The sequence below is a fragment of the Salvelinus fontinalis genome, chromosome 21, assembly GCF_029448725.1.
Source record: "Salvelinus fontinalis isolate EN_2023a chromosome 21, ASM2944872v1, whole genome shotgun sequence".
Taxonomy (NCBI): Eukaryota; Metazoa; Chordata; class Actinopteri; order Salmoniformes; family Salmonidae; genus Salvelinus; species Salvelinus fontinalis.
In genome coordinates, this window is record NC_074685.1 from 34,700,983 (window position 1) to 34,820,072 (window position 119,090).

The following is a 119,090-nucleotide window of genomic DNA, read 5'->3' on the forward strand; positions in this document are numbered from 1 at the left end:
GCCCCAGTACCTGTCCCAGTCCTAGCTCCAGCCTCATCTCTAATGCTAGCCCCAGCCGCAACCCCAGCACCTTACCCCCGCCCCAGTCTAGTCTGAACCAAACAGTGTCGATCCGGCCCAGCCCCCAGTCAAGGCCAGCCCCAGCCCTAATGACATCCCCAGCCCTAATCCCATCCCCAGACCTAACCCCATCTCCAGCCCTAACCCCATCCCCATCCCTAACCCCATCCCCAGCCCTAACCCCATCCCTAACTCCAACCCCAGCCCTAACGCCAACCCCAGTCCTAACCCCATCCCCAGCCCTAACCCTAGCCCCAGCACAGCCCCAGGCCTAACCCCAGCCCTAACCCCATCCCCATCCCTAACCCCATCCCCAGCCCTAACCCCATCCCTAACTCCAACCCCAGCCCTAACGCCAACCCCAGTCCTAACCCCATCCCCAGCCCTAACCCTAGCCCCAGCACAGCCCCAGGCCTAACCCCAGCCCTAACACCATCCCCATCCCTAACCCCATCCCCAGCCCTAACCCCATCCCTAACCCCATCCCCAGGCCTAACCCCAGCCACAGCACAGCACAGTCCAAGCCCTAACCCCATCCCCAGCCCTAACCCTAGCCCCAGCACAGCCCCAGGCCTAACCCCAGCCCTAACCCCATCCCCATCCCCAGCCCAGTCCTAACCCCATCCCCAGTCCTAACACCATTCCCAGCCCTAACCCCATCCTCAGCCCTAACCCCATCCCCAGCCCTAACCCCATCCCCAGCCCAGCCCTAACCCCATCCCCAGTCCTAACACCATTCCCAGCCCTAACCCCAGCCCTAAACCCAGCCCTAACCACATCCCCAGCCCTAACCCCATCCTCAGCCCTAACCCCATCCTCAGCCCTAACCCCATCCTCAGCCCTAACCACAATCCCCAGCCCTAACCCCATCCTCAGCCCTAACCCCATCCTCAGCCCTAACCCCATCCTCAGCCCTAACCACATCCCCAGCCCTAACCCCATCCTCAGCCCTAACCCCATCCTCAGCCCTAACCCCATCCTCAGCCCTAACCACATCCCCAGCCCTAACCCCATCCTCAGCCCTAACCCCATCCCCAGCCCTAACCCCATCCCCAGCCCTAACCCCATCCCCAGCCCTAACCCCATCCCCAGCCCTAACCACATCCCCAGCCCTAACCCCATCCTCAGCCCTAACCCCATCCCCAGCCCTAACCCCATCCTCAGCCCTAACCCCATCCCCAGCCCTAACCCCATCCTCAGCCCTAACCCCAGCCCTAACCCCATCCCCAGCCCTAACCCCAGCCCTAACCCCATCCCCAGCCCTAACCCCATCCCCAGCCCTAACCCCAGCCCCAGCACAGCCCTAGTCTAGTCTGTACCAGACACGGCCGACCCAGCGGAGATGTTTCTAATTACCCACTCAAATAAGTGTTCTATTATCCATCACAAATCACCAGGGGAAACAAAGCAGTTGTTCCAAACACAAAACATATTGTTCTCTGCATGAGAGAAATAATAACATAACAGACTGTCTCAGGACAGAATAGAGCAGTTTTAGGAAAAAGTCTTTACAGACAATAGACTGTACTAAGGTCAGTTAAACTGGGCTTTGTTAACTACCCTGACATCTAATGTGTTGTTTTTGATTCGCGGTTTTCCAGGCATGTCCATCGGGATCCCGGGATTTCCGGGTGAAGCAGTGTGCCGACTTCGACAGCATGCCGTTCCGTGGGAAATACTACAACTGGAAGCCCTACACTGGAGGTGAGATCGGAATAATGCATTCATCCATCAATCGCTCCCGTCCATTCCGCTGTCTTTCTCGACCCGTTTGTAGTAGTTTGTTCGGCGCTTTGATACCTTTCATCATACAGTAGCTTCCCAGAGCCTGTGGTCCTCTCTGGCCCTCAGTGACAGTCTAAAGGCTTCTCTCTGTGACTGTGTTGTGTACACATCTAATACCAACAGTAGGCAGGACTGTTTGATAGGCCCAGAATTCCTGGGATTCCCACATTGTGTTTGATGGCCCTCTGGTCAGCCATTCCAACGCTTTAGCCCTCAATGAAGACATGGGAGTGGGAATGTGGGAAGGGTGGGATTTGGGTCCATTGAGTCTTGAAATCTGGGTCATCACTATCTGGGCTATAATTGATGGATTGGTACCAGGACTTACTATTACCTTACAGATGTAGGTTCTTAATTTGATCCCTCTTTAGCTGCTGAGAATTTTCCTGCACCGCAGGAAATGCAGATGAGCTTCACGATTTACATAAATTCACTGAAAAACCGCACTTAATTATATTAACAGATTGCGCTATTCATGCAGCCTAATTTTGTCCAGCTGATAGCCCAACCACCGATCAAGCAACATTATGTACTAAACTTTAAAATCCTCTTGCTGCAGGATTATTTTCCTGTGACAATACTGGTCAAATGAACAACCAATACCTGTATGTGTTCTCTAATTTTCACTAGAGATCGCAGTGGAAAGTTACTCACAAAGAAACACACACACACATGCATGCACACACACACACACACACACACACACACACACACACACACACACACACACACACACACACACACACACACACACACACACACACACACACACACACACACACACACACACAACTAATAAAGCACAGTCTAGTCCTACTCTCTCCCAGGCCGTCACGCTAAAAGCTGAAATCTGTTATCACACAACTCCCATTAGTCAACGCTATGAGCTCCCTCTGTAGCTGGTACAAATCTATTGGACTGTCAGCCTACATGTGGAGATTGGAGAAAACCTCAGCGTGGATGTCACTGTGTGTGTGAGTGTCATGGCAGCCCCAGCTATCTCTCCCAGTGTCAGTACTGAAGTGACTTCAGGCCCCAGGTCCAGGATCAGATCTAAGCATGACTAATAGAAGTCTTTGTTACTATCAACAAACTCTAGAGGAGAGAAGAGAACAGGGCTGGCTCACAACTAGCACCACAAAACGTTTTCTGTGATAAAAAAAAAATCTATATTGTAAACTGCATTATTTTCTTATAGATAGATGTATTCATAGTCATGTCACTCATCATAGCACACATGATGGGTATGATGTGAATCAACTGTTATTTATAAACTGGGCTGTTCGAGTCCTGAATGCTGATTGGCTGACAGCCATGGTATATCAGACCGTATACCATGGGTATGACAAAAATGTATTTTTACTGCTCTAATTACGTTGGTGACCATTTTATAATAGCAGTAAGGCACCTCGGGGGTTTGTGGTATATGGCCAATATACCACGGCTAAGGGCTGTGTCCAGGCACTCCGTGTTGCATCATGCACAAGAAGAGCCCTTAGCCGTGGTATATAGGCCATATACCACACCCTCTTGTGCCTCATTGCTTAAATAGAACATGTGTTATAATGTGTTTGAACCTGTAGTCGTTTTGGCTGAACCTTAGATCTCTGTCTGTGGCCGGTGGGTGTAGGCACAGGTTACCAAAAGTCGCTTTGTGAGAAATGTCTCTAAGTTTGAGGTCGATGTGGCTCAGTTGGCAAAGCATGGCACTTACAATGCCAAGGGTCATGCCACCCTTCTGTAAAATGTACGCACGCATACTATTAGTCGCTTTGGGTAAAAGCGTCTGCTAAATGGCAGATATTATTATTATATATGAAGTTTTGTCTGATATCTCCCTACTGTATGTCTAACTATGTGTAAATGAGTTGTCCCCTGCCCTGTGGAAGTTTGTCCAGTACGTTGAACCTTGAGACCTCTTTCCGGTGTGTTCCAGGTGGTGTGAAGCCATGTGCTCTGAACTGTCTGGCGGAGGGATATAACTTCTACACCGAGCGCTCCCCGGCCGTCATCGATGGAACACGCTGCCAGGCCGACTCACTGGACATCTGCATCAATGGAGAGTGCAAGGTGAGAGTGAGAGATAGAGTGTGTGTGTTTTGGTGTGTGTGTGTGTGTGTGTGTCTGTTTGTCTGTCTTGAGTGTGGTAAGTGTTCTTGTGACGTAGTGCTGGTAATATTTAGGTTGTCGTTACTGTAAATTTCCCCAGATAAAAGTAGTGCTTCTGGTTCCCACGCTGTGACTCACCCCAGTCAAACAGACCCACGCTGCTTCCAGTCAGGACCCAGCCAGTAGGGTGCTGACTCCCCCATAGGAAAAACACTGTACCGCGGCTCTGACCCGATTACATTGTGATAGATAAGCTAATAAACTGGATGACTGTAACCTAATGTAATGATCCTGACCATGTGACCTGACCAGGAAACCCGACCCGACCAAAACTCAGCCTGTGACCCAGTTTGTACAGTTTATAGTCACAGTGTTTGTGTTCCTTCTTATCTCAAGGGACCTTGTTTATATGATACTTGACTGACTGGGAAAAAGTGACTGAGAGACAGCAAAGAAATAGCATTATCCAATATGGAACAATGTAGCGTTAGAACAAAACGTGGCGTTTCAGTCAGTTGGTTTTCATTGAGTGGCTGGCAGAGGTCTTAATCTAGACTCTTATCACAGCTCGACAGGTCATGTCTGGGATTGTTTTGAAGTTCTCCTCAGGAAACTGGCTATCCAGATTAATGTGGAAGTTGAATTGAAAGACACTGTCATTTATTTCACCACTGGGCGTTTGTTGAAAACAAGGTTTGAATTTACATTCAAAATGAAAAAAGCTGCAAATAATGTGTTTAATAATGAGATCTGGCATCTACTGCTGTCTTTGTTCTTTGTGTGTACACTGTACAGTATGTGTACAATCGGGTTAGGGTGTGTGTGTGTGTGTGTGTGTGTGTGTGTGTGTGTGTGTGTGTGTGTGTGTGTGTGTGTGTGTGTGTGTGTGTGTGTGTGTGTGTGTGTGTGTGTGTGTTGGAGGTTTCTTCCCAGAAAGCACTGGGACATGTTCATTCCTAGTCACAGTCCAATGTGCCTTTTTATTTCAGCAGCAGTTGGCCTTCTAGAGTCTTCTAGAGTCTCTGACATGATGTGATTAATCTCTGGAACACCGTCTGCTTGGAGGCTGCTCGGAAAATACTCAAAATGCTTCATGTAGGCCTGTGCACGTGTTGGAGAAAGACAAAGGGAGAGAGAGAACAGAGAGAAAATGAAAGAGAGAAGAAACAGATAGGGATAGAGCAGAGAAATGTGGACGGAGAGAGAGAGAGAGAGAGAATGAGAGGGATGTGTGAGAATACATTTATTTTTCTCTTCTGTCATCTCTTCTGTCGCTAATTCTCCCTATCACATTTTAGAGGAGTCTATACAACTATGAAATACTCACTTTACCGTAACTCTCTAAAAGAGACTGGCAGTTCAACGACTGTTCAACGACTGTTCAGTCTGACCCTCTCGTCCAACTGTCGTTCTACGGTTGTTAATCACTTACTATCCAATCATGAGTTAGCGTTTTAAATTGACGTAAAACTGCTGCTCCATGCAGCTTCCACAGACTTGAAGTCACTTCTTCAGCACTTTTCTTTATTACTATGGTATTACTATGGTATTACTATAGTATTATGAAACAGTGTCGTTACTATGGTATAAGTTATACTTAAAGCAATATAACATGGCATCCTGTCTCCTCTCTCAGCACGTTGGCTGTGACAACATCCTGGGTTCGGACGCCAAGGAGGACCGCTGTCGGGTGTGTGGAGGGGACGGCAGCACCTGTGAGGCCACAGAGGGACTGTTCAATGACTCCCTACCCAGAGGAGGTAAGACACAGTCTGGGGACAGAAATTGACAGGGCTATTTACTTCAGGTGTGCAAATGTTCTAGTTCCATAGAAACTGAAGGAAAGGTCAAGGGTCATGAGATCTCTCCTCTGAGCAAGTACACGTAGTGGGAGAGTAGTATATACACTGAGAGGACAAAATATTAGGAACACCTTCCTAATATTGAGTTGCACCCCTTTTACTCTCAGAACAGCCTCAGTTCATCGGGACTCTACAAGGTGTCGAAAGCGTTCCACAGGGATGCTGGCCCATGTTGACTCCAATGATTCCCACAGTTGTGTCAAGTTGGCTGGATGTCCTTTGGGTGGTGGACCATTCTTGATACTAACGGGGAACTGTTGAGTGTGAAAAAACCTGCAGCGTTGCAGTTCTCGACACACTCAAACCGGTGTGCCTGGCACCTACTACCATACCCTGTTCAAAGGCACTTCAATCTTTTGTCTTGCCCACTCCGCATCTCAGTTGTCTCAAGGCTTACAAATCCTCCTTTAAGTGGATTTAACAGGTAACATCAATAAGGGATCATAGCTTTCACCTGGATTCACCTGGTCATTCTAGGTCGTGGAAAGAGCAGGTGTTCCCAATGTTTTGTACACTCGGTGTAGATATAAAAAAGGATGTGTAACATGTAAAGGAGAGAGGATCAGAGACGAGGAGTGTGTAACGTAGAGGAGACAGCAGTGTAAAGAAGGGAGGATCAGAGAAGAGGGGTGTGTAATGTAGAGGAGACAGCAGTGTGAAGAAGGGAGGATCAGAGAAGAGGGGTGTGTAATGTAGAGAAGACAGCAGTGTAAAGAAGGGAGGATCAGAGAAGAGGGGTGTGTAATGTAGAGAAGACAGCAGTGTAAAGAAGGGAGGATGGATCAGAGAAGAGGAGTGTGTAACGTAGAGGAGACAGCAGTGTAAAGAAGGGAGGATCAGAGAAGAGGAGTGTGTAATGTAGAGGAGACAGCAGTGTAAAGAAGGGAGGATCAGAGAAGAGGAGTGTGTAATGTAGAGGAGACAGCAGTGTAAAGAAGGGAGGATCAGAGAAGAGGAGTGTGTAATGTAGAGGAGACAGCAGTGTAAAGAAGGGAGGATCAGAGAAGAGGAGTGTGTAATGTAGAGGAGACAGCAGTGTAAAGAAGGGAGGATCAGAGAAGAGGAGTGTGTAATGTAGAGGAGACAGCAGTGTAAAGAAGGGAGGATCAGAGAAGAGGAGTGTGTAATGTAGAGACAGCAGTGTAAAGAAGGGAGGATCAGAGAAGAGGAGTGTGTAACGTAGAGGAGACAGCAGTGTAAAGAAGGGAGGATCAGAGAAGAGGGGTGTGTAATGTAGAGAAGACAGCAGTGTAAAGAAGGGAGGATCAGAGAAGAGGAGTGTGTAATGTAGAGGAGACAGCAGTGTAAAGAAGGGAGGATCAGAGAAGAGGAGTGTGTAATGTAGAGGAGACAGCAGTGTAAAGAAGGGAGGATCAGAGAAGAGGAGTGTGTAATGTAGAGGAGACAGCAGTGTAAAGAAGGGAGGATCAGAGAAGAGGGGTGTGTAATGTAGAGAAGACAGCAGTGTAAAGAAGGGAGGATGGATCAGAGAAGAGGAGTGTGTAATGTAGAGGAGACAGCAGTGTAAAGAAGGGAGGATCAGAGAAGAGGGGTGTGTAATGTAGAGAAGACAGCAGTGTAAAGAAGGGAGGATCAGAGAAGAGGGGTGTGTAATGTAGAGAAGACAGCAGTGTAAAGAAGGGAGGATCAGAGAAGAGGAGTGTGTAATGTAGAGGAGACAGCAGTGTAGAGAAGGGAGGATCAGAGAAGAGGGGTGTGTAATGTAGAGGAGACAGCAGTGTGTAGAAGGGAGGATCAGAGAAGAGGAGTGTGTAACGTAGAGGAGACAGCAGTGTAGAGAAGGGAGGATCAGAGAAGAGGGGTGTGTAATGTAGAGGAGACAGCAGTGTAAAGAAGGGAGGATCAGAGAAGAGGAGTGTGTAACGTAGAGGAGACAGCAGTGTAGAGAAGGGAGGATCAGAGAAGAGGGGTGTGTAACGTAGAGGAGACAGCAGTGTGTAGAAGGGAGGATCAGAGAAGAGGAGTGTGTAACGTAGAGGAGACAGCAGTGTAAAGAAGGGAGGATCAGAGAAGAGGGGTGTGTAACGTAGAGGAGACAGCAGTGTAAAGAAGGGAAGATCAGAGAAGAGGAGTGTGTAATGTAGAGGAGACAGCAGTGTGTAGAAGGGAGGATCAGAGAAGAGGAGTGTGTAATGTAGAGGAGACAGCAGTGTGTAGAGAAGAGTATGTGTTTCAGAGAGAGTCCATTCCTCTGTGCATTCTGAAAGCTGCCAAACACCACAAGTTTGTAAGCACTTTCCGGGAGACACATCCTCGTGCAGAAAAGCAAGGTAAAAACTCAGGAACGTATTGTCTTTTTGGCAGAGCCGCCCTGTCCTAGCTCCAACAGAGCACTGTGGCCAAACACTTCATTTTTCATGGAAACCTGTGTGTTTTTTCCCCCCTTTGTCACCCAATGATAAAGCGTATAGTTTTGGGAGTTGAGAAACATGTTGTCAAAACATAAATGGAAACATAATATATTTGCATTAATTACATCATCCGGTGAAGAACTTGGACGGGTGATATGGCTTCATCCTGACTCTGGTTCCAAGACTAGTCTATAGAGAGACAAAAGCACTTTCTCCTTCTATGGTATGTCCAGTAATGCATCTAAAAAAATAAATAAGCTTTGTGTCTGTAATGGTGGTGTTCTTTTCTCTACCAGGTTACATGGAGGTTGTTCTGATACCAAGGGGATCAGTCCACATAGAAATCCAAGAAATTGCCATGTCCAAGAACTACATCGGTAAGTGACCTCGTTCGAACGCTATACGTAGCGGTCGTCGTTCGAATTGTTTTGATCATCCTGTATTTCTTTACAGTCTATATATCTGAAAATGTTCTAAGTCATTATGGCCCGTCCATAACTCCACACAATTGGTGAACAGTAATGTGAAGCAGTTTGAAATGAACCTGTTTCCTATTAGAGGGTTTGCTTCAGTTCTTGGTTGAAAGATCCAGTTTTCCGCATCACCTGGTGCTTTCTCAGTCTAGAGCAGAGCAGACAATGTATTTTTAACTCGCACTAAATTAACAGCTTCGACATTAGAGAAAGTATTCAGTACGCGTCCAGTGGGAGTCTTTGGCGTTGGTCTCCCCCTCTTCGTTCCAGACGAAAACAGAACAATAGAATCGAAACAATCAAACAAGCCCATTTCATTTAGTGCTGTTGTCACGGGCTGACATTAAGTGGGGAGTTAGCCGTGTGACAGAGTGGTGAATTTACAGCTCAGGTTGTTGATGGAGGACTGAAATCAGGCTTTGAAACGTCAAGTGCTGTTAGATTTACAACCCTGCGGTGACAGCCCTGAGGCCCTCGTGGATTCAAGTGGATAGAAGAATATTTATATATCAACATTTGTTTTATTTGATACACGTTTTAACGATTGTCACTTTGTGTCCTATTGTGTAGACGGCACTCTCTATGTCCCTTCCAAGTAATGTGTGACAGACCCTAAAGGCTGTGGGAGTATTTGGTCTTGGTAAAGTTGTGTGAGGCTGCCTTTAGCAGTGGAGATGGACTGAGAGCTCACTATTTGAATGTGCAGATGAGGTGGCAGTAAAGACTGCATTCTGTCAGCTATCCCCCAAAACAGGAGGAGTCAAATAAGTATAGTTGTAATGAAGTACGTAAATGCTGCAAAGTGCTTACGCATGAGGAATCAGCTAGAGACAGATAGAGAGAGAGAGAGAGGGAACACAGTGTTTGGATCGTTTCTCCTCAATTTGGCCCCATTTCAACTCTGAGAAAATGGATATTTTGAGATGTGTTGTGCTTGGAGACGACTCCTTTGTTTTGACGACCAGCAGGAATGGTATTCATGGGATTCTTCCAGGCTTTCACCTGAAGAGTGTGTGTGGTTGTGTGTGTGTGCGTTTTCTCTTTCCCTCTGAAAGGTGAGAGAGTCTGTGTGTGTGTGTGTGTGTGTGTGTGTGTGTGTGTGTGTGTGTGTGTGTGTGTGTGTGTGTGTGTGTGTGTGTGTGTGTGTGTGTGTGTGTGTGTGTGTGTGTGTGTGTGTGTGTGTGTGTGTGTGAGCTCGCCCTGAGTGCTGCACAGTGTCTGTTGAGGAAAAGAAAGTTGCCAATGACATCAGGAGAGGACGACGGTGTTGATGATGAATGATGGTGATGACATCACACCAAAACACTGCCACCACCTGTTGTCTTGGCTACCGTTCCTGGGTAGTCTTTGGCTCACCACTCTTGTCAGCGTTTTAACAGGCTGCTATTTTAGCTGTAGGGGGTTCAGTGAACTACTCTCAACCCTGCCTGAGAGCTGAAAATGTGTCTTAGCGACGCCAGCGCGTTCCTCCTACCTAGGCTTTATCTCAGTGGGCTAACATGGTGCTGTGGGTACAAATCCAACTAGAAACCTTCTTCTATCGGTGCCTTTCTGTAGCATTGAAGTCAGAGGGAGATGACTACTTCATCAACGGAGCGTGGACCATCGACTGGCCCAGGAAGTTTGACATCGCAGGGACAGCGTTCCACTACAAGAGACCACTTGACGAACCTGAGTCGCTAGAGGCCCTGGGGGCCACCACGGACAACCTAGTCGTCATGGTAACCACATTTGACTGTTTTGTTGTGTGTTGAGTAAACAATGGGGGAGGGGTTTGTCTTTGACACAGGAAGAGGATCAAACACAAAAAGGGCTTTTTCAGGCATCTTTCAGCGCACCGGGTGTCCTTAGTCAATTTGGGGGATGGAGAGATTCCACGAAAAAGTACATTTCACAAAGACGACCTTCAGATGTTACCAGTTTGAATTGACATGAAGCACAACAGCTGCTCCCAGCAAGCCTTAGCTGACCTTCAGGCCAGTAAGACTGTGCTGGTTTGGGGTTTAATACGGTATACACAGCAATGTAGATATTGAAAAAGCCATTTCTGGCTCAATTCAAATGCAAATGGACATGTGTTTTGGTGAGGGTGTGTGTTTATGTTTGCGAGCGTGTTCTGGCTTGTGAAAGCCTGTGTGTGTATGTGCACGGGTGTAAGTGGGTGTAATGCCTGGATGTCTGTGTGTGTGTGTGTGTGTGTGTGTGTGTGTGTGTGTGTGTGTGTGTGTATGTGTGTGTGTGTGTGTGTGTGTGTGTGTGTGTGTGTGTGTGTGTGTGTGTGTGTTTGTGTTTCTTTAAGCCGTCCCACTCAATGGCCCTCAGGACCGCAGTGGCTTTTGCCTGGACATGAATATTGGAAATACCAGACCCCACAGCACTACTGGAATAGGGCTGGGGTTAACCCGGTTAGGGTTAGGAATAAACAGAGCTGGCTATCCCACCACAGGCCATTGTGGCAACTGAAAACTGCATCATTCCTATGTTCCCTTGCATCAAATACTGCATCAAATACGCTAGCATAAACACAGTGCTCATTGGATGCTTAGAGTCTCCGCTGCAGTACTGTACAGTTAGAGTAACAACTCTTTACTGGGGACTTATTCTATATTTCAATAATAAATCATTTTGATTTTTACATTGTGTTAATGACGGCAGACGGACTGATTTCCACGTTTTCAGAACACGTTTTTTTCAAGATGAGTGATGAGAAGAGACTCGTTCAACCCATCGGGTATCTCACTACGCCCCCATATGCCGTGTCTTGAAATATGCAGGCAGACGCATTAAAAGTACGTTTACATTGTAATACTTCTGACAGCCAGTTTATAGCGTTCCCACTAAGCATGGATTATTGAGTCATTATTATACTGAACAAAAATATAAACGCAACATTAGGCCCTAATCTATGGATTTCACATGACTGGGAATACATATATGCATCTGTTGGTCACAGATACCTTAAAAAAATAAAAGTAGAGGCGGGGATCAGAAAACCAGTCAGTATCTGGTGTGATCACCATTTGCCTCATGCAGCGCGACACATCTCTTTCGTATAGAGTTGATCAGGCTGTTGATTGTGGCCTGTGGAATGTTGTCCCACTCCTCTTTAATGGCTGTGTGAAGTTGCTGGACATTGGCGGGAACTGCAACACACTGTCGTAGGTGTCTGGTGAGTATGCAGGCCATGGAAGAACTGGGAAATTTTCCAGGAATTGTGTATAGATCCTTGTGACATGGGGTAGTGCGTTATCATGCTGAAACATGAGGTGATGGCGGCAGAGGAATGGCACAACAATGGGCCTCAGGATCTCGTCACGTTATCTCTGTGCGTTCAATTTGCCATTGACAAAATGCAGTTGTGTTCGTTGTCCGTAGCTTATGCTTGCCCCATACCATAACCCCACCGCCACCATGGGGCACTCTGTTCACTACAGTGACATCAGCAAACCGCTTGCCCACATGACGCCATACACGTGGACTGCGGTTGTGAGGCCGGTTGGACATACTGCCAAATTCTATAAAATGATGTTGCAGGCAGCTTATGGTAGAGAAATTAACATTAAATTATCTGGCAACAGCTCTGTTGGACATTCCTGCAGTCAGCATGCCAACTGCAAGATTCCCCTAAAACTTGAGACATGTGTGGCATTGTGTTGTCTGAAAAAACTGCACATTTTAGAGTGGACTTTTATTTTCCCCAGCACAAGGTGCACCTGTGTAATTTCAGCTCATGAGACATGGGCACACTTTACATGTTGCGCTTATATTTTTGCTCATTGTAGTTTTACACTTAAGACATGACTCTGCCGTTGTGCTGTAGAATGTGCATTTTGTCTCTTGTGTAATACATTCTATACATTATGTATATTGGATTAAGCGTACATTATTTAGTTATCTCCAACCGTCCCTCCATCTTGCGCCAACATCAGTTATTTTAAAGTTTATATTTTTTTCTAAGAGATTGTCAGTTAGGTATGCTCTCTGCAAGGTTTTGTATATTTTCCCGATCATATGAACATTCTTTTCCGACTCAAATCAGATTTGCTCAAGGCTGCTCTGAGGTCCAAAAGATTCAAATATACATTTTGTTATATGTAATTTTTTAAATTGCATGTATTTGAAACTATCTATACTGGTCAGTCCAAAATTACTTTTTAATTCTATCATGGAAATAAATGTATTTCCTGTTACCAAGTCATTTGCAAATTCTGTGCCTTTAGTTTTCCATGTGGACCAATTTATTGGTGAATTCTGAAAAGCTATTCAAGGATTGTTCCATAAGGCTTGGTTTTTAGGAAAGTTTGTGGAAATGTGAAAGGAATGTAGGAGAATATAACACAGTAGATCTGGTAAAAGATAATACCATCATCTTTGAAATGCAAGAGAAAGGCCATAATGTATTATTCCAGCCCAGCTGCAATTTAGAATTTTAATCACTAGATGGCAGCAGTGTATGTGCAACATTTTAGACTGATCCAATGAACCATTGCATTTCTGTTCAAAATGTTGTGTCAACACTGCCCAAATGTGCCTAATTTGTTTATTAATAACTTTTCATGTTCAAAACTGTGCACTCTCCTTAAACAATAGCATGGAATTATTTTACTGTAAAAGCTACTGTAAATTGGACAGTGCAGTTACATTAACAAGAATTTGAGCTTTCTGACAATATCAGATATGTCTATGTCCTGGGAAATGTTCTTGTTACTTACAACCAACCTCATGCTATTCGCATTAGCCTACGTTAGCTCTAAATCAGATCAAATTTTTGCCAAGTATGAGATTATCATCCCCCTAATGTACTCCTGAAATGCATCACAAATTATATCGGGGGTTGGTTTTTCTCTGTCCTCTACAGTGGCTTCAGAAAATGTTCACACCCCTTGACTTGAATATCCCTTTGAGCGTAATGAAGTTATTAATTACAGTTTTGATGGTGTATCAATACACCCAGTCACTACAAAGATACAGGCATCCTTCCTAACTCAGTTGCCGGAGAAGAAGGAAACCACTCAGGGATTTTACCATGAGGCCAATGGTGACTTTAAAACAGTTACAAAGTTCAATGGCTGTGATAGTAGAAAACTGAGGATGGATCAACAACATTGTAGTTTCTCCACATTACTAACCTAAATGACAGTGAAAAGAAGGAAACTTGAACAGAAGGAAGCCAAAACATGCATCCTGTTCGAAAAAGTTGCATTAAAGTAACAGTACAAGAAATGTGGCAAAGAAAGGAAATTTATGCCCTGAATACAAAGCATTATGTTTGGGCAAATCCAACACAACACATCGCTGAGCATGGTTGTGGCTGCATCATGCTATGGGTATGCTTGTCATCGACAAGAACTAGGGAGTTTTTTAGGATAAAAGAAATGGAATAGAGCTAAGCATAGTCAAAATCCTAGAGGAAAACCTGATTCAGTCTGCTTTCCAATAGACACTGGGAGACAAATTCAACTTTCAGCAGGACAATAACCCAAAACACAAGGCCAAATCTACACTGGAGTTGCTTACCAAAATGACATTGAATGTTCCTGAGTGGCCTAGTTACATTTTTGACTTAAATCGCCTTGAAAATCTATGACAACACTTCAAATCGTCTGTCTAGCAATGATCAACAACAAACTTGATAGAACTTGAAGTATAAAAAAATGTATAATGTGCAAATATTGTACAGTCTAGGTGTGCAAAATTCTTAAAGATTTACTCAGAAAGACTCACAGCTGTAATTGCTGCCTAAGGTTATTCTAACATGTATTGACTCAGGGGGTTAAATACTTATGTAATCAAGATATATTAGTGTTTAATTTTTCATATATTTCTTTTTACAAATGTTAAAAGTTACACAGTATTTTGTGTAGATCGTTGACAAAAATTATAATTAAATCCATCAAGGGGTGTGAATACTTTCTGAAGGCACTGTAAGTCAACATTTGTAATGGTAAAGATTTTTTATAAATTTCAGGTGCAGAAGATGTGCTCTGTTCATTCTCCAAATTCTGCTGCTAAGTGTATTTCATGATACTGGAGAATGATCTGATATCACTATATCATTCATTTTTAAATCCAGTAAATAGAAAAAAATGCAGTCAATTCTTGAATAGCATTTCTTACTTTGAGAAAGAAAGAAATAGTATTTTGTAGTTAGGAATAATACTCTCTAGGTGTCCTGTAAATCATTTACAGAGAGCACTTTTTTCAGCCTAAATGTGCCTTTTTTATTACCACATCTGTCAATCTTATTGAATGTGTAATTTAGGTCACCTGCTAAAATAATGGTTTCTTTATCTAATATAGCTAAAAACACCAGACTTTCCCCTGGTGGGATGTACAGTGCATTCGGAAACTATTCAGACCCCTTCCCTTTTTCCACATTTTGTAACGTTACAGCCTTATTCTAAAAATAATTAGGTTAAACTTTTTTTCTCATCAATCGAAACACAATACCCCATAATGACAAAGCGAAAACAGGTTTTTAGACATTTTTGCTAATTTATGAAGAATAAAAGCTGAAATACCTTATTTACATAAGTATTCAGACCCTTTGCTATGAGACTCTAAATGGATCTCAGGTGCATCCTGTTTCCATTGATCATCCTTGAGATGTTTTTACAACTTGATTGGAGTCCACCTGTGGTAAATTAAATTGATTGGACATGATTTGGAAAGGCACACACCTGTCTATATAAGGTCCCACAGTGGACAGTACATGTCAGAGCAAAAACCAACCCATGAGGTCGAAGGAATTGTCCGTAGAGCTCTGAGACAGGATTGTGTCGAGGCACAGATATGGCGAAGGCTACCAAAACATTTCTGCAGCATTGAAGGTCCCCAAAGAACACAGTGGCCTCCATCATTTTTAAATGGAAGAAGTTTGGAACCACCAAGACTCTTCCTAGAGCTGGCCTCCCAGCCAAACTGAGCAATCAGGGGAGAAGGGCCATGGTCAGGGAAATTACCAAGAACCTGATGGTCACTCTGACAGAACTCTTGAGTTTCTCTGTGGAGATGGGAGAACCTCCCTGAAGGACAACCATCTCTGCAGCACTCCACAAATCAGGCCTTTATGGTAGAGTGGCCAGACGGAAGCCACTCCTGCTTGGAGTTTGCCAAAAGGCACCTAAAGACTCTCAGTCCATGAGAAACAAGATTCTCAGGTCTGATGAAACCAAGATTGAACTATTTGGCCTGAATGCCAAGCGTCACATCTGGAGGAAACCTGGCACCATCCCTACGGTGAAACATGTTGGTGGCAGCATCATGCTGTGGGGATGATGCAGGGACTGGGAGGGACTGGGAGACTAGTCAGGATCGAGGAAAAGATGAACGGAGCAAAGTACAGAAAGATCCTTGATGAAAACCTGCTCCAGAGCGCTCAGGACCTCAGACTGGGGGTGAAGGTTCACCTTCCAAGAGGACAACAACCCTAAGCCCACAGCCAAGACAACGCAGGAGTGGCTTCGGGACAAGTCTCTGAATGCCTTTGATTGGCCCAGCCAAAGCCCGGACTTGAACCCGATCGAACATCTCTGGAGGGACCTGAAAATAGCTGTGCAGCAACGTTCCTCATCCAACCTGACAGAGCTTGAGAGGATCTGCAGAGAAGAATAGGAGAAACTCCCCAAATAAAGGTGTGCCAAGTTTGTAGTGTCATACCCAAGAAGACTCGAGGCTGTAATCGCTGCCAAAGGTGCTTCCACAAAGAGTAAAGGGTCTGAATACTTATGTAAATGTGATATTTCAGTTGTTTATTTTTTATAAATTTGCAAAAATTTCTACTTCTTTTTCACTTTGTCATTATGGGGTTTTGCGTGTAGATTGATGCGGAGAAAAAAACATTTAATCCATTTCAGAATAAGGCTGTAACGTATCAAAGTGTGGAAGAAGTCAAGGGGTCTGAATACTTTCCGAATGCACAATACATTGAAATCAATGTGTATGTTTCACCATGTAAGGTACAATCAAACATTAGAAAATAGCCTTCTCAGTCCATGTGCTGGGATATAAGGGGAAATTGTGTATTCTTATTTATCAGGATGCCTACACCTCTGCTGTTACTACAGTTGGTGGCAGCATATGACTCTCCAACCCAGCTCCTCTTTAAATGTTACATTTATTCTATTTTTCAATGTAACCACGTCTGCTGACATTCTCTTTAAGTGTTTGAGAACCAAATGCTTTTCCCTCCCCATCATGTAGACCTTGCACATTCCATGTGATGAGTTGGAATTTTCTATACTTGTATAGAATCAAAGTTAACCTTATCTGTTCCGTCTAGTAAAACTTATTAGCTGACATGACATATGAGGGCAGTGGGCATTCCTTAGAATGGGAGGATCATAGTAGTAATACATAGTTATTGTATACATTACATATATAGGACGGTGTGGGCATGTGGGCTGGGCAGATATTTAACAAAAAACACACAAAAAAGCACGAAAAAAACCACAAAGCTAAATACGATAAAGGTTTGGGTCAATTCCATTTCAGTTGTTTAATTTTGGTTTATTTAAATTCAGGACCTGCACTTAAAATGAATGAATATGGAACTGAAGCCAACGCTGCAAATGTGTATAATCAAACAATGTCTTCCTCTCACTTCCAGGTTCTTCTCCAGGAGCAGAACATGGGGATCCGTTATAAGTTCAACGTTCCCATCCAGAGGACAGGAAGTGGGGACAATGAGGTGGGCTTCTCCTGGCACCATCTGGCCTGGTCCGACTGCTCCGCCACCTGTGCTGGAGGTATGCACTGCAACAACCACATGCCCATATATGGCTTTGACCTGGTCCTGTTCATTAGGCACCAAACAAGAGAAACCATTTTGAAACTGGTTACTTGAAGTTATCCAATGCTCCCTGTCCAATAAAGAAGCACATTTTTGCTTTCTGTTGCAAAACGTTATGGCTTTGTTCAACATTGTGCCCTATGGAACACAATACTGTAAATATGGAGACTGTGGGGAGCATGAGTTTAGGTGTCAGAGATCTATGGCTTTTTAAAAGTGCTGTTCTAGCTATCTGGTAATGGAATATGGTTACACACTGTCAACATTTTTATTGTTTTCTTTTCAATAACAGTAGCTTTGAGATACATTGTGTCTTGTGTGTCTTTCCAGTCCGGACCAACCAATACTTATGGAAATACTGGAGAATACTGTGGGGTAACCCAGTATGATAATTTCGCATGGGTTTGTAGGATCATAACTTTATTGCTTTCTAAATGTAATTTCAGCTTTTAAGTAAAACTTAATATGTGTTTTCCATATTTAAACCAGGCACATGCATATGGTGTAATTTCTATGAATGAGCTGCTTTGCATATCTTCGGGTTAACCAGTGCTAGCTAGCATACGATCTGGCTTGCCAGAGATACTACGGTCTGCCGCTCCAAAACCCTTGTCCTACTGCACACTGAAACCTCCTCACTCTGAAACCACAGCGAAATGTCGACCACTGCCTCAAGAATGACTAAACCAACTCATTTTACCCCCAAAAGCAATGGGCTTTTATGAAGAAATAAATACTTTTCCTCTCCAGCTGTCGAGTATGGCCACTAAATGCCTGCAATATTCTAACAAAAAACACATATACACAGAACTGAAAAAGACCCAAAATAGAGTTCTTGGGAAAGGAGATCTATGCAAAGAGCTACAGATATCATATCATATAGATGTTTGTACCTTAGCATTGTAATATATATGACATTCTGGCTTCTGCGACTTCTACCAAGCAACACTACAACATGTCAAAATCAATATAACAGATCCTTACGTTTTGGATGTGGGCCTTAAATCATATAGCCGTTGAATTTCGCTGACGCTACTAATCGTAACATTTCATTTCATGCATCTCAGTGCTAATACAATCTTTTCGAAACATCTTCTGGCATCCAGGCAACTTCACTCCCCTCTCCAAGCATGATGCTTTAACACCAACCCATAAATCAGCTGTACTATGGGTGTGTATACCACTATACAAATGCCACTATACAAAGGAAAGCAGGCAGGCACACACTCACGCTCTCTCTCTGTCACCTTACGCACACGTGCATATCTCCTTACACCAGTCAGACCAGTATGGCGTTCACCGCGTCCCCAGGCTCAATTGATATTGCATATAGAGCCTGGAAACACTGTGCAACAAAGCGAGGACTTGAAAGGGGCGTGGGTTAAAATCGAGGCGGAAGAGAGCCTGCTACAGCTGTATTAGATGGGACAATCAAAATAAATGGTCTATCACCGGGACCACCGATTTCCCCAACTCACCTCCTTGGTCAGTGTGCTGCTCGCACTTCGAAATCCAAAGGGGAAGCTCTAAGGGTTCTGCTAGGTGGTGATGATGGACGGAGAGATCAGCCAATTAAAATCGGCGGTTGTTTCGTCCGCTCCTGCCACAGACTTCCAGTCAAGTCCCGTTCTGAGGCGCTTGGAAACCAGACGTCTTGACAGAGCAAGAGCCGGTTAGTGGGCAAGATTAGTATGGTTTAGGTCCTAGGATATGTCCCATGAGACCCCATACATGCACGCACGCGCACACACACACACACACACACAAACACACACACACACACACACAAACACACACACACACACACACACACACACACACACACACACACACACACACACACACACACACACACACACACACACACACACACACACACACACACACACACACACACAGAGAGAGTTGGGTGACAGCGATACGGTAGCCCTCAGACTCTGCGCCAGCAGCCAGAGTAAAGAGCTGCTCCGTAAAAGTGATTTTTACCAACATATCCTGTAAGGCACCAGGCATTTACACATCTGGGTTTACCACAGACTGAAACCATCCCTTACGTCTCCACCCAAACACAGACACACTGCACCGTATGGAGCTGCCTGCTGCACTCTGGTTCATGTGCAGGAGAATAAGAAGGTGATTTCGGTACTGTTTTTTTAAACATTTTCAGGAATTAAAAGTTAATCAGGGAAATTGGTGTCGTGTGTGTTTTTACTCCCCTTCTCAAGTCAGGGTTCCCAGGAAGTGATGCATCATACAGGAAGAGGCTGGACAATAACTGGGTGTTGTGTGTGTGTTCCCTCTTCTCTGTTAGGTTCTCAGAAGCAGGAAGTGCTGTGTAAGCGTCTGGATGATAACTCGGTGGTGCAGAACAGCTACTGTGACCCAGACAACAAACCTCCGGAGAACCAGAGGTCCTGCAACACTGAACCGTGCCCCCCGGAGTACGTACAGTAAGACTTTCATCTACAATGACCATCTACAGTGGTCATATACAGTATCTGCCCCCCCCCAGAGTATGTAAGACTACCAGTCACTCTCAATCAGCATCACATACAATACAATGTAATACAATGCCATGCAATACAATGCCATACAATACAATACAATACAATACAATTCAATACAATGCCATACAATACAATAACATACAATACAATTCAATACAATGCCATACAATACAATTCAATACAATGCCATACAATACAATGCAATACAATACCATACAATACAATACAATACAATGCAATACAATACATTACAATGCAATACAATACAATGCAATACAATACCATACAATGTAATACAATACAATACCATACAATGTAATACAATACAATACCATACAATGTAATACCATACAAAACATTACAATACAATACAATGCAATGCAATGCAATACAATAGCATACAATGTAATACAATACAATATAATACAACACAATACAATATATTACAATACAATGTAATATAATACAATACAATGCAATGTAATACAATACAATACAATACAATGCAATACAATACAATGTAATACAATACCATACAATGTAATACAATACAACACAATGCAATACAATGCAATGTAATAAAATACAATGCATTGCAATACAATACAATACAGTGGTCACGTACTGTACCTGCTCCCCAGGTAAGACCCTCAGACTCTATTAACCTAATGTCCATCTTGGAAAAGAACGATATCCTGCTAAACTATACTGGATGGGTGTACTGTATGCTAACCTGGCTCACAGGAAATACTAATACTGGTGTTGGACCGCTTATTACATACAACCTTTCAATGACTGACAACCAGAGACCAACCAATAGTCGATAGTGGGTGAAGTGGGTTCAGAAGACTACACAAGCATTTAGGTCTATCATAAGCTCCGGTTAAGACTATTTCGTAAAAAAACGATAATGACTTGCCATAATAATTTGCCTTCAAGGAGTCCCTTAGCTGTAAAATGTGTTTTGAAGAAAATGCTAAAATAAAACGGCAATGATTTATAACTTCATATGTTAACTCTTTTCGAAGCTTGTTTTATGCCCAAGAATGAAAATGCTGAAAATGACCACCTGCGTTTAATTGTATTGGCTAGCTTGCGCTATGAACCATCGAGGGATAATATACGCACGAGCGTGTGTGTCCGTCTCTGTGTGAGTGAGTGGTGAGTGCACGCACGCATCCTTGAGAGTGTGTGTGTGCGCGTGTGTGCGTGTGCGTGTGCGTGTGCGTGTGTGTGTGTGTGTGTGTGTGTGTGTGTGTGTGTGTGTGTGTGTGTGTGTGTGTGTGTGTGTGTGTGTGTGTGTGTGTTGTGGCCAAAAACGCTTAGCCTCTCTGCAAGGGCTGAGGGAACGGTCAGACAGAGTTCAATCATGTCTCAGATGTTCAATTGGAAAAAAAGGATTAAATACTTTTGGCCTATGGGCTGAAGCCGTCTGCCAACAGTGATGTGTGTGTATATTTGGGTGTAGATGAATAAGTCGTTACGGTTAGATGGGCATCTGTAATGAACTGATATGGAGCCCGTTCCTGGCTTCACTCAATGCCCAAGAAAGCTATATTTGAACTCATCAGCTCACTCCATTAAGGGCCAGGTTGACATAGGAACAAACACTATCTATGGGTATTCAGCTTGTTAGTGGAATCCTTTTCTTCTCTCTTCTCAGACAGCCCTTGTTGCCCATTGCAGTATCTAAGTGAACTGCTACAATTTTTCAATCAGGAAGGCAAACATAGTGTCCACAGTCAGGGAGAGTACTGGATCAACATGAGCGTGTAAACATGATTGTTTTAGAATACCCAGCATGGCATGGGGGGGGGGTGGGGGGGGGTGGAAGGCGACCCAGATGTTGGGAGACAATGTTAATTCTCTGTACATTCCTGTGGAATGACGTAAGCTGGATCAGGAATGTAACGTCTCCCAGTCGCTGGATGTCTGTGTTGGCTGTGTCCTGACAACATGTTGTGTAGTTAGAAAAATGTGTTGCCCTTAAAGGGAATTAGTCTTGGCAGTGCACAAGAAAATATTTCCTCCAGAATATACAATTGAAGCATATTATCCAATTTCTGATCCTGCATAATACTGGGGGCCATATGAAGACAGATCTGATCCTTATGGTTCCAATGGGACTGTCCTCTTAAAGTGACAGTTCCATTGTCGTTCTATTCCAGTTTTGGTTAAGTCGTTGTTCCAATGTTCGTGGTCGTGTTGTTGTAGGTGGTTTATCGGGGACTGGTCGGACTGTGGGAAGACGTGTGACGGCGGGATGCGGACTCGGACGGTTCTGTGCATCAGGAAGATGGGGCCTGCCGAGGAGGAGACCCTGGAGGACAGCCACTGTCTGACGCACCGACCAATAGAACGAGAGGCCTGCAACAACCAGTCCTGCCCCCCTCGGTGGGTCACTCTGGATTGGTCAGAGGTAGGAGAAGGACCGCCTCTTTTTACATCCCAGCGGGAAAAACGGGTCATTTTAACCAGTTTTGTCCACTGGGATCGCGTTGCGTGACAGCAGTAGTTGTAATAGGGAACTACAAATGTTTAATGTAGAAAAAAGTCAAAGGTGAATCGTTTTATTGAGCTTTTCTGTTCTTCCTTTTGCTCCCAGTGTACGCCCAAATGTGGCCCTGGGTTCAAGCACCGCATTGTGCTGTGTAAGAGCAACGACCTGACCAAGACCTTCCCCCCCGCCCACTGTCCCTCCCACAATAAGCCCCCCGTCAGGATCCGCTGTAGTCTGGGACGCTGTCCGCCACCTAGATGGATCCCAGGGGAATGGGGACAGGTAAGATTGGTTCCCCCTTCAGAAATCATTGCTTCCTTTCACTTTTCCATTCACTTTTCATTGCTTCAATATGTCTTGAGATGAGGATGTCAACATGTTTGTACCAAAGGTGGTGAACAGCCAACAGAATTTATGGTTTGATCATAAACTGGGGTCCCTAGAGAGCTGATCACATGTGCCTGTCCAACCTGTCTGTCTGCCTGTGTATTGCGTGCGCGCCTGTGTGTGTGTGTGTGAGATTGTGTGTGATTGTGTGCTGCGGCCCCAGTCAGATCTCAACCATCCCATCAACACGTGTCTGGCCCCTGTGCCCACCGGGCCACCAGGCTTACCCTCCCTTCAGATCAGGCTCTGTGGAGCCTCACATCCCAGCCTGCATGTCATCTCCTCCCAATTAGACGGCCTTTATTAGGGCCCAGGCCAGCCCTGACAGATGGCCCACGTCAATGGAGGGTCTTAAGTGGGATTTGAACCAGTGACCTTTTGGCCTCCGGCAGCGAAACCGGGGAGTGAAGCACGACCTTCACAACAAGCTGCCCTTTCTATGGCTCAGGGAGAGGAGAGACAGGGGTGAGAGACAGGAGGAGAGGAGAGGGTGAAAGGTGTAATTATAGAGGGGGAGGGAGAGGGAATGAGAGGAGGGAGAGAGGAATGGGCCAATGGGAGAGAGAAAGAAAGAGATAGAGAGAGAGAGTGTGTGAGAAAGTCCTTGGTCTAAACAAACTTAAAGCTGTGGTGTTACTGGTATATATTAGACCCAACAACCCTGTTGTTTGAAGGGCTGATTGAAGTGGGACCCCCGGGTGTTGTTGTTATGAGAACCTGGGACCAGAGCCCATGACCTCTAACCTCTAACCCCCCACAGTTCCTTTAATACCACAACAAAGTCCACCACAACCTGGTTAGGCCCCTAATAACATCCAGGTATCCAGAAGCCTTCTACTACAGAACCTGACCAGAGAACTTCTCTCGTTACAGACAAGTAAGAAAGGGGGATACCTAGTCAGTTGTATAACTGAATGGTGTCTTCTGCATTTAACCCAACCGAGAGCTACCATAATCGACATCCACGTCTTCGGCGCCAAGGGAACAGTGGTTTAACTGCTTTGCTCAGGGGTAGATCAGCAGATTTTTACCTTGTCAGCTCGGGGATTCGATCCAGCAACCTTTCGGTTACTGGCCCAACGCTCTAACCACTAGGCTACCTGCCGCCCCAGAGAACTACTACGGTACAGATAATAACATTGACGGGAGAACTGTTATGTTGGACTGATAACCCTGGCTGATGTACAGTAGTTAACTAGATGTTTCCAGCTGATGCAACTAACTGCATGTCTCTTGTGTCTATAGCTGGTCGCTACCATCTCTCTGTTCTAATGTAAACAAGCTGACTGCAGTCTGACTGATGCCCATTAAATAATTACTACTGTAATCACATTCCTCCCTTAATCGTCTGTGCATGTAGAATGTTCATTCTACTTCTATGCACGTTCATTCTACTTCTATGCACGTTCATTCTATTTCTATGCACGTTCATTCTACTTCTATGCACGTTCATTCTACTTCTATGCACGTTCATTCTACTTCTATGCACGTTCATTCTATTTCTATGCACGTTCATTCTACTTCTATGCACGTCCATTCTACTTCTATGCACGTTCATTCTATTTCTATGCACGTTCATTCTACTTCTATGCACGTTCATTCTATTTCTATGCACGTTCATTCTATTTCTATGCACGTTCATTCTATTTCTATGCACGTTCATTTTATTTCTCTGCACATTCATTCTATTTCTATGCACGTTCATTCTACTTCTATGCACGTTCATTCTATTTCTATGCACGTTCATTTTATTTCTATGCACGTTCATTCTACTTCTATGCACGTCCATTCTACTTCTATGCACGTTCATTCTATTTCTATGCACGTTCATTCTACTTCTATGCACGTTCATTCTATTTCTATGCACGTTCATTCTATTTCTCTGCACGTTCATTCTATTTCTATGCACGTTCATTCTACTTCTATGCACGTTCATTCTATTTCTATGCACGTTCATTCTATTTCTATGCACGTTCATTCTACTTCTATGCACGTTCATTCTATTTCTCTGCACGTTCATTCTATTTCTATGCACGTTCATTCTACTTCTATGCACGTTCATTCTATTTCTATGCACGTTCATTCTATTTCTATGCACGTTCATTCTATTTCTATGCACGTTCATTCTATTTCTATGCACGTTCATTCTATTTCTATGCACGTTCATTCTACTTCTATGCACGTTCATTCTATTTCTATGCACGTTCATTCTACTTCTATGCACGTTCATTCTATTTCTCTGCACGTTCATTCTATTTCTATGCACGTTCATTCTATTTCTATGCACGTTCATTCTATTTCTATGCACGTTCATTCTATTTCTATGCATGTGCATGTACTGTATGTTTGTGTGTGGTCAGACTCAGTCACTTAAACAGTTCAGGAAGGCCATTCTACTTACCTTGGCTTTTCAACTCTCTCTCTCTCTCTCACCTTTCTCTTAACGGTGACTTAATAGGATGAGCTACTGTGTCCGTCGTGATTAGTCAGACTCGCTGAGTGTCTGCCGAGAAGGCAACACAGGGGGCAGTGAGAATCTGCACACTCAGACTAGGCTAAGCTAAGCTTGGCCCAAAGAGGTAACCTTTTGGTTACTGGCCCAACGCTCTAACCGTTAGGCTACCTGGCGCACCATTATCATTAAACGCCATCAACATTACACTGCCAGACAGCAGGAAAGTGCTGTTTGACTGTGTATATGACTCAATTACTATAGGTTATAACACATGGGTGTGAGTTTTAACAGTGTGGCTGTGTTGAGGGTTAATAACTCTGTGTCTTTTGACTGCAGTATGTGGTTAATAATGTGGTTCAGTGTTTGGTGCTTAATAATGTGTGATTAATAATGTGTGTGTGTGTGTTTCACCACAGTGCTCGGCGCAGTGTGGGCTGGGCCAGCAGATGCGGACCGTGCAGTGTCTCTCCTACACGGGCCAGCCCTCCAGTGACTGTACCGAGGGCCTCAGACCCACTGCCATGCAGCAGTGTGAGAGCAAGTGTGACGCCATGCCCATCGCCAACGGTGACGGTGAGTACAGAACACACACACACAAACTCACACATCCACACAGAGCCCTCACCCACCAATCAAGCCGTATGACCTAAACACGGTGGGGTGACACAACTCTCACGGAACACACCACATTCATCTCTCATTGAGGTTGAGCAGGCTGCGGGTCAGAGCAGCCTGTACTCTCTATCCTCCTTTGCCTGCTATGATGGATGTGTGTTAGGATGCCTAGGGACAGGCCCAGGCAACACGCCGATGGGGATGAATGGAAACGCTGAGCAGGACAAGGTGTGTGGAGACGCTAACGGCTAATTGGATTAGCTTCAGGCTAATTGTCCCGTACAGACAGACAGAGAGACGGACAGCAGTGAGAGCATGTCTCCCTCCCAGGCCACAGCCTGATAAGACATTTAGAGGTTCTGCCCTGTTCGTCCACCAAACTGTGTCTGTGGTGGTGGTTGTGGTGGGGGGTGGGGGTGTTATTACATTGTGAAGGGTTGAGAGAGAGATTAATCTGGCCTAGCCTCGGACTACTACTACAAGCCCACACTCAAGACAGATGGTAATGGTTGCTTATGATTATTCATCTGTGAAGGAGCATACGAGCCAGGTCTCTTTTACAAAATACGTTTTACCTCAACAAGACCGACGTGGATTGATACATACGAAGTAAGAAAGAAGAGAAAGAAGCTGATCTTGCACATAGCGGTAAGAGTAAGAGCTTAGAAAGCACGAATAATAGTCCTTTTCAGAAGACGGGGCCAACGTGATTAGCAGGAAAGTGCTCATGTGAAGTGAGATAGTTCTAGAAGTTCCTTTGGTATGGTTTGTCCTCTTTACTTAATCATATAGCACACATAGAGAGGGAGGGAGAGATAGTGAGAGAAAGGTGGGAGCCTTACAGCAGGCCATCCATCAGCTGGAACGTACCACTACACAGCAACACGGAGGGGAGATTTTTTAGGGCCGGTTGTTGTAAGAGACAAGAGAAACTTGGAATAGTCCACAGTGTTTCTCGACCTTATTTGTACCAGGGACAGGCTCGGAGGACCGCTTATATTAAATCTAACAGCTAAGACCTGACTAAATAGGTGTCAGACAATTATCTCTGGGACCGGTGCCGGTGCACCTGCTGGAGGTTAGAAACACTGGTCTGGAATGCATTGAATTAATTTGAATCGAGTGTATGCACACACAGACACACACACACACACAGACACACATACACGCACACACGCACACACACACACACACACACACACACACACACACACACACACACACACACACAGATACACAGACACAGACACAGACACAGACACAGACACAGACACAGACACAGACACACACACACACACACACACACACACACACACACACACACACACACACACACACACACACACAGATACACACACAGACACAGACGGACACGCGCACACACACACATACACAGAAACACACACAGACACGCACACACAGACACATACACACATACACAGACACACACACACACACACAGACACATACACACACACACACACAGACAGACAGACAGACACACACACACACACACACAGACAGACACACACACAGACACATACACACACACATGCACACACACACATACACAGACACACACACGGACACGCACACACAGACACATACACAGACATACACACACACACACAGACACATACACACACACAGACAGACACACACACACACACACAGACAGACACACACACACACAGCCAGACACACACACACACACAGACAGACACACACACACACACACACACACAGCCAGACACACACATGTGGTTCATTGTCTTTCCTCTCCTCTTGATCTTCTTCTTTCCTTTATCTTCTATTTAACTTTTGTATTTTTCTCTCCAGAATGCAAAGACGTAAACAAAGTGGCATATTGCCCACTGGTGCTGAAGTTCAAGTTCTGTGGCCGTGCGTACTTCAGACAGATGTGCTGCAAGACGTGCCAAGGACGCTGACCCACTGAGAGAGAGAACGAGAGGAAGACAGAGAGGAAGAGAAGGAGCTGGAGGGGAACGAGAGAGACAGACAACGGGAAGAGTGAAAGAAACGCAAGACCAGTAGAAGAGGAGGAGGAACGAGGATTAGGAGACACTGGGACGAGAGAAGAAAATAGGGATTTCGCCCGTTTGTTACACCTGCTACCCCCTCAAACTCCTCCCCCCCACACCCCATCATCACCGTGGAAACCTAACCACTGCTCAGCGGTCAAGCTGACACAGACGTTTATTGCTGTCACTTCTGTGAAGTGGGAACCTTAGAGGACTACTGTTACTGATGTTATTTTTATTATAATAATAATAATTAATATTATTTTTATTATTTCATTGTCGTCTGATTGTTGTCGTTGTTGTTGTTGTTTGAATCCAACGTGCTGGACACATCACACATAGAGCAGAAGCACCGCAGGGATGTAGGGAGTAGCCACTGGAAGGAAAGGAAAGGAGAGGAGGAAGGAGTGTAGCTTAGAAATGGAGGTGGGCCTCGTAATGGTGCTATACGGACAGACAGACAGACTGTTGCTCCGGTGCACTAGCGTGCGTGAATATCCCATAATTTACACCTAGACACTCCCACATCACCAAACCCATCAGTACTGTAATGAACTCCTGTTCAAGACGTCATCGCCCGTGGTGTCCTTCAAGCGTTTTGTGTTAAATCTGTCTGTGACTATGCCACGTGTTGTCAATGGAGTCCCGGGGGGCGATGAGATGACAGAGTGTATGTTTCTAAAAATGTTCTGTGCCGGAACCAGAAAACGAGGTGCTTTGTCTGGAGTCATTGCTCCTTCCGTGTTATCAGAGGAGCTGAACACAAGGTCAGGGGGCGCTAGGGTCCGATCATTCTGTTGTTGTATGTCTGCGTCTCTCCTTTTCTGTTCTCGAAAGGAGGGGTGCCTTCGTCTCAAACAACACTCCCGTTGTGCCAGAACCTTTAAGAAGGAGGCCCAGTGTTGATGCAAAATAATGGATTTGTGAAAAGTCCCTAATATTGCAAACCGCACCGTTTGTCATTGAAGTAAGTACTGAACTGGCTTTGACGTACCTTATTGTTGTTACCATTATCGTTATTATCATGTAGTTATTATCATGTAGTGGTTATACTCCACCTCCAAAAAGCCTCATCAAAATGCATTGGAGATAGTTACTATTCGTGAACTATGCTGTAATCAAAGCCGGAGGACCTCTGTATCAGCTCTATAACAGTGTATGTGTAGTGCCGAGGTTTCATCAGCGTGGGAAGAACGCACAGCCTCTTCAGCACTGCGACTGGAGTTAAGTGAAGGGCCAGTACTCGCACACACACGTCCCTCCCAGCAGACCACGACGTGTTGCCAGACCACGCAGATCCGGTCTATCTCAGACAGACTACCTCCAGATACTGTCACCCCCCCCCCCCCCCCCCTCTTTGCTCCCCATCTCCATTCTTCAAAGAGAGTACAAAAAGCAAATAACAGAATATTATGCAACACAGTGGTGCATTTTTTTATTCTTTTTTTTTATTCCGGTGGAATACTGTTTGTTTCCGTTGCCGCCTCTTCGTTTCCTCTTCCTCTTCAAGTGGGAGGCCTTTCCTGGCTTCACCCTGTCCTCCCCCAGGCTCTTCTCCCTGGCTCTTCTCCCTGGCTCTTCTCCCAGGCTCTTCTCCCTGGCTCTTCTCCCTGGCTCTTCTCCCAGGCTCTTCCCCCAGGCTCTTCTCCCAGGCTCTTCACCCTGTCCTCCTCCCAGGCTCTTCTCCTAGGCTCTTCTCCCAGGCTCTTCTCCCAGGCTCTTCTCCCTGGCTCTTCTCCCTGGCTCTTCTCCCAGGCTCTTCACCCTGTCCTCCTCCCAGGCTCTTCTCCCAGGCTCTTCACCTAGGCTCTTCTCCCAGGCTCTTCTCCCTGGCTCTTCTCCCAGGCTCTTCTCCCAGGCTCTTCTCCCAGGCTCTTCACCTAGGCTCTTCTCCCAGGCTCTTCTCCCAGGCTTTTCTCCCTGGCTCTTCTCCCTGGCTCTTCTCCCTGGCCTCTACCTGGCCTCTACCCGGCCCGTGGTGCTATAGAAACGGGTGCATTCACTCTCTAGGCTGGATCTGTTCTGAGCAATATGAACACTAAGACAGTATCTATGTTTGTTAATGCTGGCAATGTTGTTGTTTGTTTCAAATGATCTCTTCTTACCTCACACTGGGAACTTTCATTGATGGTGTAGTATCGTGTAGTAACCTCGCACACCCAAACACAACACCGCCACCCCTGACCCCTGACCCCTATACATGGAATTCCAGCCAGTTGTATCCTGTATTATTCCTAGTGGTGTCAAACATTCTTCCAATATAAACCTTACCCAAGTGACATTGCTGCTGGCGTTGGTTCGGGGTTTGTGAAAAGGGACCACCACCTGTGTGTGGAACTGACCCACAATTCCAGACAGCCTCAGACCCATATGGAGCCATGCTGCGGAGGATAAACCAGTAGGACTTAACGGAACCCCCATACCATTGGGAAAGACAATTTAGGAGTCATAAACGGACCACGTGGGGACTGCTACAATCATACAACGACTACGCTACTTTTGTTTTGCTGCTGCTACTTTTTGGTAGCCACCTCCAGTGTCACTAAGGACGTTAGGACCGTGATCTTTGGCGATGAAACGTTGAACCAGGACGTTTGGACATTAGTGGACGATGAAAACTAAAGCATTTGACCTGTATTGAACTCAACATGCTGGGGCTTCTTCCAGAGCTGTTTCTATGTCAAATCCTGAGGCTTGAAGTAACAGTTTATTGGCATTGGGACACGGAGCCTACAGACAGACAGAGAGACAGACTGACTGACAGAGGCACTCTAGAAGATGCTCAATCCAACTGGTACTCGTAGCTGTGAACTTGGACGTTATGAATGTCACATTGCTTTACCACGTACCTTCAAGGGCAAGAGAGACATGAAAAAGAACAAGCATTATTTGATTAGTTGCGTATATTTTATATTCAGTATTAATGTTGGTACACTGTTACTAATATTTTTTTTTACATTGTAAATGAAATGCTAATTTATTGCCATGTGTCACTTGTCATACATTTGCTTCACTGCATGCGAACATAACGTTAGTCTTGTGAGAAATAAATGCAGTGAAATAGGGCCCCTTCACCAAACTGATTTAACGTAGATTCATTACGACAATAAAAAGAGCAGCTTCTGAAGAGACTCTGCGTTAGATGGCTTCTGTTTTTCCCTGAAGTGTGTGAACAAACCGCTTGTGTCTGTGTTTCAACATCTGAGATCTTCTAAGGACGCTCCACGACTCGTCCGACGCTCTGAAAGATCGTGTGGACAGATTTTCATTCTGAAGGTGCTTAAGTGGACTGAGTTTGACATTTTTTTGTTCTGGCCCAGTAGTAACACCCCTGATTCAAGCAGTATGTTATTTCATCTCCGGCTGTTAAAAGCTTTGGCCACCATATGCAATTTGATACTGGTCAGTCCATTCACCAAGTACTGGGAGCCTGAGGCTCTAACACCTGATAGCAGGACACCAGAATACTGAATCCCCGGTTAATAGCGACTAACAAGTGCATCTATTCACTGCAGTATAGGCTACAGCATGCAGAGCTAAGCTACCCAATCCTAGACACCCTTACTTCATAGTGATACATGTGTGATTTCCATACAGGTCACCTTTGGTTACTATGGAACTGTCGGGGTGGAACTCCAGTCTGTATGATCTGGCTACTAGTACCTTCATCCCCACTGGGACCTGCTGAGGCTTTCTCTAGGACTCCTTGGTAATGAAGTCTAAATAAACCCCATCTACCCCGCTTGGCTCATTAACACCTGTTCCTCATGATAATCCACAGCCTCCTGCTACACAGACAGAAAGAAAGACGGGCTGTTATGTCTAGCGTGCGTGTCCCAGTTTCAAATACCTATGTGCGTGTCTGGCTAGGCTTCTGTCCTGCTGGCCAACTGCAGGGGTCTGTGATTACATTACCCTTGAGGAGGAGAGAAAGAGGAAAGAAAGGGAAACGAGGAAGAGGAACAGAGGAGAGAGAGAGGGATGAGGAGGACGAGGACGAGACGATTCTCAGAAAGAGGAAAAAGGTGAGACGGTTCAGGCTGAGGGATTCAACAGCTGCTCTCCCAACTGACACGTGATGCACGCCAGCGACCTCGGTTCGGCTGTTTACATGCCTGGGTTGTCAGCAGCCACAACAGAGAGGAGAGCTGAGGTCCACAGACAGAAACAATGACATTCCTCATATCACCATAACACTACAAACACCATATACGGCTTCTACGACGCTGAAATACGATTGTATGTACAGTACAGTTCTGGTGGTGCAATATGTTAGAGAGTAGGGTCAAGCCCAGCTCCATATTGGGTTTGTTTACTAAAGGACTGTGCTTGTATGAAAGGGATCCACCGTTGATTTTTTGGGGGGATTTTCCAGAAGCAGTAAACTGCATAGAATGTGTCATCAGGGGAACAGACATTCTCTACATAGATCCATGACAAGATTGACTTGTTGGTGATCCTTAAAACGTTATGTCCCATTGGGCACTCACTGGTTGAGTCGACGTCGTTTCCACGTCATTTCAATTCAATTACGTTGAACCAATGTGGAATAGAAGTTGAATTGACGTCTGTGTCCGGTGGGGGTGCTTCTCCAGCATAGTATCGTTTCACTGATTATCCAGCGGCATGTGGGTGATGTAACATAAATCAACAATGACCGTTTTCATTCGTCTGCAGGACAAGATAGCACCTGGTTCGTCTCTCACACACACCTCACCAATTGCCTATCTCACTCCTGCCAAGTTCCTCTCCTGGACTCAGTAGCCTGTGTACAGCGGTAGTCTTACCTGATACAACAGAAACACTTGAAACAAAAGCATATTTTATGACACTCAAAGACTCCTTCACAAACCCTGTTTAATGCCTACGTAAATGCTTCAGAACGTTCTCTCTCTAACTGTCCACGCCTGTTGTCAAGGCTATACTATTAGTCCCTGTGACATATTCCATGTGTGTGAGAATGAACGTGCTGAAGTGGGTTCCCAGTACGTTAGCTGTCTGAGGTGACAGGGGTCTGTGGGAGATCTGTAGCGGCTGCTGACGAAGAGGTGCTCCGTAGACTCCCTCCTCATCCACGCTCTACTCTGTACATGGACACACAGTTACAGACAGTGAGAAAAGCCATTCCCCTCATTAGTAAAAACACTCTCGGGGCATTTAGACATACACACGCACTCACACACCCCTCCTCACACACATTGCTAGCACGCCTACAAGTGCATCTCCATCAAAGCCTCCAAGAAGGTATTTGTGACTTTAAGCTGCCTCTCCTGGCAGTGTTTGGATAAAGACCAGTGGCTGGTTCTAATCCTCCTCACCTCTGGACCTGGGAAACACAAATCCTAGTGCCAGACCCTTCCCTGACAGAAACACAGATCCTAGCCTGGCAGGGAGCCAAAGCCCCTGTGACATGTCGTGGAGATGCCGTGGCGATGCCCGGGGACAGATAACAGGTTAGCGACAGGCAGCCTTCCGCCAGCCAAAGGGCCAGGGCTGCTGTCTGCCTGAGGACAAGGTGATTACGGCAAAGAACGGGCCTGGATTCCGAAGCCGGATCTAGACAGCCGTCGTCGTCGCTGCTGGGCGTTAGTGGTTTTCTTCTCTACTAGAGATGGTGTGAGGATTAACAAGACGACCAACGGTAGCTCTTCTCAGAGAAGAGAGAATAGCAAGAACCCCACCTCCTTCCCCCCGTCTGGCTGCAATCAAAGCCATAGTTGAAGTCAGACGTTTGCATGCACCTTAGTCAAATACATTTAAACTCCGTTTTTCACAATTCCTGACATTTAATCCTTGTAGAAATTCCCAGTTTTAGGTCATTAGGATCACCACTTTATTTTAAGAATGTGAAATGTCAGAATGATATTAGAGACAATTATTTATTTCAGCACATTCCCAGTGGGTCAGAGGGTTTACATACACTCAATTAGTATATGTCGATATAGGACTCGTTTTAGTGTGAATATAGATACTTTTGTACCTGTTTCCTCCATCATCTTCACAAGGTCCTTTGCTGTTGTTCTGGGATTGATTTGCACTTTTCGCACCAAAGTACGTTCATCTCTAGGAGACAGAACACGTCTCCTTCCTGAGCGGTATGATGGCTGCGTGGTCCCATGGTGTTTAAACTTGCGTACTATTGTTTATACAGATGAACGTGGTACCTTCAGGCTTTTGGAAATTGCTCCCAAGGATGAACTAGACTTGTGGAGGTCTACAATATTTTTTCTGAGGTCTTGGCTGATTACCTTTTTATTTTCCCATGATGTCAAGCAAAGAGGCACTGAGTTTGAAGGTAGGCCTTGAAATACATCCACAGGTACACCTCCAATTGAGTCAAATTATGTCAATTAGCCTATCAGAAGCTTCTAAAGCCATGACATCATTTTCTGGAATTTTCCAAGCTGTTTAAAGGCACAGTCAACTTAGTGTATGTAAACTTCTGACCCACTGGAATTGTGATACAGTGAATTATAAGTGAAATAATCTGTCTGTAAACAATTGTTGGAAAAATTACTTGTGTCATGCACAATGTAGATGCCCTAACCGACTTGCCAAAACTATAGTTTGTTAACAAGAAATGTGTGGAGTGGTTGAAAAACAAGTTTTAATGACTCCAACCTAAGTCTATGTAAACTTCCGACTTCAACTATAGCTGTGATACTCCTGGTGTCGCCGATGAGAGTCTGAAGTGCTTTGGACATGATTCTATTTAAGCTAAACAGCTCCAAAAGGTGTTGGAGACCGGAGACAGTGTGTGCGTGTGTCTGAGTGTGTCTGAGTGTGTGTATTAAGTCCGGCAGGAATGTATTTGGTTCGGGTAGGTAATCTGCTGTTGCCCAAGCCTGGCCTGGTCTCTCCTGGGGTTAGCTAGACTGAGTTATTGTACAGAACAGCAAAGGATGGGATGTGGGGCTGTCGGGGGGAACATCTGTCCACCTCGTCCCTCTCACCCCACACGCAAGGACAGTCCTGTAAGTTATATTCTATATTCTCAGCCATGAAGTGTATTGCAGGCAATGTCAAGTTTCAAGTTTTAATGTCAGATGCACAAGTACTCTAACCCCAACAACACAGCAGTCAATAACAATGTAATACTAAAAAGAACAGATGGTAGAACAAAACAATAAAAAAATAAGAAGAACACGAGAAAGTAAGTAAGCATACTACACTGAGTGGACAAAACATTAGGAACATCTGCTCTTTCCATCACAGACTGACCAGGTGAATCCAGGTGAAGGTTATGATCCCTTATTGATGTCACCTGTTAAATCCACTTCAATCAGTGTAGATGAAGGGAGAAGAAGGATTTTTAAGCCTTGAGACAATTGAGACATGGATTGTCTCAATTGTCTTATGTTCTTATTGCTTTGTACACTCAGTGTATACCTGTTAGGGTCAACACCTGTGGGTAAATCTAAAAGCACAGCAATAACAAAGGATGGAAAACATCTGATAAGTGCTTTCTCACTCTATTATATAATGATACTACAGTATAGTATTAAAGTGATGTGGAATACTGCTGAACAGAAACATCTTTGTGTGTCTCCGCTGTAGAACAGAAACTGAATCCGCACACTGGTATAATGTTCCCAAAGTGTTTAATAGGACAACGTTTCGACCCCAAACTCAGTTTTCGTCTCTCAGTGATTGCCCTGTTTCCACTGCCCTAGCTGTCCGTACAGCAGTTCACCTTCAGAGGCTTCCAGAGGCTTCCAGTTCCATCGTGTCCCCTGTCCTGTCGCCATGCAGAGGCAGCCAGGTAAGTAGATTAGGCCCACAGCGATTCGATAGCCAATCACTTAGCCCCCTGGAGTTGTGCCAAGAGAGAGTGTTTGAGCAGCCCCGGGGGAAGATGAGGTGTGTGCGTGTGTGTGTGTGTGCGTGCGTGCGTGCTAAAGCCAGCAGTAAGGACTCCGAGTTCCCACAGTAGTAAAGGGACGTTTTTTTCCTGGCCAAGTGGCCATCACATCTTTATCCCCATCAAAGATGAGTTATACAGGCCGTCCTCCTCCTCTACACAGCTAACGACAGACAGCAGCCTAATGGGGATGAATGATGATGATGGGGCTTCGTGAACTGTACGGTAGGGTGTACGGCTCTCCCTGCGTTAGTGCTCTTGATTGCAGTTCTGCTTCACTGTTATGCTGCACTTGATCTGTGTCTAGTCCAAGCTGCAGCTTAGTGAAGAACGTAGTATTTTCTTCCGTCCTGGGAGTCTCAAATGGTTTTGATGAGACTGCATAGATAAAACAAAATGACATCATAGAATAAGCACTGCAGTGACACCATACATAGGCAGTGAGTCCTAGGCAAGTTTTCGTACTTTGGAGGCTCCTTTAAGTACTTCCATCTCCTTTATCGGTGTCCTTTGAATGAGGCTGATGCTATTGGCTAATAAAAGAGCCAAATATAGCCTCCATATATGACTGTGGCTAATACTGTCACTTAGACAAAGTGAATGAGGCCATATAATTGTAATCAACTGATTAAGTGATTCAAACATAGCACTGGAGGAGTAACACTACATTTTATGGGGTACATGTGGACTGTTGCCCTCGGTACTGTGTGTTAGTGATAACACCTGTCCTCCAGGTCTCTCTGGTTAATTCTGTTTCATTGTAATTATGATATATACATTCTGTTTGGGAGTGTGGATTTATTAGTGTCACGGATCCCTCCGGAACTTTCATCACGCACACCTGTCCCCTATTTCCACTGATTAGAATTGTATATTTGCCCTTTGGTTTCCATGGTCTTGTCGATTATTGTTACTATGTCCGTTGGTTCGTGTGAGTACCTGTGCTGTGTGTTTTGGGCTTCCGTGCCATTGTGGATTGTGTAGATGATTACGGGTCTCGTCCCGTGTGGTATCATTGTGCGCGTGTGTTATTTATTTAAGGTACTCCTCGCTCTTTTGTTTGGGTTTCTACCCTGTGTTTTGTTATGTTTGCTTGGTCTTCGTCCCCGTGCCTTTACATAGCACGCCGTAATTTGGCCTTAATAAAAACCCATATAACGCATTCCTGCGCCTGTCTCCTGATTCTTCATACCGACTCGACAGAATAATCGACCATTAAGGGAGACAGCGGGAATGGCCCGTCCGACGACGCTGCGACTGGTCCGTCCGGCGCAACTTCGGCAGCTGCAACTGGGACGTTTGACGTTGCCACAACAGGTCCGTCCGACGACGCAACTACAGCAGCTACAACTGGCCCGTCAATCGCCACCACAACCGGTCCACAAACTTCGGCAGCGGCAACTGGCCCGTCCAACGACTACGCAACTTCGGCAGCTGCATCGGGCCCTGATCGACCCGCACTACGTTCCTGTGATCATCCTCGAGGCCGGTGTGGTTGCGCTTTCATTACGCACACCTGTCCCTTGATTCCCACTGATTAGTACTTGTATCAGTGTGCCCTTTGGATTCCATTGGGCTGTCCATTATTGTTACTATGTCTGTTGGTGCGTGTGAGTACATGTGCTGTGTGTTTTGGCTTCCGTGCCATTGTGGATTGCACAGATGATTACGGGTCTCGTCCCGTGTGTTAATCATTGTACGCATGTTATTTATTCGAGGTACTCCTCGCTCTTTTGTTTTGGGTTTCTACCCTGTGTTTTTGTTACGTGTTTGTTTGGTCTTCGTCCCCGTGCCTTTACACGGCACGCCGTAATTTGGGCATAATCATTTATGCCGACATGACATTTTCATGTATTTTAGAGTGGTCAAATCCATGAAGTAATTTGCATGAAGTGTTGCTGGGAAAACCAGTTCTATGGAAGAATATTAGGCCAAGTGAAGAAGAAAAAAATGGCAAAGGGTTATGGTACTTGGATTGTTTTATTTTTTGCATGATAGTACTTTAAAAAAAGTGGGAACATTTTGAGAACAAACTCAAAATGTAATTTTGAGAATAAAGTCAAGTGGCAGTTATATTTCAAGATTAAAGTAGGAGATTTGGTTAACTGCATGTCTCCCTGGCTCCCTGTTGCTGTGCCACCACCGATGAAAAATGCCTGCAGTCAGATGACCTGGTGAAACAATACTTTAGAATTGTCTAACAAGGAAATCCTTTCTATTTTAGCACATAATAACCATATTATTATAAGTAGGCCTATTAGGACCTGGAAGAGGTTGTGCCACATAATATTTTCAGGAGGGACCATACTAGTCTTGGATGAGGTATTTCATCCAAGTTCATGTGGTTACATACACACTGTAGGTAGACAGCTGGGTTGTGTGTGTATGCAGATATGTGTGTGTGTGTGTGTGTGTGTGGGGGGGGGGGGGGGGGGGGTCAGGGGGTCTAATACACTTGTTCAAACAGGCGTCACACAAACACACAAACACGGTCTCCCCAAAGCGATAACCATTCTAACGGCCATGGTGCGTTGCCAGACTGTGAAGAGACATGGAGTTGCTACAATGTTATCCTCAATCTCTTGTGTATGTCAACACCATGCGTAGTATATTTTAGATAGTTACAGCTAGACCAGCAGCCTATATGTCGAAACGAAAGGTTAACTTAGACAGTTATGCATCATGGCATGGTGTTTTATGTAGACTACGCTTCCAATGAAGTAGCCTCACAGGAGACAATGACCCTGTTTTGGGTAAATCTATGCATCCTCACTTTTATGCTGTTGGCTTTGCACTGCTGCTTTGACTGTCGAGGCTGTCGGGTTGCCAATAGAGGGACGGAGTCTGTGTAGGGGCAGCTCTAGTTCACGTGCTAACATCAGCTTGACAGGAGAGACTCCAGTGGTGGAGTGCTGAGCAGCTCTGTAGTGCAGCAGAGTTTGCGACAAGGACTCAGTGTAGGAGCCACCTTGAGGTGAGCTCTAGGTCCATTTTTCAGGGTTTGATTGAACCTCTCTACCCCCACTGCTTGATCCCCTTGCATTGGATGTAAGAGCTGAAGTCGGCTGAGACCAGCTGAGAGCCATTGTTCGTGGTCAGAGTTGCAGGCAGTCCCCAGCGAGAAAATAGCATATCCAGGGAGTTTATGATGGCCCCTGATATGACAGAACCCATGGGTGTGACCTCTGGCCATTTTGAATGTAGGTCATACGCAACCACCAAGAAGCGTTTGTGATGTGGCACATTGTGGAGTTCACCGCAGATGTCCAGTCGGATATGTTCCCATGGACGGGAGGCCAGTGGCTGCAGTGGTGGCGGAGGTCTTTCCACTGACAAGGCATGGAGCACAGTCACGTACTAGCCTCTCTGCTTCTGCTTCCCAATGCCAAGGTTGCCCTCATGAGCCATGGCCAACACTCGTCCGCTGAGGCTGCTTGGTATGACGGTGCAGTTTCCGCGAGCCTGACATGTTTCATTCCAGCATGACAGCTCATGTTCCAAACCTGACATACGGTTGGAGTTCCGACGGGAGCTGTGCCGGCCAGCGATTGGCGATGTATTCCCGCAAGGTCGTGAAGATGGGGTCGTTGGCTGATTCTTGGGTCAGATCTTGAGCGACACTGTGTCTGGGAGAGGTGAGTGTGGGAGCTGGATGAGGTCCTCCTCAGAGTCAACCTGAGTACAGGTGGAGTCTGGGGGAACTGAGCGCGAAAGGAGGTTGGCTACCACATTGTCCCTGCCCAGCGTCAACTGCACTCTTAAAGTTATACTGCTGGAGGCCGTCTGACCAGCGGTACAGGCGGAGGGGCTTGTGACCCGACTCGGAGGTAGATATCAAGGCTGTGAGGGCCTGGTGGTCGCTGCGTAGAGGTAAATGTGCCACCGCTCGCAGGCCCAGACGCATGTTAGTGCCTCCTTCTCTCCAACTGAGTACTTCTGTTCAGTGGGGCTCAAAGCGCAAGATGCAACACCGTCCTGAAGCTGAGAGAGGACCGCTCCCACTGCTGTGGCTGACGTGTCATAGGTGACCAGGTGAGTTTAAAGTGGGCCAGGACAGGTGAAGTGGTCAGCAGTTATTTGAGAGAGTGGACAGCCTGTGCACAGTCGGGTGTCCAGACCCAGTACACCTCCTTCAACAGCTGAAGCTTAGGGGAAGTGATGGCCAAGTACTGGGGCAGGAAGCGCATGTAATAACCCGTCATTCGCAGAAATGAGGCAAGTTGTGTAGCAGATGTCGGTTCTGGGACATGATGGATGGCTTCCACGCTTGACTGCAGCGGTGAGAGCCCTAGGGCTGACACGCGGAACCTGACAAAGTCAATCTCTGGCACTGAGAACAGGCACTTCTCAGTGTTGAGTGCAATGTTGTATTGGCTGAGCGCTGTGAAGGCTGCTTGCAGATGTTCATCATGGACGGCAGTGTTGGGGCCAGGGATGACGATGTCGTCCAAGTAAACAGCCACTCCAGAGACCCCGGCAAGGATGGTGGACATTATCTTCTGGAAACAGGTGGGGGCCGAACTGAGGTGTAGGGGGAACTCCCTCTCTGGGCGTAGGGGAACTTGCAAAAGTCCAGCTTTGTGAAGACCGTCGACCCGTAGAAGTGAGTGGTCAGTTCCTCCATGGTCGGCAGTGGGTACCGATCAGGTATGATGGCCTTGTTGGCCGCTCTCAGATCCAAGCAGACCCGCAGCTCTCCAGACTTCTTTTTAGCGATGACCAAGTTGGATGCCCATGGAAAGGCATCCACCGGCTCGATGAATCCATCTTCCAGCTGCTTCTGTAGATCCTTAGTGACCTCCTGACGTAAAGTCAGTGGAATACGGCATAGAGGTTGAACAACGGGAGTCACCATAAGGTCGAGGAGGGGATTATGTGTGAACGCTGTCAGGGCACCTACAACGTTGAAGAGGGTGGGCCATTGCTCTTGCCATGGGGAGGCGACGTGCAGGATTGTTGAGCCACTGTTGTCCAACAGAGAGAACCCCAGGCTGGTGAACAGGTCTAGACCTAAGATATTAGTGCCCTGCCGTGTGATGTGGAAGGGGAACTGAGTGCGGGCCTTGTTGCCATACTGCACTGGTGAGTGTATAAAGCCAACGTCATCAATCACTGAGCACCCACATCCATACAGGCTAAGGCTGGGTGGCTGGAGGGGACGCTATAGGCTGTTGTAGCCCATTCTAAAATTTGGAGAGCAGCTTGACATGGGACACACACATAGCCCCCGGTCTTCAGGATCCCAAGATAATTTGTTCATGTAGCCTACTAGGCTATAGTCTTTAGGAGGATAGTTGTCATAAGGGGGAAACACTACTGTTAGTAAAGCACCATGGATAAGATTGTTAATAGTTGCCATTATACACACATTTTTTTGCAAGGTGTTTGCCTGGGCTACGCAGCATACCGTTGTAGCGAATTTGGCGGGCAGACTGACCAGCCTACGAAATGCTCTGAGACCAGGTTGCAGCGAAAGGGGACCCTAGTTTTCTTCACATTCAGTGACAGTGCCAAGAAGGTTTTCTGTTTGTGCTCATAACACACCATGGCAATTAGAAGAGTATATGCCTGTAGTCTGACATTGCCAAGGGGAAACTTGGTGTGTGTGTGTGCGAGTTATTAGATCATTAGATTGATAAGTGTGAGTGTGCAGTGACGCCTGTTTGAAGGAACGTATTAGATCATTAGATTGATAAGCGTGAGTGTGCAGTGACGCCTGTTTGAAGGAACGTATTAGATCATTAGATTGATGTCCATTTGTTTGTTTTTCCCCTACTTTTTACCGCCCACACACACACACCTGCAAACACACCTAACCAGCCCGTCTCGACCTATGCATGCAACCACGGTTCCTCTTTCTGAAAATAATCTGCGGCACAACCTATTCCAGGTCCCAATACTTATAATAACATGGTTATTATGTGTTAAAAGAGCAAGGATTTCCTTCTTACTAAAGCCAATTCTAAAGTTTAGTTTCATCAGGTCATTTAACTCAGGCATTTCAACGGTGGCGTGCGCCAGCAACAGGGAGCCAGGAAGACATGCACTTAACCAAATCCTCTACATTAATCTTGAGATATAACTAAGACTTTATTTTCAACAGTTTGACACTTATTCCCGAAATTAAATTGAGAATTTATTTCCGAAATATTGCCACTTTATTCTCGTAATATTTCCCGTTTTTTTAAGTACTATCATGCAAAAAATGATAACCAAGTACCTGTTGCTGTTTATTTTATATTTTCTCTTCACTAAGCCCTAATAGTCTTATGTACATTTCAGTCATGCTGTACAAAAAGGTAAATTCCTAAAATAATTCCTCAAAGATGTGTCTTCTGAGGTGAAGTATCAGTGTCTCTCACCATCTCTGAGGTTGTATGACACTATCTCCTAACTATTCCAGGGGTGGATATGGGAATGGACCTGCTGCTATCATGTGGGTGTAAATAAGGAAATGAAATACACAGGAGCTGGAATGCATTGTGCATTGGCAGGTACTTTCTCTACCTGGCAAACTCATCTTTGTTGATATTGTCTGCTCTTGTTGGACTCCTACTGATTGTTGCTTCCGTTAGATGTGGAGACAAAGACTGTGGCAGGATGTTTGGTGGTGTCTTGAAAGGACATTAGGTCTCAAGGTTCACAAATGTATTCATATCACAGCAGGATTACAGACATTGACACCATTTGGTACTATGCAAAAATACCAATAAATATGCATAAGATAAAAAAAAATAAAAAAAAGAGAGATGGAGAGAGACGGAAAAAGAAAGAGGGAGAAGACAGAGAGCCTTTCCTTTGAAGTACCTACCTGAATGAACATGACCAAAATACCACTGCCACACACTAATGAAGGTGTGCGTTCAGTCACAGCCAATAGCACGTAGGCATCCACTCGCTTCCTGAACATCAATATCTTTTATAACCTGACTTGGTCCACCGCACAGGACAGCCCAGGTCTGCGAGGGTTACGTACCTTAGATTCTAATCTGGACGGGGACCAGTCACTGGGAGACTGTGAGAGAGATAGAGAGACCCTGGCCGGTGTGCATAGAAAGAACATAAATATCCTTTAGCAATGTTTGGACTGGACCGTTTCAGCTGGCTCTTGAGAGAGTGAAAGGACTTCAGAGTGATAGGCCCATGACACAACACTAACGTATGGACATCTCCATTTCAGACATTTCCTGCATTCATGGAAATCCCAAACGATTAGCATTTTAGAGAGAAGAGCCATCTTGTTGGGTCACGAGGTGGTGATGTCCTGCTGAGGGAAAGGTGAAGATGGGAGTGTGGCCTACAGTACCGGCATGTCATCTATATTTGTTCCAATGAAAGGGTCAGTTCTAGCATCAATAAACAGGACAGTCACTGATACAGTCGAGGAGAAAGTTGAGAAACACAATACTGTATTTAGAGATGCTTGATTATTAGCGTGGTTGGTGGTCTGAGAGGTTAAAGAGAAGGCCAATGTCATAAAAAATAAAAAAATCATGACGGGGACAGACGGTTTTACAGGTGAACGGTTTTCTCTGAGTCCTGAGGCAGTAGTCATGGGTGGAGAGAGATCTTCATTCAGACCGTCAGTCAGTAAGGCATTACAGGTCTACTGGCGCCACCACCCACACAGTACAAACACACCAAGTCCACAATCTCATTCAATCAAATGTTCAATGCAGTATTTAGACCTATGTTACACAATGTCCTCAACGGGGATTGTTGTTGTTAAAGGTCACAATAGTGTGAACCGATGCAATGATACAATGAATTTATCAAGTGTTCAGCCGTTGTAAGAAGCCCAGAACAAGAAGGAGTCATCCTTTTCAATGAGCAGGATTCCTTTGTGGTTTCCCGACTTGGCCTTTTCCATTGGGGACCAGAGTCATACTCAGATTCCAACAGCCAGGTCTCATTTCTACAGACTTCCTTCAGAGTTCAACACCATCCTCACAATACAGCACCAATATAGTCATTTCAAATATAAATTCCCCTTTCCAAGAATCGTCTCCCGGATTTATGGAATAAATTCATGCAGTACCTTAAATGGAAATATTTTTACAGTCTCCAATGGGTGGGTTAGATAACAACCGTCCAGCGTGTAATTTAATGCAAAATGCTCATTCAGTATGAGGTAGAATATTTCTGAGGTTTCCTTTTTAGAGTTTAACCTTGGTCTTGGTTGTAGTCTTGGGCTTAATTTATTGTTTTGACTGGTTCCTTTCTATGCTTTAAGATTTCGGGGAAATAGTCTTCATTCCTGATCAGTCTCGTCCAATACCTCTGGTTGTGGGGGTTTTCGTGTGCAGGCAGCCTGGCCTCTCTTGGATCCAGTGTCTGGAAAGGCCTTGCAGGGGGAATGAAGCTCTGTGTTTTTTGTTAATGCTCCAGTACCCCCCTTTTGAATGAGGAACGTATGCTATATCACATTCCCCAGGTTGGCATCTCTCCTGACATATGCCCCTCCAGTGGCACTTCTTTAACAAGGTGTCTGAGTCTCGGGTCAAATGACACCCTCTGAGCCCTATACCCCTCATAGTGCATGTAGTCAAATAAGCCTTATAGTGGCAATCTGAAGTTGATACAATACATTCTTGGACTTAACAAATGAATTATACAGTATTTACCTATTGATTCTTGACGAATATAGCATACAAATGCCTTATGCTCTTAGTTCAACTGTCGTACCCCATCAGAACCCCAAATAGAAGATTGTTAAACTCCCCATGTTTGTAAACATTGTACATGTAAACAAACACTATAGCTTCAAAACATGCTTAAAAATGATGTTGATATCTTGGATGGTCAGTCCTTGGATGGTCAGTGGTTATATTTCTCCAGGCTCATCCCTCAGGTTTTAACCATAAAAGAGGCAGTGGGCTGCTTTGTTATTGTTTCAACTACGGATTGCCCCTTTAAGGGCTCTGCTCAAAAGTAGTGCATTTACAATAGGGGATGTGGTCCAAATGATGTGCACTACAAGAAATAGTGGGCTCTGGTCAATAGTAGTGCCCTATAAAAAGAATAGGCGGTCGTTTTCGCCCTATAAGATGAGGAAGGACAAGCAGCACAGGAGCAACAAACCCCAGGTCTCAGTAGCCCAGTCAGGCGTGTGGAAGAAGCCAGTGACTGCTTTCTAATACTTCATCATCCAGAGAGTTTTACCAGCGGCACACGCTCCCTTGGCTCCACTGTAATGCAAGAACTCAACTCTGCTATATAGAGACTTTGATTGTGTTTGTCTTTAGTAAAGAAAGTTCATACTATTTTCACATACGACCGCCAAGCACTTCTGGACATCAGATCGACAGTTACTAATCTCGATTTCGACTTCAAATACGACTTCAACTCCGACTTAGCTGTTCCACTGTTCATACCGGACCCTATTCCTTGTTCTGTGGGCTACCAAAACGCTGCAAGCGTAGACATGGGAGATGAGGTGGAGTCCTGGTGAAATTGAGGCGAAGAGAAAAAAACGAACGGCACTCCCCTCCGTTCTATTGGCAAATGTCCAGTCACTTGAGAACAAGATGGATGAGATTCGTTCAACATTCTCCTATCAGAGAGACTTGAAAAGCTGCCATATTATATGTCTTACTGAAACGTGGTTGGACGATGGCACTGTGCACGTAGTACTCTGGTGGATTCTCCATGCAGCGGCAGGATCGGACGGTGGCTTCGGGGGAGTCGAAAGGAGGTGGAGTGTGTTTTTAAATAAATAACAACTGGTGTGCTGCTTCAAGTGAAGGACATCTCGAGCTTTTGCTCACCTGATATAGAGTACCCCTTGGTAAGCTGCAGACCCTTTAATCTACCAAGAGAGTTCTCATCCGTAAATATCACCACTGTCTACATCCCTCCACAAGCCGACACCCCTCTGGCACTCAACAAAGTTTATGGAGCCATAAACAAACAAGAAACCGCTCACCCAGAGGCAGCGTTTCTGGTAGGCGGAGATCTTAACGCGGGGAGACTTAAAACCGTTCCACCTCACTTCTACCAACACGCCTCTGTGCCACTAGGGGCGCTAAAACTCTACACCACTTTAATTCTACCCACAGAAATGCATACATGGCCCTCCCTTCGTCCTCCCTTCGGCAAATCTGACCATGACTTCATTGCCTTGCTTCCTGTTTACAAACAAAAGCTCAAAAAGGAAGTACAAATGATGCACTCAATACAGAAGTGGTCGGATGACGCAGACACGAGGCTACAAGACTGTTTTGCTAGTATAGCCTGGGATCTTTTTTTTGCTGGGATTCCTCCGATAGCATTGAGGAGTTTACAGTCATGGGTTTCATCAAAAACGTGCATACACGACGTAGTCCCCACAGTGACTATAAGAACGTATCCAAACCAAAAACCATGGATTACAGGCAATGTCGCACTGGGCTAAAGGCTAGAGCAACCACTTACAAGGAATGGGACATGGACGCATACAAGAAAGCCCGCTACGACCAAGAAATCAAACATGAACCAAAGGTGGAATCCTATTACACCGGCTCCGATGATCGTCGTATGTGGCAAGGTTTGCAGACAATAACCCATTACAATGGGAAACCCAGCCATGAGTCTCAATTGCATTTCACACTGCCCACTCCCACCTGGACAAGAGGGGAAGTAACTATGTGAGAATGTTGTTCATAGACTACAGCTCAGCGTTCAACACCATAGTCCCCTCCAAGCTCATCACCAAGCTAGGGACCCTGGGAATGAACCCCTCCCCTCTGCAACTGGATCCTGGACTTCCTGACAGGACTGCCCCAAGTGGTGAGGGTAGGCAACTACATCTCCTTCACACTAACATTCAACATGGGGGACCCTCAGGGGTGTGTGCTTAGTCCTCTCCTGTACTCCCTGTTCACCCACGACTGTGTGGCCACGCACGACTCCAACACCATTATCAAGTTTGCTGACTACACAATGGTGGTAAGCCAGATCACCGATGATGATGAATTAGTCTACAGAGACTTAGCAGTGTTGTGCCAGGACAACAACCTCTCCCTCAACGTCAGTAAGACCAAGGAGCTGATCGTGGACTACAGGAGAAAAGGGGGAGAGAACGCCATCCACATCAATGGGGCTGTTGTGGAGCGGGTCGAGAGCTTCAAGTTCCTTGGCGCCCACATCTCTAAGGACTTAACATGGTCCACACACACCCGCACAGTTGTGAAGATGGCCCATCACAGCCTCTGCCCCCTGAGGAGGCTGAAAAGATTTGGCATGGGCCCTCGGATCCTCAAAAAGCTCTACAGCTGCACCATCGAGAGCATCTTGACTGGCTGCATCACCGCTTAGTATGATAAATGCACCACCAAAATGCCCCGCCGACACTATATATACAAAAGTATGTGGACCCCTTGAAATGAGTGAGTGGATTCAGCTAATTCAGCAACACCCGTTGCTGACAGGTGTATAAAATTGAGCACACAACCGTGCAATCTCCATAGACAAACATTGCAGTGGAATGGCCTTATTGAAGAGCTCAGTGACTTTCAATGTGGCACCATCCAACAAGTCAGTGCCACCTTTCCAACAAGTCAGTTCGTCAAAAATATGCAATGCGAGAGCTGCCCTGGTCAACTGTAAGTGCTGTTATTGTAAAGTGGAAACATCTAGGAGCAACAACGGCTCAGTTGCAAAGTGGTAGGCCACACAAGCTCACAGAACGGGACCGCCGAGTGCTGAAGCACGAGCGTAGCACTTAAAAATAGTCTGTCCTCGGGTTGCAACACTACTACCAAGTTTCAAACTGCCTCACAAGAAGTGTTTGTTGGGAGCTTCATGAAATGGGTTTCCATGGCCGAGCAACTGCACACAAACCTAAGATTACCATGTGCAATGCCAAGCGTCAGCTGGAGTGGAGTAAAGCTCACAGCCATTGGACTCTGGAGCAGTGGAAATGCGTTCTCTGGAGTGATGAATCACGCTTCAACATCTGGCAGTCTGATGGACAAATCTGGGTTTGGCAGATGTCAGGAGAACGTTACCTGCCCGAATGCATAGTGTCAACTGTAAAGTTTGGTGGAGGAGGAATAATGGTTTGGGCTAGGCCCCTTAGTTCCAGTGAAGGGAAATCTTAACGCTACAGCATACAATGGCATTCCAGACGATTCTGTGCTTCCAACTTTGTGGCAACAGTTTGGGTAAGGCCCTTTCCTGTTTCATCATGACAATGACCCCGTGCACAAAGCGAGGTCCATACAGAAATGGTTTGTCGCGATCGGTGGGGAAGAACTTGACTGGCCTGCACAGAGCCCTGACCTCAACACGATCAAACACCTTTGGGATGAATTGGAACGGCGACTGCAAACCTGGCCTAATCGCCCAACATCATTGCCCGACCTCACTAATGCTCTTGTGGCTGAATGGAAGCAAGTCTCCGCAGCAATGTTCCAACCTCTAGTGGAAAGCCTTTCCAGAAACGTGTAGGCTGTTATAGCAGCAAAGGGGGGACCAACTCCATATTAATGCCCATGATTTTGGAATGAGATGTTTGACGAGCATACTCCACATACTTTTGGCCATGTAGTGTATCTTCCTCAAATACCTCGTACCTCTGCACATTGATCTGGTACTGGTACTCCCTGTATATACTGTAGCTCCATTCTTGTGTATTTTATTTTATTTCTTGTGTTACTATTTTATTTTTAAACTCTGCATCGTCGGGAAGGGCTGGTAAGCAAGCATTTCACGGGAAAAGTCTACACCCGTTGCATTCAGCGGATGTGACAAATCAAATGTGATTTGAAGAATCACAATTGCATTACAGAGAGGAGAAGACGAAGGAGGGGAAGAGAGGAAAAACCTGCTGCTGAAAAATAAATCTCAGAAAGTGGCAGTGAAATATCTGTGACACGAGGACATTTATACAGGTTAACCCTATTAACGAACAGGGGCCCTGTCTACCTCTGTTTGACTTTAACTACCCCCTCATTTTTTTTCACCATGAGGCCAATAGAATACGAAGACTCAGATGAGTAGATAGACTGTCAGCAACACAGCTCAGGTAGTAATGAACAGGGCACTGTGACAGAGAGGGTCACAGAGACCTAGAAAGACAGACAGAGGTAGTAAAAGCACAGTACACATGGCTCAGATTCAGCTAATGCACTCACAGTTTAATTCAGGCTATTGAAATGATAGTGCTGCATGTTGCACCAAGGTCATACTGCTTTATAATAGGCTACAGAGACCTACAGTGGCATTTTCCCTCAGATCTCTCTCTCCTCTTTGAGCTCACTCTCTCCAACTCATGAATAACCCTAATATCAACACAAATGGGCTCCCTTCTTATGGACATGCTCTGGTGACCCTGTTCCGATGCCCTATAGCAGGGTTTACCAAACTCGGTACTGGGCCCCCCACCCCGGGTGCACCTCTTGGTTTTTGCCCTAGCACTACACAGCTGATTCAAAGAGCCAACTAATCATCAAGGTTTGATGATTTGAATCAGCTGTGTAGTGCTAGGGCAAAAAACTAAACGTGCACACAGGGGGAGCCCCAGGACCGAGTTTTGGAAACCCTGCTATAAGGCAAAAGAGAAGGACACAGTCGCAAAGCGGCGATTTTAGGTTAGGTGCGCTATCCAACCCTACTAATTCCGCATGGACACAGGCACACACACAGCTCCTGCCCCATACAGCCACGTTGCTCCCTCTCACACAGGGGACTTGACCAGGCTGTGAGGACTCATGGCTAGGGGTTAGATGTCAGACACGTGGCCCACTCCACATCCTGGTCCTCCCATGCTGCTCCACACCTCCCGGGGTATAGGGGTAAGAGCACACAAGGAGGCTGTATTTCATATCATGTCAAATGGGTGGGGGTGAGGGTAGATCAGAAGCAAGGTCAAACTAAAATACCTTTACAAAGTCACTGGAAAGGGTGTGTGTGTATTGGGAGGAGGAGGGGGGTCACAGGTCACTGGAATGCTAAATGTGCAGTAAAACCATGGAGCAGGAGTGTGTGTGTTACAAGTTATTTACATTATATGCAGTAGGAAATGGGCAGGAAAACTCATCTGAAGGGTTGAGGGAAGCAGCATCAAAGCCCTGTAGAGCCCAAGGTAAACCGTAATGTTATCCGACCCCCCCCAAAAAAAGAATATAGTAAAAGTAGCCATCCTTCCCAGCCAACCTGATGTAGCTCAGACACACACAAACACACACATACTGTGTTTTTAGGTGAGCAGAAGGATTAGTCTGCTATTTGTAACGTCCGTCAGCCCGTCCACAGGGGCAGAGAAGATAGTGGTGGCGGTGGTGGAGCATGATAACGTTATTACCTCAAATCTCATCCCCAGCAGTCACGTGACAGATGGATGGACGTTCAGACAGACAGCAGCAACCATGAGCGGTATTTCCTGCCCAGAGCTAGCCACAGCAAGGTCATGACAGGGAATGTCAAGTATTTTGCTGGTGTTGCTGGACTGGAGAGAGGAGTGGCATTGTCTTGTCCTTTGTACCCTCTCCAACCGCCACTAGGAAGTCTCCATGTTAAGGCTAAAGGGTTTAATCATAGTCCCAAAACCGGTACACGTATGCACAGCAATGTTCTAGAATATAGGACGGTTGGATTTCATACTTTTCGAATACTCAGTGCAACTCAAGCAATTTCTTCAACTGTCGACTCATTCAAATGAATAGAGGACGCGTACCGGAGCTGCGTTGGTTGGGAATTGTGGTGAGGTGTGCGTTCGGGCTTTGCGTACCCTGCGGATGGCGGTCTCAGAGCCAGTATCTATTGTGTGTCACAATGGGACGGCAGACAATCGCGTCTCATCGTCTGGGAACAAAGATTTACGCTTAAGCTGTTTTTGTATTCTCAGCTGATAATTCGATCAAGCTAATACAGTAGCTAGCTCCTTATATTTAACTTCTTGACTGTTTCATGTCTATTTGTTCTGCACAATATTGTGAGAGCTTTTGTAAACAGAAATTAATTCTAGCCAAGAGACAATATTGATATCAGCCACGTACAAGCCAAAGTTGACTGGCAAAACTACCCATTTATGTTGTAAGGAATCGGTTGTGACAAGTGGTGAAAAAGTACCCAATTGTCATACTTAAGTAAAAGTAAAGATACCTTAATAGAAAATGACTCATGTAAAAGTGAATGTCACCCAGTAAAATACAACTTCAGTGAAAGTCTAAAAGTATTTGGTTTTTAATATACTGAAGTATCAAAAGTAAATGCAATTGCTAAAATATACTTAAGTATCAAAAATAAAAGTATAAATCAGTTCAAATTCTTTATATTAGGCAAACCAGATGTCACAATTATATATATATTTGTTTTAATTTACAGATTAAGCATGCCAGGGGCATGCTACAACACTCAGATATAATTTACAAACTAAATATTTGTGTTTTCGTGAGTTCACCAGATAAGAGGCAGTAGGGATGACCATGACCAGGGATGTTCTCTTGATTAGTGTGTGAATTGGACAATTTTCCTGTCCCGACTAAGCATTCAAAACGTAACGAGTACTTTTAGGTGTCAGGGAAAACGTATGGAGTAAAAAGTACATTATTTTCTTTAGGAATGTAGTGAAGTAAAGGTAGTCAAAAATATAAATAGTAAAGTACAGAAACCCCCAAAAACTACTTATGTAGTTTTAAAGTATTTTTACTTAAGTACTTTACACCACTGGTTGTGACCCACCATTGGCCAGCCACTGGCATGGCTCCAGTAGGTAGTCTAACTAAAGCATGGTGCCTCTCACCTGTTTTACATTAGCAGCAGCTCAGACTCGGGCCAGGCCGTGGCTGGGTGACCAGGCTCATAGTGGAACATTAACTCTCCTTCCTGTTCCATATGAGAAGTTAAGCATGAACCCAGAAGAGCAGTAAAAGGCGGCTTGCCGGCCAAACTCTGCTCCTGGTCACACACATGGCAAATCTACATCATTTACCCTAACAAAACCACTACATTAAAGCAGAGAGGCTAGTCTAGTCTCAAATGCCACCCTAATCTTTGTGTAGTGCACTACTTTTGACCAGAACCACCCTATTGCAGTCCCCATATAGTACGCTATGACATATGACCAGAACCACCCTATTTTACCAGAGCCTATGACTCTCAGTTGATGGAGTATGAAAGGAACGATACATAAAAAGAGAGGCAAGGAGGTTCGATTGTCACTAGTTCGATTTCACCACAGCTATGTGTTCCTTGCGTCAATCTGGTGAAATGACTGTGAAATGGCTGGGTGAAGGCAGATCATATCCTGCCTGACTGTTTTAACTGACAGGGTTGGAACAGAGAGGAGAGGAAGCCCTACAGACTGACTCAATGTGCATCCCAAATTTCACCCTATACAGTGCACTACTTTTGACCAGAACCATATTGGCCCTGGTCACAAGTAATGCACTATATGGGGAAAAGGATGCCATTTGGAATACAACTATGGTGCTTAAATAAAGACAGAGTCGGGGACTTAATCGAGCTTTAATACCAGTTTTCACAACTTCTGCTGGAGAGCTGTTTTTATGATTCCAGTCATGTGAAGTCACACTGGCTGGCTCTGTCTACTCAGCTGCTGTTATATCAGATATGAGGAAAAGTTGGCTTTGGGCACAGATACAGGATCAGCTTACCCTCTCCAGATACTGATGTTAACTATAGGGGAACAACGCTAAACTGACCGTAGATCAATGTAAAGGGGAAACTACTGCAGCAGCTACTGTGTTCCATTGTCTCTCCTCCCTTTCTGCTTACTGCTCATTCCTCACCATAGTCAAGGGTTTTCACAACACATTCTGGGAGGATCTCTCTCAGTAGTTTAAAGTAACTTCCTCTCATAATCTTCTTTCCTTAATCTCAAAAGCATACGGTGTCGTGCTGGTTTACTCTCCATCTCAGTAGTTGCCCTTCTTGCATGAACAGTCACACTTGTCTTTGCTTACCAGTGCTGACTTTGCTGATAGCAGCTTTACTAAGGACCTTTCTGTTGCTTACTATAACTTTGATGTGTGGTTGTCTCACCTAGCTACCTTAAGATGAATGCGCTAACTGTAAACCGCTCTGGATTAGAACATCTGCTAAATGAGTCAAATGTCAAACGTAAATAGTCGAAGTTGGGTTCCTCTCCCCGTCTCCACGGACAGTAAACAATTGGACATCCCAGTGTGTATCGTCCATGTTGCGCTCACCTGCCCAAGCCAATGGTTGAGGAATTCTTAATACAGCGAACGCAGAGAGGAATACAAACACAGCTGCACACATCAAAAGGAATTTATGTCTTATGACAAAGGTCATTTATTATCAGTACATGTTCACAACATTGGTCATCAGACATGTTGACATCAATGACTTGGACCATCATCCATCACCCTACTTTGCCTGGATACCTGGGCATTTCTCAACATTTCACCTTTACTTTCCAAAACTCCCGCAATCACAACATACAGTACTGTATGACAGAAAATGAACCTATTCTTGGGAAATGTGGGTTCACGTTGCAGTTCAAAATGATACTATGTCTTGATGATGGATAGTTTTAGATTAGCTATAGCTGTCAGGTCATGTGCGTTTCCCTTTTATGAGGGATAACCCTGATGGGCTGAAGTCACATTAGCCCTGTGTTAGCCATTCCCTTCACCGTTCAGATGTGAATGGATTCCAACAGCTCCTCAGAAATAGCTTTGTTTGGTTGTTCATGGCATTCCAAGGTTCAAAGTTCACTCAGGAGAGACAGTTGTTTTTGAAGTGGTAGGTTAGAGAGGAAGAGAGGAGAGGCTTGGTCAGTCACATGGCTGGGGATAATCTCCATGCCTAATCCCTGACCCCTCACCTCTTGGACTTCTTCTCCTTCATGATCTTCTTGCTCTCCTCTCTCCGCCGTTTGTTGACGGGGTTTCGTGGGTCGGAGATCTCAAACGTGTCTTCGTCCTGCATGTTGGCATCCTTGACTTTCCTGGTTTGCTCGTCAAACTGGAGAACATGGGCCATCCTAAAATCAGAGAAAGAGGAGGTTCAAAGAACAGCAAATACAGCACTGTGATGTCAACTCAGTAAATCACATCTAGTGATATGGAACTCTCCATCTGTTCCTCTCCATCAATTCAAATAAAATCACATTCCCTTTGAAGCCGGTGTTCTGTCACAACAGGCATTTATGGTATCAAGATGCCATGGTGGTGAGTGATGGCATTGTATTGATGGTAAAGGAACAGGCTACAACACAGCAACACGTGCCCTTATCACAGTGTAAGAATAAAAACATGGACCAAAATACAGGGTTGAAATGTTCCGTTCTCTTCGGGAAGAGCAGGAAGAGGATGGAGCGGAAGATGAGGAGGAGGTACGTGATGAGGAGGAATAGGAATAAGAGAAGGAAGATGACTGATATGCATGTGGAAGCATCCTTGGCTGTTCTTTTGTCCTTTGTGGACTTGCAGCAAGCAGCACCTCCGCAAAACAGAGAAAAAGGGAGAACGGCGGAATCTGAAGATATTGTTCGGTTTAAAAAAGCCAACTGTCTTTATGATTCAGCCTCTATCAACACTTTGACGAAAAAAACCCTGACACGTTACCTAATAGGCCAAGCGTGTCAGTGTAACAGTTATCGATCAAACTCCCAGTATATAGATACAGTGAGAGCAGGAATTCCCGGGGAGACAGCAGAGTGGAGAGAGAGGACAAGAGGGGTGAGGCAGGTCACCGGTGTCCATCACGCAGACACATCTGCCCGGCGCAGAGGAATTTGCGCGACATGCATAACGCTCTGACAGTGTCTTGACCCACCACACCTGTTTGGAGGGTTCTGATAAAGGCCATGCGTTACCAGGGGTCACGGAGCTGCAACCCCCGGGGAATTAAAAACAAGATAAAAGGGAAGATGCTATAACCAATTCACAGAAGCCGAGAGACGGAGACAAAGCCAAACCAGACGAAGAGCTTCAGGCCCAAATCTCTTTGACTGTTTGCGCTATTACAGTGATGTACTACTATTACAGGTAGTTAGTTAAAGCCCTATCTTGTCTATTACAGTGATGTACTACTTTTACAGGTAGTTAGTTAAAGCCCTATCTTGTCTATTACAGTGATGTACTACTATTACAGGTAGTTAGTTAAAGCCCTATCTTGTCTATTACAGTGATGTACTACTATTACAGGTAGTTAGTTAAAGCCCTATCTTGTCTATTACAGTGATGTACTACTATTACAGGTAGTTAGTTAAAGCCCTATCTTGTCTATTACAATGATGTACTACTATTACAGGTAGTTAGTTAAAGCCCTATCTTGTCTATTACAGTGATGTACTACTATTACAGGTAGTTAGTTAAAGCCCTTTCTTGTCTATTACAGTGATGTACTACTATTACAGGTAGTTAGTTAAAGCCCTATCTTGTCTATTACAGTGATGTACTACTATTACAGGTAGTTAGTTAAAGCCCTATCTTGTCTATTACAGTGATGTACTACTATTACAGGTAGTTAGTTAAAGCCCTATCTTGTCTATTACAGTGATGTACTACTATTACAGGTAGTTAGTTAAAGCCCTATCTTGTCTATTACAGTGATGTACTACTATTACAGGTAGTTAGTTAAAGCCCTATCTTGTCTATTACAGTGATGTACTACTATTACAGGTAGTTAGTTAAAGCCCTATCTTGTCCGAATCTGCCATATCTATCATTTTTACTTGGCGGGAAGGTTATTATTCCAGCCCCAAAAACCTACCTTTTAAAAAAAAAAAATATTATTATTTTTTTTTACAAACTCCCAGGTCCTTTGATAATATTTATCTAGTGTGAATCGTCATCCCTGTGTTTTGAGGGATATTACAGAGTTTTACAGTGATGCACCCAGTTTGGGCAAGAACATGAGAACAAATTGATGCAAAGAGCTATGTACAAAGTGCTACAAAGTGTTATGCAAACAAAGTCCTATGCACATAGCCTACAGATGAGTTCTGTTTTGTCATATATCAACATTCCCAGTGACTATTTGTCTTTTTTAAAAGATTAAGTAAATGATAGTGCGCCAATGAATTGATAAATTGCCGAATACATCAGTTAACTAAATTTCTGAATACAGTTCATGGTTCTTATTGATGCTATTTATACTTTCTCCTAACTGAAAGCCAATATTAGGCTATTCCTAGACAAGTTTAAATACACTACATGGTCAAAAGTATGTGGACACCTGCTTGTTAAACATCTCATTCCAAAATCAAGGGCATTAATATGGAGTTGGTCCCCCCTTTGTTATAGCAGCAGTCTTCACTCTTCTGGAAAGGCTGTTCACTAGATGTTGGAACATTGCTGCAGGGACTTGCTTCCATTCAGCCACAAGAGCATTAGTGAGGTAGGGCACTGATGTTGGGCGATTAGGCCCCCTGTTCAATGGGGTTGAGGTCAGGGCTCTGTGCAGGCCAGTCAAGTTCTTCCACACCGATCTCAACAAAATATTTCTGTATGGACCTTGCTTTGTGCACAGGGGTATTGTCATGCTGAAACAGGAAAGGGCCTTCCCTAAACAGTTGCCACAAAGTTGGAAGCACAGAATCGTCTAGAATGCCATTGTATGCTGTAGCATTAAGATTTCCCTTCACTGGAACTAAGGGGCCTAGCCCGGACCATGAAAAACAGCCCCAGACCATTATTCATCCTCCTCCAAACTTTACAGTTGGAACTATGCATTGGGGCAGGTAGCGTTCTACTGGCATCCGCCAAACCCAGATTTGTTTGTCGGACTGCCAGATGGTGAAGCGTGATTCATCACTCCAGAGAACACGTTTCCACTGCTCCAGAGTCCAATGGGGGCGAGCTTTACACCACTCCAGCCGACGCTTGGCATTGCACATGGTGATCTTAGGCTTGCGTGCGGCTGGTCGGCCATAGAAACCCATTTCATGAAGCTCCCGATGAACACTTCTTGTTTTTACAAAATTTTACGCGCTATGCGCTTCAGCATTCTGCGGTCCCGTTCTGTGAGCTTGTGTGGCCTACCACTTCGCGGCTGAGCTGTTGTTGCTCCTAGACGTTGCCACCTCAAAATAACAGCACTTACAGTTGACTGGGGAAGCTCTAGCAGGGCAAAAATTTGACAAACTGACTTGTTGGAAAGGTGGCATCCTATGACGGTGCCAGGTTAAAAGTCACTGAGCTCTTCAGCAAGGCCATTCTACTGTCCATGTTTGTCTATGGCGATTGCATGGCTGTGTGCTCAATTTTATACACCTGTCAGCAACGGGTGTGGCTGAAATAGCCAAACCCACTAATTTGAAGGGGTGTCGACATACTTTTGTATATATAGTGTATACATAGTGGTTTAGATGGTACAATAAATCTCTACACATTGCTTGTTTTGTAATATAAACGGACATTAGGCAAACTATTAGAAATTTAGCAACCAGGAAATGGCGGAGCGATTCCTGCATATTTCAACCAGTTTAGCTGGCAGCCGTTTTGCACCGTTCATGCCTAGAACAGCCTCCAGTCTTCCATCATAACAGTATATATAAAGAAGAAAAAAAAAAGATTTACAGGGGGCAATTTCATAAAAACGAATCCCGTCCGAATCGGACAATGGAAAAACAGACAAGCTGGGGTATTACTTACATAATGAACGTTCTATAGTAATAGAATATAAGCCAACTTATTGCCATACGAGTTCTGCTGTATGGTCCTAGGGACAGATCCCCTTTAATCAGCCACTAAGATCACATTGAAATGTGTGTCCTCCTTGTATGTGTGTGTTGGATGGCGTGTGTCTGAGTGTGCACTTGAGTCTGTATGCGAAGCTAAGTGTACAGTATGAGTGTATTTTTGTCAGATGGCTTGTCTGTGTGTGTCTATGTGTGTGTGTCTGCCCATGTGCTTCGGTGAAGCATGTGTATATAGCGGTCCTTGGTAGCTCAGTTGGTAGAGCATAAAAACATCTGCTAAATGGCATATTATATATACACTGAGTGTACAAAACATTAAGAACACCTTCCTAATATTGAGTTGCAATCCCCCCCCCCTTTTGCCCTCAAGACAGCCTCAATTCCTCGGGGTATGAACTGTACAAGGTGTCGAAGGCGTTCCACAGGGATGCTAGCCCATGTTGACTCCAATGCTTTCCACAGTTGTGTCAAGTAGGCTGGATGTCCTTTGGGTGGCGGAGCATTCCTAATACACACGGGGAACCGTTGAGCGTTAAAAACCCAGCAGCGTTGCAGTGCTTGATACAAACCGGTGCGCCTGGCACCTACTACCATACCCCGTTCAAAGGCACTTGATTATTTTGTCTTGCCCATTCACCCTCTGAATGGCACACCCACACAATCAATGTCTCAATTGTCTCAAGGCTTAAAAATCCTTCTTTGGCCTGTCTCCTCCCTTTCATCTACACAGATTGAAGTGGATTTAACAAGTGACATCATAGCTTTCACCTGGTCAGTCTATGTCATGGAAAGAGCAGGTGTTCATAATGTTTTATACACTCAGTGTATGTGTTTGTATGTGTAGGGCTGCACAATACGGGCAACATATCTAATTGCAATTTTTGTACCAAATACTGCAATTTTACTTGCGTATATAGATCAAAACACTTGGGAAAACTGTTGGAATCATAGACATGGAATGATCATTCTAATTTCATGGTTGGAATACTGTGGACACTTGGAATGCAGTTTAGGTTGGCATGAAAACGAATGAAGAAAAATATGGGAGGAGATGGTTGTGACAGAGTAGGAACCAAAGTGTTGGTCAGTGTTTCCCAGGCGACCCTAATTAGATTTAAATAGATATGTACGTTCAGACAAAGATGTTAGAACATTCTTCACCTTGTCCTCTCTGATTAAGAAACAAGCTGTTGCACCACGGGTTTCGGCCTGTATTAGAGTAAAAGTTTGCTAGCAAGATTTGCCGTATCTCACAGGACTTAGCTAGCAAAAATGTGTTTCAGCTCCTAATGCTAATTGTTAGCTAGCTAGCTGGCTAGCTAAATCCAGTGAGATACGGACACATTTGTAGCTTGCTAAAACCAACTAAGCAGCGTGTTGCAGAGAGCAAGTTACACAAGCGAATAATCAAATATAGAAATGTGGATTTATGTTAAGAAGCAAAGTGGAACGCTGCCTACTGCAGTTCTTGTTTGGAAAAATCTGTAGACTGCACGCTGTGGTTTGGTCAATGGAGGCAGAGTGAATTCCCGAGCACAAGGAGAGTGACATGGGGGCGAGGCTTGAAGTGCGTGGGATTGGGAAGCAGCCTTAAGGGAGGGAGAATCGTGCAGCCTTATGTGTTTGTCTGCCTTTTAGTCTGCCTGGGTACATAGGTAAAGCATGTGTGTGTGCTCTGCAGTCCCCCCTCCTGTGTTCATGTGAACTGGGCAGTAGTAGTGACAGCTCATCCAGGATGTCATGGTGGCTCTACTCTGGCAGACTGAGGAGTCCTGCAGTGCGAGGCGGACCGCTACCATAATTTGTCTAGCAGCCTCAGTGATGACAGGAACACAGCCTCATTGCCCAGACTACAGAACAGTGTGTGTATGTGTGTGTGTATATGTATACACACAGTGACTTCAGAAAGTATTCACACCTCTTGACCTTTTCCACATTTTGTTGTGTTACAGCCTGAATTTAAAACAGATTAAATTGATATTGTGTCAATCTACACACAACACCCCATAGTGTCAAAGTGGTATGATGTTTTTCTATATGTTTGCAAATTAATACAAAATTAAAAGCTCAAATGTCTTGAGTCAATAAGTATTCAACACCTTTGTTATGGCAAGACTAAATAAGTTCAGGAGTAAAAATGTGCTTAAGAAGTCACATAATAAATTGCATAGACACACTGTGTGCAAAAATAGTAACAAGATTTTTGAAAGACTACCCTATCTCTGTACCCCACACATACAAGTATCTGTAATGTCCTTCAGTTGAGCAGTGAATTTCAAACACAGATGCAACGCCAAAGACCATGGAGGTTTTCCAATGCCTCACAAAGGGCACCTATTGGTAGATGGGTAAAAAAAGAAAAGAAGCAGACATTAAATATCCCTTTGAGCATGGTGAAGTTATTAATTACACTTTGGATGGTGAATCAATACACCCAGTCACTACAAAGATACAGGTGTTTTTCCTAACTCAGTTGCTGGAGAGGAAGCAAACCACTCAAGGATTTCACCATGAAGCCAACGGTGACTTTAAAACAGTTACAGTTTAATGGCTGTGATAGGAAAAAAATGAGGATGGATCAACAACACTGTAGTTACTCCACAGTACTAACCTAAATGACAGGGTGAATAGAGGTGAAAATTAAAATACATATTTATTCCACTTTGTAGCAACAAAATGTGGAAAAAGTCAAGTGGTGTGAATACTTTCTGAAGGCACTGTATATGTGTATGTGTGCCAGGCTCTGGGCTCCCACCATTCAGCGCTCCAGTCTGCTTATCAAACCCACTCTCTACCCAGAAGCCTCAGAACTCAGAAGCCTTTCCTCTATTTGTTTTTCTTTCGCTTTCTGAAAAGAGGGAGGAAAGAGGGGTGGGGGGTGGGGGTGGGGCGACAGAGGCTCTATGGCTGGCTTCTTGGAGTGAGAGTGTGTGTGTGTGTGTGTGTTAGCAGAGCGATCTAGAAAGTATAACGTTTGTAGACCCAGACGGAATAGTTTACAGTCCCCTGGCCCAGACTTGACTTGGGGAGTCTGACCTGTAGTAACCCAATAGTTCCTGTACCAGAGCTCGCAGAGTGGCACAGACATCCTACGCTAGTGCGTGGCTGGCGGGTGTTGTTCTAGATTAGGTCTGCAGCCCAAATGACACCCTATTCCCTATATAGTGCACTACTTCTTACCAGAGCCCTGGGCACCATTTGGGACCCGGGGTGCCTTTTGGGACACAGCCTGGGACTGCTAGGCTACTGTGCCCCTGTCTTCCCTCCTCCTCCTGTCTCATACCTAGCTGGCTGGCGGGGGCCAAACAGTGAGACTGAGCTGGGGGCCTGGCTGGCTGAGACTAATAGCAACTACAGGTTTTGTTATTCTAAATCTCTCACACAGACACTTTCCTCGAAGTTCAAACACATGGGATTCATTTCAGCCCTCTGACTCTCTCTCGCTCTCTATATATTGAGGTCTGAGAGAGAGACTCAGAGGTCTGTTGGTGAAAATCAGAATGGGAGAGGAAAACACGATGTAAAAGCTGATTTCCTGACTGTGGCTCTGTCTGCCCACTGAGGGAAACGGCAGAGAGACCAGGCTCTGCAAACACACACACACTGCTGTCTTCATTGCCTTCAATAAACTGGTATATCTGAAGTATTGGCACGGCGTCAGGTGCCAATACACAGACACACGTCCGTGTTTTAACTCCCAGCAGGAGCCGCTCCACAGGGCAATGTGTTAGCTAGCTTGTTTCCTGTAGGCTGGAGCCCTCCCTCCCTCTCCCTCCGTGTCTCTGCGTCTCGCTCTCAGTGAGTCGTCAGTACTGCGGTGAGGCTCTCTGTTCTGGTCAGGACACAGCAGGACGTTGAAAACACATCAGCAGAGAGGAGAAACGTCAAAACACAATCCATCTTGAGGAGGTAATCAAATTGAAAAATAGAACCGAAATAGACCATAAATGTGACCGGCCGGGGGAGAAAAAAATGGAATTCCATATGCATCTGATTTGTCTGACAGAAGGAGCGTTGCGAGCCAACAGACTACAGTAGTGAACAGTGTCCTCCTAACTGTAGTGTACATCACATTCAGCCTGCACACACTAAAACCTTAGAGAAACATCCCTATACTTCCCAATGTGCTAGTTTCTTACACAGTGGCAACTCAATGTTGTCTTGTGTAAAACACAGATTAGGGACACAGACAAACCCTTCATTCCTGGTGTAAGGCCTAGATGGTAGAGAAAGTGGCATCCACTATTACTGTAGAGCTGTGCCGAGGGTCGGGAACGGCCTTTACAACACACACATCTGTACTCATGAAGACACACACAGGTAGTCGCACCACACACACACACACACACACACACACACACACACACACACACACACACACAAAATGAGCCAAGCCTACTAAGACAAAACAAGGTATGTCAAAGTAAAGAGAAATAAACATGCCCATGTTAGAGCAATCCTTTCACCTGGCTGGCAGTCTGTGTTTCTGAGAGTACGGAAACTAAAACCTAAGGCTGGCACCCAGGCCATAGCTACATCTACAGTGTGTTCGGAAAGTATTCAGACCCCTTGACTTTGTTCAATTGATTATACACACTTTTTCCCTCATCAATCTACACACAATACCCCATAATGACAAAGCGAAAATAGGTTCAGAAATGTTTGCACATGTAGAAACAAAATAAAAAACAGAAATGCCTTATTTGCATAAGTATTCAGACTCTTTGCTATGAGACTCAAAATTGAGATCAGGTGCATCCTGTTTCCATTGATCATCCTTGAGATGTTTCTACAACTCGATTGTAGATCACCTGTGGTAAATTCCATTGATTGGACATGATTTGGAAAGGCACACACCAGTCTATATAAGGTCCCACAGCTGACCATGCGTATCAGAGCAAAAACCAAGCCATGTCAAAGGAATTGTCAAAGAGCTCCGAGACAGGATTGTGTTGAGACACAGATCTGGGGAAGTGTACCAAAACAGTTCTGCAGCTCTGAAAGTCCCCAAGAACACAGTGGCCTCCATCATTCTAAATGAAAGAAGTTTGGAACCACCAAGACTCTTCCTAGAGCTGGTCGCCGGGCCAAACTGAACAATCGGGGGAGAAGGGCCTTGGTCTGAGGGGTGACCAAGAAACCGATGGTCAGTCTGACAGAGCTCTAGAGTTCCTCTGTGGAGGTGGGAGAAACTTCCAGAAGGAAAACCATCTCTGCAGCACTCCACCAATCAGGCCTTTATGGTAGAGTGGCCAAACGGAAGCCACTCCTGAGTAAAAGGCACATGACAGCCCGCTTGGAGTTTGCCAAAAGGAACCTAAAGTCTCTCAGACCAAGAGAAACAAGATTCTCTGGTTTAATGAAACCAAGATTGAACTCTTTGGCCTGAATGTCACGTCTGGAGGAAACCTGGCACCATCTCTATCTACAGTGAAGCATGGTTGTGGCAGCGGGACAAGTCTCTGAATCCTTGAGTGGCCCAGCCAGAGCCTGACATTGAACCCATTTGAACATCTTTGGAGAGACCTGAAAATAGCTGTACAGCAACGCTCCCCATCCAACCTGACAGAGCTTGAGAGGATCTGCAGAGAAGAATGGGAGAAACTCACCAAATACAGGTGAGCCAACCTTGTAGCGTCATACCCAAGAAGACTCGAGGTTGTAATCGCTGCCAAAGGTGCTTCAACAAAGTACTGAGTAAAGTGTCTGAATACTTATGTAAATGTGATAGTTTTTATTTTATAGTGTGTACGTAGTGCGTACGTAGTGCGTAGAGCCCTGTACATCACTGGGGCTAAGCTTCCTGCCATCCAGGACCTCTACACCAGGCGGTGTCAGAGGAAGGCCCTAAAAATTGTCAAAGACCCCAGCCAAAAAGTAAAGGGGTCTGAATACTTTCCGAATGCACTGTATATAATCTAGAGCCGTCAGAGTGTGTTGATCCACTGTATAAAGTTCAACAGTGTGTCAAGTCGTTAAGGAGCAGCTCCTCAGGCCTGTGTTATGACTGGCCATTAACAGACATAACATATCTGTTACAGGATAGGGGGGGAGGGGGGGGGGGGGCGGATGGATGGTGGATGGGCTGCTCTGGCTGGCCCACTAGAACTGGTAACAACAGTAGGGCTCGTCCTGAATGGCACCCTATTCCATCAATGTCATGACGTTGAATCAACGTGGAAAACTGGTTGGATCTGCAAAAAGTCCTCGACGTAAGGGCATTTCCGTCTTTTCATCCCCAACTTTTAACCTAAATCCAATGACACGGTGCCATTTTTTGTTGATTTCAAGTTGAATTCACGTTAGTTTGACAACTCATCCAAATGTAAATCAAAACTAGATGTTGAACTGACTTCTGTGCCCAGTGGGACACTTTGCTTAGGACTTATTGCAAGTAAGGCTGTTCTCGACTAAAAAAAAATCTTGGTTGACCGAGAGTCATCCTGACAGACCATGTGTGTTTGAATAAAATCAACTACATATGCACTGAGCTTGTTTGGTGCTTTAAGCACACGGTTTGATTAAATAATGGAGACACAAAAGTGACTCAAGAAAGAGCCCGATGGTCACACTGTGTTAAAAATAGTAGCGAGACCTGCGTGCATATTATGTGTGACCAACAGGTGCTGTTAGATGACAGTATTATTTTTCTGCCTGTTGGGAACAGTGTAAACACTAAATAAATTGTTAGTAATACCAGTCTGTTCTAACGAAAAACCTTTGTAAAGCCTTTATTACAGCATAACAAAAATCTAAAAATAGACGAATCTGTAAAATTGCTTTATCCAACATATTGCTGTTGTATATTAAACAAACAAAACAGGCAAAAGAAGCAAGATCTGTCATATTTATGTGACTAGTTTCAGGAAACTAGGCGTATGTCGCGGGTCACTACTTCACAGGAACACATTCAAAATGTTCAAACTCACATTCAAAACATTCAAAATCAAAATGTGTTTTTTTGGGCAGAAATGCTTTCTGGAACATGTGAACTTTCATGTGCCTTAATAACAAATGTGTATGCCACCTGTAAATACGAATACAATTGTTAAAATTATGAGCCTAGTTGGTTTAGCCACTAAAGTAAGCAACCTTCACGCTAGCTATGATTGGCTGAGATAATGAATGGCTGGACATGCCGAGACATGAGTTCGGATTGGTCTGCCATATAACACTCTTCTGTCTATTTAAGCTGGTCAGTATTTGTAGGTAATCCTGCTTTAAAAATATATATATATATATTGTGTAGTAGAACTGCATAAGTGTTGCTCTCCATTATCATGATTTGGGATTATGGTTCATTGTTTAGCTAGGTACATGTCTTATCAAAAGACTCCACTATGCAAGTATTAATTTCAATAGAATGTCACTGCTAGCTACATTTTCAGATATTACACGTTTCTAATTTGGCAGAAAGTAATTTTCATTTCAAGTTAAAGTGTACTGTTAGCTTGCCAGCTAACATTAGCTGGCTGGCTCGCTAGCTAACGTTACGTGTATGATCTTATTATTCGTATCTCAGAGCCATTTGCTTTGCTAGTTATAGCCTAATGTTAACTAGCTAACATTGAACCTGGTTGGTTAGCTACCTGCAGATTAATGCAGGGTAGTAACATCATGAGTTAGAATTATGGTTCATTGTTTACCTAGCTAGCTATTATGGTTCATTGTTAACCTAGCTAGCTGTTTGCAAGTAACCATTTCAATAGAATGTCACTGCGACAACTGTTGATAGACGTAGCTAGTAAATTCGCTCTGGCTATCTACTCCGATTTCAGAGCACTCTCGTCCGAGAGAGCGCAGAATAACTGACGAAATTTACGAACTCTCAACACCTGTTAAATATGGCCGGTGTCAGTAAACGTTGACAAAAAAAAACGTAAATTGTTGCAAGCTCTGGATAATATGAAAACAGCCTAACCAGCTCTGCTAGAGCGAGTAAAATGGTCAGTGAGCTATTCTCTCATTTATGTCTGGAAGTACACTAACGTTAGCCAGTTAGTTTGGGTGCTTGACTGATGTTGTTAGGACCGAACGCTCAGATGAACCCTTAAAGAGAGTTTGTATCGCAACTAAAGTTGCATAAATAACTCTAAATGATGCATATAGGAGGAACTGTTTCTTTGTTAAACGCTCAACAGAATAGTCGCTTGTGCTAACTTCCTCGTAAATCGTTTGGGAAAAATATCCTTAATTTATTCAGCTATGTTCAATTGTATTCTTCTTACCATAAAATAATATAAAATAATGCCACAGGAATTATAAGCAAATATTGCCTGCTAAATTAACTAGTGTAGCCCACAGCCAGAGCAGGGTCTAACATAAGGACGACTCAGAATATGCTATTCTGTTCTTCTGAAATAGGGTACATTTTCTTCAAATCATGTTTCTTTAGACCTGCCTAAAATAAATAATGGTTTTATTGTGATGGTGTTGGCTATATTAAATGGATTTATTGAACTTTTTCAAATGTAAATGTTCCAAAGGTTCACATCATTGGCTTGTAGGCTATGTGTGGAAGCCCGGAGATGCTAAATGTCAGGGATATTTTATGTTAATTAACGGTCAATTACCTTGAGACCGGCAGTCATTTGCATGACAATCACCGTCTGACAAAATATCATGACCGCCAGAACGCAGACCATAACGTACCATCCTTTGTCGTCGTCCTCTGCCAGCTCCTCTGGGGCCTCCTCAGGGGCCTCGGAGGTCTCAGTGATGGCTGAAGACAGCTTGGACTTGAATCGGTCCAGCAGCGCCATTGTCTACAAGACAATCAGCTTAACGGTCACTGGGAGATCTGGGTCACTAACAAAACAAAATCTTAAGATCTAACGCTCATCTAAGTCTTAGACTTTCCCCTCAACCCCGTTGTATCAAGAAAAAAATGCACTGCTGGTCATTTATATGCGTTTGACGTCATCAACACTCTATAATCCCAGAGCTCCAACTGACCTCAATGAGGACCAGTATGAAAATGTACGCACTAACTACTGAAAGTCGCTCTGGATAAGAGCGTCTGCTAAATAACTAAAATGTAATATGTGTAGAGACTAAATGACAGCTGACACAGTTTTGAGTAATGACTCCTCTGTTACCTGTGCTTCTCTGCTGGATCCCTTCTTCAGTTTCTGTTTCCTCATGTCTTCATATTTCTGCTTGCCCTCCAGGTACTCCGCCACCGCTTCGCTGCCTGGCTTCTTCTCTTCTAGAGGGACACAGTAAGGTACTAGTTAGTTAACAGTCAGTTAATTGTTAGTTAATAGTCGGCTAGCAAACTTTGATATACTAAGGCATTGCCCCGCTGTCTGTCTGACTTTTTGTCTTCTACAGGAAGTTAATACAGTTAGTTATTTAGCAGTTCATTTACAGTTAGCCTAGTTAATGTATCACATTAAGCAGTGACAATAGCAAAAAACACTCAGACACAATACAGAGGAAAAAACATCCAACATGTAAAAACCATCTGAAGCTCTGCGTCGTCATTAGTAAGAGATAGCTCAGAGAGAGGGACCCGTCATCGGGTCACAGTGACAAACACAAACTCAATTGATCTGATTTGAGGGAAAGATCCACTACTGCATGGCTAACAGATCCAGCAGGATGACTGATGGGCTCCAAGTTTAACAAGGAAACCCCTTTCTTCTGCCATGAGACCCCTCTCTTTCTGCTCTGCGTCAGAGCCAGCCACATCCAACATAGTGTAAATGTTCCCAATGAAAAAAAAAAGAAGAAAACGTCTGAATTCTTCAACTTCAGCCTTGAGACTGGATAGAGACTGCTCAGGGAAAGTATACCTCTGGGCAAGGAGGGTTTAAATGAGAAAACCAAGTGGCTCTACATTTTGCCTCAAATAAGTGGATATACCTTTTATTATTCAAGCACAACAATACTTACAAAGGCACAGTAGTAGGTCTACTTAATACTTTAATTCGTTATCTGTACACTGAAATTAACCTTAGTAATTTGCCAAGTGAGGATACAGAATACAACATCAAAACACTGTAGAATGTAGTGCCCTTAATCCACCACCATATTTTACATTTACATCCTTATTTTGACACCAAACCCACCACTAGTGTGGTGACCAAAGAGCACTAATTTCATGTCATATGACCATATCACCGTTTCCAGTCCAAGTGCCAATGCCTTTTAGCAAACTCCAGGCATTTACATTTGCTGGATGACAGGAAAAGTGAGTTCTTTGGCCACGCACACCAGTGGTGGGTTTGGGGTTGAAATAAGCATGCATAAGCAGAAATGAACCCCATACATACTGTACAATATGGTGGTAGATCTTTAATGTCCTGGGGCCCTTGTCAAGGTCAACGGCATCATGAGCTTTAACCAGTAACAGCACATTTTAGCCCGAAACATAGTTGCCTTTTCCTGGAGGCTGAAACTTGGCCGCAAGTGGATCTTCCAGCAATAACCCCAAGCACATATCACAATTCCTAAAGAAATGGTTAATTGATCCCAAAATCACACCCTGATCTGTTTCACCTGTCTTTGTGCTTGGTCTCCACCCCCTACAGGTGTCGCCCATCTTCCCCATTATCCCCTGTGTTTTTATACCTGTGTTCTCTGTTTGTCTGTTGCCAGTTCGCCTTATCTTGTCAGGTCTTACCAGCGTTCTTTCCCGCCTTCCTGTTTCCCTAGTTATTTCCTAGTTTTTCCTGGTTCTGACCTTTCTACCTGCCCTGACCCTGCCTGCCATCCTGTACCTGCCTGACTCTGACCTGATCACGAACCTCTGCCTGCCCTGTGTTTCTAATAAATCATCTGAGAACTGTACTATCCGCCTCCCATGTCTACATATGGGTCATCTCCTGAGTCGCGATAATCTCAGTCTGCGGACTTGAACACTATTGAAAACCTGTGGTTGGAATTGAAGAGGGCAGTCCATAAGCGCAAACAAAGGATATCAAGGATATGGAAAGATTATGTATGGAGGAATGGTCTAAGATCCCTCCCAATGTGTTCTCCAATCTCATGAAACATTTTAAAAAGGCTCAGTGCCGTTATCGTTGCAAGGTTAGGTATTGAAAACAGGGGTGTCAATAACCCCCCCCTATTAAAAATAAATCTATTTCTCTGAGCAATTGTATTAGTATTTTATTTATCCTTTATTTTACCCAGGTAAGTTGACTGAGAACACATTCTCATTTACAGCAACAACCTGGGGAATAGTTACAGGGGAGAGGAGGGGGATGAAAGAGCCAATTGTAAACTAGGGATTATTAGGTGACCGTGATGGTTTGAGGGCCAGATTGGGAATTTAGCCAGGACACCGGGGTTAACACCCCTACTCTTACGATAAGTGCCATGGGATCACTAACACCCCTACTCTTACGATAAGTGCCATGGGATCACTGCCCTGGGGCTTTGGGATATTTTTTTAGACCAGAGGAAAGAGTGCCTCCTACTGGCCCTCCAACACCACTTCCAGCAGCATCTAGTCTCCCATCCAGGGACTGACCAGGACCAACCCTGCTTAGCTTCAGAAGCTAGCCAGCAGTGGTATGCAGGGTGGTATGCTGCTGGCATACAAAATAAAATATTATAATTTTCAATTTTTTTGAAGCATACAATATAGCTTAGTATTTGTATTATTTATTTTATACAATCTTTTTTGCTCATCTTTATCAAGGGTGACAATTTTGGACCTGACTGTAGATCATGGATCAAAGCGTTCCAACACTGTTTCCATACTAGGTCAAAATCCACATGCAGGCCTTGGGAGTGAAGGAGAATCTCCAAGCAATTCTATAAGCTAAAGTGGGCAATCTGCAGTTGAAACAATAAGCTGAGGGATGGGACTGAAGAAATGTAACCACTCTCAAATTCATATACAAAGCTATGGATGCAAGGACTGATCATCCATGATATCAAAATGATATTTTTAACAATGTTTGAAGGCTATATAGTATGCTTACATTTACTTTATTGACAAACATTGGAATAAAACAAAAACATGTGGGGTTCTGATGGGGTACGACAGTTAAACTAAGCTCATGAGGAATTTATTAGCAGTGATGTAAAGTACTTAAGTACTATCTTTAGCAGTGGTGTACTACTTAAGTAGTTTTGGGGGGTATCTGTACTTTACTATTTATATATTTGACAACTTTTACTTTTATTTCACTACATTCCTAAAGAAAATGATCTACTTTTTCTCCATACATTTTCCCTGACACCCAATTCAAGCACTACTTCTCAAAAGCACATCCCTGGTCATCACTCCTGCATCTGATCTGGCAGACTCACTAAACACAAATGCTTCATTGTAAATCAAATAAAAAAGACAATTGTGCCGGCTGGTTTGCGGAATATAAGGAATTTGAAATGATTTATACTTTTACTTTTGATACTTCAGTACATTTTAGCGATTACATTTTCCTTTTGATACTTAAGTATATTTAAAACCAAATACTTTTAGACTTTTACTCAAGTAGTATTTTACTGGGTCACTTTCCCTTTTGAGTCATTTTTTATATTGGTGTCATTAAATAAGTATGACAATTGGGTACTATAAGTTAAATTCTTCAATAATCAAATGGGTACATATCATTAATTTGTTCTTCCAATGGTTCATGTCTTTGCTTTGACATATTTGTGGAAATGAACCGTTCCCGACATGAAATAATTTGAAAGCTTTGCTGACTTATGTGACTGACTGGGGAGGGGAAGTGCAAGGCAAGCATAAGCAGGGCTCTGCCAAAGGTGCTTCCACAAAGTATTGACTCAGGGGTGTGAATAATGAGATATTTCCATTTTCAAGAAATTTGCAAAAATGTCTAAAAACAGGTTTTCACCTTGTCATGATTGGGTATTGTGTGTAGATGGGTGAGCAAATAAAAACATCCCTACCTAGTTCATCTGCACACTTATTTCCACAACAGCCCTCTGATGTCACAGACTGAGATGGCAGGCAGGCAGCCTCAGTCACCTGGCTTCTGGAGTTATGGTAACTCTGACTCGCGGGTAATGTCCCCAGGCCCCGACAAGACGGGACACACAGAGGGGACAAAACAAACAACGTAACGCGTCACAGACATACCTCCTGCGTCTGGGCCTGTCATCTATTAAGAGCTGCCATAGTACTGTACGAACGCTGCTGGCTGGAACACTGGGCCATTGTCTGAGAGAGGCTGGTATGTTTGCGACTTGATCATCCAGAGGGGAGAAATGGTATTCAGCACGTATTACACAAGTATGAGGCCTATTCTTCAGAGCAATTTTAAAAAAACTAGCTCATCTTGAAATCATGATACTGTAACTGTACTTCACCTTTTACTACTTGGTGTGTATTAGAGGTCGACCGATTAATCGGAATGGGCGATTAACTAGGGCCGATTTCAAGTTTTCATAACAATCGGAAATCGGTAATTTTGGATGCCGATTTTTTTACACCTTTTTTTAACTAGGCAAGTCAGTTAAGAACACATTCTTATTTTCAATGACGGCCTAGGAACGGTGGGTTAACTGCCTTGTTCAGGGGCAGAATGACATATTTTTACCTTGTCAGCTCAGGGATTCAATCTTGCAACCTTACGGTTAACAAGCCCAACGCTCGTGAGGCAGGTGGGTTAACCACCTGCCTCACGAGGAGCCCGCCTGTTACGCGAATGCAGTAAGAAGCCAAGGTAAGTTGCTAGCTAGCATTAAACTTATCTTATAAAAAAAATCTATCAATCATAATCATTAGTTATAACTACACATGGTTGATGATATTACTAGTTTATCTAGCGTGTCCTGCGTTGCATATAATCAATGCGGTGCGCATTCGCGAAAAAGGACTGTCGTTGCTCCAACGTGTACCTAACCATAAACATCAATGCCTTTCTTAAAATCAATACACAGAAGTATATATTTTTAAACTTGCATATTTAGCTAAAAGAAATCCAGGTTAGCAGGCAATATTAACCAGGTGAAATTGTGTCACTTCTCTTGCGTTCATTGCACGCAGAGTCAGGGTATATGCAACAGTTTGGGCCGCCTGGCTCATTGCGAACTAATTTGCCAGAATTTTACGCAATTATGACATAACATTGAAGGTTGTGCAATGTAACAGCAATATTTACTTAGGGATGCCATCCGTTTGATAAAACACGGAACGGTTCCGTATTTCACTGAAAGAATAAACGTTTTGTTTTCGAAATGATAGTTTCCGGATTCGACCATATTAATGACCTAAGGCTCATATTTCTGTGTGTTATTATGTTAGAATTAAGTCTATGATTTGATAGAGCAGTCTGACTGAGCGATGGTAGGCACTAGCAGGCTCGTAAGCATTCATTCAAACATCACGTTTGTGCGTTTTGCCAGCAGCTCTTCGCAATGCTTGTTGTCGATGTGTTCCTGGTTCGAGCCCAGGTAGCGGCGAGGAGAGGGATGGAAGCTATACTGTTACACTGGCAATACTAAAGTACCTATAAGAACATCCAATAGTCAAAGGTATATGAAATACCAATCGTATACAGATAAATAGTCCTATAATTCCTATAATAACTACAAACTAAAACTTCTTACCTGGGAATATCGAAGACTCATGTTAAAAGGAACCACCAGCTTTCATATGTTCTCATGTTCTGAGCAAGGACCTTAGCTTTCTTACATGGCACATATTGCACTTTCTTCTCCAACACTTTGTTTTTGCATTATTTAAACCAAATTGAACATGTTTCATTATTTATTTGAGGCTAAATTGATTTTATTGATGTATTATATTAAGTTCAAATAAGTGTTCATTCAGTATTGTTGTAATTGTCATTATTACAAATAAAAAAATATAAAACATTTTAAAGTATTTTTTAAATAAATAAATAAATAAATATATATATATTTTTTTTTTTTAAATCGGCCGATTAATCGGTATTGGCTTTTTTTGGTCCTCCAATAATCAGTATCGGCGTTGAAATATCATAATCGGTCGACCTCTAGTGTGTATGGCCAGTGGGATTTTAGCATGTAAATCTTGGTGGGGCAAAACAAACAACATGTTGGATGCATGCCAGCAAAGCCACTACACAACACTAAACATTAAATTAATTGCGCTATATAACGGTGACAAACAGTGGCTAAGACAAACAGTCGAATAAGACATTAAGTTAATGAGCGAGCTAGGACGGACATAGTCAATATAACTATGTATTTAGCACTTTTGAAATGTACAGCAACAGAATTCAGAATTTCTCTAAAACAGGTTATAGGCTACATGTGCACAACCAAGTCAGAACAGTAGGCGAAATTAAGAGGGTGAGGTACATGGGCTACTAACATCTAACTACACAACATACACTTAATTTACTTTCTTAGCTACAATATACATACCTCCCTGGCATATTACATCATTTATGCCTCAGCATACAAGACATTTTTGGACCTTGTTGTGCTGTGCTCACTTGAACAGGAAGGTGGCACGGCAGTCCTTCGTGGGCAAATTGTGTAATAAAAGTCTGGCATTCTCTAGATTTATGGTGCTTTCAAGACAACTGGGAACTCTGAAAAAAAAAAGGTCGAATCATGACGTCAGTGATTTTCAGGTTCTCGTCAGTGATTTTCAGAAGAAGACTCAGAGTTCTCGATCTACAATTCCGAGTTGGATGACTGTTCGAAACGTATTTCCCTGTTGGAGCTTGTTTTTTCCGGAATTCCCAGTTAACTTGACTTCTTTGAGTTCAAGACTTCGCAGATCCGAGCTAACAGTTGTTTGTTTGCACAAATCATGCTTCATTGACTGCAAGGCCAATGTTAAATGTTTATAATTTTAAATTAGGAAAAGAGCCCCTTAATCCCAGATTTGGGGCCACTGTCACTGATTCCTTCCAAACCACTCATTGTTGAATTTGCGATTTCCAACTTGTTGTGTAATGTTTATGTCCAATAGCTCATGTGCACCGATACGTTTTATATATAATTTCTCTTCATTATTTCTCTTCATATGACAAGGATTAACCTGTTAAGGCTAGGGGGTGCTGTTGTCACTATTTATGGAAATCGTGTAATTTTTGAAACGGCTTCCTACAAAATTCTTGATCGTACAATATGCATATTATTACTATTATTGGATAGAAAACAGTCTATAGTTTCTATAGGCGTTGAAATTTTGTCTCTGAGTGGAACAGAACTCATTCTACAGCAATTTCCCTGACATGGAGTCAGATTACACACATTTTGGCCCCTGTTCTGGAGTCAGTTTTAAGGCCACTGTTATTCCTATGAGTATACGGACACTGCTTATGTCTTCCCCTGGATGCCTTTACGTGATGACGCTTTGAATGGTATCGATTGCCCAATCACAGCCACTATAAATGAAAAAATCCTGTAGGTAGGAACTCTTTTCTTGGTGCGTCAGGCGCGCGGAGGACACCGACCTACTGTTTTTCCAAGCATTAGTGTAGCCAGTTATATTTCTCCGGTCATATTTTTACTCGTTATAGGAGTTAAAAACATCATAAGGTAGTTAATTTAAAATGTTTTATAGCAATTTATATCCGTTTAGTGCGATTTTGGGACATTTATTTCTGAGCCACTGTGAATCTCTGGGCACCGTTCCAGTTCATGCCGAACGCAATGTGCATTTCTACATGGCAAGAGGACAGCTTTCGACCAAAAGACGATTAGGCCCAAGAAAGGATTCTTTGACCAAGATTCTGATGGAAGAACAGCTCAAAGTAGGAACAATTTATTTTGATAAATCGTGTTTCTGTCGAAAAATGTTAGTGGCTTAGGACGCCATCTTTTTTGACGTAGCTTCGCTTGGCGCAAACTGTATTGAAAAGTAAGGATAATTTAAAAAATGTAATTCCGCGATTGTATTAAGAATTAAATTGTCTATCAATCGCTGTCCACCCTATATTTTTTAGTCACTTTTATGAGTATTTATGTATATGACTAGATCACTGTCTAATATGGCGCACGACATTTTCTGACCAGCTGGGCTACTTTTCTCATTGTCTAACCATGATTTTGGTGGCTAAATATGCACATTTTCGAACAAACTGTATATGTATGTTGTAATGTGATGTTACAGGAGTGTCATCTGAAGAATTCTGAGAAGGTTAGTGAAAAAATTAATATATTTTGGCGATGTTTATGTTATCGCTCTCTTTGGCTAGAATCAATGCTGGGGTAATGTTTGCACATGTGCTATGCTAATATAACGATTTATTGTGTTTTCGCTGTAAGACACTTAGAAAATCTGAAATATTGTCTGTATTCACAGGATCGGTGTCTTTCGATTAGTGTATGCTGTGTATTTTTACGAAATGTTTGATGATTAGTAGTTAGGTAAACACGTTGCTCATTGTAATTATTCTAGTCCATTTGTGACGGTGGGTGCAATTGTAAACTATGACATCTACCTGAAATATGCACATTTTTCTAACAAAACCTATCCTATACCATAAATATGTTATCAGACTGTCATCTGAGGAGGTTTTTTCTTGGTTGGTGGCTATCAATATCTTAGTTTAGCCGAATTGGTGATAGCTACTGGTGTTGGTGGACAAAGAAAAGATGGTGGATTATGCTAATGTGTTTAGCTAATAGATTTACATCTTTACATATTGTGTCTTCCCTGTAAAACATTTTAAAAATCGGACATGTTGGCTGGATTCACAAGATCTGTGTCTTTCATTAGCTGTATTGGACTTTAATGTGTGAAAGTTAAATATTTAAAAAAAATATTTTTTTTGAATTTCGCGGCTCTGCCTTTTCAGTGTGGGTGGGGGGAGTGTGCCGCTAGCGGCACCCCGGGGCTAGACAGGTTAAAAAGGATTTGCCAGTAGACTTGATTCATGATGACTGCTAACTAAGATTTTGAAAGTATGATGTTGACATGATCAGTCAAAGCTACTGTACAAATAACGTGATATGACGCCATTTTATCTGTCGCCAATGACCTTCAGCCTTCTTGGATGGGCACTTCTAATGTAACTCTATGGCAGCACCCAAGGGGCTAGAATTTTAGAGCTCTACCCTTAGACTTGACGGTGAAGTAGTGTCCCCATGAGTGACAGAATACTGAGCCAATCACGGCGCAATGCTCCGTATTTCCTGCTGGCTTGCCCCACCACCACATAAAGCACTGAGCTAGGCTGAAACACCTGCATTTTGTAGCTGCCTTAATCAAGAAAGCAAAAAAAGAGAACATGTTTGTATGTGGCTTTATTAACTCAATGACATTTATATATTTTTTTACATTGTTTGCAAACTGATATGTGAAACGTATTAATGTCGAAATAACATGCAAAACAGGCAAGCCCCCCCCCCCTGTTTATTTGCATTGTTTGCATCTTGTTTTTAAATTTATTTTATTTGTACATAATGTTGCCGCTACCGTCTGAAAATAACTGCTGGACATCAGGACTGCGATTACTCACCACGGACTGGCAGAATCCTTTTTTTCCTTTAACGAGGCTGACGATCACGACGCAAACAATATACTGCTTTCTCAGGAACATGCCCAGATCCTCGTGATTCGCGTGATGAGGAGGCAGAGAAAAAAGGGCCAGAGGGTAGGCTGCCTTCTGAGAATTCGTAGGTAATCGAATAAACCCCCACTTCCTTCCATTCTGCTAGTAAATGCGCAAACTTTGGAAAATAAAATCGATGACCTACACGCAAGATTAACTTCTTCGGGGTAGCATTTTCACTTTTGGATAAATAGCGTGCCCAATTTCAACTTCCTTCTACTCATCCCCAGAATATAAGATATGCATATCATTAGTATATTGTTTGCATATTGTTTGAATCATGTCTGTGAGCATAACAGAACTTATGTAGCAGGCAAAACTCCGAGGACAAACCATTCAGATTTTTTTTTTTTGAGGTCACTGTCTTTTCAATGAGTTTTCATTGGGACACCAGATTTCTAAGGGACTTGTTTGCAGTTCCTATCGCTTCCACTGGATGTCACCAGTCTTTGGAAATTGGTTGAGGTTATTCCTTTGTGTAATGAAGAAGTACGGCCATCAGAAAGGAAATTGTTTGAGAGAGGCACATTACCAAAAAAGTTGTGTCAGTTTGTTTTCTTTTTGTATTGAACACAGATCATCCCGTCTTCAAATTGATCGATTATTAACGTTTAAAAATACCTAACGTTGTATTACAAAAGTAGTTTGAAATGTTTTGGTAAAGTTTACATGTAACTTTTGATATATTTTGTAGTGACGTTGCGCAAGTTGGAAGCTGTGTTTTTCTGGATGAAAGGCGCCAAATAAATTGACATTTTGGATATATATCGACGGAATTAATCGAACAAAAGGACCATTTGTGATGTTTATGGGACATATTGGAGTGCCAACAAAATAATTTTGTTAAAGGTAAGGCATGAATTATGTTTTTATTTCTGTGTTTTGTGTCGTGCCTGCAGTGTTGAAATAAGCTACTCTCTTTGTTTACTGTTGTGCTATCATCAGATAATAGCATCTTATGCTTTCGCCGAAAATACTTTTTGAAATCTGACATGTTGGCTGGATTCACAACGAGTGTAGCTTTAATTTGGTATCTTACATGTGTGACTTAATGAAAGTTAGATTTTATATCATTTTATTTGAATATGGCGCTCTGTATTTTCCCTGGCTATTGGCCAGGTGGGACGATTGCGTCCCACCTACCCCAGAGAGGTTAAATTACCAATGGGACATTCAAAACTGTAATATCTTAAGCTTCATGGAGACGTGGCTGAACGACGACACTATCAACATACAGCTGGCTGGTTATCTTTTCTGGCGCAAGTGTTCCACTAGCGACCCACCTCGACAACATCCTGTGAAATTGCAGAGCGCGAAATTCAAATTACAGAAATATAAATATTTAACGTTCATGAAATTACATGTCATACATCAAAATAAAGCTTAAATTCTTGTAAATCCAGCCTGTGTCCGATTTCAAAAAGGCTTTACGACGAAAGCACACCATGCGATTATCTGAGGACAGCGCCCCGCATACAAAAGCATGATTTTTTCCCCCCCCAACCAGGCAGGTGCGCCACAAAAGTCAGAGATAGCGATTTAATAAATGCCTTACCTTTGAAGATCTTCTTCTGTTGGCACTCCAAAAGGTACCAGCTACATCACAAATGGTTATTTTGTTAGTTAAAGTCCTTCATTATGTCCCCAAAAACTCAGTTTAGCTGGCACGCTTCATTCAATAATCCACCGGTTTCCCTCCTTCAAAATGCATACAAAATGAATCCCAAACGTTACCAATAAACTTCTCCAAACAAGTGAAACAGCATTTATAATCAAATCTCAGGTACCTTAACACGTAAATAAACGATAAAATGTAAGACCGAGAATCGTTATTGTCTTTACCGGAGATAAACAACAAAGAACGCACTCTCATCAACGCGCATGAAAACACTACAGCCAAAATGAGAGCCACTTAGAAAAACGACAAATTCTAGCAAATTTTTCCAAAAACAAGCCTGAAACCCTTTCTAAAGACTGTTGACATCTAGTGGAAGCCCTAGGAACTGCAATCTGGGAGGATTTTGCCTCATAGTAAACATGACAGCCATTGGAAACAGTGGTAGGCTGAACATTTTTTGGGGGGGATGGTTTGTCGCTGGCCATATCAGTTCTGTTATACTGACAGACATTATTTTAACAGTTTTAGAAACTTTAGAGTGTTTTCTATCCAAATCTACCAATTATATGCATATCCTAGCTTCTGGGCCTGAGTAACAGGCAGTTTACTTTGGGCACGCTTTTCATCCGGACGTCAAAATACTGCCCCCTAGCCCAAAGAGGTTATACGCTGTATCGGCAGGATAGAATAGCGGCGTCTGGTAAGACAAGGGGCGGCTGACTATGTATTTTTGTAAATAACAGCTGGTGCACGATATCAAAGGAAGTCTCGAGCTATCGCTCGCCTGAGGTAGTGCATCTCATGATAAGCTGTTTACATACCACCACAGTCAGAGGCTGGCACTAAGACAGCATTGAATGAGCTGTATTTCGCCATAAGCAAACAAGAAAACTCACCCAGAGGTGGCGCTCCTAGCAGCCGGGGACTTTAATGCAGGGAAACTTAAATCCGTTTTACCAAATTTCTATCAGCATGTTAAAAGTGCAACCAAAGGAGAAAATGTCAAAATAATAATAAACTCCGGAGCACCTTTACTCTCCACACACACAGACACATACAAAGCTCTCCCTCGCCCTCCATTTGGCAAATCTGACCATAATTCTATCCTCCTGATTCCTGCTTACAAGCTAAAAAATTAAAGCAGGAAGCACCAGTGACTAGATCAATACAAAAGTGGTCAGAGGAAGCAGATGCTAAGCTACAGGACTGTTTTGCTAGCAGAGACTGGAATACGTTCCGGGATTCCGCCGATAGCATTGAGGAGTACACCACATCAGTCATTGGCTTCATCAATAAGTGCATTGATGACGTTGTCCCCACAGTGACCGTACGCACGTATCCCAACCAGAAGCCATGGATTACAGGCAATATCAGCACTGAGCTAAAAGGCTAGAGCTGCCTCTTTCAAGAAGCGGGACTCTAACTCGGAAGATTATAAGAAATCCCGCTATGCCCTCTGACGAACCATCAAACAGGCAAACCGTCAATACAGGACTAAGATCGAATCGTACTACACCGGCTCTGATGTTCGCCGGATGTGGCAGGGCTTGCAAACCATTACAGACTACAAAAGGGAAGCACAGCAGAGATCTGCCCATTGACACGAGCCTACCAGACGAGCTAAACTACTTCTATGCTCGCTTCGAGGCAAATAACACTGAAACATCAGAAGAAGACTCAAAAAATTGTCAAAGACTCCAGCCACCCTAGTCATAGACTGCTCTCTCTTCTACCGCACGGCAAGTGTTACCGGAGTGCCAAGTCTAGGTCCAAGAGGCTTCTAAACAGCTTCTACCCCTAAGACTCCTGAACACCTAATCAAATGGCTACCCAGACTATTTGCATTGCTCCCCCTCCCCCTCTTTTACACTGCTGCTACTCTCTGTTGTTATCATCTATGCATAGTCACTTTAATAACTCTACCCACATGTACATATTACCTCAACTAACCGGTGCCCCTGCACATTGACCCTGTACTGGTACCCCCCCTGTATATAGTCTCTCTTTTTTAACTCTTCACTTCTTATTCTTATCCGTATAACATTTCACTGTAAGGTCCACACCTGTTGTATTCGGCGCATGTGACTAATAAAATTTGATTTGACATGTCATTGCATATTTAGTTGGGTGTTGCTAAGGCAGTTCAGATATTTGCCATGTTTGTAACGAGTCATACATTTTAATGTGAGTCATGCTACTGCTAGTCAGTTCAGCCAAGATGTTAGTTAGTAATGCTAGCTCGTTAGGTCTGGTGTAGCTCACACATATTATTCTGTTCATATTGCCTGTATTAGTAGAGGCTGGTGGGAGGAGCTATAGGAGGATGGGCTCATTGTAATGGCTGGAATGGAATCAATGGAATGGTACCAAACCCATCAAACACATTTGACTACGTTCCATTGATTCCACTGAGCCCTTCCTCCTATAGCTCCTCCTACCAGCCTCCTCTGGTCTGCATATGCTCATGTTTATGGACATGTAGCCCTTTTTAGCCTGTAGCTTTCCTTGTGGCCAGTTACTATTCCATCTAGGTCGTGGTCTTGTGCGCATGCGCAGATCCTAGTTAAAATTGCAATCACATTTCAGTTGCTAGTCCAGCTACTTTCTTTCTCATTACATTGTTGCTTATCAGCAGTCATTCTCTGTTGTGTACATTCATTCGGCCTGTATGCTGAATTGTGTCTAGTCCTATAATTGTGGTATTACTTTCTGGTCATTATAGTGTTTATAGCAATGCACAGGCATTAAGTTATCACTGTATCCTACCTGGTATAAGCTATTCCCTAGCACTCATACAACATTATGCAGTATGTGCATGTGCATTATGTCTAGCTGACCAAACTCAACTCCATGGTGAAGGAAGTTTGATGAACTCCACCAAAGGAGTTGAGCAGAGGACAGGCTTTGTGGAATTCATCTCCGACTACATCGATTCGCCCAAGGTCACCTACATTATATCTTGCCTATACTGCTATTCCGGAGATGCCCTGTATGTAATTTCTTTCGATTCCTGCGTAGAACCACTTTTATACACTCTCACTACTCTGTGAGAAGTCAGTACTCAACCTGGTGTGGTAAACCAATATCTGCAATAAACCTGTTCTGAAGACTTCTGACTTGTTCTTGCCGGACATCCCTGTGGCGGCTGAATCCTGTCCACTGGTACCTATAGTTCTCTACTAGCCTATAGTATTATTCTGTAATAATGTTGTCTGTTTAGAGTGAAAAGTCTTTTTTTAATGCTGTCAGTTCACTTCATAAGGAACCTAATTGAGTAACAAAAAGCTTAAGCCCCACAGGGTATTTGGGGTTGGATGGCTATCATTATAAGTCCAGAAAACCATGCAATTACTCATTTCACAAGGTATTTAGGCCACAAATACTCCAAATTTGTAGCAATCATCGGAATCCCCTAGCAAAGACTGGGGCCACACTCTCTCACTCTCCACAGTCCAGGCCTCTTCCCCAGAGTCAACATGGAAGTCTGCTCTGCTGCTCGAGGTGCAAATCTTTCCCTTTGATTTACGATAGCAAGAAGTGATCCCTTTCCATCTTTCCCGTTCACCCCTTGCGCTCTGCCCCCTCGCAGCAGCCCGGGACTTGCAGGATGCTGAATGATGATTCCCTTGGGCACTAACACAAGGAACACACGTCGCCCTCTCCAGCTGTTGTCACTAACTACTATCTTTGAGTTTGATGGCCATTCTAACTACATTCTTCCCCCTAGCTATCACCTGGGCCAGAGAGAGCTACAAATCACAGGCCTGATGTGTTAACAGGGGGGGGGGGGGTTGTTGTGAATGACAGACTCCTCTTCTTTAGGGGCGGAAGCTCCCTCCATTTCTCTTTTCCTCTTTAACCAATCAACGCTTGTTCAAGACGAACCGCTTTCAAAGGCCTGGAGCAGTCAAAGCCGTGTCAAAAGAAACCCTGTTTCTCATCGATCAGCACACTCATCAGAAATAGTTCAGAAAATGTGTGTTGTGAGGCCGCCTACTCCTCCCGCTTTCTATCCATCATAGTCATTGCCGTCACAACAATAAAATAATGCAGATTCCAGCTGTGAACTGAGTGATGTAGATCTGAGTTTCCTACATATTGCCTCCCAAAGAGGTCACAACTGGGAAACCCAACACCACCACTATATCGTCGTTGAACCTTAATTTCCTTCCAAACAGAAATTTGGAAATTAAGGTTTCTGCCAGTTTCTTTTTGCGCAACGATTAGCTATGTCCGCTGACATAATTTGGCTTAATAACGTTGACAAATAAATGTGTAAATCTCCATTTGAATGTATTCTTCAAAAGGCCAAAAGAAATTAGAACACAATCCTTGACTCAACAGCCAAATTGAATCCCATTCCTAAATATTAAAAATTCTCGAATGAAGCCACACGATTCATAAAATGTCGAACTGAACTGCCTTTGTCAGAAACGTGAACTGATATTTTGGAGAAAAAAAATAAACCTAACTGCAACATATAATCATAAGTCAATTGACGTTTCAAAGATCAGTCTTTGTTTCTTCCACATCAACAATTTGACTGACAAGGCGCCATTGAAATAAAACACGCTGTGCACACAGGCATAACCTGTATAAATAACTTGGAGTGGTAGAAAGAATGTTGCCACATCATTGAGGGTGGGTATAAAATGGACAGTGTTTTCAGCCTGTCTTTCTTATTTTTGGCTCTCAGAACCAACATTTATGCCAAGAAAGAGAAAACCAGACTAGAAGAACATGCTATAATTTATGTCTTGAAAATGGAAGCGATGTCTGTCGAAAATAATAACTCAAAAGGTAACTCAAATGTCTCTTTTAGCGCTCTACTGGGTGAGTTCTGAGGTGACAATAGGCTTTTCCCCCTGATTAAGTTGCCGCATGCCAAGTTAGTGGGTAGTGGATGCTGCTGTTAGCGCATGGAGGAGGAATATGTTTGCTTCTGGCACTGAGCACAAATATGTGTATAGCCTGTGTGGACATAGGAAGTACAGGGGGACCAGATTCAAGGCCTGCTGCAAGAAACCAAATGATGAAATCAGTTCCCAGCAAACAGGGGACGTCCTGAGGACATCCGGCGACGTTCCCATTAGGTCCCTTAAGGGTTTCGGTGCGACGTTATCCCACTGACGTTCTGAGAACATTGCATGATGGTCCCATGGGGAACGTTCTCTGGTGGACCTTTGTCTAGTTCCCTGTAAGTAACCAGGACATGACTGAGGACCATGTCAGGAACTTTTTAGGACGTTCAAGACTTTCCTTTTACTAGTCCTTAGGGAACATTTTATGGGGAACCTTTTCATAATTCCCGGTTTGTCCTTGGGACGTTTTTAGGACGTTGTGTCATGGTCCCCTGAAGGTCCCGCGAACGTTCTTGGGAATTTGTGTCATGGTCCCCTGATGGTTTTGTCTACTTCCCTGTTTGTCTCGTGAACGTGCCCAAGGATGCTTTTAGGACATTCTTGGTACGTTGTGTCATTGTCCCTGGAGGTTTTTGTCACATGATGATTCCAGGTGTCCCAAACCATTATAAGTAAAGTAATGAAATGGTATGGGGTTTTTAAGGTAAGTGATATGCTGTTCAGCTAAAACGATATTTAAAGATATTTAATCAATGACAATATGATTACATTTGACATAAACACTTAGTACGGTCTTTTCAATATGACCCCAACTTGGTTTTGCTTCTTGATTTGGGGTATGCTGATCTTTCTGTTGTGCCACAAAGTCGGTATAATTTCCCAACCTCCCGAGTGGCGCAGTGGTCTAAGGCACTGCATCGCAGTGCTAGCTGTGCCACTAGAGATCCTGGTTTGGGTCCAGGCTATCGCAGCCGGCCGCGACCGGGAGAACCATGGGGCGGCGCACAATTGGCCCAGCGTCGTCCGGGTTAGGGGAGGGTTTGGCCGGCAGGGATGTTCCTGTCCCATCGCGCACATGGACTCCTGTGGCGGGCCGGGCGCAATGCAAGCTGACACGGTCGCCAAGTGTACAGTGTTTCCTCCAACACATTGGTGCGGCTGGCTTCCGGGTTAAGCGGGCGTTGTGTCAAGAAGCAGTGTGGCTTGGCTGGGTTGTGTTTGGGAGGACGCACGGCTCTCGACATTTGCCTTTCCCGAGTCCGTACGGGAGTCGCAGTGATGGGACAGGACTGCAACTACCAATTGGATACCACAAAATTGGGGAGAAAAATGGGTTAAAAATAAATCAAATATATAGATTCAAAAAAATTACAATAATTCAGCAGTCCCCTACACATTCATTAATTATAATCCATCACAGCCCTTAATTACAATAGCAGTGCAGATGGCACTCATGTTATCAGTTATTTACAACTATTCTCTCATTGATTTAATTTACTTATTTCAGCAATTTGAGGGTTTTCTGTATAGTTGTCTAATGTTGGTGGGGGAAATATTATTCAGGGACCAACTGGGAACTATGCAAAATCTTCAGCGGACCATGACACAACGTCCCAAGATCATACTCTGGGACGTCCCCGGGACCAACCGGGAACTAGACAAAACCTCCAGGGAACCATGACACAACGTCCCGATAACTTTTGTTGACAATTTCTTGATGTCCTAACGACTCATTATTGTTTGCAGGATTAGTGCCTGGGATCAGATCAGTAGCCTGTCAAAATAGCTTCCACTCATACTTAGAAAAATACCTAATTTAGGACAATAACTAATTTAGGACAATGCCATACATGGCAATAGGTTTTTAGCTAATTTCAAATACTTTGTGTAAACATTAATTTAATATACAATATTTTCCATTATAAATGACAGCGATAAGTTAAAACTGATTAAAATGGGAATCTTACAGCTAGAAATAGGCAAGGCATTTCAGATCAGAAAAATTTACATTTTTATTATATTCTGACAATTACAAACTCAGTGATTAAACTTCAGGCTCTCGTCTGCTACTAACATTACCCTAACCGTCCCAGATAGATATGATGGACCTCCCCTTTCTTGTTTTTTCCTGGTATTTCGTTGGAGATTGCTGAGTACATGGTGAACATGCCTCCTCCAAACGGTCCATGACCTGTCTTGGCCAAGTAGCAGAGGGGGTGTGCGTCCCAATGGCACCCTATTCCCTACATAGTGCACTACTTTTGGCCAGAGCCCTATGGGCTCTGGTAAAAGTAGTGCACTGTATAGGGTGCCATTTGGGACACAGATAGGGAGGACTCCGTCCAAGCACAACATGTGCACAAGCAGGATCAGAATTCCATCCTCTGCAATTTCATTCTCATAAAAAATAGGACAAAGAGGAATCTAGAACACTTCAGTCTTCTTGTGTGTATTTATCAATAGTGTGTTTGGCAAGCTAAGAAAACAACCTAGATTTGACATTTTTTTTCTTTCGCAAACCGTTCGGTCACACTTTAATTAATCAAAAGTGCTTAGAAAACATTTTGGAGGGCAAACGGCTTTGCAAACACCAGTCTTCTGCTAACAGAAATTCAAAACGTCTATGGGTCTAATGGTCCTGTCCAAATGTCCTCTCTCTATTGAAAGCGTAAAAGAACAATACCCATTTTATTTGCCACATGAATGTGAGGAATGTTGAGTGTATTGAAGTGCACGTCCATGTACGTATGTTTTGGAAGTGATGTCTCTTTGTCTTAATAGCAGACCGGTGAGGTAATGATGATACAGAACCACAAAGTCAGCAAGTTTACCCACTAAATTCCCTTTCCCTAGAGACTACAGTCAAACCTACCACAGCTGCATCCGAGCTTCTTTGGAATAGACCGCTGCTCAGAGGTCAGGCTGTGGGGGGTCAGATTTTTGGCCCCATCGAGACATTCAATGAGAGGACAGTGACGTACAACAGCCTCCCTATTCAAAGCTGTTTGAAGGTCAAAAGGTTTTCCTGAGCCCACACTAATCCTTAGAGAAAGTAGGGCAGAAACCTGCCTGACCAGGCAGCTTTAGAGAGAGTAGAATTTATTAATAAAACAAGACTTACTGACCTTTACTGGGTCACAGTGATTTAGTTTTTTTAGTAACAGCAAAGTTAAAGTGAAAACAAAATCTGTATCCGAAATGGCAACCTACGCCCTATATATAGTGCACTAGTTTTGATCAGACCAAATAGGGCTCTGGTGTTCAAAAGAGGTCAGTAAACCATATAGGGCCAGGGGTCGGAACCGGTTAAAAAAACAAAACTGAAAATAATAACTTTTCAAGGAACAGAACCAGAACAGGGAACGAAAGTGATCTATACCGTTCCAGAAATAAACGTTATTTTTGAAAGCATGGGATCCGGTTAATGACATTATTTTATGCTCCGGGTATTTTTTCCAGTTCCACAACAACAACAAAAATGCAACAAAGCACCTATGCAAAGTCCTGCCTCTGTCAATCAGAAACTTCATCCAGTATCTGCCTGCCAGCTGAACATCTTTGCCTGTGTGTGTGTGCGTGTGTGTGTGTGTGTAGGCTACCTGCCCCTCCCCCTCTGAAGCACAGCTGTAGCCTACTAATGTTACAAGTTTGATTCAGAATATAGGGAGAGATTTTTAAATTAGAGAAGAAAGGGTTAACTTTTTCAATGCTAGTTAGGGATACTATAGCTATCACATTTCACGTGTTATTGATTCTGGTGCCGCTGTTAGCTAGCTTGCTAGCTAGCTCTGGTCCAACGACTCTCAAGTTCAAAGACATTCAAAGTTCCATAGAAGCCGCTCCTCTGTAGGTATAGCTCTGTGGGCCTAATTCAGATAATGCATGGCTTAACAAGATTCCCAGCACTTCAAGCCAAGCCTCCTCCTCCACCCTCTCAACACCTGCAAAACGTAAGTTGTGTATCACGTCCTACACTTGTCTTTCCATCACGTATGTAAACAACTCACTGAGCTATAGCTATAGCTATGGGGGGGGTTCGAACCGGTTCAGAACTTTATTTTGCTGGTCGGAACAGGATATATAGTTCGGTTCAGAACTAAACTATTGGAAATTCATTTAGGTTTCAACCTCTGTAGGGTGCAGCCAAAATGTGAAGCAGTAGCTGTTTCACCGCTTTAAACCCAAAGTCACCATCCATCCAGAATGATGAGAATGAGATAAAAACCACCTCCTTCGGTATCTAACCCACCACACCACGCAACAGTGCATTCCTCTCCCTCAGCTGAGTCACAGGATTCAGTGTTTAAGCAGACATCTGGCCCCCTGCAGAGTCCACTGGCCCGTGACTTCTCTTCTACACATTCCATCCTACTGAATGAAGCCTCACGTCCAACACATTTATGTAATGAGAGGAACGTTCAAAGAGGCTGCTGCCCAGCCAGAGACACACATAAATGCCTCCTGGTTAACCCCGGTTACAGCATCCGGCTGGATAACCACATCTACACTAACCTACTTGTTGTGACTTACCTGAACTGAAGCTTTTGTGTCTCCCTGTGACCTGCCAAGTAGGCCTACACAGAAACGTTTCTAGCTGGGATCCAGTCTCAGTTGAGACCTAATAGTGGGTTCTGAGTCTAGTATCCACCATGTGGTAAGCACTGAGTAAGAGGCAGTGTTGGGGAAAAAAAGACAAACAGTGTCTAGGAGATGATGAGAGCATCTCAACATCTCATGAACTTAAAAGCGCCTTGCGGTGACCCCCCTGTTCATTTGGCATTTATGCCACCACAAGACCACATGGACCATTGGTTTTGTTGCAAAACAACGTTTTGAGCTTCTCAGTCGCACTTAAATCTGAGCTAACGTGGTTTTCATGATTGTCCAAAAATATATGTTTCTTTATCGGCGGGTGTACCGACAAACACTCGGGAGACCGGCGGTATTATGGGAGGCTGCAGGACTGTGTGGTAACGAAGGAAAAAAACAACCACTTAGTTGCCTTGTCACTTTAAGCAAAGCTGAAGACCAACCTACGGCAAGGGCTTTCAACCAACGGGGTAGGCAACTCAGTCATTTGTTGCTCAAGCAATTTACGCAATTTTTCGCACAAAAAAAGCAGAGCCTTGGGTAGAATAAACTAGACGTTGATGTCCGCCTTAATTGTCAGAGACAAGAGGACTGTCTGGCTACATACATAGCCATTAGAGGAGAATGTGGCCCAGAGAAGAAATACTGTACCTCATGGAGATTGTTGATATCCTCTGTTAGATCACAGAGAGAAAATTACTTTGGGTAACACTTCACATATAAAGAGTATAAAGGGTGAGTAAGTAAGTCGTTTTTTTTAACAGTCTATAAAGTTTGTATAAAATCCTTTCATAAACCATTTAACAAACCATTTATAAAGTGGTACCTACAAGGTATTTAAAACAGTAATTGATGTAGTGACATACCCTCGCCTTCTTCCTCCTTCTTTGGAGGATTGGCGATGTCTTCTCTCCTCTTTTTGATGGCCAGTAGGTCCTTCTTCAACTGGCGAGACTCTTGACGAAGCTCGTCGCTGTAAAGGGAACAGAGGAGTTAACATTCAGGTAAACCACAGATCAAAATCAGGTATACCGCAGGTGACAGCATCAAAATGTACCGAAAAAACAAAAGTCATCTACAGATGGCTCTACAGCAAATCAGACTGACTGAAGAGAGCAAACACTACTGCGATCGGGGAACCCAGGTGCATTTGACTTTTCAGTGACGTGGTATAGTTATAGCTTAAATTCTAATTTATTTATCCAGAACTTTCTACAGCAGTCCACTGTTCTGGGTCTTGACAAACAAACACCTATTGTTCCAAGTTACCTACTTCAAGCTTCTCACAATACAATTAGCATGTGGAGTGTGTGCGAGAGCACTGAGCCGTCGTAAAATGAACAGTAAAAAAAAAAAAACACACAATGATCATAGGCAGCGCTTCTATACAGTTTGAGGGTTGAAATATGTACACTAAAAACGAGCTCCAATAAATCGAGTGGCGCCTTATTATGAAGAGTGTTCACGCGGCCTTCCAGGCAGGCCAGGGTTCTGGCACCACTAGAAGGGATGTTGTGGTTGAGTGGGTACAACACAGCCCCATAAAACCCCTGCAGAGAAAAGTCCATCTCTCTCTGAGTAACAAGTTAGTGATCCCTACTGCGGCCGTGGACCAAATGAACTCGATGAAGTGCTTGAGACTGGGGAAACTGGCACCAAATTGCCTCCAATTTGTTCCCAGTTAAAAAGGCATGTCCTCGGTTGGTTTGTAAAAACTGTGGCTGGCTGGCTATATTCATACCCTTCGCAAAATAATAATTTATTTCAGTCGCTTCCTTTATCATAACTTGCTTCCTACATTTATTTATATAGACTACAATTACAGTAATACAACACCAAGGGGTGTTACCTTCAGATGGACTCAAATATGTTTCAATTTCATGGGAGGCTATAAACCTGAAATGACACTTACCAATGATACAGTAGCCCAAAATACTCAGACCTCAGACAGAGAGGAACAGACTTCAAGACATAACCAGCGGTAAGTAGTGGATCTATAAATAAAGTACGCCTCAATTACTGTGCTGAGCCCGAATGCACATTCATACACTGCAAATGTTCAAGTGTGATTGTCCGGTCTTACTGACCCTGAATGAGACGACCTGAAACAGTGATAAAGTCAGGCCATTGAGGCCAAGGCATGTCCGGACCCAGGTCCAGAAATCCTGGGTGTGAGCTGAGGTCTCTGCTGGCTGGCTGCCCAACGCCCAGCTAGGAGAGGGAGAGGAAAGGAGAGGCTAGAGAGGAAGTCTGCTCCCAGTGCCAACAATCCTCCTCATACTGTTCCCTTTAACATGACTGACTGAGACAGAGGCTGCTAAGTACAGACCAGTTATCTGATGTTGGGAGATAATAGTATTTATACAAAGCCTGACTGCTCTGTTTGGGTCCTTTTGCAGAGCACAGGTAACACGGGTAGGTAACACAGGTAAGCTTCAGCCTGGCTGGGCCCCAGCTCAGAAACACATCCAGGTAGCATCTCTCCAAACAATGGCTGCCTTTGTTTCTCTGAACACCTTTTTTACTCTCTCTCTCTCTCCCTCTCCCCACCTTCTATTCCTCATTATGTACTCCCCCAGCTCTCCTTCACCCCTCCATTGCTCCTTAGAAGCTCTCGGGGGGGCATCAAACTAGCATCAAACTTAGTGACGTCTGATATGTTGACCTTGTAAAATGTATTATTGTGGTAAACTAGATCCCGCTGTGTCTCTTCCATGTCGGGCTCCCTGCTGTCTCTAAGTAGGGGCTCAGGTATAGGAGGCCTATAAGGTACAGTATGCGTGAACCAGACACAGCTAGACATGGTGTTGGTTCGTTCAATGTTATTTCTCCTCTTTAGGGGCTTAGGTATGTGAGCCTCAGACACACAGCCAGCCAGACATGGCGCTGGTATGTTTTCCCTCTCTTGGGGCACAGGTATAGGAGGTATTTGAGGTCTGTGAGTCTCAGACACAGCTAGGCATGGGGTTGTTGGTATGTTTCCCCTCTCTATCCAGCAGAGACACTGTCAGAGCTGAGGTGGTAGACCGAAGACATCCTGGAACTCTGCCGGAGGCCTTTGTCGCCTGCCCAGTGTCCCGTCTCAGTCTCACATCCATCTCTCTGTGTCTCCCGGTGTCTCAGAGCTCGTCTTGGGGAGCCGGGCTGAGTGGACTACGACATGAGGAGTTAAGTAAGGTAAGGTCAAAGCTGAGGAGTTACGTAAGGTAAAGTACTGTATGTAAACATGTGTAGCTAAGGCAGTGGGTAAGGTCAGATCACATTAGTTCAAGATGGAGGAGACGAACAAACAGCATAATGTTTGCTGACCATGTTAACCTTTCACATTTGCTTTGTTTTGTACACCTTGATAGCCGTCAGCTTAACTGGGCAAAACAACTCTGGGCCTGCTAGCTGTTGATACGGTAACTACACAAGCTCAGATTTATCAGCACAGAAATCTATGGAGTTTGAAATGAAGAGGCTATATATTCTACTGGGAGGGAGGTGGGACACACACTTCTGACTGAGTGATCATTTTCTGCTTGCCTTGACACGCTGCAATTTGCAAAACAAGAGAGACATCTCCAAGGCAACTGCCAAACAATGGTGCCGCGGGCAGACCCCCGTGCCAATAAAGGAGAGGGGCCAGAGAGGACGGGAACGAGGAGGGAAGAGAGCCAGCCAGCAACACCTGTTCATTCACTCCTGGGGGCTCAGCACATTCCACACAAAGCCCTCCAACACTGCAACACACTGATACACTGACACTGGAGATTATATTGTTTCTGTCAGCAGCAAACAGGTAAACTAACTACTCTGCCCCCATCCGCCTGTCTGTAGGGATGACAGTATTGTAGGGCGTGTTCCTGACAAAAAAAATTATTGTTTGACCAACAGTCGTCTGTTCTTTCAACCAATCGATTGGTCACAATTTTAAAATGTGTATTTAAAAAAAATATATATAGACACATCAAATCAACTTTTTATTTTATTTAACTGGGCAAGACAGTTAAGAACAAATTCTCATTTACAATGACGGCCTAAGAACAGTGGGTTAACTGCCTTAAGGCAGTTATGCACTATATGCACTGAGGTTGTCTGATGCTTTAAGCACACTGTTCGATTAAATAATTAAGACACAAACTGACTAGAGGTAGTCCGAGCCCAATTGATTTGATTGTGCCGCGCCGGGCTCAGACTGTGTGATAATCACCCGTTGTCTCTCTCTCCTCCCTGCTGCAGTGACCACCACAGAACATCAGTGTTTATAGCGCTGTCCGTGTTGCTGGAAGATAATTACAGCCATTTCTGACTGAAAAGTTCTGTTACCGAAATCCCTCATTTGTTTAGGAAAAACATTCCCTATTCCCTCAACCATTGCTCTTTACGTGACACATGTATGCATCACATGCACGTGACCAATAGGGCCTGACCTATAGCATAATCACATCAATAAATTGGTTATAACAATGTTTATATTTTTTTATTTAACAAGGCAAGTCAGTTACGAACAAATTCTTATTTACAATGACGTCCTACCGGGGACTAGTGGGTTAACTGCCTTGCTCAGGGGCAGAACAAAAGATTTTTACCTTGTCAGCTCTGGGATTCGATCCAGCAACCTTTGGGTTACTGACCCAATGCGCCTACCCGCCAGGCTAACTGGTGTGTGTGTGTGTGTGTGTGTGTTTACACAGGCAGTCCAATTCTGATCTTTTTATCACTAATGGTCTTTTGACCAATCAGATCAGCTCTGAAAAAGATTTGACGTGAAAAAGATCTGATGTGGGAAAAAAGGTCAGAAATGAGCTGCCTGTGTGTCTCCGTCACCAGATCTCAACCTAGTTTAACACCTATGGGGCGGTGCCTGAGACAGCGTTTTTTCACCACCATCAACAAACCACCAAACGATGGAATTTCTCGTGAAAGAATGGTGTCACATCCCTCCAATAGAGATCCAGACACTATGTCGGTGCTTGCTTTATTTTGGCGGTAACTTTTATCAGGGCCGTAGCTACATATGAGGACCCCCCCCAAAGTTAGAATAGTAGAATACACAAGGTGCAATTTAGAAACATGGTTGTGCATCAGCAGTTTGCTATTTGTGAGTCACTGACAGTCACTCAATTAGCCCATGTCAGTTAAGATTTTTTGATTGTTAAATTAGTCTAGCCAGCTATCTAAACTTGTAATCATGGCCGAATTACCGACCGGGCAGTCAAGGCACATGCCCAGGGGCTCTAACCTCCAAGGGGCCCCCATTGATTTTGTTTGTCACGCTCACTCAGATATCATATTAACATGCCCTAAGTCATGGCAGAATGTGTAGAATTGCAGTAAATCCATTTTTAAAATAGCAAAAAATTACTCCCTAATCCATGACAAAATGTGTAGAAATGCAGGAACTTAGTTAAACTGCAACAACAACAAAAGTCATGCAAAGCAAACGTATTTGTTTACCTTTTGTTAAATTAGAGTCTAAGCCCTGTCTAAGCGTTGGGAGGGTTCTACGAAACTATATGGAATTGTTTTAAGAAGGTCATACCAAGGATAATTTTGCTCCTTGATTTTGAATTAACACCCCTTGAAGTATACCTTTTGTTAATGAAAAAGTTATTTGATGAACATTTATTTTTGGCGTTACTGCTATTAGCCCATTCAAATGCATTGAATAACAGATTCACTTCATGGAACAACATAGTCCCCCCCCCCCCCCAATTTTTTTTTCCAAAAATAAGTTTGTTGTAAAGTGTCTGTTCTATATCTGACTGATTTTAAATTTATTTAACCCCTTATTTTTGGCACGAAACAGTCTCCATACTGTAAACATTGTACTTCCATTCAATTTCTCCCACTGGTAACGGGGGACCTTCAGAGGAGTCTTGTGAGGCCTAGAGATGTACGTGCGCGTGAGTGTCTCACCTTTCCACAGAGGGGTCATATTAGTGTGTAGCCCAAACTGTTGGGACGCTAACAGACAGAAGTTGGCAGATCGGCTGTACAGACAAGTCCCAAGACGCTTGTGGGGGTCGAAGAGCAGAACACCATCGTCTTCGTGAGAATCTCATCTTTCCATAGAGTCATAATAGTGTGTAGGCCAAACCGTTCGGCCACTACAGGCGATTTTATGAGAAGACCGATTTTCGGGATGTCTCATGGTCTGACAAACACCGCTCTAGCTCTGTTACATTTCACCGTAGATGCCGGACGTGAGACATAGGCGGATGCGGTGGACTGACACGCACGCAAAGCAAAACAACATTTTTACGGGGATTTCTTTTATTATGCTAATTAGATTTCCACTGGGGCGCGGACTTCGACCTTAGGGGGTTAATAAAATACTTTTCCTGCTGACAGATCCCTCTGTACGTATTAAATGATGGTTTTTAAAATCACAGTGCTGAGTTAATGTGAAGTGGCTAATCGTATAGCTAACAGGCTATGTGTTTGTAGATGGACTGAGGTGGCTGAAGATACAGCAACCAACGTGATAGCGCTACCAATGTGAGGCTCCCATCGGACCTCACTGAAACTCAGACCCTGGCTACGGCCCTATTGCCTGCATATAGGTTATATATACACTGCTCAAAAGAAGGACCGCTACCTCCGCCTTTGTGCAAGGAGGAGCACTGCCAGAGCCCTGCAAAATGACCTGCAGGTAGCGGTCCTTCTGCTGGGTTGTTGCCCTCCTACGGCCTCCTCCACGTCTCCTGATGTACTGGCCTGTCTTCTGGTAGCGCCTCCATGCTCTGGACACTACGCTGACAGACACAGCAAACCTTCTTGCCACAGCTCGCATTGATGTGCCATCCTGGATGAGCTGCACTACCTGAGCCACTTGTGTGGGTTGTAGACTCCGTCTCATGCTACCACTAGAGTGAAAGCACCGCCAGCATTCAAAAGTGACCAAAACATCAGCCAGGAAGCATAGGAACTGAGAAGTGGTCTGTGGTCACCACCTGCAGAATCACTCCTTTATTGGGGGTGTCTTGCTAATTGCCTATAATTTCCACCTTTTGTCTATTCCATTTGCACAACAGCATGTGAAATTTATTGTCAATCAGTGTTGCTTCCTAAGTGGACAGTTTGATTTCACAGAAGTGTGATTGACTTGGAGTTACATTGTGTTGTTTAAGTGTTCCCTTTATTTTTTTGAGCAGTGTATATATAAAAGCGTATATAGCCGGAGTAAATACGCAAAATCAGATTTCAAGAAGTGGCAAGATGTCACAAACGGCCTCCAAAACAGACCTGCTAACAAATGAGAATGAGCCAGAGCAGAACCGTACAGTTAAAAATAACAGAAACACCACAAGGTGAGCACTAGTTTCAACCAGCCCAAGGGGAGGTCTCCGTGGGTATTCATTTAGCCAGATGAAAAATAACTCAGTAGTGAATACAGTGGCCTTCTGTTAGCAGGACCATCCCAGCCTCTCTCTCACACACTCTGTGTTAATGAGACCAGGCTTTGACGAGATGCCAGAGTGTGCCCTCTCTCTCTCTGACTCCCTCCCTCCTTCAGATCTATCAGCCGGGGGGGGATGGGGGAGTCAAGAGACATCCATCCATCCACTCCACTCCACCTCCTTCAACCCTCCTTCCCAACCGGAGCACAATGCCAGCCATTCAGCAGCACCTCCCCACCTGCCAGCAGGGAAGGACTGGGACTGTCATCCCACAACACGAAGGAGGGGAAAGAAAGAGAGAGACAGAGAAGAGAGAGAGACGCATGTCTAGAACTAGCCTATCTACATTAAACGTCCTCCCTCTCCTCTTTTCTGAGCAGATTGAAGTAGGAACAGGTTTTCGTCATTCCTCTCTGCTGGGCCAGGCGGCTTTCGGCCTCTCAGGGGCTGCCAGCGATTGTCGCTCATTCGGACAATTCAAATAAGCGAAACCCAGGGTGCTGTGGATGATTTACTTTTCATAAAGAAAGCACACAAAGTGACTGGCTACGGCCCAGTCAGCCGCTCGCTCTCTCTCTTTAACCCCGCCAGCTCCCAAGAGGAACCCTCAGCTCAGACAGACAGAGAAAGGGAGGGATTCCAATCCCTCGGAGCAGCAGTCAAAACCAGGCCTCTGGTATACCATAGAGATTGGGATGACAAACAGTAGGATTACAAAAATATCTAAACCTTTACATTTGAGTTATTCAGCAGACACGCTTGTTCGGCAGACACTCTTGTTCGGCAGACACGCTTGTTCGGCAGACACGCTTGTTCGGCAGACACTCTTGTTCGGCAGACACTCTTGTTCGGCAGACACTCTTGTTCGGCAGACACTCTTGTTCGGCAGACACTCTTGTTCGGCAGACACGCTTGTTCGGCAGACACTCTTGTTCGGCAGACACTCTTATCCAGAGCGACTTACAGTTAGTGCATGAATCTTCAGATAGCTAGGTGGGACAACAACATATCATAGTAAGTACATAATATGTCTTAACTCTTCAAAGTTTTTTTTTTTTTTTTTTTTTAAGGCTTCAGACACCTCCTTAACACGGGCAGGGACTCTGCTTTCCTAGTGTCAGTGGAAAGCTCTTTCCACCATTGGGGTGCCAGGACAGAGAAAAGCTTTGACTGGCCTGAACGCGAGCTGACCCCCCAGTAGGGGTTGGACGGCCAAGAGGTGGCAGAACGGAGTGCTCGGGTTGGGGTGTATGGTTTGAGCATAGCCTGAAGGTAGGGAGGGGCAGTTCCCCTTGCTGCTCCGTAGGCAAGCACCATATAGTGGATTCGAGCTTCGGCTTGGTTCAAAGCCAAGCAGGACGGTGAGGAGGAATCTGACCACAGCACCAGCAGCAGCACAGACAAGAATCTGCATGACTGTGCAGAGAAGGAGAGAAGCAATGTGTGTATCCCTCTCCTACCAAGTAGGCTAAATTACCCACAGGTTCCTCATTCCATTCAGCCCATCAAACACATAAAGAGTCCTAAACACACAGATCTATTTCCCGAGAGAGAGACAGACAGACAGAAGGAGAAAGAAGGAAGAGAGACAGAGAGAGAAAGACAGAGAAAGCAAGAGAAGAGAGCGAGAGAAAGACAGAGAGAGTGCTCCGTGCTGGATAGACATGCAAGGTCGGGCCAGCAGAGATGTGTAGACCTGGCAGTTCCAAAACACACAGGACCTTGCTGCCAGGAACTGGATTATCTACAGCGGTTCTCCACTAGAGTCCAGTGCTTCCTGATTCCCATTACCTTTCTCTGAGAGACCCCTGGGTTATGACCAATCACAACAAACAGGTGCAGCCAATTAGCCACACAGTGTCACTTGTGTGTGTGCGTTTGGTGTCCAGGGTAAGGCCACTTGGGCTTAGATAATTGGTGTCTGTTGTCCCAGTTAATTGCGAGTTCCATTGTCTGCTGAAGGAACGTCTAGTGAAACAACAACGGTCTGGCCAGCCCTCCTCCAGGAGAGGTACTGGGTCGTCGTGGTGACCAGGTCTTCAGTCACCTAGTCAGTCAGGAAAAGGCCACATCTCAATCTGTTAAAGATCAACAGTCATTACAGACTTTTCTTCACACACACTGAGACAGACCACCCCCTGGACTGGCTGACAGGCCTAGACCTTAAAAAGGCCCAGCCAAAGATATTTCTCAGTTAAAACATGATTAAGATTGGAAAAAGACTGGTCATGGTTATTCTCTAGTAACAGAGTACATAGAAACAAGTTAAACGTTGGGCCTGACACGAGTTGTTTCTTCCTGATTCAGGGTTGAATTCAGGGCTAATCTCTCAAGAACGACCAGGTAGTGAGAAGAGGGGAAAGACGGGGAGAGATAGATATACACTGAGTATACAAAAGATAAAGAGCATCTGCTCTTTCCATGACATAGACTGAAAAGCTGAATCCAGGTGAAAGCTATGATTCCTTATAGATGTCACTTGTTAAATCCAATTCAATCAGTACAGATGAAGGGGAGGAGGCTTGTTAAAGAAGGATTTTTAAGCCTTCTTTAAAAACATGGGTTGTGTATATGTGCCATTCAGAGGGTGAATGGGCAAGACAAAAGATTTAAGTGCCTTTGAGTAGGTGCCAGGCGCACCGGTTTGTGTCAAGAACTGCAACAACGCTGCTGGGTTTTTCCCGCCCAACGGTTCCCCGTGTGTATCAAGAATGGTCCACCACACAAAGGACATCCAGCCAACTTGACACAACTGTGGGAAGCATTGGAGTCAACATGGGCCAGCATCCCTGTGGAACGCTTTCGACACCTTGTAGAGTCCATACCCTGACGAAATGAGGCTATTCTGAGGACAAAATGGGGGGGGTGCAACTCAATATTAGGAAGGTGTTCCTAATTTTTTGGTAGACTCAGTGTAAATAGAGAGAGAGAGAAAGGCAGAGAGAGTGCACGCTTGAGAGAAAGAGAAGAGAAAGAAAGAGCGCAAGAGAGCCAGGGTCTTGTTGGCAGAGCCAGTCAACTAAGGCTGTGTCCCAGAGCCATATGGAAGCGTTTTGCTTCCCCAGTCATGCCCCGTCGGGTTTAACAAAAGTGGCGGCTAGTCGGCTACCACATGCACTGCTTTTGGGACTCACTTCAATATATATATATATATTTTTTTTTTTATTAACTCCCGCAAAGAGGCCCCAGGCACTTCATATAGAGACCGGATTTAATCAATAGGAATGGTGACGAGGTGTTGAGCTCAGATCTCTCTCTGGTGAATGCTGTGGAGGTGAGAGGGATTGATATATAGCTATATATAGCTGTATCATGGGGTTGATATACAATAATGGATAATGATGTGGTAAGTATATACCGGTGTTGTAAAAACTGTCCGCACCCAACCAAACAGTCTGAGTATTTCTAGAGATTTACAGATTTATTACCCTCTCCTTTAATGGACGGGACCAAATTACAGTTCCCTCTTCAATTCCCATCCTGTCATAGTAAATATACATTATGATTTTAGATCTCTCCTGAAAACACCTCAGACTGATTACGTCACTTGATGCTGAGGAAAATGGAATGTTGTCTGGCCGTTTGGCAACAACGGGAAACAATTGCCTGGCAATATGGTAAAGAAGTTTTGTGTAGATGTGAAAAATATTTTTCCGTGAGATTCCTAATTTTCGCGGTCGTCTCAAACTTGACTTTTAACGTCTCCACCTGAGGCCTGCTGGATAGCACCCACGACCATCCTTCAGTTTTATCCCCTGCAGTTGAGCATAAAAGAATTACTCAGCGGGCCAAACAATAAAAATACACTCTTGTGGTCTGAAACAATATCTCAGAGAGAAAGGAGGAAAGAAAGAGAGAGAGACAGAGAGGAGAGATTCTTCAACAATGCCCCCTTTGTCCCGGCCCAACACTGTACTCTACCTACCAGCCTTCTCTTTGACTCTGTGCCAACACAAACCACGGTGCTGGGGTACAGGCCTACAGCCAAACAATCTACGCTTGTGTTTAATATACTACAGTCTGTCTGCATTGGCCTACCTGTCAGTCAGATGCACACACACACACACGCGCACACACACACACACAGCTGACTGGCTGGGCCGGGGCCGAGTCCTTATCCCATTGGGTAATTGAGAGGTAACACAACACAATGCTAGATAACAGTTTATGATAAGGCTGGTTCTGTGTGGTAATCAGCAGTGGCATTGAGACAACCATGTCACATGCTTATTAAAAACACTATGTTTCCTCCACCAGTAACTAATTTTGGACAACAACCTTGATGTTACAAAAACTGTCACGGCCGTTTTCTCTGCCCGGCTCGGTCTGTCTGACTCTCTTTCAGCCCTGTTTGCTTGCTCTCTCTCACAGTGTTGGCAGACTGATGTTTGCCTCTCCTACAGTGGAGTAAGGCATGTGGTGCGGGTGACAGCATTTCTCTTCCACCTAGCGGGACCTGGCTGCAGTGGACAGGCTGAGTTCATTGATGTGGGGCCAGTGGCCCGAGGCGAGTGTGTGTTAGCAGTGAGGGGGTTCTGCTTGGCTGAGAGGGTGTCACTAGTCCTCATCAACACCCTAGCATGGTGATTCCTCATGAGACTAGAACAACAACAAAAAAGACCATGATTTGGGGGATTTTCACAAAATGTAATCCATAGAATGGTCCTTTGGAGGAAGGAATGTTGACATATTTGGCATTTGTATCTTAAAGCCTAATTGAGAAAGAATGAATTGAAGTTTAGTGACAACATTTGTGACATGTTGGCCTTACCCAGGCCTCCTTTAAACATTCCATGATGTTCAATCTGTAGGTGCTACAAAGCAAACATTGGTGTCATATGAAGCTTAACTGTAATAGGAGTAGCATTTAGACTTCAATAACAATTTTCTTACATGCATTTATGAATATTGAAAAACAAACATGAATCGAAAACACCAAATCTTAGATTTGGGATTTGTAATTTTTTATATACATTGTTGAACATAATATAGTCCACGGGCATATCAACATTCCACAGTAGGATCTCTTCTACTTTTAGAGTTACGATCCAATATGTAAGCATTAACAACAGCGTGAATGTCAAAATGATCATCCTCTGCTGGTGATACAGGATGTGCTATGACACAAGTAAAAGGAGGCCTGGGATTGGTTACATTATCTACTATGCCAATTTCTCTGTATAAAAATGGGCCACATCTTTAAAACTAGCAGAGATCCCTCACTGGAACTTCGATATGCCAACAGAGTCTTTTATGTTCAACAATATATTGCATTTTTCCCCTAAATCTCTAATGGCATATGTCTAAATTGCTCATGGTATATGTTCAATATTCATGTGAATATTTCTCAATATGAATTAATTAATGTAAGAAAATTGTTATTGAAAAGAAAATGCTGCGCATATTACAGAGCAAGAGGTAAAGCTTCATATGACACCAATGTTTGCTTTGTAGCACCTGCAGACGAAACATTATGGAATCGTTAAAGATGCACTTTGCAGAAATCACTATGCCATTTCCTGGTTGTAAAAATTCTAACAGTTCGCTTCATTTTAGTTTTGTGACAAAACAAGCAAGTATAATGTAGATAATCATTGTACCATCTAAAAAGCTGTGAAATATAATTTCCATAACCAACAATATTGTACTTTCAGCTGGTGTTCAAAATCGTAGGTAAAAGACACGAAACTTAAACTTAAGAACGGGAAGCATAGAAATAGCACACATAAAACAGATTCACTGCTTCTTAGACTTGTTTTCAACGAGAATGGCAGATCTATAACACACACTTCTATGTTACATATTGCAGCTTTAAAAGGAGGCCTGAGTAATGCCAACATGTCACAAATATACCAACTTTAATACATTTTTCCACAATTATGCTATAGATACAAATGTCAAATATATGTTAACAATCCTTCCTCCAAAGGACTCTTCTATGGATTACATTTCTTGAAAATGTAAAGAATTATGATATTTTTTGTTATATTTTCATGAGGAATCACCCAGCATAAGTACCTCCGACCCTCTGATTCATTCATTCATGGTCACCAAAAGTAATTGCCATAAAAATGTATTTTACAACAATCAGTGTTTAATCAGAGATGGCGTTTGTCATTGTAATTATCTTGTCACTTGTTAACACTGTACTTAGCTACAGTAGTGAGCAAGGAGTAAGGAGTCATTGTTGAGTTTTCAGTGTTGGTATGTAGCCTACGACATAGCCAGTCCATAGGATTAATGATGGCCATTACTTCAAAGCCGCTGAATCACACTGCTCTATCGCTACGACGAGGTCCTTTGGTATGTTCAGTCATACTGCATCATCACGATTATCACAAGATACCTTTGAAAACCTATCGGAACAGATTGAACGAAAAGCTCTGTCTCTTTTATCACGGATTTCCTTGTGAACTGAACCAACCTGTCAACTAGCTGGACATTGAGTTGGGGCTTTTAAAGCAGTAGTATATCCAGTGCATAGACAGACTGAGCTCCCTTGTCCATGCAGTGCTACATCGCCTCCCCATGGCCAGTCTAAAGAATTACAACTACTGTACCACTGATTTGACATCACTTTCTCTTGTACGCTACCGCCACCTGTTGGACACCAAGTCAGATTTCTAATCAGCTGTTGTGGTAAAGACAAAAAGCGGCCTAAACTAAGAACACTGACGAACAATTAACGTAAACAACGCTATTAGATGAAACAACATTCCCCAAATAAAAAGGTGCAAAAGTGGCCGTATGGAATGCAGGGTATGTCATTTTAGTGTAATCTACCTGCGGTTGGCCCTCTTTCCTCTGTCCTCCTCGCTGGGGTCTGTAGTCTTCTTCTCATCCTCCTTCATCTTCTTCAGCTTCTTAGAGATCCTCTCTCTCATTTCCTGCCTCTCGTCAGAGTCATACTCCTCTTCGTCACCATTCGCATCCCCCTCCGCAGCCTCATCATCCTCACCCTGAATACAAGAGAGAGATGAGAGAGAGGAGAGAAGGCATGAAGAACACTCAAGAGAAAAAGTGCTTCCCAACAAGTGGAACGGAGTGCATTATTAATGTGGTGCATGGTGTGTTGATTGAACAGACCACATGAAGGAATAAGAGCATACCTCTGCTGCTTCTCCAGCTCCACCTTTGGCTTTTTTCCTTCAAACAGAAGACAAATAGATTCAGAAAAACATGAATAATATATTCATTAATTCTCCAAACAGGATAAGTTGAGGCAGCAGAGCAGGGTGCCTTAGTGTTTACTTGTTGACCGCTGGGACAGAGCTCAGCAGCGGATCATCCTTCAGCAGGTCATGACTGCTTTTGCTTTTCCCCTTCAGTGTCTGGATGAAAAGAAACAATGTGTGTAATGTATCTGATTGACACTGATGGCATAAAGATGGCGAGTTTGATTTGAAGCGCAGAATAACAATAAGACTGCTCATGTTCTAATTACCTGGCTGACTTGAGTTACCATTTCCTCTTCCTCCTCAGCTTCCTCTCCAAATGACAACAGACTGAAGTTCCTGACAAAATAAATAGGTCCAGAGTCCGACTGTTCATAACTACAGTACCACGCTTCCGAGTCAGCAACCGATTGAGGAGCAGAGAAAGTGTGTATAATAGTCAATTAAACACTTACTTTGTTGCTTTGGACTGAGATTTCTTTCCCTCTTTTTTGTCTTCATCCTTTTTGGATTTTTTTCTTTCACGTGGAATGATGTCATCAAAGGGAGAATGTAAGACCTGCAGAGAGACATTAAAAAAAACATAAAGTAACAAGAGTGTGACAGAACTGGAAAAACATGTAAAACAAATGAATGGTCAAAGTGATAAAAGATTATTGTGTGACGTAAACCCATAACAAGACATACATACCTCAGTGGTTCGTATCTTGTGTGGATTTAAAGGTCTTTCCTCCTGATCACATTCCACTTCGGATAACCTGAGCATGTTGTACACTGTGTCACCTGTCACCTGCATTGGGGAAAGGAAGATTAACTTACAGGACACATGCTGCATACTAAAAGCTTTCCAAACATAAAGATGCATTGATCTTCTTTTGGCGTTTTACCTTTCCAAAGATGGTGTGTTTGTTGTTGAGCTCATCTGCCCGACCCAGGGTGAAGAAGAACTGGCTGCCGTTGTCATGGGGCCCTGCGTTGGCCATGGCAACCAGACCACGTCTGTTGAAACGCAGTCTGGAGTGGAACTCATCCTGGGAACAGGGGACAGAAACAACAGCAAAACAAGAATCAGCCCCACTGTTTCATTGTTAGTGGAAGTCTGAAACTGTAGTAATGGGTGAGCTGACAAAGGTTTCATGTAGAAAAGTTGAGTTTATAACTAGCCTATACATTTTCTGGGTGACCATGATGCGAGATAATAAGGTGATGGAGACAGTGAAAGTTAACCTTGAATGGGCGTCCATAGACGGACTCTCCCCCGGTCCCGGATCCTGTGGGATCTCCTCCTTGGACAATGAACTCTGGCACCACTCTATGGAATGGTGTTCCATCATAGTAGCCTGTGGAAGAGAACAGTACACATTTACAATAAGCTGGTGTGCAATGTGAAATGGTGAGTATACTAATCTCTTGAGGACAGACTAAACAAAATCGGACAGAATTCCGCAAGATTTCAGATCTGGGTTAACCAAGATTGAGTATACATTATAAGTACATTAGTATTGTTGAGTGACCTTGCATTTTAACCTGCTAGTAGATATAAATCAGGCACTCAATCCTTACCTTCCATGCATAACTGGACAAAGTTTCTGGCGGCCTTGGGTGCCTCTTTGGACCACAGCTCAATATCGATGTCACCAGCTGAGGTCTTGATCAGAACCTGAGGTAGGTAGAAGCATATCACTTTATACCAAGGCCACATGCCTGCTTGGCAGAACGTTAGCTAGTCAGTTTACTGTACTTCGTGCAGACTGTGATCTTCAGAGGAACTAATTACAGGACCCCTGGCATGCAAGCTCGCGCTCACCTTTCCGTTTGTTGGAGGCTCTTGAATGTAAATGTTGCTCATTTTGTCGGTGACGTTAACGGACAACTCGACACCGAAAATCTGTTATCTATCTTTTCAGCAGTATAAAAAATATATTTTCCCGAAAATGCAGCACTAAGTACTTCGCAAAGACTGCAAATTAGAGATTAATATCTAAATGTGTCGCACGCACAGCTCACTGAACCGCCATGTTGTTAAACCATGAATGCGTTGTTTACCTCGAGGCAATGGGGTGTGAGCGGCATTTACCAAGTCGATGCGTGAAAGCAGTTTCCCTAATATTTGTTTGAAGGGTGATATGTCAAATATCAATTAATGTATTAAATATGTGTATGAAAATATGTCGTAAATATACATCTGTTAAAACATTGATGGATTATCATTTCCACATACACCCCTAAAACGTGTGGTTTGGTCCGTGTGTTACATTGCGATCAACCCCCTCCCCGCCCCCCTAAAACGTTATACAGAACAGTAGCTAGCTAGCTAGTGTTATTTTGATTTAGCTAGCTAGCTAAAGGGAGGCTGGCGAATTTATATCGAGAGAACTCTAATTATGAAAGTTTTCTGAAAAAATAAGAGAGTCAGAAATATTAGTATGGGCGAATTATTTCTCAAGTAGTCAGTCAAATCAGCTCCAAATGTGTTTAATTATTATAATTATTTTTTACCAAAGATGATACTTACCACTAACGATTTTATGTTTCCTACCGGACCTGTTTTGTAGAGGACCCACAGGGAAGTGGTTAGAAATTTATCAACGCAACAAGGTTGTTGTTTTTTTGCAATAAAGTGTGATAATGGCTGCACCAGGTATGTTTGATCTAACATAAGACTCCTCGGTATTAATATTTTAATGGAAATTGGAGGTAGCTAGCTATAACTAACTTATAGTTGCCTTTTTGGCAGAACTTATGGACTGCTAGTTAGTTAGCCTAGCAACTATGATCCGATTGGCTAGTATGATTGTGTTCTTTGTTTTAAATAGCTAGCTAGTGTTATTTTGATAATATTCTGTGCATGGCATTTTTGTCTCTCCATTCGTCTGAAAACAGCTGTGTTATGTTATCTCAATGTGAATCATATACACTGAACAAAAATATAAACGCAACATGTAAAGTGTTGGTCCCGTGTTCCATGAGCTGATATAAAATATCCCAGAAATGTTCTGTACGTACAAAAAGGTTATTTCTCTCATTGTGTGCACAAATTTGTTTACATCACTGTTAGTGAGCATTTCTCCTTTGCCAAGGCCATCCATCAATCTGACAGGTGTGGTATAACAAATAAGCAGATTGAACAGTATGATCACTACACAGGTGCACGATAATAAAAGGGCACTCTAAAATGTGCAGTTTTGTCACACAACGCCACAGATGTCTCAAGTTTAGAGGGAGCTCGCAGTTGGCATGCTGACTGCAGGAATGCCCACACTAAAGCTGTTGCCGGAGAATTGTTCATTTCTCTACCATAAGACACCGTTTTAGATAAATTTGTAGTCTGTCCAACCAGCCTCACAACCCCCGTGAATGGCATTGTGTGGGTGAGCGGTTTGCTAATATCAACGTTGTGAACAGAGTGCTCCATGGTGTCGGTGAGGTTATGGTATGGGCAGGCATAAGCTATGGACAAACAACACAATTAGCATTTTATCAATGGCAATTTGAATGCACAGATATACTTTGACGAGATCCTGAGGCCCATTGTCGTGCCATTCATCTGCCGCCATCACCTCATGTTTCAGCATGATAATACACGGCCCCACGTAGCAAGGATCTGTACACAATTCCTGGAAGCTGAAAATGTCCCAGTTCTACCATGGCCTGTGCATACTCAGACATGTCACCCATTGAGCATGTTTGGGATGCTCTGGATTGATGTGTACGACAGAGTGTTTCAGTTCCCGCCAATATCCAGAAACATCGCACAGCCATTGAAGAGTGGGACAACATTCCACAGGCCACAATCAACACTATGCGAAGGAGATGTGTTGCGCTGCATGAGGACAATGGTGGTCAGACCAGATATTGACTGGTTTTCTGATCCATGCCCCTAACCTTTTTTTTAAGGTATCTATGACCAACAGTCATGTGAAATCCAAAGATAAGTGCCTAATACATTTTTTTCAATTGACTGATTTCCTTATATGAACTGTAACTCAATAAAGTCTTATACATTTTTTGCACAATGCGTTTATATTTATGTTCAGTATAAGAAGGAATCAGAATATACAGGCCTATGTTTTTGCGAGACTTCAACAAAGCAATAAATTGTCCCATTTCACAATGATTACATTTTTCACTTCATTTTCAGGTCCCAATAAGGACAACATCAGAGCTGGGTGCAAGAAATGTGGTTACCGTAAGTCATCTTTATTGCTTTTATTATGTCTCTAGTCTAACTCTACATATTCAAGCCTTGTGAAAACAGTTCCAGAATGTTTCTTGTTGTCCCCTGACCCCTGAGTGTGCCATAATCATTCTGTGCTAGATACACTTTCATTCTAAAGTACTTCCCTTCTTCACTCACTTTTGTACTCTGGTCATTTTATCAGCGGGCCACCTGACGTTCGAGTGCCGTAACTTTGTGCGTGTGGACCCCCGGAAAGACATTGTCCTAGACGTAAGCAGTACAAGCAGCGAAGAGAGTACAGAGGACGAGCAGGAGGATCTGCCTAATGACAAGCTGGGTTGGGATGGAAAAGACTCAAAAGGTCAAAACTTTTTTTACATTTTGGAATCTCTGCTCAGCATGTTGTTAGAATGAACTGAATTCCAACTGGTTATTGGTACAGACATGAATGCCACTCTGGACATGTGGAACAAAACTAATGAGACCAACTACAATCCATAAGCAACCAAGGCTCATCATGTACTCTCTGATTACTACCTCGTTGATGCCTGGCGAGCTCATAACCCTAAAGCAAAAGAGTGCACTTTCTATTCAAACAGGCACAAAACATTCTCCCGAATCGATTCAGTACTATGACGTGCCTACGCTTTTATTTTCTTTATTCAAGAAAATAGAAATTCGACATATGAGCGTATCTAATCGTCATGCTTACTACTGCCAGATACAAATTCCAGATTCTCCTACAAGAGCCACAAGATGGCGCTTTAATATTTCCTAACTACAAAATCCAAATTTTCTGTGACCAATTTGAAACTGAATTGAATGAATTCGTAATTATTAACAAAAATTCAGTCAAGGATCCTCACATTTTATGGGACGCCATCAAAGGCGTTATTAAAAACAATACAACTGCGTTTGTATCTGAATTTGTCATCCATCGAGTTAGACTCAACCATTACAGCCATGGTAATTGACCCAGTCATCTACTGGCTAACAAGCTTTGCAGTAATGATCTGGATATTGCAACGATTGAATCTGAATCAGGTGAATTACTATCCAAAGCCAAATTAATCAACTAAATAATCTCCCGTTTCTATAAAGAATTGTACACCTGATTTGTAAATCCACAGCAAGCCAGATTGATTCCCGTTTAAAGGATCTAAGAACTCATCTTCTCTCAGTTGAGGAAACCGGGCTTGCTGGGAGCCCAAATCTCTTTCCATGAACTTAAAAGGGCATTAGATAACATCAATAAAGGCACATCACCTGGTTGGGATGGTATTCCTCCTGAGCTCTATTAAAAATGTTGGAACCAATTAGGTCCACTGTTGCTCGAAATGATTAACACAGTCGTTTACAAAGATTAATTTGTAAGGGATGTAGGAACAGCACTAATTTCCCTTTTATTTATATATATATAAATAAAATATATATAAATAAAAGGGAAATTAGTGCTATATATATATATATATATATATAAGGTAAGGTAAGGACGCCACCCAGTCTTCTCATTTGCTAAACATAGATATGAAACTTTTTCCCAAAATTCTCTCGTCCTGTCTTGCACCTTACCCAAATTGGTACATCCGGACCAAATATTATCCTATGGTTAACATCTGTCGTCTATTACATATCTTACAAGCTTTATCATAGAACAGCCCAAGGAGCTTTGGTTTATCTCTCGATGCAGAAAAAGATTTTGATAGACTAGAATGGTCATATCTTTGTGACTTGGCTCGAATTTCATTAATATGACTAAAATACTAAATGACAATCCCTCAGCCATAGTAATAACAAGCAATACATGCTTTGTTCTATTCAGTATAACTAGAAGTTGCAGGCAACGTGATCCTATCTCACCTCTGCTATTTTTGTCTATGGAGCCCCTGGCCCAGGCAATTTGACAATCTAAAGAAATTACACCAATATCTCTAAATTCTACGGATCACGTCATCTCATTATGAGCCGACCCTCCCAAACACTTTGAAGAACAGAAACAAATTCAGCTCCATCTCAAGTAAAATACATCTAACCAAATCTGCCCTACTGCCACTCAAGACCCCGATGTAGGATGTCATCTCTACTTATGGAATCACTATTGTTTCCCATTTTAAATATTTGGGTTTAGATATATTTCCTTCCTTAGATAAAACCATTGCCAGAAACTTTAACAGAAAGCTCAAATAAATTCATTCTGACCTCAGTAGATGGACTAACATCCCGGTTTCTTTAACCCGCAGAATATCTCAAATCAAATGTGTATTTGTCACATGCGCCGAATACAACAGGTGTAGTAGACCTTACAGTGAAATGCTTACTTACAAGCCCTTATCCAACAATGCAGTTAAAAAATATTTACTAAATAAACTAAAGTAAAAAATTCAATGGAAAGTAACACAAAATAACGATGCTATATACAGGGGGTCAATGTGCGGGGGTACAGGTTAGTCGAGGTCATTTGTACATGTAGGTAAGGGTGAAGTGACTATGCATTGATAATAAACAGTGAGTAGCAGCAGTGTACAAAACAACGGGGGGGGGAGGTGTCAATGTAAATAGTCCGGGTGTTCATTTGATTACTGGTTCATCAGTTTTATGGCTTGGGGGTAGAAGCTGTTAAGGAGCCTTTTGGACCTAGACTTGGAGCGCCGGTACCGCTTGCCGTGTGGTAGCGGAGAGAACAGTCTATGGGTGGTGTACTGGACCGTACGCACTACCCTCTCTAGTGCCTTACAGTCGGATGCCGAGCAGTTGCCATACCGGACAGTGATGCAACCGGTCAGGATGCTCTCGATGGTACAGCTGTAGAACTTTCTGAGGATCTGAGGACCCATGCCAAATCTTTTCAGTCTCCTGAGGGGAAAAAGGTTTTGTCGTGCCCTCTTCACGACTGGCTTGGTGTGTTTGGACCATGATCGTTTGTTGGTGACGTGGACAGCAAGGAACTTAACTCTCGACCCGCTCCACTACAGCCCCGTCGATGTGAATGGTGGCGTGTTCGGCCCTCCTTTTCCTGTAGTCCACAATCATCTCCTTATAGTCCATGATCAGCTCCTTTGTCTTGCTCACGTTGAGGGAGAGGTTGTTGTCCTGGCACCACACTGCCAGGTCTCTGACCTCCTCCCTATAGGCTGTCTCATCGTTGTCGGTGATCAAGCCTACCACTGTTGTGTCGTCAGCAAAGTTAAGGATGGTGTTGGAGTCGTGCTTGGCCACACAGTCGTGGGTGAACAGAGAGTACAGAAGGGGACTAAGCATGCACCCCTGAGGGGCCCCAGTGTTGAGGATCAGTGTTGTAGATGTGTTGTTGCTTACTCTTATTGTCAAAATGAATATATAACTCCATAATTTCTGGAGTTCAGTGCTTCCCTTGTCTCCCACTACTGGCTATTGTGAAAAAATCCATAGTGCGGTTTAGAAATGTATATGGCAAGGTAAGTGATCCCGGATAAAATTATCAAACTTACAAAGAGGGAAAGACGTTGGAGGAATATCCGTACCAAACTTTAAATTGTATTTCCAGGCACTAGCATTTCATCCCATCCTAAATTGGTTTAGATGTGATTCTTCCAGCCACTGGCTGAGTATGGAGAGAAATACAGTGTATCCTATTGCCCTGGAAGAGGTGCTCTTCACTGATAGACTATATATACAAAGTATGTGGGCACCCCTTCAATTTAGTGGATTCTGTATTTCAGCCACACCTGTTGCTGACAGGTGTATACTTTCAAGCACACAGCCATGCAATCTCCATAGACAAACATTGGCAGTAGAATGGCTCAGTGGCTTTCATTGTGGCACTGTCCATAGAGCTGCCCTGGTTAACTGTAAGTGCTGTCATTGTGAAGTGGAAACGTCTAGGAGCAACAACGGCTCAGCTGCGAAGTGGTAGGCCACAAGCTCACAGAACGAGACTGCCGAGTGCTGAAGCACGTACGCATAAAAATCGTCTGTCCTTGGTTGCAACACTCACTACCGAGTTCCAAACTGCCTCTGGAAGCAACCTCGGCACAATATCTGTTTGTCGGGAGCTTCATGAAATGGGTTTCCATGGCCGAGCATTTGCGCACACAAGCCTAAGATCTCCATGCGCACTGCCAAGCGTCGGCGGGAGTTGTGTAAAGCTCACCGCCATTGGACTCTGGAGTGATGAATCACGCTTCACCATCTGGAAGTCCGATGGACAAATCTGGGATTGGTGGATGCCAGGAGAACGCTACCTGCCTGAATGCATAGTGCCAACTGTAAAGTTCGAAATGTTGACTCGAATGCTGCCCACAGTTGTGTCAAGTTGGCTGGATGTCCTTTGGGTGGAGGAACCCAGAGACTGGTGGCGCAGTTAGCACTGAGATGCAGTGCCCTAGACCACTGCGCCACCCGGGAGGCCGGAGGATCATTCTTGATACTAACGGGAAACTGTTGAGGATGAAAAACCCAGCAGTGTGTCAGTTCTTGACACAAACCTGTGCGCCTGGCACCTACTACACTTAAATATTTTGTCTTGCCCATTCACCCTCTGAATGGCGCGCATACACAATCCATGTCTCAATTGTCTCAAGGCTTAAAAATCAGTCTTGAACCTGTCTCCTTCCTTTCATCTTAAGTGATTTGAAGTGGATTTAACAATTTACATCAATAAGGGATCATAGCTTTCACCTGGATTCACCTGGTCAGTCTGTCATAGAAAGAGCAGGTGTTCTTAATGTTTTGTCTACTCAGTAGCTATGTACCTATTTTCATCTTTCTTTGCTTTTAGGCACATGGGGAAGGGATGGTAGGATCCCAGGATTTTTCTGTGGGGGTGGGAAGGTGTGAAAAACATGGTTTCTGGGTGGGGGAGCAGGAGGTGGTTGGTTAGAGGGAGACATATTGATTGGGGGAAGGGGGTAGAGGCAATAGTTTTTTCCCCCCTTTTTCTCTTTACTTACTACATTTGTTACTTTTTGGCTCTGTGATGCGAGCTAACCATTTAAATGAGATGAGTTTGTATATTGTGTATTAGGCCCCCCCAAACTAGAAAATAAAAAAATGTATAAAAGTTTGGTCACAAAAAAAAAGGTCTACAGTACAACCGACAATAGTTATTTTATAACAGACTACTTAGCACTGCTCTGGTCACTGTTATAACAGGCTCTGCTGTGTTACTATGTTATAACAAAGTTATATGACCGAGTCCCTGCTTAGTTGTCTGTCAATCCTTGGCTTCCATCAACTGTGTTGCTCTCCCTTTTATTCAAGTGTTTTATCTGAATGGTTTTGTGTATTTGTCCTGGTTGCTGTAGGTCCCCAGGAGGACACCAGGAAAGTTAAACACAAGAGGAGGAAAAGTAAAGACAGAAAGTCTGAAAGAAAGAGGTACGTCACATGCTTTTCACTCCAGTATGTATGAGAAATAATTATGCGTAGTGTATGTTTAATAACTGTGGATGGCGCAATCTTCCGTAGGTCTTATTCATCGAGTGACGAAGAGGAGAGCAAGAAGAGAAAGAAACACAAAAGCCACAAGAAAAAAGGCAAAAAGGAAAAGAAAGAAAAGAAGGAACGTCACAAGAAGAAGCAGAAGAAGAAGGGTGAACCTTCCTCGTCTGACAGCTCCAGCGGGTCCTCTGACACTGATTGAGAAGATGGAACGTTTTGGGACAGATTTACTTAAGTGTTTGCTACTCGTCATTTTACGGAGGAATCGAGCTAAAGACATACGATTGTATTTAGATCCACTTTACCTTTAAGATGTTATTCCTTTTTCTTAAACTTTGCTTTGATTTTATGTTTTATGTCCTGTGGAAAGTAATAGGTGCAGACACTGAGTATATCTGGCCCTTGTGTGTCACAGACTCAAGGACCATCTGTAAGGCTGGTCAATATAGCCTCTGCTACAAATGAAACAATGGACCCAGATTTACTGTCACTGGTTTGACTTTGGTGAATACTGAAAAGTTTGGATGGATTTTTTTTTAAAGGTAATATATAGATTGATAGCGTCTATATTTTACAATTTATTAGTGAACCATCTGAACTTTTTCTTTTCATGGTGTTGATCTTTCAAGTTACCAGAATGGGATCGGCAGATGTAGTAAGCAAGTCATTTCTGTATTTTCCATTTTTAGGAAGGTATTAAGGTGGAAATGCTTCCAGATTTGATGTCATTCATTTAGTAGAAAACTGTAATAAAACAATCCTATTACATTTGTCTGAGCTGAGCTCTTTGAAGTGAAAGTGATTATTATTTTCAATATATGATGGGAAAATACATTTTGCTGTTTGAGAAATGCATAGACATTGAGGAATTTACTTGTTTTCAATCTTCTGATATTCATGAAATGGCAATAGCATGTGCTTTTGGAGGCAAGATGTGCAGAAGTGTATCTCCATCCTACACACAATACCTCTGGTGTTTTGCGGGTAATATTTAATGAAGCTGCCGGTTGAGGACTTGTGAGGCATCTGTTTCTCAAACTAGACACTAATGTACTTGTCCTCTTGCTCAGTTGTGCACAGGGGCCTCCCACTCCTCTTTCTATTCTGGTTAGGGCCAGTTTGCGCTGTTCTGTGAAGGGAGTAGTACACAGCTTTGTACGAGATCTTCAGTTTCTTGGCAATTTCTCAGTAATTTCTCACATGGAATATCCTTCATTTCTCAGAACAAGAATAGAGTGACGAGTTTCAGAAGAAAGGTCTTTGTTTCTGGCCATTTTGTGCCTGTAATTTAACCCACAAATGCTGATGTTTCAGATACTCAACTAGTCTAAAGGCGGCCAGTTTTATTGCTTCTTTAATCAGAGTAACAGTTTTCAGCTGTGCTAACAATTGCAAAAGGGTTTTCTAATGATCAATTAGCCTTTTAAAATGATTAACTTGGATTAGCTAACACAACATGACATTGAAACACAGGAGTGATGGTTGCTGATAATGGGCCTCTGTACGCCTATGTAGATATTCCATTAAAAAACAGCAATTTCCAGCTGCAATAGTCATTTACAACATTAACAATGTCTACACTATTTCTGATCAATTTGATGTTATTTTAATGGACAAAATGTTTTCTTTTCTTTCAAAAACAAGGACATTTCTAATTGGCCCCAAACTTTTGAACGGTTGTGTGTGTGTGTGTGTGTGTGTGTGTATATATATATATATATATATATATATATATATATATATATATATATATATCCCTGTGAGAGCCAGAAATCTTGCTTGTTTGTAGGTGACCAAATACTTATTTTCCACCATAATTTGAAAATAAATTCATAAAAAATCCTACAATGTGATGTTCTGGATTTTCTTTTCTCATTTTGTCTGTCATAGTTGAAGTGTACCTATGATGAAAATTACAGGCCTCATCTTTTTAAGTGGGAGAACTTGCACAATTGGTGGCTGACTAAATACTTTTTTGCCCCACTGTATATATATATACACTGTTCAAAAAAATAAAGGGAACACTTAAACAACACAATGTAACTCCAAGTCAATCACACTTCTGTGAAATCAAACTGTCCACTTAGGAAGCAACACTGATTGACAATAAATTTCACATGCTGTTGTGCAAATGGAATAGACAACAGGTGGAAATTATAGGCAATTAGCAAGGCACCCCCAATAAAGGAGTGGTTCTGCAGGTGGTGACCACAGACCACATCTCAGTTCCTATGCTTCCTGGCTGATGTTTTGGTCACTTTTGAATGCTGGCGGTGCTTTCACTCTAGTGGTAGCATGAGACAGAGTCTACAACCCACACAAGTGGCTCAGGTAGTGCAGCTCATCCAGGATGGCACATCAATGCGAGCTGTGGCAAGAAGGTTTGCTGTGTCTGTCAGCGTAGTGTCCAGAGCATGGAGGCGCTACCAGGAGACAGGCCAGTACATCAGGTGACGTGGAGGAGGACGTAGGAGGGCAACAACCCAGCAGCAGGACCGCTACCTCCGCCTTTGTGCAAGGAGTAGCAGGAGGAGCACTGCCAGAGCCCTGCAAAATGACCTCCAGCAGGCCACAAATGTGCATGTGTCTGCTCAAACGGTCAGAAACAGACTCCATGAGGGTGGTATGAGGGCCCGACGTCCACAGGTGGGGGTTGTGCTTACAGCACAACACTGTGCAGGACGTTTGGCATTTGCCAGAGAACACCAAGATTGGCAAATTCGCCACTGGTGCCCTGTGCTCTTCACAGATTAAAGCAGGTTCACACTGAGCACGTGACAGACGTGACAGAGTCTGGAGACGCCGTGGAGAACGTTCTGCTGCCTGCAACATCCTCCAGCATGACCGGTTTGGCGTTGGGTCAGTCATGGTGTGCGGTGGCATTTCTTTGGGGGGCCGCACAGCCCTCCATGTGCTCGCCAGAGGTAGCCTGACTGCCATTAGGTACCGAGATGAGATCCTCAGACCCCTTGTGAGACCATATGCTGGTGCGGTTGGCCCTGGGTTCCTCCTAATGCAAGACAATGCTAGACCTCATGTGGCTGGAGTGTGTCAGCAGTTCCTGCAAGAGGAAGGCATTGATGCTATGGACTGGCCCGCCCGTTCCCCAGACCTGAATCCAATTGAGCACATCTGGGACATCATGTCTCGCTCCATCCACCAACACCACGTTGCACCACAGACTGTCCAGGAGTTGGCGGATGCTTTAGTCCAGGTCTGGGAGGAGATCCCTCAGGAGACCATCCGCCACCTCATCAGGAGCATGCCCAGGCGTTGTAGGGAGGTCATACAGGCATGTGGAGTCCACACACACTACTGAGCCTCATTTTGACTTGTTTTAAGGACATTACATCAAAGTTGGATCAGCCTGTAGTGTGGCTTTCCACTTTAATTTTGAGTGTGACTCCAAATCCAGACCTCCATTGGTTGATAAATTTGATTTCCATTGATCATTTTTGTGTGATTTTGTTGTCAGCACATTCAACTATGTAAAGAAAAAAGTATTTAATAAGAATATTTAATTCATTCAGATCTAGGATGTGTTATTTTAGTGTTCCCTATATTTTTTTGAGCAGTGTATATATATAGACCTTGCATGCAACTAAGACTAAGCAATTATCTTATTTAAATGTGTATGACTCCATAAAGATAATTAAAATATAAAATACAAGCATTAGGCAAATAATTGATATTAACTAGCAAGAATTGGTCTGAGAATTGTCTATATCAAAGGCAGATATTTAATTAACATTGTACATACAAGGCATACAGCCTAAGTTCCAAGCATTAACAAGGCATGTAAGTCCTAAGGTTAGCTTACAAGACAAAGCATAAACAAAGAGATGCCTAGGAAATGATAATTGGTCATACAACCTTCCTCCATGGACTGGATACAGGATAAGAGAGAACAAAGGCATTTCATTCCATTCATAACATCTGAAGGTATAAGCTTCTCAACCCAAAACCAACAACCGTTGACCAATCAAACGATAACAAGTTGACAGTAACCTGACCACCAGGCCCGATCTCCACAGGTTGTCTCAGGTTGTCACAGCAGAATTCCTGAGAGGACCATGAAACCCCTTTGTATAGAGTAATTCAGAGTTCCCCCTGTACAGATATAAGTTACCACAGTGATTGTACATACATATAGATAGCATTAGCGTTATCCTCTGTGAACAAGTTTCAGGTAGATACCAGACACGGGATGCTATAGTATTATTCTATCACACATTCAATAGTCAGTCCTCTGGATACGGTAACAGAGATATAGTTTGGCCCCTCAGAGGGGGAATGGCTGACTAGTCCTTGGGCATTGTCCTTTGTGCTTTCCTTGTGTTCCTGGACTATTTGGCATGTAGCTCCAGGTGACAGAGAGCACATAAATTAGGGCCGAGCCTACACTGCCACCAGCGCTCATGAGCTATCTAGCGTGCTCTGAACACCTGTGTGTGTAAGCCAACTGGAGGCACACACAGCTTGTGATCTGTGCAAAACTGCATGTTTTTTTTATTTGAAAGATTCTTTGTCACTGATATGAAAGATAAGGGGCATTTATACTGAACAAAAATGTAAACGCAACATGCAACAATTTTACTGAGGTACAGTTAATATAAGGAATTCAGTCAATTGACATAAATTCATAAATTACCCACCCCTCAGATGATCTGGCAGGTAAATAAGCCAGATGTGGTCTGCGGTTGAGTGGCCGGTTGGACGTACTGCCAAATTCTCTAAAACAACATTGGAGTCGGCTTAAGGTAGAAAAATGAACATTCAATTATCTGGAAACAGCTTTGGTGGACATTCCTGCAGTCAACATGCCAATTGCACGCTCCGTCAACTTGAGACATCTGTGGCATTGTGTTGCGTGAGAAAACTGCACATTTTAGTGGCCTTTTGTCCTAGCACAAGGTACACCTGTGTAATGATCATGCTGCTTAATCAGCTTCTTGATATGCCACACCTGTCTTGTGGATGGATTATCTTGGCACAGGAGAAATGCTGACGAACAGGGATGTAAACAAATTTGTGCACAAAATTTGAGAGAAATAAGCTTTTTGTGTGTATGGACAATTTCTGGGATCTTTTGTTTCAGCTCATGAAACATGGGACCAACACTTTACATGTTGCGTTCATATTTTTGTTCAGTGTATATCAGCGTATTTTTCGAAAACCAGTTTGAAAGCAATGATTGTTGCCGTTTCTAAACGTTAAAACACAGCGTGGGAATTGTAGTTCGCATGGAGGCATCAGTGGGCGAATGTAAGCACTGAAAACCCTACATACGGAGAAGGGTTTCTGAGAGTTAAACCCTGACCTTAAAGAGGAACTGCACCCGATAATTTGGCATAGTTTTTTGGGTTGCTCCTCAAGAAATGCTAGCGGCCATGACAGAAGCCAAACGTGAGTTGGCTTGGGGGTGTGGTTTATGCGGTTGTTTCCTTGCCACCACCAAGACACACCCATCTGTCAGTCTTGCCCGCAGCCGTTTCCCCCCCACTCAATCACAACAAACAAACCTCCCGCAGGTTGAGTTCAATAACTACAGGCAGATGAATAGTGAGATGCCGTCGGAAGATTTGAATAGATCAGTAGCCTACAGAGTAATAAGACAACAATGCATGTTTTGTTAACTTTCAAATGTACAGTAGTAATGGGTCCATGTAGAATAAACAACCCTTTACATAATACCATAGAAGCGGTGGTCTGCTAATATAACAATGTGCACCTTTCATTCCCAGCCGATACAGATACTGTGCCTATCGACATTTTGTCAGGTGATAATGGGGCTACCTTGGAAAACATGACAGAGTGGTCATACCTTCCTGTGTGGTGTTCGGTATACAACAGGAGTTCCGTGATCCTGGTGCAGAATACACAGGGTTTTCCCCCTCCCCATATTGACTGACACCATTCAATTCAATTATACAAAAAGACGATACAATAAACGTTTAATGCCGAATGGCAGGTCTCTCTCTATTTAGAGACATCAGTATCAAGCCGTCTGTCAGTCTGGACTTCATCACATCATCTTGCAAGTCTCCATGTGCTGGCTCCATACATGTTTCTGTGAACATAGTCACAGTTCTAATACCATTGGCAATTGGATTAGGTAATATCTGACACAAACAGGTACTTTGTTGAAGTTTCAATAAGTCAGACTAAACCTATATAATTATGTTCTCCCCATCGACAACCGTTGGTGAGCAAGCAAGAGGTGAGGCTGGAGGTAAGGTCTTTGCCAGAGCCCTATTGATGGGTATAGCAGCATAGATCAGCTCCTGGCCCCTCATCAAAGATGCTAGTCGGTCACACACAAAAACACACACAGAGCACAGATTACATTATCAATGGTGGTTATGATTAGCCTGCTGGAACCAACCTGATCGTTGTGTTCACCTTTCTATTTCACTTCATATCATAAAATGTGAAGTGAAACATAATGGTGAACACAGCGATAAGCTTGTTCCACCAGGATCGGTTATACCCATGACATTATTTGCATCTAAGAAGTGGAAATGAATCAACAAATAAGGTGTCACGTTCCTGACCTATTTATGTTAGTTGTTATGTGTGTTAGTTGGTCAGGACGTGAGGTTGGGTGGGCATTCTATGTTTTCTGTTTCTGTGTTGGTTTTGGGTTGCCTGGTATGGCTCTTAATTAGAGGCAGGTGTTTGGCGTTCCTCTAATTAAGAGTCATATTTAGGTAGGCGTTGTCACAGTGTTCGTTGTGGGTGATTGTCTTCCGTGTTTGTGTTATGTTTGCACCATACGGAACTGTATACGGTTTGTTCGGTTTATGTAGTCTGTTTCCTATTCGTGCGTTCTTCGTGTCTATGTAAGTTCTCATGTTTAGGTCAGTCAACGTCGTTTGTTATTTTGTATCATTTCAAGTGTAGTTCGTGTTCGTTTTTCGTCTTGTTTAATAAATATGTGTTCAAACTTCGCTGCGCCTTGGTTCCCTCAATACTCCTCCTTTTCCGAAGAGGGAGAGGAGGAGGATCGCCGTTACAGAATCACCCACCACGCTAAGACCAAGCGGCAAGGGAAAACTAAACGGAGTAAGGGACAGGAGAGAAAGGAGCAATGGACATGGGACGATGTATTGGACGGAAAGGGTTGCTACACTTGGGAGGAGATCCTGGCTGGTAGGGATCGCCTCCCATGGGAACAGGTGGAGGCACTGAGGAGAGCAGAGGCTACCGGGGAGAGGAACCGGAGCTATGAGGGAACGCGTCTGGCACGGAAGCCCAAAAAGCCCGTAAGTAATTCCCCAAAAATTATTGGGGGGGGGCTAGGAGGTAGTGGGCCAAGGGCAGGTAGGAGACCTGCGCCCACTTCCCAGGCTTACCGTGGAGAGCGGGAGTACGGGCAGGCGCCGTGTTACGCAGTAGAGCGCACGGTGTCTCCTGTACGAGTGCATAGCCCAGTGCGGGTTATTCCACCTCCCCGCACTGGTAGGGCTAGATTGGGTATTGAGCCAGGTGTCATGAGGCCGGCTCAACGCGTCTGGTCTCCAGTGCGTCTCCTCGGGCCGGCATACATGGCACCTGCCTTACGCATGGTTTCCCCGGTTCGCCTACATAGCCCGGTGCGGGTTATTCCACCTCCCCGCACTGGTCGGGCAACCGGGAGCATTCAACCAGGTAAGGTTGGGCAGGCTCAATGCTCAAGAGTGCCAGTACGTCTCCACGGTCCGGTATTTCCGGCGCCACCTCCTCGCCCCAGCCTAGTACGTACAGTGCCTACACTACGCACTAGGCTACCAGTGCGTATCCTGAGCCCTGTTCCTCCTCCACGCACTCTCCCTGTAGTGCGTGTATATAGCCCGGTGCCTCCAGTTCCGGCACCACGCACTAAGCCACCTGTGCGTCTCCAGAGCCCTGAACACACTGTATCTTCTCCCCCTACTAATCCTGATGTGCTTGTCCTCAGCCCGGT

At 43.9% G+C, this 119,090-nt stretch overlaps 3 protein-coding genes across 4 annotated transcripts in view; 2 read left to right on the plus strand and 1 right to left on the minus strand.

The window, feature by feature from the left end:
- LOC129818756 (A disintegrin and metalloproteinase with thrombospondin motifs 6-like) overlaps positions 1-31,089 on the plus strand; it is a 91,542-nt gene extending 60,453 nt beyond the window's left edge. The window contains exons 14-24 of the mRNA XM_055874965.1: positions 1,662-1,764; positions 3,782-3,915; positions 5,591-5,714; positions 8,485-8,565; positions 10,219-10,382; positions 17,270-17,408; positions 19,764-19,893; positions 22,174-22,378; positions 22,565-22,741; positions 25,718-25,874; positions 27,756-31,089. Of these exons, the coding sequence (XP_055730940.1) occupies positions 1,662-1,764; positions 3,782-3,915; positions 5,591-5,714; positions 8,485-8,565; positions 10,219-10,382; positions 17,270-17,408; positions 19,764-19,893; positions 22,174-22,378; positions 22,565-22,741; positions 25,718-25,874; positions 27,756-27,865 (1,524 nt within the window). The 3' untranslated portion in view covers positions 27,866-31,089. The remainder of the gene's footprint in view (positions 1-1,661; positions 1,765-3,781; positions 3,916-5,590; positions 5,715-8,484; positions 8,566-10,218; positions 10,383-17,269; positions 17,409-19,763; positions 19,894-22,173; positions 22,379-22,564; positions 22,742-25,717; positions 25,875-27,755) is intronic.
- Positions 31,090-53,054: 21,965 nt separating this feature from the next.
- On the minus strand, positions 53,055-103,597 carry cwc27 (CWC27 spliceosome associated cyclophilin). Of its 2 annotated transcripts, none has more exons than XM_055874991.1 (14): positions 103,355-103,597; positions 103,111-103,207; positions 102,775-102,887; positions 102,435-102,578; positions 102,239-102,337; positions 102,003-102,106; positions 101,817-101,886; positions 101,624-101,703; positions 101,482-101,518; positions 101,156-101,331; positions 87,851-87,957; positions 66,534-66,640; positions 66,088-66,200; positions 53,055-53,772 (listed from the first exon to the last, which is right to left on the minus strand). In XM_055874991.1, exons 1-14 carry the CDS (start codon positions 103,394-103,396, stop codon positions 53,610-53,612), a joined length of 1,452 nt encoding a protein of 483 aa, XP_055730966.1. In that variant the 5' UTR covers positions 103,397-103,597; the 3' UTR covers positions 53,055-53,609. The 2 variants fall into 2 exon arrangements, with proteins under 2 accessions (XP_055730966.1, XP_055730964.1); XM_055874989.1 differs by having other exon boundaries at positions 66,534-66,643.
- Positions 103,598-103,881: 284 nt separating this feature from the next.
- srek1ip1 (SREK1-interacting protein 1) lies at positions 103,882-111,449 on the plus strand. Its single transcript, XM_055875025.1, has 5 exons — positions 103,882-104,188; positions 105,689-105,736; positions 105,930-106,088; positions 111,010-111,082; positions 111,173-111,449. Exons 1-5 carry the CDS (start codon positions 104,176-104,178, stop codon positions 111,345-111,347), a joined length of 468 nt encoding a protein of 155 aa, XP_055731000.1. The 5' UTR covers positions 103,882-104,175; the 3' UTR covers positions 111,348-111,449.
- The last annotated feature ends 7,641 nt before the right edge of the window (positions 111,450-119,090 follow it).

What these genes read in the sequence shown, in the direction of transcription:
- cwc27 (XM_055874989.1), bottom strand. Translation starts at nt 103,396, where the DNA reads ATGAGCAACATTTACATTCAAGAGCCTCCAACAAACGGAAAG. An exon ending in TCTATGGACGCCCATTCAAG is followed by an intron (nt 102,579 to 102,774) that starts GTTAACTTTCAC and finishes CCCTGTTCCCAG; the next exon opens with GATGAGTTCCACTCCAGACT. An exon ending in GATCCAGCAGAGAAGCACAG is followed by an intron (nt 66,201 to 66,533) that starts GTAACAGAGGAG and finishes ATTGTCTTGTAG; the next exon opens with ACAATGGCGCTGCTGGACCG.
- srek1ip1 (XM_055875025.1), top strand. An exon ending in GTGCAAGAAATGTGGTTACC is followed by an intron (nt 105,737 to 105,929) that starts GTAAGTCATCTT and finishes TCATTTTATCAG; the next exon opens with CGGGCCACCTGACGTTCGAG. An exon ending in GGATGGAAAAGACTCAAAAG is followed by an intron (nt 106,089 to 111,009) that starts GTCAAAACTTTT and finishes TGGTTGCTGTAG; the next exon opens with GTCCCCAGGAGGACACCAGG.